Source organism: Calonectris borealis, chromosome 7, assembly GCF_964195595.1.
Source record: "Calonectris borealis chromosome 7, bCalBor7.hap1.2, whole genome shotgun sequence".
In the NCBI taxonomy this organism is placed as follows: domain Eukaryota; kingdom Metazoa; phylum Chordata; class Aves; order Procellariiformes; family Procellariidae; genus Calonectris; species Calonectris borealis.
Window position 1 is genome coordinate 37,585,177 of NC_134318.1, and position 121,896 is coordinate 37,707,072.

The 121,896-nt window shown below is 43.6% G+C and overlaps 5 protein-coding genes and 1 non-coding gene across 21 annotated transcripts; 2 read left to right on the forward strand and 4 right to left on the reverse strand.

Annotated features, from left to right (window-relative positions):
- The first annotated feature begins 40,964 nt into the window (after positions 1-40,964).
- On the forward strand, positions 40,965-42,135 carry NANOS1 (nanos C2HC-type zinc finger 1). The gene has a single exon (XM_075155484.1). The coding sequence runs from the start codon at positions 41,066-41,068 to the stop codon at positions 41,852-41,854; it is 789 nt and encodes a 262-aa protein (XP_075011585.1). The 5' UTR covers positions 40,965-41,065; the 3' UTR covers positions 41,855-42,135.
- A 6,416-nt stretch (positions 42,136-48,551) lies between these two features.
- EIF3A (eukaryotic translation initiation factor 3 subunit A) lies at positions 48,552-84,140 on the reverse strand. The gene is made up of 22 exons (XM_075155159.1): positions 83,985-84,140; positions 79,932-80,122; positions 79,598-79,734; positions 76,319-76,482; positions 74,815-75,014; positions 73,571-73,779; positions 72,394-72,565; positions 71,272-71,376; positions 70,367-70,465; positions 69,540-69,656; positions 68,307-68,492; positions 65,177-65,524; positions 64,515-64,619; positions 62,607-62,720; positions 62,199-62,321; positions 61,033-61,186; positions 59,824-60,008; positions 57,956-58,044; positions 53,349-54,181; positions 51,825-51,999; positions 51,189-51,358; positions 48,552-49,837 (listed from the first exon to the last, which is right to left on the reverse strand). The coding sequence occupies exons 1-22, from the start codon at positions 84,031-84,033 to the stop codon at positions 49,596-49,598; spliced, it is 4,167 nt and encodes a 1,388-aa protein (XP_075011260.1). The 5' UTR covers positions 84,034-84,140; the 3' UTR covers positions 48,552-49,595.
- On the reverse strand, positions 69,862-69,991 carry LOC142084654 (small nucleolar RNA SNORA19). The gene has a single exon (XR_012674406.1). It is a non-coding gene; the product is annotated as a small nucleolar RNA SNORA19 (small nucleolar RNA).
- A 2,908-nt stretch (positions 84,141-87,048) lies between the features above and the next one.
- Positions 87,049-108,759, forward strand: DENND10 (DENN domain containing 10). 11 transcript variants are annotated; one of them, XR_012674366.1, is made up of 13 exons: positions 87,052-87,131; positions 87,734-87,930; positions 89,194-89,273; positions 90,828-90,976; positions 91,168-91,279; positions 91,618-91,718; positions 92,902-93,009; positions 93,571-93,665; positions 94,371-95,034; positions 97,231-97,439; positions 100,490-100,608; positions 101,886-101,964; positions 103,443-108,759. XR_012674366.1 is itself a non-coding variant. In XM_075155162.1 (9 exons), exons 4-9 carry the CDS (start codon positions 90,859-90,861, stop codon positions 94,545-94,547), a joined length of 711 nt encoding a protein of 236 aa, XP_075011263.1. In that variant the 5' UTR covers positions 87,049-87,131; positions 87,714-87,930; positions 89,194-89,273; positions 90,828-90,858; the 3' UTR covers positions 94,548-95,436. The 11 variants fall into 11 exon arrangements, 3 of the variants coding, with proteins under 3 accessions (XP_075011263.1, XP_075011261.1, XP_075011262.1); XR_012674367.1 differs by lacking the exon at positions 100,490-100,608 and having other exon boundaries at positions 103,443-103,517; positions 105,194-108,759; XR_012674365.1 differs by lacking the exon at positions 100,490-100,608.
- Positions 101,640-114,555, reverse strand: SFXN4 (sideroflexin 4). 6 transcript variants are annotated; one of them, XM_075155163.1, is made up of 14 exons: positions 114,474-114,555; positions 114,293-114,358; positions 112,246-112,320; positions 111,280-111,306; positions 111,123-111,177; positions 110,304-110,329; positions 108,842-108,892; positions 108,691-108,756; positions 108,507-108,575; positions 107,190-107,280; positions 105,398-105,513; positions 104,337-104,422; positions 103,110-103,224; positions 101,640-101,922 (listed from the first exon to the last, which is right to left on the reverse strand). In XM_075155163.1, exons 1-14 carry the CDS (start codon positions 114,510-114,512, stop codon positions 101,845-101,847), a joined length of 960 nt encoding a protein of 319 aa, XP_075011264.1. In that variant the 5' UTR covers positions 114,513-114,555; the 3' UTR covers positions 101,640-101,844. The 6 variants fall into 6 exon arrangements, with proteins under 6 accessions (XP_075011264.1, XP_075011265.1, XP_075011268.1 ...); XM_075155165.1 differs by lacking the exon at positions 101,640-101,922 and adding an exon at positions 102,732-102,877; XM_075155164.1 differs by lacking the exon at positions 111,280-111,306.
- A 1,665-nt stretch (positions 114,556-116,220) lies between these two features.
- PRDX3 (peroxiredoxin 3) lies at positions 116,221-121,624 on the reverse strand. The gene is made up of 7 exons (XM_075155170.1): positions 121,548-121,624; positions 121,394-121,472; positions 121,014-121,155; positions 120,097-120,232; positions 118,207-118,310; positions 116,926-117,091; positions 116,221-116,426 (listed from the first exon to the last, which is right to left on the reverse strand). The coding sequence occupies exons 1-7, from the start codon at positions 121,581-121,583 to the stop codon at positions 116,373-116,375; spliced, it is 717 nt and encodes a 238-aa protein (XP_075011271.1). The 5' UTR covers positions 121,584-121,624; the 3' UTR covers positions 116,221-116,372.
- Between the last annotated feature and the right edge of the window lie 272 nt (positions 121,625-121,896).

The window sequence follows — 121,896 nt, forward strand, 5'->3', positions numbered from 1 at the left end:
TGGTTTTTTTATTAGAATAATTAGGAGGGAAAAAAGCAGAATGTGTATATTCTCCATATTTACCTCGGTTTCCTAAAGAAATAAGAAATAATAAGGCTTTATATGCATCCTTTTTCACTTTTGAAGTCACTAGCCTATTTCAACCACATTTGGGAGAGAAAGCAATGGCAAAGGGATTTCTACACTTCTCATGAACATGAATTAGGCAGCTAGAAAAGAGGCAAGAAATTATTGCTGCCTCTAGGAAAACAATACAACCTGAGCTCAGTCATGAATGGACACTGGAGAGCTCTGTTAGGAAGGCTGCAAAACCAGGAAAAAAATCCATCTGCACCTTTTTAAGCCTTGAATAACCCCCACAAGAGATACAGACCTGCAGGAAATTCAGCTGCAGTCCTGATGCATGCAAACAACAACTTCTAATCTGATGCCTCTACCTGGAGATGCTCCGTCAGCTGAAGCAGCCAACTTCCAGCAAGCATTTTGCTTTCCAAAACAAATGTGCCAGCCAAAATGGACTGAGGCACAGAGGAAATTAAGACGTTTGTGTTCGTTTGTTTCCGTGCAAGCCAGCAATCAAGAAAAAGCCACTAGTCAAGGTTTTCCTGCCTCATCTTTCCTGCTTCAGCCCCAAAGCTTTGCTGCTGCTTGGTGGGAGCAGGCAAGCTGCATCCTCACCAAGGGCACTGCTGCGTCCTGGCAGCCCTGAGCACTGATCACCGGCACAACAGGAGCTCCTGCACCCCAAAAAACTGTCAAAGGCAAACGGGTGATAAGAATCTCACCAAAAAAAGAGGTATTTTCTGGTGTTCAGTAATGAAGCTGGCAAGAAAACATTTCGAACATGCAAACACACAACTCCCACTGTAGCCAGGCAAAAGTAAGACACCCAGCACCTTGCCAGATGCTACTCTCCCTGCATGACTGAACTGTGTCAAGTTCCTCTTATTTTTTCCCCTCAAAAAACCAGCACCCTCCCTACCCTACAAGCAATTGTCACGATGCACATTGGGAAGAAAGTATTGAATGAATGTGAATGGTTTCTAAGCACCCTGCTCCATGCAGGATTAACCTGTACAAGAGACATTTTGGAAAATGGTCCTTTATGTTTATCCACGTCCAATCTAAATTGCAGTGGGGAAAAGTATCCTGACCACGAAAGAGCTAGACAGTTTTACAGCTAGGACACATAACACAATAACCATTTAGGCAGATTAAAGCATACTGAGAGCTGCATCAAATATTGTTTAGAGCACATAAAAACTGCTTTAATATTTAAATGTATCCCATGGCTGGGCTCTTTAGATTTGCTAGATTCACCGGGGCTGCACAGCTATTAGCTTCTACATTTCATCTTCAATTCCTCTTCACAGTAGGAGAAACATAAAAATGAGGGTCACTGCTTGGTCATTTCATTACCCCTGGCAGAGAAATGTGCTTTGCACAAATGAGGAAATATTTTAGATGTAGATTGTTGTAATGTTGGTGTGACAAAATAAAACCAAAGTTAAAAAATAATAACGATATTATAATGGTTATTTTGTAGAATAACATTAAAATAATATGCAATGTGGCAACAGTCCCCTTATCAAAGGGCCTGGTGTATTTCATTGTCATCATTTAAAAGGTCCATTAGCAAGAGCCCTGGAAATGTATGGCTCAAGGTCACAACCAAACTAAATGAGACTGAGCAGTAACTCAAAAACATTAAACTGTTTATGGTTAGAAGTCCAATAAATAAATCCTCAATGCACACACACACACAAATCTTAGCGGCACACTCCTCTACGAGTCTCCTTTTATTTCTCCAAAAACAGAAACTCAGTGAAAGAAACTGATAATCTGCTTAAAGCCAGAAATGGATTAGATGAAACGTCACTTTGGGAGATGTGAGACTTCCTGCCACAAACATGGATTAGGCTGCACAAACTGTTTAGCAATGGGTGCCCTTGCGAGCCAAACACAAACAGTGCGCTCGCCCAAGTCCAGCGGCCCCGGCAGACGAAGAGATGGGCAAGACCTGGGCAGGAGCGCAGGCTGACGCAGGCATGGAGCCCTCCACTGCCACATTGCCTGGGGACAGCTCATGTGGGGCAGGGGGAGACGATCACTACTAGTCTCAAGGAGGAGATTAAGTGCAGAAGAAACAGGAACAGAAGGCTATTTATTAATCATGACCTCTGAGGAGAAAACCAATCATCTTACTAACACTTAGCTCTATGTGCACTATCTAGAGCATTTAACCCATATTCTAAGTATCTGAATAAAAGGGACTTGATTTTCAGTCGTTCTCTTCTCCTCCCCCAAAAAAGTCAGTGGGAGGTATGTGCCTCTGCTTTACCAACTTCAAATGAAGATGAGAATATGTTATTACTTTGCAATGACAACATCCAACAGAATCACTTCTGGCACTGAATGAGAAATTTTGTTGAAATGAGAAACCTAGCATTACTTGCTGCAAGGCTATTCCTCCGCAGCTCTCTGCTCTGGCCCCGAGCTCTTCCTTAGATCCTCACACTGTTCATTTCACCAATCTTGGAGGATCAGGACATATGTCTTACGATGACCATACCAGGAATTTCTGTGTATAAGAATCACTGAAGTTGGGCATATTCAGCGCAATCAAAGTCACAAAAGTGTGGGAAAAGTCATTTAGGTGGTTTTGGTGAGAAATATTTTGGTATATTTAGACACATATACCAAAAGACTTTCCTATGAGCAACAAACTCCAGAGTAGCCTCCAATGCAAAGTATTAGGACCTAAAGACCCAAGCCCAGCTAAATATTAACAAACACAGGAAATCTTTTCCAGTCTTATTGTTTCTGCCTGAAAACCATTTTCCTTAAACCTCCCAGTTTAATATCTCTCACTTTCATAAGCCTTATAAAAATGCCAGAAATGGAAACGAGATTCACGTAACACAAATGCAATCAATCACAGAAAGGGATTCCTGGGGAAAAAAATGCATAAAGTATACTCCGCTGCCACCTGTAAATGGAATTCAGCTTCCAGGTAGCTTACACGTCTTGCTGACAGCATGTTTTATTGATGTCACAGTGATCTTGTATTTCATTTCCTAGCTGAGTGTGGATGCAAGAGAAAAGGCCTTTGCAAGCAATTGTGCTAACGCTTTGCATCTGGCTGTGCTCAACAGCCATTTGAAGGCTGTAAGTGCCTGGAGAGCAGCGGCACACCTCTCTGGAAGTTTAATCCATGACAGGAGCTGAATGCACATCCAACAAATTATAAGTTACATATGAGGAAAAATATTATTCTGTTAGCAGTTAAGCCACAGCCCTGCAATAAATAAATTTCAAAGCGATACAGCTTTGTCTAATGACTATCAGTTGGCCAAAAAGAGCTCAGGGGTATGTAACACAGGCAGAAATAAACCCCCATACATCTTGATTTAGATACGTTGAAAGCATTTCCTCTAATATGGCTTTGTAGTTTCCCACTAAAATCTTTCATCACAGCAGCCCTCAGCTCCCATGCATGCAGTAGTACAGCTACTACAAACAAACCCCCTCTGCCTGGTGGGTCACTTTAATCGGGGCTTACATCTTCCCGCGTACAGGATATGATTCAAAAGTGACATAATGCACATTCATCCCAATTTCCCAATAATCCCCTTTCACCACTTGTGGAAATGCTTGGTCAATAAAATGTAATGACATTATTGCAGTAAAGTCATTTTCAAGTTAAGTGCCTGGCTCTCTGTCTCCGGGACCCCACCAACAATTAGGCTCCATTGCGGCAAATAAACAAAGGCTTCAGTTTTGCCTCATGTTTGAGGCAAATGATCTCATTTACTAAGGGCCAATCCAGATTCCATTTAAATCAATGTGAGCCTGTTGCCTTTAAAGGCAGTTGGACCGGACTCCACAAATGTAGGTTCTCTCCTTTCACAAAAACTTAAACCCTTCTTTCCAGGATTTGTCAAGTCCCTCCTGGTGGCAATTCCTCCTTGTGTCACAGGCTCACCAGGCACTCAGGGTGCGCTCTGGCAGCCTGCGAGGTTGGTCTCTAAGCACACTGAGCCCTCGGGAAGCGGGCTGTCCACCAGCTGGCTGTGTTCATGGTGCCCAGTTATTCCAGCCCCAAACTGCAGACACCACGGAGACTCAACCTGACACCTAAATGCACAAACCATACCTGCAAGGCTGGAGGTCGTGTTGTCCAGATAGCTTCAGCTCCCTGACCTGTCCAATTTCACTCACGTCTAACCTCCTCCTTCTCCCCCACGCAACGAGGCAGAGCTCCACGTCATGGGGCAGGGAAGGGACACATGACAGACCCCAGCCCTGGCTGAGCGAGGGGCTGCAAGGCAGCCCAGCCCATCACCCCAACACCAGCCACCTCTGACACAGAGCAGTCGGACCCAGGAGCTGCAGCCAGCACGACACTGTGTACACATAAGCCTGGGAGCAAGCTCAAGGCCAAAGCAATGTGAGTACATCTCATGGGGGATGCGCACATCTCAGCAGGGCAAGTTCGCCATGGCTGCCACCATCTTTTTTTGAAGTCCGTTGCATCATCAGTGAGGAAAAGTAAGCTAGCAACTAAATAACAAGCTTTTAAAGGAAAAGATTTCGAGGCTGGGATCTGGCAGGGCTTCCTGGAGTAGCAGGGGGAAGCGCTACTATTTATAAGATAGTCATCAATGTTACAGTCAAAAGCGCCAAACACATTTTCATTCCTTACAAAACCTCTGTCACTCAGGACTGGAAGTCATCCCTGTTGAATTCCCTCCTCTGTAAAGAAAGAAATAATACTGAAAATGAATAACCAACAGCAGAGCTGGGGAGGGGAAGAAGGACTTCTCCAAGAAGGGAGGAGAGCAGCAGAAGGTGGTTGCAGGGGAATGAAGTCTAGTTGTTGCAAGGCAGGTTGCACTGGGAAAGAAGCCACAGAGCCACCAAAACCTCTTACAAGTAACCTCTCAGAAACTCTAACTAACCCTGCACACAGCACCAGCCCTGAGAAGGCCCCAGCTTTTATACATCATCCACTCAAATCCACAACCCTTTCAGCAGCCCGAGCAAGCCAGGGACACCTGAAAGGAAAAAAAGGTAACTGGAGACTCCCACCAACGCTCTGTGTGCATCTGCAGGTTCCAGCTAAGAAGTTTAGCAGATGCCAACATTCACTGTGCCACCACAGGTTGCTCGTGGTGTAAAAAGACATAGCACAAATCTCATAGTACCTAGAGAACAAGCCATGAACCAGGGTCCCACTTTGCCAAGCACACAAATTTCATGGGTATTTCAGGTATTTCTAATATCTCCTGTTCCATAGGACCGGGTCTCCAAGTTCTTGAAGGATCATTTCTCTCAACACATACACTCCCTTCCAGGCAGGAAAAAAAAAAAAATCATTCTTCATTTATTCTTCTCTCCTCTCTTCAATGCTGACTGCAATAGCGTCGCTCAGATTTGGAAACTTGAGGGGCCCCCATGGAGACAAGACAGTCATTTTTCCATTACAGTGGTGCCAAGCAGCCGTCCCGCACAGCAAGCCGTCCCCTCGCACACCCTGCCCCGCGACCCACCCAGAGACAGGGAACACCACTGAACTTTCCGCTTAACTTTCTGCAATTTATGAAGAGTTCCCAAAGGAGCTCCCAGAGCAGAGCCTCAGGCTGGAACAGAGACACGTCCTAAAACCCCAGAGCAGGGATGCAGTGACTTAATGACAGTTCAGCCCGTGAATCTAGAATAGCAACTCATTTATTGTCTGAAGCTGGAATCCACTTTTTGTGATGACAGATAGTTTAGGAGAAGCAGACCTTGCCTGCCAAGTGAACTTCAAAAAGGACAGAGGGAAAGCAAAAATATGGCTAGAAACCAAATGCTTTGCTAAACCTAGATAACACACTGTTTACCAACAGCAAACTAGATTAGGAAAAAAGAAAAAGGGATTTATGCAAATGTTCTTAATTTAATAACTGTGATCAGATATGGCTTTGTTTCTTCCATGTAATTTGTGTAATACAAATAAAGTACAAGGGTTCTTTTCCACTATAGGAAATGAGAATTATTAAACATTGCACTGAAAAGCAAAAGAATGTGTTTATTGACATGAAAAATGATCCTGCGGATACAAAAGTTTTGTATGTTAATTGCTAAATGTCAATGCAATTTAGAAAGCGGTTGCAGAAGGAAAGAATTCCTTTCCAAAACAGAAGTGGCTTTTCCTCATCTACCAGCCTGATTCAAGACTGCATCTTGAAAGTATTTATGGCTGTGTTTTGATCGGTGACACTGGGTCAGTACCCAAAAACATCCTCACTTCATATTGATGTGGTTACTTGCTAGGAGGCATAAAGGAAGTGAAGGATTTCCTCCCAGTTTTATTACTGAATGCTCAAAATGTTTCCTGGGGTAAACAACACTAAAGCCATCTGTTTTTTTCTTTTTTTTTTCTTTTTGGAAACAAAAGGAGAACAACAGTAGCAAATAGTGAATGGAAAAACACAGGTCTAGAGCTATGTAGTGAAAAAGACCTTCCTCTGAAAGAGGCAGGGGGAACAACCACACATGTCTTTGGCTGATATATAAATTCAGCAGCGTTGGAAGTCTTTGAACATGGTGCCTCTGGTCTTCTGTCCCACTCCGTAAAGGAGAAGAGAAAGACAAAATGTGTGATTCAGCTGCCAGCTAGTTAGAGATGCTTCAGTAAATTAAATTTTGGACTGGCAAATGAAGGAGCTTCTTAAATTCTTTAATCACAGCCTGTTGATTTACTGCTCCAGGGAAAAAAGAAAAAAAAACAAACCCTTGCAGCCCTGATGGAAAAAGTCAATTGAAGAAAACTTATCATGCAAACATGAGCATATTTGCAGAAGGAAGTGAATACATTTTATCCAAAACATCTCTGTGAGGCATGCAAACCCTGCTAGGTACAGAGCAGCGACCAGCAGAGCTAGTTGCACTAAATCAAAAAAGAGGACGTGTTTCACCAGGACGAAACAGCAGAACTTGCAGAGCACACTGTGGGGTCCTTCCTCATTGAGCACCACCTGGAGAACCTCTGGCTGTAAAACCTCAAGACATAATACAGAGGAAAGGTTGATGTGTCATAGGATGACTGCCAAGCTCCCCCTTCCATGTCCAACACCTTTCTCTGCTAAACCATATCCAGCCATGCTCATGGAGATCTCTCCCTTCCTAAAGTCTCTCCTTAAAAGACGCTATTTCCACAGCTCTGCAAAAGTGGTCCTTCTAGCTATGGACAACCCACGGCTTTCCCAGGGGTATGGTCAGAAGCAGCTCATCTTCACCAGCCCTTATCCAGAAAATCTAAGCACAGAATTGGCACTGGGGGAGACAAATATAAGGAAACCCAGCAGGAAAAGGAATCCAAAAAGCAGAAATGAAACCTGAAGTCTGAGCAGAACGGTTTGCTGCCCTACTCCTGCCTGGAGAAACACAGGAAATCATACAGTTAAATGACTCATCTGGTAAGCTGGGCTCATTAACAAAAAATGCTTTTATTACAGTTATACAGCGAGGGACAAGGAATGCAGGCGATGCCTACAGCCTTGCAAATCTACATGGGAACAAAGTGCCTCTCCTAGCACCTCTGCAGTTGTAGTCACACAGCTCAGCATATGTGTTCCCCTGGCACTGCTGTGGGGCTGCAGCTGTGTTCCTCCGTAAACCATGGTGGGATTAATGCAGAAAGACCATGCACAACTCTGGGATCTGTATTATCCCAGAAGAAATCGAAAAATTTGAGAGTATGAAGAAAACTGCCACCAAAATGATTTAAAGGCTGGGGAGGAGGAACTGCTTCCAGTGAGAAATTTGTCGGGCAGGATTTGTTTAGCTTATCAAAGAGAAGACCAAGGGTGACTTGATTACAGGGTATTAAGCACCTCCATGGAGAGAAAATACCAGTCGTAAAGGGCTCTTTAATCTAGCAGAGAAAGGCTTAACAAGAACCCATGCTGGAAGCTAAAGCCAGACAACTTCAAATAGAAAATACAGTTCAGATTTTAAACAGTAAGAGCAAACTGGCAAAGGATGCAGTGGATTTCTCAGTTCATCTTGAAAAATGCTGCACAGCTGTCTCCATTCATAGCAAGGGCCAGCCCTGCAAGGAGCACCCTTCCCCTCCACACACAGCAGAGCTCGAGCGGCAGGAGATGCTGTTAAAGAGGGAGAGGGACTTGACCTCCCACACCCGCCTTGCGAAAGAGCCCCTGGCTGTAGCTGTGCTCCCTTCAGCGCAGGGTATCTAGATGAGATATATGGAGCGCAGAATAGTTCCTTCTACAGAAGGGGAAAAAATTGATTGCAACTATTTAGTAAATAAATTTGAAGCATTCATTAAAGAGAATACAAATTTACTGCAACTGATTTTGACTTTCCACCTGCAGAGCAAGATTCAAAGAATATTCAAAGAAGATTTAAAGACAGGTTTTTGGCTACTGTTTTGTAAAGCATTTGGTATCCTAGCAATGTTTGGGATTCTTCCTCCTGTCTGACTAATTACTTCTATTTCCTGTTTTCTTTGGAATTGCTACTATGTTCTGCATGGCTGGAATCTGAAATATTGTTTCATGGAACGTTATTGTATTTATGCATACCACAAACTCCAGAGATGCTGAATTCCTGTTTATTCTACTGCTCCAGCTTTTGAAAAAAATCTTTCCCAGCTCCAACAAATATTAACACGCCTCCTACAAAAAAGTGTGAAAGCTTCAAACCTGTTGTTTAACCACTAAAACACTAACTGTTTTCGTTTAAAGCTAAATGAAAAACAAAACAAAAAAAAGAGTGGCTTCAGTTTTCAAATACAAAATAACATGTTGTTAACAGTATTGAAAAGACCCATTTTGTCACAAAGCCAGTTTCTGTTCCATAAACAGTGATGAAAAATTATATTTCTCTACTCGCCCTAGCTTCCTGCCTAATTTTGTGCTCCAGCAATTTGGTGAAAAAAATCTTTGATGGCCAGTTCATGTGTTCATTTCCTTCAGCTGAAAGAAAAGTCTTGGTATTAAAGCAAAGAACTGGGAAATTGCAGGTTTTTCCTAACTCTGCCACAAATCAAGTAACGGGTCCATGATCACACAGGCAATTTCTCTTTTACTGAAAAAAAAGGAGATATAATATTCCGTTTCAGGAAATACTGCTTTTTGGTTTAGTGCTTTCGCATCTGTAAAGGGATGCAGGGTCAGCTGATGGGAAGCCAAATGTATTTCAGCTCTTCATTATGTTCTCTCATACAGTAGCTTGAAGACGCTGAATCTGGGATTCTGCAAGTAAACTCCCATGGAAATTCCACTTTTTAGGTACCTCCCTCTCCCCAGCCAGTGTCACGCTGTAACCTGTGCACATGTGTTTCATAGTCTTTGTCTCCTCCTCATATTCAGGAAGGTTCTCTGCTGTCTTGCTTTTGTGTCCTTTTCCCCACACACAACTCCTATTCTCATCGTTAATGGTTGATAAATAGCTAATGAGTGGATTGGACATTAGGACCTCCCTTTCCATCTGGGCTGCACGCTATTTTACAGGCCTTGCTAGATCTTTATTAGATTTGGGTGCAGATTATTGATTTAGGTAGATGAGGTCGTTGTAACCTCATCTCAAAGAGAAAGGAAGCAGGAGAAGCCAAATGTAATTCAGCTGTTATTTTCTGTAGCAGGGCAAGTCAATGGGAGAGAAAAAGTCAAAACAAAACCAAAAAGTGTCCATTAAAAAAAGTCATAACTGGACCTTATACCAAATGCAATGCTCTTACAGGCACTTGAAAGCAAAACCCCTGAGATAGGGTATAAAAGTTAAGAGCTTTTCCCAATTTAGCACTACAGAATAGGTGGTAGGTGCTAGTAAAGAGACAATGTTAATAAAATGCCGGGCTGTTCCTAGGGCAAAGTGACATCTATTTATAGAATAAGAACACTTTACCTAAGATATAGTGATGGCTTAATAAAAGGACATCTTTTGCTTAAGTTATTTTTACTCCCGTTAAATGGCCATATCAGCACCTGCAGATCTAATAAAAGCAGAGCTCCGACTTTGTACTAAGCACTTTTGAGCATCCTGTCAGAGGTGACTTAAGCACAGAAATCTCTCATAAAGTCTGGCGTTCCAGGCTCGTCCCTCTGAAAGACTTCAGCACGCTGTCACCACTTATAATCCCATGGATGTGAACACTAAGAGTGTATATGGGACAGTGGGATTGAGTGCACCCTCAGCAAGTTTGCCACCGACACCAAGCTGTGCGGTGCAGTCGACACGCTGGAGGGAAGGGATGCCATCCAGAGGGACCTTGACAGGCTTGAGAGGTGGGCCTGTGCGAACCTCATGAAGTTCAACAAGGCCAAGTGCAAGGTCCTGCACATGGGTCGGGGCAATCGCAAGGACAAACACAAACTGGACAAAGAATGGATTGAGAGCAGCCCTGAGGAGAAGGACTTGGGGTGTTGGCTGATGGGAAGCTCAACATGACCTGGCAATGTGTGCTCACAGCCCAGAGAGTCAACTGTATCCTGGGCTGCATCAAAAGAAGCGTGGCCAGCAGGTCGAGGGAGATGATTCTCCCCCTCTACTCCGCTCTCGTGAGACCCCACCTGGAGTACTGTGTTCAGCTCTGGGGCCCCCAACATAAGAAGGACATGGACCTGTTGGAGCGAGTCCGGAGGAGGGCCACAAAGATGATGAGAGGGCTGGAGCGCCTCTCCTACGAAGACAGGCTGAGAGAGTTGGGGTTGTTCAGCCTGGAGAAGAGAAGGCTCCAGGGAGACCTTATTGCAGCCTTCCAGTAGCTGAAGGGGCCATACAAGAAAGCTGGAGAGGGACTTTTGACAAGGGCATGTAGTGATAGGATGAGGGATAATGGCTTTAAACTGAAAGAGGGTAGATTTAGATTAGATATAAGGAAGAAAGTCTTCACTATGAGAGTGGTGAGGCACTGGAACAGGTTGCCCAGAAAAGTTGTGGATGCTCCATCCCTGGAAGTGTTCAAGGCCAGGTTGGATGGGGCTTTGAGCAACCAGGTATAGTGGAAGGTGTCCCTGCCCATGGCAGGGGGGGTAGAACTAGATGATCTTTAAGGTCCCTTCCAACCCAAACCATTCTATAATTCTATGATTCTATGACATGGGTTCAAAAAGAGACTGCATAAACACATGGAAAAGAAACCTGGAGAGACTTTAGGAAAGAAATCCATGCATAGATGGGTACAACAGTTGCATATTCATCTTTACCTGAAGCCCAGTCCACCTGCAGGGAAGCATGAGCCTAGGTGGAGGATAGCACTAACACGGCTGCTGTGTTCCTGGAGACTCAATAGCAGCTATGTGCCTTTTCCTCCTTCTCTTCTCATTAATGGTCTCAGGCCAGTCCTGCCTTTCCCAGCTCCACCAGACAGCTCACAGCTGTAAGCTCAAAACAGATGTGATTCCAAACTGAGCACCTGCCTCTGGGGTAGAGGTGCCAACTGCAACTCAGCACCCCCTTGGCCATTCCCACCTGTCCCCATCTGAGCCCCACGAGTGCCTCTCTCGCCATTCTCTGTTTTGGGGAATGTAACCCACAGTGGCAAATTCCACCAGCCTGCAGAGCGCTTGTATATTGTGTGCCTAATCCTTGGGCATTTGGGGATTCCCATCCTAAAACCACATACCAAATCACACAAAAGCCGTTTTCACCTGGACACAGGGTTCTTGTTCACGCCTAATGCACCATGACAAGCTGCTGGCTGTTTCCAAATCACAGCTCTTTGATCTCCTCATTCTAAAGGAATATGAAATTCAAGATTGCCGGTTATATCCGGGGCTGTCAAGTTGCTCCAAGCTCCCTCCCTTTCACATGACACCCAGCTGGTGTTTAACTCTGTAGCCACGTTCTGGTGTGGAATTCCAAAATCACCGAGCGTGAGAGCTGCGGGGAGGAGGCTTGGGAGGCTCACGCACGCTAAACTCCAGTAAGACTTTGTCCAGCTTATAACTGAGTCTGCGCAAGCCACTCTGTCCTATTTAGCAGATGAATTTGGTTACCTGGACGAATGCCAGGCTGGCAGCACAGCCCTCTCCCTGCAGCGCCACAGGAATGGCCAGCGAGGGGACTTGGCAACTCAGCAGTGCCAGATCCAAACTATGTATTCCTGTGTTTTACCTGATATGGCCAATGGTGATATGAGTGCTTGTTTACCTCTCGTCCACAAATGACCAGCATTAAATGCTCAGCCCATCAGTATGTGATAATAGTCCTGTGTGTGTCTGTCTCTCTGTTTTCGGTAAGAAAAACCACCAGAGAGAGCAACATATTCTCTTTTACTGCACCTGCAACCAGCTCCTGACCAGGCGCTGCAACCTCACAGCCCACCAAGCATAGGTGCATCTCTGACCCATCTTGTTTTAAACCAGCCAGAGAGTCAACACCCTGGGGACTGATGTGATTTCTGAGACACTGGAGAAGAACTGGCACAGTTTTCAAATTGAACACATCTCCAGGCACTTCTGCAGCCTGTGCTGAGTGCACCCAGACTGGGCTGGTTTGAAGCTCACACCATAAGATCCAAGCTATGCTGCAGCATGCAGCAGAGCAGTAGATGTAATCCTCGCTCCCTGAGGCTGTGGGCCCAAAACTTGAGTATGCTACGGTGCATGTCCTGCCCCAGGGAATCATTCTCCAACAGTGATTTCTGGGACACTCAAAAGAAAATTTGACCATATCTGTCCAAAATGCAATTAAGAAACTACTGCCACAGGGGCAGAGCGTCTTAGCCTTCATCTACCATTTTGTGATTTCACAATTACACTAAAAAGGTCAAGACATCTCTTCACAAAACTGCTTTGAGTGAAAAATTATGTATTTCTATCTGGTGTGTGGGATGACTAGCCTGTCTCCAGCTCTTACCAGGTGTGCAATAAGAGGTTGATTTCTAGTCTTCCTCATCTTCCAAAGACTAGAAAGATCCTTGGATCAAAACCATGACAAATTATAGCAGTCACCTTCACCATAGCCGAATGTGCATGCCATCCATGCGGTGGGTGGGTGTGAGTCGTACGCCCACGTGAATGTTCATTTTCTAGATAAGAAGACGGGGAGAAGCTGTAAAGTGAAAGGTTTTATATGTTTGACCCAGTAAGGGTCTTTCTGCAAGCTCCACTCCCTCACTCCAACTTAAGCCCAATTCTCTCTCGTTGGACTTCACTGCCACTACAGCCAGAATTTCCTTTTTGCCTCATTAGCCAGAGCAGTAGCTTGTTGTTTTCAGGCTTTGCTAACATTTCCTTCCTTCTCCCCATCCATAATGCTCCATCAGACATCATCACGCTTCAGTGAGAAAATAATGAAGAAAAATGTACATTCAGCAGAGTTTGCTGAGACCGCTTGCTTTGCTAGTCTCCATTTTGCTTTTTGTTAATTCCTGAACTTTTCTGCCAGGCAATACCTGATCTGCAGCATGAAGTAACAATATCAATATACACCAGTCCCCTCCTCACCTTGGGATGACAAATATCCTTCCCCCAACTGATTAGAGGTTACCCATCTTTTCCTCGGCCAAACACTGAGATTTTCCTCACTTCTTTTGTATTTTGCAAATTCTTTGAGAAAGAAATCCTTGCTGGAGATGTCTGCAGAGAAGTTAAGGACCCATGAGAAGTAGCGCAGTGAGTAGGATACTGTAAGGGCCATGAGAGCATCATCCCCTCTCCTGGAGGTTTGGCTGCTGGAGCTTAGGGTCTGATCCTGATCCTGACCCACAGGCTGACATCCCGGCCTGGCCTCGGCCCATCCCTGTCCCCGCAGAGGTGCCTGGTGCTCTGGGTTGGGGGCTGTCCCTGGCTGCCCTGCTCCCCCAGCCTGCCCTGCTCCCTGGCCGGGGACGCTGGGACGGATCCTGCCCTGCCAGCCTGAGGAATCCCCGCAGCTCCTGGCCCCCAGATAGCTACCAGCCCGCACACTTGCCTACAACTCCTGAGCTCCCACCTCTTCCTTCCTGCAGGAGAGACCTTTGGGGATCTCAGCACCTCAACCCCACCCACTTAAATCTGCTTTTACTTCTGGGTCTGAGTCCTGTTCCCCAACTCTTCCCCAAGAGAACAGCAGCACTTTCCTGTCTCACAGCACTGAGAGGTTCAACACCGAAGTGCCAAGGCAACACTAAGAGCGGGCCCTGCCTCAGACTGTAGTCCTGGTCATGACTCCAGGACACTTGCACAGCGTGAATGCTCTCATTTCCTGCACATATCGTGGTTTCCATGAGTGGTCTCTGTACGGCTGATCCCATGCTGGTAGCACAGCAAATGCACACCAGAACCGCACTACTAATAACAACCTCCCGTGGAAGCTACAAAGCAGGGCTGCGAACAGCGATTTCATTAGCCACTAAAGCAGCAACTAAGAATGCAAAGCATGGACACCACCAAATACCAAGTGACACAGATCTGAAAAACCAGTCAGCCTACAAGTCAGCCAAAGCTTGAGTCAGGAGCACGTCGCGGTGAGACCAGGCTCCCACAAACATGACCTGTGGGAATACCCTGCAGAGACCTCTCTGGAGCCAACCAGTGCCCCTCAGCAGGCTCATGCAAAGGTAACGCTCCTCTACATAACTGTGCTGATGAATGGTTGTGATGGCTCCTCATGTCACCTTGAGAAATCCTTCAGGAAGCCTGGCCTTTCTGTAGGCTTGTGTGCATACTTAGCATTACAACTTTACTTATTTCTCAGAGAGTCACTAAAAACAGCTTTAGCTTCAGTAAATGCCTTCCCCTAGATAGCACAAATAAATCACTTTTAGAAACCACAAGAAACAGTCATTGCTAATCACACGAATAGTTCAATAATTCTAAGGATTAGGACAAACCTTCAGTACCATAGTCACAAAAAAGAGACCAGCCTCTCATTTTCCATCTTTTTTTCTCTTCATTTCACCAAGATTTCTCTGTTCCTGGATGGGCAAACTACAGCGTTCTTTGCAAGTCCTGTCCAGCACAAACATACTACAGGATAAAAAAACCTATTTCTAAGAAAAGAAGAAAATCCAATGTCTGTGTCTGCACAGCAGCAAAGGGAGATGCTATAGTGGACCTGGCAGTTCTGGTCCTTGGTGTTCACGTTGGCCACGTCCCTGCTTCATATGGATACACCTGAACATGTGCATGAACATGGAGCTGAGGGCTCCTCAGGCACTTACCAGCATCTGTGGCAGGGAGCAGCAAGCTATGAAAAGAGACAGAAATTGGTACATCCTACGTGCTTGGGAAGAGATACACCATGCAGTTAACCATCCATGTACACAGTTTATTCCCTCCCCACCACCATTCATCCAGAGAAATCTTTGAGTCACCGCTGCCAAGAAAGCAGTGACATTTCAAAGTAGCCACACGCAGATTAACCAGCATTTATGCTGGCTCCAAAAGAGTCAACACAAGCTGATCTTACAGCCTCAGACACACCAGGCCTCCTGCTGCCATTTATTTGGCAACAAACAGAGATCAGAGTCTCACGTTCTCATTCCTCACCATTAGGTACCTCAGGTTGGCTCACTGCTTGGCCCAGGCTCAAAACCAATGTCATCTGCAGCAAACACAGAGCTAAATAGTACTTGTGGCCACCTGGTCTGGGGATGGATTATTGGCTCTCACTCAGAACACAGTGTTTCCTGAAGAGTTACAAGCTGGGGTAAATGAGAGAGATTACCACATAACAAACACCAGTAGGTCCTCCTTAATTCAGAAGCTGTGCTCTATATTCCTAACCACCATCATCAGACACCTTACCCTTCAACGTATAGATAGTTTTCAACCTGTGGCCCAAGGACACCTGGGAATCCTAGGATGATTCTGCAAAGGGTAATTAAGAAAAGCGATTCCATTGTTAATGGGCTTAAATTAGCTCTATGGGGATCCACATGCTCACAGAAAAGTTTTTTTAATAAGAAAAAGAAAGTCTTGTACAGATATTCACTGCACAAAAGAGTTCATTTTCCAAGATGGACAGAAGTCATCTAGAGACACCTTCTTGGCCCTAAGCTCCTCTCCCGCAAACAGCACACCCTCCATGTACTGCATCTGTACCCATGCACCCTGACCAGCTTAGTATCTGATGACCTCCCGCTATGCTTACCTACCAGATTTTCAGTCTGTTACTGCTGGATCCTTGACCTTTGCCAAAAAACAGAGTGCTGAGTTTTGAGTCTGACTCTTAGCGCCCGTAGCTACACAGAGAGCATGCCAACAGAGATGGAAAAGACCATCACAGCTGCAGAAATTCCTTTTATGGACCAAGCAGTTGAGCTCTGATGCAACTAGACTGACATGATGCAGAGGGGAGGTCTCCAGGTGGTGTCATCCCGGAGGCTGCAGAAGGCTAGCACAATGCTCCTTCAGGTCCTCAACTCTGTACTCTTTTCTTCCTTTACCACACTCAGCTTCATATAGATATATATATATATGTGTGTGTTTGTGTGTATTATACACACAATCCCACCTCACCGCTCCACTTCCCAAGGGGTATCAGGCAGCAAAAGCTTGTGTTTAACATTTTAGAAGCCCCAAATCCCAACCACAAACTCCTGGAACAAGCGGAGGGACATACTTCCCTGCTCGCTTGTACCCAAACACCTACACAGTCACCTAGTTTACTCCTGCAGCAATCCCGCTGTGTCTATTACTATAAGGTGCAATTCTCTTGCACTTTTGACAGTACTGGATGTAAGCAGTTATAAAGAAGATGTTGGATCCACAGCTGTTATAAAGAAGATGTTGATGACAAGCCTACAGCTCAAATTTGCTACTGTATTTTTCTAAACTGCAGGGCCCTGGGAGCCCACTTCTCTGCAATCTGAATTCCCAACTGAGCCAGGACCTGACCCTGACAGGTGCCCTTTTCCTCCCTGAGCTCCTGGAGTAACTCAATTTCCACTGCTTCCTTTGTGTTTCTCTCCCTGCTGGATCCTGGAGCACACTCTATCTCCTGATTTACATGAAGAATCCCTGGATTAGAGCTGCTTTGGGATTCAAGCTACTTTTGTTTAAGAGCAGCAAGCATAATATTGTACAAAGATGAACAGTTTTTAATCTGCAACACCAATACCTAAAACCATCAAAAGTCTTCCTGTATAAATTCAACCCAAAAGAACCAAAATCAAACAGCAAAAAGTCACTGAACTGAGAAGTAAACAAGAGAAAACTTCTTTCCTAAAAACAATGTTCACAAAATTGAAAACAAACTAACGTGGAGGCAGCTCCTGTAATACAGTATCACTAATCAAACACTACAACACGTTCACTCTGAAGAGAAGATGCACATCTTGCCACGTGCATCCAGTCCCTTCTAAACTTCATTAAAGTCTAGTAAAAAATAAATAAGATAAATATCATTTGCATTTATTATACGAATTAGAAGAGCTTGCCAGATGGGGAGCTCTCCTCCAGCAGGGCTGTTGTTTTCAAAGAGAGAAGAGCACTAGCACTACCCAGCTGTTTGGGGCCTGTGATGTTCCCACTCTTAGAAAACCATCGCCCCTGGCTTCTCCCTGTAATTAGTTAGTGCTAATACCCTTGGTTAGTCTGTGGAAAAGTCACATTCTGAAAGATCACCCTTGCGAACAGCTGTACTCATGAGACAAAACGTCACCACTCCAAGCTGTCAGCCAATTCATCTCCAGCGAAAGTCAACCGGGCCATAAATTGGGAGTTCTTTATCTCAGGACAGCAGACCGAGCCGGGTTTAATTGCTGAGCTATGCTAATGAGCCTTGTTTGTGACACAAGGTGCTTCATGGTGGCTCTGTTTGAAAACATGGTATTGTAACCCCCCTGAGGGCACATACAATCAGCTTAAAAACACGGCCGTCTGGATACAGAAAAGAAATCATGTAACGGTCCCTTCAGCATGGCACATTATCAAAGGCATCATTAACAGCTGCTTCATGGAGTGGCAGGAGGCTCTCCCGGGTCAGCTTAGTTCAGTTCGCTCCTATTCTTCCCTCCCTCCTCGTTTTTTCTAAATCATGAGTTCTGTAAACATCACTGTCAAATCATCTGCAGGGGAACAAAAAGATACCAAGAATTAAGTCTTTCCTAGCAGATAAGGGCTGTGTCTGTTTTTAAAAGGAATTTTAAAAAAAGCAAAACAAAACAAAACATACCCAGGGAAAAGCAAACAGACAAAAGAATAGTGGCAAAAGTCTTTCTTGCTGACTTGTTGAGACAAAACCTACTGCAGCCTGGATTTCACTTTGTTCCTTTTGGATTAGGGGCTGCAGTAGTGAAGACAGTATTTCAACATTCACATTTAGGAAAAGAATAGCCCGGGAGGACACGAGGCTACAGGTTTCCTTGTCCGGATATCATATGCTGTTTCTTTTGCACCATTAACGATGAGGCTTGCTTGACACAGAAAGCCCAAGCCACATTTCTGTGGGGAAGGCCAGTGCTCAGCATCTTTAAAAATCAGTAGTATTTAAATATGGTATTATTATTCTTACCGTACCACCCAGGGACGCTTGACAGGCATCACAGACCCCATGTGCTAGACACTCTACAAATATCTATTTCCCCAGCCTCCGCGATCTTTTAACCTGGGGGCCCGACCTTGCATATGCTTACACACTCGAGTAACTACCAGCATCGCATGGCCCTACTGAAATCAACAAAACTGATGAATGGAATGAAATCAGTAATTACCCATGTGCTTAATTATTTGCAGAACTGGGGGCTGAGTGCTTCATTTTTAGCTTTTTGCTTGAAAATATTAGTTCTAATCTAGTGTGCCTCACTTTGCGCTCAATCCCACAAGGAAGAGCGCGGTCTGGCCTAATTAAGCAAAAGCACTTAACGAAGTGTTTAACTTTAAGCACGTGAACAAACCCATTGACTAAACGCTGCGTTGCTTGGGTTAGCATGCTCAGCCCCTTGCAGGATGGGACCCTTCCACCCAGGTATTAGGGGTAACATAACTGCAGGTGGGGACCAGGACTTGAATCCCAGACCTGCCCGAGGCTGTGTGCGCAGGGTGCTGAGCACCCCGGGGCTTCCCTGGTTGTCGCCCAGCAGCACAGTGGGTGAGCCAGGAGTCCTGGCAGAGCTGGGGATCCACCAATGAGTCTCCCGTTACCCTCCTGGATGGCATCTGAGTTTGCCTGTGGAAGAGGGTGCGGAGAGGCAGCACTGGGATTTAAAGAGAAGCTGCAAATGTTCTCTGTAATTAACTGACTGAAAGTCTTCACGCTCAAAAGCACATCCCTCATTTAACATTGGCCACAACTCCCACTCTGCAGCCGCAGCCGGGTTCAGGGAAAGCGAAGAAACAGCCGAGCCCTGCTGCAGCGTGGATGTCCCTGGGGACCAGAGGGGACTGGACCTCCCTCGCTGCCAGACTGGGAGAAGCACGGGACAGGGATGGGAGCTGCAGACAGGGACTTGCAGCCAGCACCTCTGTTTCTGTCTCCTTTTTTGCCAGGCCAAGGAGTTCCTGGGACAGGGCATGTGCATGAGACCCAGCCCTCCCCAGCCTGGGTTGCCTGAGATGAAACCTCCAATAGTGGCTTGCTTCCGACAAGCACTAATTTTAGGCCCTTTAGGACACAAAATAATGATAGGACCCTCCCTGGAAAAAAAAATCCCCCTGGGCCTGTTTAAAATTAGCAGTGTGCTGACTGTCCCACTTTCTCTCCTGCTATGTGGGGCAGCCTGGCTTATTAATACACTGGACTCATTTCAAGATCCTTTGCTTTCCCCCTTGCAAGGGGAGCCCGGGGGCAGCCAGCCTGCTTCTCCCGGTGGTGCTGAGGATGCCCCTGCTCACCCTGATGGCCAAAGCCTCCTGCATGCCACCCTGGGAAGGTAGTGGGAGAGGACAGGGCAAGCCAGGCAGAGGTGGAGAAGCTGCAGGCTGCCCTGGCTGCTGCAGGGTAGGAAGAGGAGGGACGTGCCCTTTGTTGGCACAAGAGACCCCCCCGGCAATGAGGGCTGCGGGGCGGAGGACAGCTTGGATTCTTCAAGGGGAAGAATCCACCCTTCAGAGCCCGCAGGAGCAGCCTGGCAAGGCAGCAGGGAATTCAGTGCCACTCCCTGCTCAGGAAGGGGCTGTCCCTCTGTCCTACACACGCAGACACACACACACACACACACACACGCCTGGAAACAAAGCACAGCTTAACAGGAAAACCCCTCGAAAGTGGCATCATTACCATAATCCAATATTAGTATAAAATACGACCTCTACCCAGGAGCTCAGGGGAGATCGGGCCCTTGAGACTTGTTATCTGCCCAGGTGAAAACCTCCTGTAATGACTCCCCAAGGTGAGTGTATGTCAGAGCTGCTGTGAGATTTCTTCCAGTGTGGAAGAAAAATCCTGGCAAACCTGCAATGTCCAAAGAGTGACAGGGGGAGAAAGGAAAAGGAGAGGTGACCCCCAAACACATCTACAAGTGATATGACAGCACGCATTACAGAGCTGTTCAAGGAGAGGAAACCTCGCCTAAAAGAACAAAGACCTCAGAAATAAGCTTTTTCATAATGTCACATACCCTGTTCTTTCACTCCAAACTACAATCTGCTCCAACAGTATTTTATCTCCCACTGTTCACGATGAGTGTTGTGAGACTCTGATCCTGACCCAGCTTCCCTATTAAATACTGATTTAACTTCAACTCAAACAAAACCTCAGAAAATTAGTACTAGATTTGACTCAGATATGAAACATAACAATGTATGAAGGGAGAGAGAAAAGGAAAGATCTGGGGAAAAAAGATGTCATGTACCTTGAACAAGAGGAGCAGTTAAACTGCCCTTGCCCCACACAGCAAAGCCCCAAGAGGTAAGCCTAAGCAACAAATTTATTTCAGTAAACAAAAATCTACTGGAATGGAACTGGTTTTCTCTCTGCAGTTTTTTTCCCCCCATAGGGACACCAAGTTGTGTTGCTTTTTTTTTTTTTTTACGAGGCACATTATTCCATTTAAGTGCTTGTGCATGTTTATTAATAGAGCAAAAATGAGTGAACAATGAGCTACTCCGGGGAGGCTGAAAGCCTGCATTGGAGCAATGAATCAGAGGAGCAAATCCATTTAGCAAAATGTTCATTTTAAGACATGTTCCTTTCACACTTCAGTTATTTTCCTGTACACCCCAAATGTAATTAGACTCCTAGTGACATGCCGGTCCTGCACCTACAGCACCGTGTACATTTGAGCTACCCCAGCCTGCCCACCGTCATGTACCCTGTAACCACAGGCGAGCCCAAGGGCTGCAAAGACCTCCCGGGCTGATGGGAGACACTTTATACCTCCTTGCAGCTACTCTACAGAGGCATAGGTTGCTATCACCAGTTATCACGCCGCTCTGGAGCAGGGAGGAGGCCCCACTGTGCTCAGTGCTGCTGATAAACCCAGCGGAAAGACGGTTGCTGGCATAAAGAAATACACACATAAATATAGACACAAATCTGGGCACAATTTTCATAGCAGTGGAAAACCAGGTCCCCACAGCTGGCCTTGAAAAGGGAGTCAGAAGAAAGCAAGGCACACCATGAAGATGTGCTCGCTCAGGGCACCAGTGAGGGAAAACACACGTTGTTTGCTTGCTATTGAAAGGAATTTAGTAACGTAGAAGAAATATTTCAAGTCCAGCTCATCACCTATCATAACCTGCCCTGCTTTGGCAGTGACACCTGATCTGCTACCTGGGGACCACAAAGCTCCCTGAAGATACCAAAGGTCAAATGTATTTTATTCATTTACTGTTTCCAAACAGGATTGTTATTTACCAGCTGTCAGTAGCTGTGCGCTCGGCAGTTTCAGCTCTCTCTTGGCTTTGCTTAAATAGTTTCCCAGCCAGCGGGAGGCTGCTGCTGGCTTCAGCAGAGCCAGGACGATCTCTGATGTGGCTGTATCCCCCGGCATACCCCAAGCACCAAACCCCTCTGTTTACGGTATCGCAGTTTCTATGTTCACTCAAACGAGATTAGCTGATTTCAGACAGTGCCTAATGAAAGCTGAGTTTTTCCGTGCCAGCATTTGCCTTTCCAGCCTGCAAACACAAGGCTGGAAGATCAGCCTGGCATTCAGTCTGCAGCATGTGACCATTTAATGAGGGAGGTCTATGAACTGCAGGACTAATGCACATATAGGCACAAAAGCAGCTACCCAACGTGACTTGCTTCACTAGAGTGGAAGGATTTTTTTCGTGATTAAGGCCCGCGATGGGGAAACAAATCTATTCCTGGCTCTTTCACGGCCCTAGTAGGTGACTATGGGCAAATTCTATAACCATGTTCTACCTTAGGAGTCCCCCACTATAAAAAGGAGATAAAAATGCCCTTTCTCACAGGAGGATGCAGCGGGTTCAGGTATTGGTGGGATGAATGTCACAGTAACGCTTGCAAAATGTAAAGACTAAAATGGAGAAAGCCCTGCTGTGCTAGCTTTAAAAACCTGCGTGGAATCACTGGATCACAGTGGTCTTTTGGGTCTCTCAGCAGCACCTGCAGCAAATGCAGTTTCATTGCTTCCCTCCGCCCTGCCATCCTACCCATCAGCAGTCTGCCTGGAAAACATCAGGAAGGAGAAGCCAGCAAGAACAGCAGTGTTATAGGCACAGCATGGCTGGACTGCAATAAGCATTTCGTGCCCACGCAGGGTGCCAAGGGACAGGCGTTCCTTCACTCCCACTTTCAATTACCGCACTGCCTACTGGACTATGGCTTCTTGTGCAGAAGAGCAAAGGGCACCTCGCTCCTGAGCAGCCTGCTCCAGCTGCCCTGCTCGGGGCAGGGCTGGGCGGTCTCCAGAAGTCCCTTCCAAGTGCCTGGTGGCTCACGTTTGCTCATGAATCTCGTTAAGTCACAGCTTACTCCATCAGCCTCCAGCAATGTAGTTCTCTTGAATGACCATGATGAGAATGAAATTACAGCCTCGGAAGAAGGCAGGATGTCCCAGTGCTCCACGACTCACCCCAGGCCGAGAGATCAGACCTGGGTTTAATTCTTCCCTCTGGCAGGCCTCCGGTTGGACCTCTTGCAAGGTCCATCTTTGACCTCTTTCCCCATAGAAATATATTGAAGAGAATGAGATGCTCAGGCACTGACGTGACAGGAAAAGCGTCTTTTTCCCATTTTTCTTCAGTGTTTGCACACTTATGCCAACAGACGTTGCAGCTACATCTAAAGATGCTGCATTGCCCCAAGACTGAAGGTAGCCCCCGCGGCAACAGGGATTTCCTCGGACTCTGGCAGCACGCAGGCAGCTGCCGAACCCTTTCAGTCCCAGCGGATGAGCAGTGCCAGGCACCACTCAATCCGCCGGATGCTCCTGACAGTTCGTGTTACCTTTATCTAATTTGCCTCTGAAAGAAACAGCGAAATAACATTTTCTCTCTGCTGTTGCCAGGAGAAAGTCACAAGTAAACAAGAAGAGAAAGCGAGTAACTAACTAGAAATCAGTAGAACCAAGACAGCAATCAGGCTGAGGAGATGGCAGCTGGAGCTTGATTTTTCTCCTCTCTTCCCCTCCCGGTGGTCAGGGGGCTCACCTCCAACAGCAGTAGCCAAAACACTGCTAGGTGCCTTTTTTTCCCCTCTAAATAATTTGTCAGCCTCGGTTCCTGCCTTTAGCTGATGGATGTTAAAAAAAACACATTTTGGTAATGTCAATATAAAATAAAACGGTGCAGGCCAGGGCTGCCAGGCCTCACCTGGCCCCCGCGCTGCCTCACGTTGCCGGGGAAATGGCGAGTGTGGCCTGTGCCGGCCTCGGCCCCGGCGGCCTCCGGCCCCGCCGCCAGACACCCCCCACCGCCTCACAGACACCCTCGGCCGCCCCACAGACACCTTTGGCCACCCCACAGACACCCCTGGCCACCACAGCACTGCCAGGAGCCTCCCCGCACCGTCCCTCAAGGCTGCAGGCCATGGCCACCCTGAGGGCCTGAGGGGACTGGGAGGGGATGCCCTGCTGCGGCGGCCCGGCCTGGCCCCGGCCCATGGGTGGACTGCACTGAAATCAAGATAAAATCAAGATAAAATCAAGTTGGTCCAGTCCACACGGTTCCACAATTAATGGCGCAGCATACCAAGTGTATCCTTTAAGTACCTTTTGTGCAAAAGTTTCTTGCTGTCCTCCCATCATCCTGATTCAGAAAGATTATCCTAACTGCTTTGAATTGCTTCAAACTGTTGGTTTTTTTTCTGGCTTCCTGTCACATCTCTCTCTCCTCCCTTTTTACGCGTTATCCCCTGGTTTTCCACCGAACAAGTAAAAGCCAACACAGATTTTGATATTTCACACACCTTTTTTTTTTTTTTTATAAACCACTTCAGGAGTCCCACTGTCTGGGATTAGCCCTGCTAGATAACTTGTGCTTTTTTTGCAGCCGCAGAACAAAAATATTATGGTTACCTACAAAAACAGGGCTTTCCGTCGTCTAAGAGCCACGGCAAGGGAGGAGGGCAGAGTCCGGCCACAGTCGCAGCCAGCGCCGCTGACGTGCTTCAAACCACGCTCAACCTGCTGCCAACGTGGGCAGCCTCTGCATTCGCTGTCTATAGCTACAGTAGCTTAACGATGAAGCTATGGTTGTAGAAAAATTGCTTAAATAATGACAGGTTGTTACGGGATGGCCGTCACCCAGAAAGAGCAGAGGGGCACCTGCCCCGGACCGACACGGGCGGCGTGGCTGGACGGGCAGCCAGACCTCCCGACTCGGCTCCCAGGCTCGCCTGCAAGGCTCGCCGTTCCTCGTTCCTAAATGCAGGTTGATTTCTGACCTTAAACAACTTGATGGGCTTCCCTGGAGTATCCACCATGGTTTCCATGGAAGTCTCTTCTTTACAATGAGATAAGAATGTGTCTGATCTCTTTCTAACATGTTAGCAAACAGTGAAGGATAAGAAAACATGAGAAAATATTTTAGCTGTTTTGCAAAGACATAAAAACCAGTGATACAAAAAAATCCATATTAAACATCTTAAAGATCCAACCCATGATCTCTCTTATCATTATGAAGAATATTTTACAAAGCAAACAACCTCCTTAAGTAGATGCAGCTATCTGTAGCTAGCCAGCAAGGGGTAGAAATCCTGCCCTCAGCGAGCATTTCGGGCAACATTTAATAAAATTCCAAAGATTTGGGTGAAATTTGCCACACCATATAGTGTTCACAGGAGCAGATGTCTCGAAATAGCAGATTTAAGATGGGCTGGATTTTTTAAACATCTCTGTCCCATCTAAAAAGCTTGAAATGCTGAAACCGTGGTTACATTTTATCTGATGTGAGTCCGAGAGGAAATGGGAAGAGGGGCAGGGGTGGAGTGAGCCAGTAACACAGAGAAAACCAATCACCACCACCTGTACAGTCCAGCACAGATTATACAGTTCAATTCTGGATGTATACAGATCCTGTATACATTAAAATATTAGCATGGTGTCACTGGCAAAGTTGGTTCAAGGTAAGTCAAAGACGCCATAACCGCACTGACAGGAGTCCCAGAATTTAAGAACAATTAATTCAATTTCTATTTGTTTCATTTCATAGTAACTTTGACCCTCATATATTATTATATTTCAAAGCACGTTGAACATGTTTGAATTCCAGTGTTGTGATGTTTTGTGACATTGCTGAACAACAATACAGCAGCTCTGTCTGCTGTCTTAACCGGGAATGGTAAAAAAGAAGGACTCCTGACACTTGTTAAAACTCCATTAATAAGAAGCAACCCTGTTCTAGGAAGGATTTCACCTCTCTCTTCATTTGCAGATGAATGAAAACCTCTCTCACGCCTGCTCCCTCTTTTCCAGGCGCTGTCATTTCACTAGCATTCCTCCACACCACAGCGACGGCCATGATCGAAATAACTAAATGAAACCGTCTGGATTCTGCGCGGGTGAATTTATGTTGTGAGGTTTTCATGAGTGACAGCACAACGTACTAGAGTTGGGTGAAACTTGGCATGTGTCAGAATGAAATAGTGAAATTTTTAAGATTTCTCACAATTTCTGGGAAAAAATCAGAAATGTTAAAATAAGTGTTTTTAAATGTTTTATTTTAACAAGGCCAAGACACTCCAGCATTATAGTTCTGACAGCTACAGTTGCTGAAACAACACTAAGAAGCATTTTGAACTAACCATAAGGTTTTCAAACTGTTCTTCAGATACTGATGAATTCCACATGTGTGAAACACTTCCATTTCAGTAAAAGCTTACAAGCACGCTGTTTTCAAGGGATACACTTTGGTTCCAATACACATGTAATGCATATCTAGGATCTCAGGAGCATCATAAATTTAAAGAAAAATCCAACCAAATCTCAGCACTGTTCATTTTTTATTATCATTGCATAAAATCAGTTCAATAATATTGGTTTCAGTAGCATGCACTTTCAATTTTTATAACATTTGGGTGTTAAACTTAGAGGAAAGTTGTTTATTAAGTTTATTAAACAATGGTGTTTATTCCCTTTTTTTCAAATGGGAAGAGCATTCATATTCATTTGGAAAGCTATAATAATTTGGTACCAGGACAAAGCTGCTGAGAAAATCAAGATGATCCCTCCAGGAATTTGAATGGTAGAGAAATCTTCTTACAACTAAACATACTTATGAACAAATATTTTTGCTTTCCTCAGCTGCTCGAACAAAAATCCAAGGGCCCAGAACTGGCAAATTACCAGAAAAATGGTAACAAATGGATAACATATTTATACAAAATATAAAAATAAAAAAATACCCAAAAGTAATAAAATCCCAGGAGAGGTCCCCCACCCTGGGGGTCCCCATCCCCCTTTCTTCCACCGGGGGAAACAACGCACAACTAGACTGCGTGGCCCTCACCCTTCCCCAGCAGTGGGAAGTTATGACTGTGATTTTTGCTCGTTTTGCCTGAGTAATGAGACAAAAAAGTGGAGTGTGTTGTCACTACGGCTCTTCGTGTCTCAATTATCTCACTAATATGATTACAATAAATGAATAAATAAGGATAAAGTTATCAGGAGTCTTCCCATTAATTTCAGTGGGACCAGAATGCCATGAGCTTGTCTTTTTAAGGGATCAGGATCCAGGGACATACTGGAAATCTGCATTTACACTCATACATGTACGTTCACATCTTCTCAATGGCCTATAACATCAATTGTTCTGCCTATTCAGAAAATGGGATTTAAACATTTTTAAATCGTTTTTTTTTCTCTGTGTCTCCTATCTACATTCTTGCTGGCCTCACCTGGCTCTGCTCTTACTTTCAGGTCCTTAAAGCAACAGCTTTTCCTGATCTCCTTCCCCAGCAGTAAAACACATTTCCTCATTGGTCTTGCCCACCACTAGCAAGTGTGTCTTTGGCTATCTGCATGCCAGCATCGGCTTGAAATGCAAACATATCCATTTCTCCCTCTAGCACTGACTCTATCTTTGGAAAGCTTGCTTTTGCCATGGAAGTTTCATAAACAAAATTCCGTGACACTGGATTATACCTTATTTTAGTTCATCTGCTACTGGAATGGTCCAAAATACCCACCTTTCATCCTCCCAGCAGCCCAAGGGCTGTGGTAAGACAACAGTGCCTAAACACAGGGCACATGTTTACAGAAAGTACACCCGAGGGTACTGAGGGAGCTGGCAGGAGTGCTCACCGAGCCACTTCCCATCATTTATCAGCAGTCCTGGCTAACCAGGCAGGTCCCAGTTGACTGGAGTTTAGCAAATGTGACGCTCATCTACAAGAAGGAGGATCTGGAGAACTACAGGCCTGTCAGTCTGACCTCGGTGCCGGGGAAGGTTATGGAGCAGCTCATCTTGAGTGCCATCATGCGGCATGCACAGGACAACCAGGTGATCAGGCCCAGTCAGCATGGGTTTATGAAAGGCGGGTCCTGCTTGACTAACCTGATCTCCTTATACGACAAGGTGACCTGCTTAGTGGATGAGGGAAAGGCTGTGGGTGTTGTCTGCCTAGACTTCAGTAAAGCCTTTGACACTGTTTCCCATAGCATTCTCCTGGAGAAACTGGCTGCTCATGGCTTGGATGGGCGCACTCTTCGCTGGGTAAAAAACTGGCTGGACGGCCGGGCCCAAAGAGTTGTGGTGAATGGAGTTCAATCCAGCTGCTGGCCAGTCAGAAGTGGTGTTCCCCAGGGCTCAGTACTGGGGCCAGTTCTGTTCAATATCTTTATCAATGATCTGGACGAGGGGATCGAGTGCTCCCTCCGTAAGTTTGCAGATGACACCAAGTTGGGCGGGAGTGTTGATCTGCTGGAGGGTAGGAAGGCTCTGCAGAGGGACCTGGACAGGCTGGATCGATGGGCCGAGGCCAATGTATGAGGTTCAACAAGGCCAAGTGCCGGGTCCTGCACTTGGGTCACAACAACCCCATGCACCGCTACAGGCTTGGGGAGGAGTGGCTGGAAAGTGCCCAGGGGAAAAGGACCTGGGGGTGCTGGTCGACAGCCGGCTGAACATGAGCCGGCAGTGTGCCCAGGTGGCCAAGAAGGCCAACGGCATCCTGGCCTGTATCAGAACTAGTGTGGCCAGCAGGAGTAGGGAGGTGATCGTGCCCCTGTACTGGGCACTGGTGAGGCCGCACCTCGAATCCTGTGTTCAGTTCTGGGCCCCTCACTACAAGAAGGACATGGAGGTGCTGGAGCGTGTCCAGAGGAGGGCAACGAAGCTGGTGAAGGGCCTGGAGCACAAGTCTTATGAGGAGCAGCTGAGGGAACTGGGACTGTTTAGCCTGGAGAAAAGGAGGCTGAGGGGAGACCTCATCGCGCTCTACAACTACCTGAAAGGAGGTTGTAGCGAGGTGGGTGTTGGTCTCTTCTCCCAAGTAACAAGCGATAGGACAAGAGGAAATGGCCTCAAGTTGCGCCAAGGGAGGTTTAGATTGGATATTGGGAAAAATTTCTTCACCTAAAGTGTTGTCAAACCTTGGAACAGACTGCCCAGGCAAGTGGTGGAGTCACTGTCCCTGGAGGTATTTAAAAGACGTGTAGATGTGGTGCTTAGGGACATGGTCTAGTGGTGGGCTTGGCAGTGCTAGGTTAACGGTTAGACTGATCTTAAAGGTCTTTTCCAACCTAAACGATTCTATCGTTCTATGATTTCATGATCCTACTGAACTAGCTTGGTGACTTTTAACTGTAAGATGGTGAAGTGTGTTGACATACATACCAACGTTGATGCCACAAAATGCTGCATGACACCCAACCTAATACACTTCACTGATTGAGAAACTAGAACAGCACAGAACTAACCTGGTGCACAGCATGTAACCTGAAAACCGGCTGACAAATCTCCAAGTGTAACTGTAAACAAGGAATCATCACCCGCTAGTTTCCAAGAAGATCCACGGTGATCTATTTTCAGCTATGTAACATCTTTACTGGAAGAAAACATGAAATCATGCTCTAATAAAGTTGCAGATGACACAACGTGGTGGAGTGATAACTGAGGGAGAGGATTTGTCGCTGCCAGGGAGCTGGCCGGGTCACGTGGCGGAGGGGAGGTGAGGAAGCCCCGGGTGCTTTGGTGGGGCCCAGCCGAGTCCCGCAGCTCCACGTGCACAAGAGGCAGGGCTTCATCTTGGGAGTCAGAGACGCTACAACAGATTTGGGGATCACAGTGGTTCATCAGCTAAGCACACGCACAGATGGGGAGACATTTAGAACGTTGTATTAACTCCTTGCTTGGCACTCAGGCCAGAGCTCCAGCAAGCCTGGCAGGGCCCCGCGTTTGCTCCCGCTGCCTTTTCGGGGTGTCAGCCCCTGGCACTGCAGCACGGCCGTCAGGCGCGAGGGCTGCGGGGCAGCCTCCGGCGAGCCGGCCTGCGGACGAGCGCTGTCCCCGGGGAGTGGGGACGCGCTGTCCCTCCGTCTGGACCGTGGCTCTCGCCCTGCCTTCTCAGGGCCCTGCTGTGATTTAAAAATATCCTTTCCCAGACTCTTAGCAAAGACACAAATCTTCTGGTTTACAGTTTAACTCCTTGGGCAGCACATGATACCAATGCTGAAAACCGACAGGCGCAAGAGACCGTTTAGACACTAAAACATATAAATACCAAGGGCTTTGCATGGAATTTCAGGCTGTGTCTTTATTTTAAAAAGATAAGGGGAGGGCTACGCAGGGAAATATCACCCTTCAGTATCCACCCACTACAAGCTACTGTCAGAAACAAAATACTGAGCTAGATGAACCTTTGGTCTGAACCTATTTTTATGTTCCTACTCAGTCGTACACAATATTTGAGTACAGTACTGTAGCACAGAATGCAAATCTTCCTGTGCTCCTGGCATTACTGGTGTAATTCCCGCTGGAGGGCCATGTTAAATTTAGAGCCCACAATTCATAAAGGATGTTGACAAGTTGCAGAGAGTTTAGAGAGGAATATGAAGGATAGAAAAACAGCCTTTAGAGTTACAGATCCAGGAGCTCAATCTATTTATCTTATGAAGAGAGGAGGTGAAGGGATGACTCGGTTAAATGTTTACAGGGAGAATGAAATTTTGAGATCAGGGTCCTCAATTAGCATAGGAAAACCTTGACACTGAAAACAGACAAGTTGTGTCTTGAAAGATGGGGCACATGTTTAACAGTGCAAATAATTAATTTCTTGCCGAAGCCAGAGCTGGAGCAGACAGGATGATTCTTCATTACAGTTTTTTTTTAATAACACTCAGATGTTTTTTTCCTAAAAAGACATGCTGAAATTCAAACAAGCACAAACAGAAGCTGCCTTGTGACCTGTATCATCCAAGGAAACAAACAGTAATGCTCCCTTTTGCTTTTATAACATTGATCGTCTTCTCTCCCCTCTATCAGCAGTCCTGACAGTAATTCCAAGCGTGTAATGGGTGTGCGTATAATCCCGATCACAGATCCTCCTGGCAGATCAGGTCTGTGTCTGTGCAAGCACCAAGTAGCTCTCTGGTCTCTCTGCTAATAGTCTCTCACCTGCATGCGCCTTGAACCGTAAAATAACATCGTAGTGGTGGCACCGGTGCCCCGCTGGAGCAACCTGAAACCAGGAGCAATCGCGCCCATGCCACCCCCGCCAATGCCTCCCTCACCTCTTCCTGGTGCCTGCCAGCCGTGGAGAATCCTTTGACGCACCCTGGTCCAAGCAATTTCAATCAGTCCTTAATTATCCATTCTGTGTTTCCCTAATAACCGATGTCAACCGCCCTCACTGTGCTTTAAGCCCATTCCTCTGTGTCCTATCCAACGGGATCATGGAGAACAGATTATTCCCTTCTTTGAAGGCGTTTAAGACCATTTTCATGCCTCACTGCAGTCTCCTCCTGACTCGACAGCACCAACTCTTTCTACCTTTCCTGAGAGGTCACAGGTCTCATTAATTTTGCCGCTGGACTCACTCCAACTGCACCTCCTCTTGCTTGAAATGTGACCCCCCAAAGTCGACACGGGGCTGCAGGCGTTCCACAAACACACGCCAAAATCCCAAGATCTGTCACGTGTGTCTGAGAGCAGAACTTCACCCTCTTTTAATCCCATCTCGTTTATCAGCAATATAACATTTTGCACATTATCACCCCAATTATAAAGGCTTGTAGGTGATAATGAGATTCCACTGGATATATTCCAGCAAAGCACATTCTAGGTTTTACTAACTTCATTAACCAAGAAAAGCTGGTTAATGGCTGAAAAGTGCAATGATGCACATAATCATACCAGTTGCTTTGCTACTACAATTATATTATTAAGATGGATCTTTGAGGTACAATTTCCATGTATAATTAGTGGTTTATCCCTTCAGGAAAAAAAAAAATCAAAAGCACCCAAAGGTTTGAACAAAATAGTTCTTCTTGAAAACACAAATGAAGTCATGCTCTCAGGGTGAGACTCAGAACGGGATCTGTGAGAAAACAGGAGCACAAGAATTTGGAAACTTAGCACAGGCTCCCAGGGGACGTGAAGTGCCGAAGTGCAAATCGCAACCCGCTCGCACTGCTGCGCACAGAGATGGGCACACGGGAGCACCCCATCTCACATGTCATCCGTGGGCATCCCTGCCCAGGGCTCCCAGCAGTGAGGAGCACGGACGGGCAGGAGCCAGCTACGCCCCAACCTCTGCGCAGCAGGGTGCAGGAGGGACCCCATAGTCCAGGGAGTGAGGGAGAGCCTTGGGGGCAGATGGGATTTGCGTCCCAGCCTAAGCTGTGGGCACGGGCATGAGATGAGCTGGCAGAAGGGTGCAGCCGAGGAACAAGCCCTTTGGAGGCACACACCATGGGGGAGAGCAGTGAGAGGTGGACGATACCTTCCGTGCTTATGGCCCTGGCTAGGCACTGGGGTGGCTGCCGGTTGGATGGGCACCATTGTACATCAAGGGAAGCACCAGCCCTTCCACCACACCGGGGCCTCCCCAGGGAGAGGGCTCGGCCGTGGGACCCCCCTTCTCACCCAACACAAGCACCAAGCCTCAGAGCAGCAGGACCCAAGAGGCGCACAGCACTGCAGCCCAAGTCCTGACCCTCAGAGATCTCCAGGAACCCTCCCCAAACCAAGATGCGTTTGACCCAAGATGTTTACATTAAGAGTCTGAGGGGCATTCGCCTTCTTGCGCAGCACAAACTGCTCTGAGAAACAACTCGCTGAGATTGTGTCTCTTTCCCCATAAGATCAGAGGAGACTCCAAACCTCAATCTCCTCTGTTCACCTGGAGGATATAGCCAATGTCCCCAACCATGTTTGCTGGAAATCTCAGGGTGGAGGTGTTGAATCTTTAATGAAGGCCTCCTTTCCCCAAAATCTTAAGTCTTGAAGTTAACTATGACTTCTGAGAAGACAAAAGGTCCCAGAATATATCAGAAACCTAAAACATTTAGACTGATTAAAAATTCTTTCCTGTTGTTTTCTTGACGTCAGTATTCTTCAATTGTTTCACTGTTTTCTTGGTCATCACTGTTCTTCCCAATAGAGACAACTTCAATTTCAGATTAAGAAGACCAACACCACCAGGCAAGCAGAACAATGAAGAATCCTCTGGTTACTCCTTTTACCAAATAACAAAACAGAAACCAAGAGGGCTAGTTTTCAAGTGCAAGCCTGATTTTTTTGGTTGCTTTCCTCTTACAGTTAAATCATACTTATCAGCTTGACAAAAAATGAAATGACTGTTTTTCACTAGGAATTTTTTACAAATTTAATCAAGTTGTCAGAAGAAATACTATTATCCTCACCATGTGAAATTAATATATCAGGAACTTATCTGCAGTCTTGCATGTGTGTATGACATTTATATGGATCAACTAATATATATGTCTTCTGGTTGGTAAAATTTCACACAATAAAAAAATCTTCAGAACTGAATTTGCGGTCCTCTTGAAGTCCTTGACTGGCTCTGCCTAGGAGCTTATCAGGAGCCTTTGCTGGATTTAATCAGCCAGGCAGACCTCAGAAATTCTGCTGGAATTCTTGTCGCTATTAGAAATATGCACTAGCATTTCCTAATTCAGGTTCAGAACCAATTCAGAAACTAAAAGCAATAAATCCTCACGCAAGTATCAAGCTCTCTGAAGTATATCCTGGAGCAGTAATTTTTGGAGAGGAGGAATACATACAGGAATGTAGAGTGTCTAGCCAAAATTTTATTTGAAATACTCTTTTCAATGAATCCAAAGACTTGTCCAAAACAGAAAGCCTCTGCTTTTTCCCAAACGCACGGGCTTGGGCTTCCACTTCCATGACCTTGCACGGGAGAGAAAAAAGCCTGGGCAGCATGCGATGTCAGTACGTAAACTTTTGGCCACCCCCTTTAAGTAAGCAGGAGTTTTCATCACTGATATCAGCTGAACAGGATTTTACCCTGCATTGCAAGTCACCGTAACATCTCTTTGTGCTTTAAAAACTCTGTGGTCTCCTGAAATCTAACAGAAACTGCCAACTTTGAGAAAAACCGCAAGTACTGTAGCAAGGCCTGTAATAGTAAGCATGTACTTAAGTGTTTGCTGAGCTGGGTTTTCATTTATTATTACCCTGGAGTTAAAAGAAAGCGTGAAACAGAATTACACACAGGCGAAGCCGACCGACACTTCAAATTTAGATGTGTGAAACCTCTGAAATACCAGACCCTCCAAGAGGCACTGACAGCACGAGCCTCTGACACGCAGTGGCTGGGGCAGACTCCGGCAGAGGTGCGCAGTAATAACCTGCCAGCCACGATAAGCTCCGAAGATGAAACCCTGGCTGCAGCGGGGACCGGCGAATGAGGATTTCAACGCCGGCATTTCAGAACGCACAGGCCAGGTCGCAGGCTGGTGTCAGTGGGCGCAGTCGCATCGGCTGTGGTCGAGCAGCGCAGCAGCGATCTGAGAGCTGTCAGTCCCCAATCCTGCCTTGGTCGCTTCAACCTGAGTTTGAGATATCCGGTAATAATAAAATCCAATAGTATAGAGTTTGATTTCATTCATTATAAAACTGTAAAATGAACACGTTTTCTGTGCTATTTCAGGTTCACAGGATCTTTACAGAAGAACGTGGTTTTCAGTGTCAACGTGAGTCTGATTTGCTGTAAGGGGAAAACCTCATTCGACATTTAGAAACTGAAATGCTTATAGCATTTATTACGCTTCCGTGATGTATTTATAAAATGCATAAACACAAATTGTTCTTAAACAAAAAACCCTTTCAGCTTTCATAAAAACTGTTTGACTTTCTCATAAACAGTATATATGAATTTCTATGCTACTTTGACGTTCTTCTCCATGAGATATTAATATGAGTTACTATATCCTCAGGAAAAATATGCTTCTGCTGATAAACATTTGATTCTTGGCCTGTATTTATGTTCTGCAATAGTTTGGATGGGCAAGTCAAAACCCTAGCTGGTCGTCTACGACCTTTACATTCTCCTTTAAATTCCACGCATTTGCAACAGATGATGGAAGAGCTGATAGTGTCTACTGTTTATCAGTCACGGTAATTAGAGTGGATACATTTTTGGTTGTAGAAATAGCCTTGTAATGGATTTTTTTTTCTGAACAGTTACTATTTCCAACACTTTCAGCAGTGCTCTGAATTTGGAGATTTAAAAAGGTCTGTGTCCAGAAAACACTTTGCCTCCTGAAGACTAGCTCAGCTTCAGCTGACAAATTTTCTGTGGAAGAGGAAAAGCAGTTTCTCTCCTCTCTGCGCTGTCAGCCCCCAAAACATGAAGTCTGTTATCCTCCTGTTTGTCAGTCCTGGAGAGGGCTCGGCTGGCAGCTCAGCAGCCCCCATGCATGCCCCGGGCACACCTACCGCTACGGCCACAGCCAGACTGACGCCGCCAGACTGCAGTTCGGGCTCTGCTGAGGGCTCAGCTTCAAACCATACGCGATGCAGAAGATGCCATTCCTAGAGATAAAACGCAATAGGGAAAAGTATGTCATTTTGCTGGAAAATCGAGCACTCAACAGTCAAGCAGAGCTGTATTTAGGTTGCCTGTATAACTTGCTGCTATGATGTGCACATTACTTATATGATCACTACTTGGATTCTCCATGCCATCCAGAGCCCAGCTTGTACAGTGCCCAGGTTATGAGCTAGCTCGTCAATATTTTACTCCAGGTCTTTCAACTGGTGGCATTTGTCAAAGTCTGTAGTTAAATGGGATTATTCATTTCTGCGTGGTTCTCTAGGAGCTGGTCTGGGATCACAGCGCCGGTTCTTGCAGCCCAGTTCCTCACTTGAACCTTGAACAGATACCACCGCAGTCACGGAGAACTGGGAGGTTTTGCTAGGTGCTGAGACCTGGGAGCCACCCATCTAGTTCTGCTTCACAGTGGACCTACAACACCTCTGGTTTTACACCCATGAAATGGAGACCAACATCGTGCTGTCTCTTCACCAGGCAATGATGTACTCTTGGAAGCACCTTTTTTTTTCCCCTCAGCTCTTTCCAGCTGTCTGCATGCAAAGAGGTGGAGCAGCAGTTCTTAGAAAGCTGGCTACCGCTGTGGGCTGCTCTGCATTTTCAATGGCTGAATCAAATTAAAAGACAGCTAAAAATACATGACATTCCCCACCAGCTCTGTTTGCCCATGTAAACATTTGCTGCAGTTGCTTGAGGACTGTCATGTAACTCCAAAACAGCTAAAGACGACGGATCCGGACAGTCACTCCTGCCTCCAGCGCAGTGCCTGAAAGTTGAGGTCTACACCATGGAGAAGTTTGACACCATGGTACAGAAACACCTAACATATTTTGATATACAGAAATAGCCTGCTGGGCTTAGCATGGATCAGGGGACGGCAAGACCGCCACTGCCTCCTTTGCGGTAAAACGGATTTCCACCTCCTTGAAGGATCAGCTGCTTCCACACAACAAAAACAAAAGCGTATCTTCAAAGAAAGATTCCCCAAACCGAAGCCGTGTTTCACAGCTGGCTTCTACTTCACTAATCCTCCATCCTGGCGTATTTTTGCCAGTAAAAAGGGCTAGAGTCACTTCATTACATTTCTTACCGACACTCTCGTGCCAGCTCAAGCCCTCCTCTCCCCAAAGCCCGGGAGCCATCATGGCCGGGGCCCCCCACCTTCCCCGTGCCAGTGGCACAGAGCAGGGGCTTCCTCCCCAGAGCCCCCCACCAGCCACCCCACGTGCACTTACAGGCAGCCCTTGTGCACCTCTCCCTTTCTAACAGGGAAACACTGGGGAAAGCGGTTACCCACGGGCGCATCGAACATCGGCGCTGGAGCCTCCGAGCAGACTCCAAGCTGAAGCTCTGCTTTCATGACCTGTGTTTGCATCCTCTGCTGAAACCTAACTCGCCCATGTTAGTCCCACCAGCTGCTTCCAATCTTCTAAACAGAAGGATCGCTCTGTGCTATAAACTTCAGCTTTCCAAACACAAGCATCATCTGTTAAGCCAAAAGCCTTAGATAGGATCCCCGAACACCAGGCTGGGAGTCCAACCGGCACAGGGCATATCTTTCCTGCGTCAGCAGACACCTAATGTATTTTTAGTGCTGTCAGAAACAAACCACTCGTTGATACTCCAGAGGGAAAAAAAAAATCATCTAAAAGTGGTAGTGAAGCTAATATTTTAAAAGACCCTTTCGAGAACTCACCAGCCTCCTGGGGGAGCTTGTCAACATCTCCCACGTTAAATAAAAGTCACTTTAACATCCACAGGGGTTTTAAAGAAAAGCTGGAGCATATCAAAGCTGCTGGGATGGCAAGCTTCATAATGTGCACAATACATCAACACTTACAGACACTAAATCCTCCCCAGCCTCAAGGGAGCTAACAGCCCCCCAGAGTAAGCTCTTTTTCCTAATGTATCTCTCAAATGAACCACTAATCTCTTCTCTAAACCTGACAGCTGTCCTGCATGCACTCAAAACCCCCTGCGCTTAAATCCTTCTATCGTTCTTGTTATATGACTTGTTAGATCATTTTTCCTTTAATACGAAGAAAGAAATCTTTCCTCCGACCCTATACAAAGACCTCACTGAACCTGCTGTTGACGTGCACGGGAGCAGCACCACGTCGCTTTGGCCCCGCGGGTTTCGGAGGCTTCCTGGGGAGGCAGCGATGTCCAGGGACACCGCAGCCGTGGCACGCGGGGCAGCACTGCCCAGACGGGCTCACCCCGTGGCGTGGTTTGGCGATCCAGAGCACCACGGCTCCGGCCCTCGGGAGCAGGGTGGCATGTACGCTGGTGTCCACTACCGCAGCTCCACAGCTCCGTATTTATATATATATATATTGCCAGGAGCAATCTCGGGCTCAGCAAACTCCTGTGGCCAGCGGGCGCTCCCATACTGGTCCCCCCGAGCAGATTACTGACTCCCAGCAGATCTGATGGCGTCCTGCGCTCAGAGCAGCTTAAATCTGTGACATGGCTTCTCGCTGCTCTGAGGGACTGCAGGAAACTTTCCCCTTCGCTGGGCAGAGTTTGGCCTGTGGTGTTGAATTCACGGTGCCAAGAGCTATTTGTCACTTCTGCTCCAGCCGATAGTTCTCCAGGGTTGCTGTGCAGCCTTGCCACGAAAGCTCACACCACCAAGACGGCTGTGGTCTTACACTGTCCAAGTCCTCACAAAGGTTGCCAAAAGGGTAGGTTGGGATAGAGTCAGAAATAGTCCCGACCTCCAGTTAAGGACAAAGCAATAGTTTTCCTTGCAGTTCTCAACGTTTCAAATGAAAAACATTTTCAAAGAACACTGAACTGCCAATGCTGCATCCTTCCTAGAAGCAGCCACTCGTCCACATTTTTTGTTTACTCTTGGGAACGGTCTGACGAAAGAGTTTCGCTGAGACATTGATTTGTTCCAATGTCAACAGCGGCATTCCCTACTCTTGCACCAGCACTGTGATGTGCCACCCAACGAGCCGGTGCGAGGTCGGTTGAAATCTGATGACGCCTGACAGCTCTGCAGAGACCTAACGCCCGAGCCGAGCTGTTGAGTCTTTGCTCAACACCTGGAACGTGAGGAGCCATTTGCAAAAGTCTGGAGAGAGAAAGCAGGGAGATAACTTTTGCGACGTACCTTCTACACGCGGATTGCCGATGGACGTGAGCTCTGCCAGAGCTGTCAGTCAGATAGAGGGTGTTGTTACTGCAGCGCTGGTGACGGGTATCTATCCTTCACAGTATTTTTCTAGTGCGAGTATTTTTTATGCTGCTCCGTGTTTTTCATCATTCCCTGGGGGGAACAGCACCATTTTCCACTGCTACAGCATGAAGTGATTTGAAATGATTCACTCTCCAAGGTTTCCTTTTAAAATGTCTAGAGAAGAAGATGAGCGACAACAATTGCCCCGGGATGTGATGCTCGACCACTCTGACTGATCGCCCCGCGCCGTTTCACCCATCCGTTACCTCTGCCATTCCCCGCTGGCTCCAGTGCAACCTGCAAGCGCTCACCCCTCGTGAAAATCGGGCCATCCGTTTGTATTCAGAGAGGCAACGTCCCTGTGCCTCACTGGACAGGTCCCAAAACGCTCCACTGAAGAGAGAAAAGGCCTGTCACGTAACTGCGTCTCGGAGAAGGGCTCTAGGCTGAGCCTGACGCCGCACCATTGTGAAATGTCCCTGTGGTCACCTGGTGTAGAACCGCGTCCCACCATGATCGTGGCTCCAGAACAGGACTTCTTTTGCAAATGTTTTCAGTACAGAAAGGAGCCCCATCTTCCAACCAGAGCATTCATGCTCTGAAATGCTGCTTCCAGCCAGCTCCGCTCCCTGCAGCCGTCCGCACTCTTCCTTGGTCCTTGGTCCACCCGCTTCCCAGCCACTTCACGCGGCTGGAGAAGCGTATCAAGGCCTGGCGGTGCGGGGAGCCGGCCCCTCGGGAGGTATTTCTGATATCTGAGCTTATGAAACCTGCCGATTCCAGCTGCAAACAAACCACATCGTAACCCCGCTTTACCTGCCGGGGGAGCGCCTGTCAGACCTACAAATCAGAGGAGACAGATTTACTACTGACAAAACTCCACCCACCGTGCTCAGCCCAGCAGCTCTTACCAGGGGCTGGAAATTAATAGGATTTTTAATTGCGGCTGCATTTTTAACTCCTCTTGCCCAAACGGAAAAGTACGCACGTGATGCTTCCCAGAGGAGGATCTGGTTTCTGGGGGGCCAGACCAGAAATGAATCGTCGGGGGCAGGAAAGGGGACTTGCGTCCCTCGTCCAGCAGCACGGCGGCTGCTCTGCAAGCACCGGTCAGCGGGGCGAGAGCTGGGCCACCCACACCTGGACTCGTCAGACCCGCTGGGTGGGTGCTGCGGGACCAAGAGGCTGAAGGGACTGGAGCATCCTTCCTATAGAATCATAGAATCATTAAGTTTGGAAAAGACCTCTAAGATCATTGAGTCCAACCGTCAACCCAACACCACCATGCCCACTACACCATCTCCCTATGAGGAGAAGCTGAGAGAGCTGGGAGGTTTTTCAGCCAGGAGGCAAGGCCGTGCAGGGGAGATGTCATCAATGTGTGTAAATCCCAGATGGGAGGGAACGAGGACAGGGTGAGTGAGACTTTTCTCATGGATGCCCATGGCCAGGGCAAGGGCGAAAGCTGAGAAGGCGTGCCATTTCCTTGGAAGAGAAGACAACCCTTTTTCAGCGTGAGGGTGGTCAAGCAGTGGAACTGTTTGCGCAGAGAGGTGTTGAGTCTCCACCCTTGGAGATACTGAAAACCTGACTGGACATGGTGCTGGACAGCCTGCTGCAGCTCACCCTGCTTGAGCAGGCTGGGTTGAACTAGATGATCTCCAGAGGTTCCTTGCGCACTCAATGATCCTGTTTGCTGTGGTTCTGCTTGCTGTGATGGCTAGAGAGTCATGCTGAGGAAGAAATTTGGTCAACAGGGAGCAGAATGAAGCCCTCGGGGCTCTGAGCGACCTGATCTAGTTGAAGATGTCCCTGCCCACGGCAGGGGGTTGGACTAGATGACCTTTAAAGGTCCCTTCCAACCCAACCCATTCTATGAGTCTATGAAATCAGCTCTGCCCCATGCAACTCACTAGCACCTATGGGACAGCACCTGTTGCCCTCATTAAGCTTACCAGGTACTAATTGCTTTCCATTTTGGGTTGCCGATTACCAAACTTGTTTTACCCTTGCACCGCTCCGCTGAAGATGGAGAAAATGACCCGTCCCCGCCAGTGCAGGCGCTTTGCCCGCTCTGAGCGGCACCGCTCCTCCCCGGCGGGCCCGGGCTGTGCCGGATCCGGCCCCCACGGACCAGCTCCGTGCTCCGCCCCCCCCGCGCTGCTCCCGCTCCCCAGCCGGGCCCCGGCGGTTCGGGGGCTCCGCGGGGGCTCCGCGGGCACCGCCCGCCCCCGCCGCCACACCTGCGCCGCCAGCGGGCGCCCCCCCCGCGCCGCCGCGCCCCGCCCCTCCCCACCGCCCGCCCGCCAGCCAATGACCGTGAGGGGGCTCTGGCCGACGGCCAATGGGAGCGCGGCGGCCGCCCCCCTCCCTCCCGCCCCCCGCCCCCTATTTGAGGCGCGTCTCGCGGCCGCGCGCTCGCAGAGGCGGCGGCGGGAGCGGGGGCGGGCGGTGCTGAGGCGCGGCCCGGGGCGCGGACGGGCGCCCAGCGCAGCCCCGCACCGCACCGCGCTCGGGGGGGAGCGGGCGCTCCCGGGCGGCTGCACCCCCATGGAGGCTTTCCCCGGCGGCAAGCTGGAGCAGCACCGACACCTCCCGCCCGTGGAGTGCCTGCCGGGCGCCCGCTACGGCGGCCGGAGTCACAGCGCCTGCGGGAACGTCTTCAACTCCTGGAACGACTACCTGGGGCTGGCCACGCTCATCACCAAGGCCGTGCGCCCCGGCAAGGGCTTCGGCGCCGAGCCCCCCTCGGTGGTGGTGGCGGCGGCCGTGCCGCCGGCCGAGGAGGAGGAGGAGGAAGAGGAGGAGGAGGAAGAGGCGGCGGGGCCGTACTTCGAGGGCGCGCTGGACTTGCACGACCTGGACCTGTGCGGGCATCACCACCACCATCACCACCACCACCACCACGGCGAGGGCCTGCTGGAGGAGCGCTTCGCCGACTTCAGCCCCTTCCCCGGGCGCGGCGGCCCGGCCGCCGTGGTCTTCGATTGCTCGGGGGAGCACCCGGGCCGGGAGGGTTCGCCCCACGCCTGGGGCGGTTTGGTGGTGGCGGGGCGGCTGCCGACCCACCCGCGGGCCGCCTCCCGCCTGCTCAAACCCGAGCTGCAGGTCTGCGTCTTCTGCCGGAACAACAAGGAGGCCGTGGCCCTCTACACCACCCACATCCTCAAGGGACCCGACGGCCGCGTCCTCTGCCCGGTGCTGCGGCGGTACACCTGCCCCCTCTGCGGCGCCAGCGGCGACAATGCCCACACCATCAAGTACTGCCCGCTCTCCAAAATGCAGGCGGCCAAACAGCTCAAACACGCCCGGACCGCCCTGGGGAAGAAGGGCCGTTAGGCGCCGGGGACCCCGGGGGCGGCCCTGGTCCCCTCCCGTCTCTTTCCTGTGGGTTCGTGTCTTTCCAGCCGATGGCGGTTTTGTTCTTTTCACACGTTAATATATTAAAGGCGGAGACTGGCCAGCGGGAGCGCCGGGCCGGTGCCGGGCCGCCGATGGCGTCTGGTGCGCGCTGGCCCGCGCGGAGCCCGGCGCCGGGCCGCGGGAATTGCGCAGCTTAGATGCACTGTATTTGTTTATTGTAAGAAAAAAAAAATATATATATGTGATTTTTACGGAAACGCATTTACGGCGAGATCTAACTGGGAGAGGACGGGTTAAAGCCGGGGCTGGGGGAGGGGGGGGGGGGGTTGGCGGGGGTCCCCGCCGCTCCCGGCCGGGCCCGGCCCTGCCTCGCCCCCCCGAGGGCAGGGGGGCGAAAGCGGCGGCAGCCGCGTCCCGAGCGCTCCGCGCCGTCGGGGGGGGTCCGGCTGGGTTGTTCAGCCCGGTGCTGCACCGTGGGGGCCGGGTGGGAGAGCTGCCGTCTTGCCTGTTAATAGCAGGGTGTTTAATTAGGGTGCGACACTCCGCGTTTCAGATCTTAAAGTAAACATCCCAGCAATTTCCTTTGCCGAGCCTAAAACCGGGAAGCAAATCGTGATGCAACCTGCACTCGCTTACTCGCTCGGTAATTAACACCGCCTCCCCGAAATCGCAGCATCCTGCCTGGCACGATGGGAGAGCAGTGCCGTGCCCCACGGTCACCCTTGAAGCGTTCCACTAGTGAGCGTGGGCGGCGCTGGTCTCGCAGGTCCCCGTGCCTGATACGCGGCTTTAGGGAAGGTCTGAGAGGAGAAAGCATCGAAGTGCTTGTTTGAGAACGTAATGGCTCTGGGCCGAGGTGCAAACTGAGCCCTTCGGGCTGAAGGAAAGGCAGAGAATAAGCTTTGATGCCGCTTGTGTTTGTGGTGGAGAACGGGGGGGGTGATGGGAAGCCTTTGGAGAGAGGAGACCTGGACAAAGCAGAAAGCAGTAAGTGTAGCAGAACGGTGGAAGGGGAGGTGACATATTTTCAAGAGTTGAGAGAATGTGGCTTTAACTCACTGCAAGCTGGGAGGGGTCTGCCCATGTGGTTAACAAATATCCTTTACACTACAGAGACTATACAAAATGTAAGGCTGATGCTGAAGACCTGGACCCTAGGTGATGGCAGTTCCTTGGTACTGAGTATCAGACAGGGCTACGTTGCTTCTAATCCTCAAGGGATCAGAAATGGCTTTTATTGTGGCTCAGAGGCAGGACAAGGAGCAGCAGCAGGTTTGTAGTTTGCTTAGGAGTCCTCCGGAGCCCGAGTTCTCAGTGCAGAGAGGGTTATGCTGTAGATGGCTTTACCGACACCTGGGACACGGAGGGGTGCTCAGTCCGCGAGGGTGGCCCTGCCAAAAGCAGGAGGTGAAGGAAGCCTCGTGCGGGGAACTGCTGGGGCATCACCAGGAGGATGAGAAAGGAGATGGGTCCTGACAGAAAAAGGAGCTAGGAAAGTGAGGGGGTGACGCAGGTTTGTGTGGATTCCAATGTGGGAGATGGGGACAGGAGAGGGGGGGAGCAGGACAGCTGAGAACGGAGCCAAAACCCATGCAGGGTGGGCTGGGAAGGAGGGCCTGGGGTTCATTCTTCATCACTGCTGTTGACTCACAGCTGCAGCAATTAGGAGGGAGAAACTGATTTTGTGTGGAAGCGTTCTCTTAAATCTTCATCAAATGGCTCCAAAGAGGGTGTCAGGTCTAATTACCAAATGCAAAGGGGCTTGCGTTAAATAACACTTCATAGTGGCTGCAGCTAACCTTGTGGCAGCGATGTTCTCCTCGTGCTAAATATCAGTTGCGTATTGTCTCGCATTCTGTGGGGCTTGCACCACGGGCTCTTCTAAGCTGTTAGAAGTTAGATGTGTTTGGTTTTGGGATGCCTGGTCCACATAGGTTGAATCTGTATCCACCACACATTAGAATCAAGCTCAGATGTGATGCTATGGGAAGAATTTTCTTCTGTACTTTTGTTACCTCCTTGTGGGAAGTTTGAAGATCAGTACGTACATTCTAATGCAGTTGACTGTTACTGGACACAAAAGCAAGAAAGATCTAAGAAAAGCTTTCTCAGGTGTTTCCTGAGGGCTAATTCTGGCAGGGCTGGATCCGAGGTGCTCCTCGCAGTATTTACGATGTACCCACCCCTCCTCTCTGGTCTGTACATTAAGCTACTGTGTAGCAACAGCCCTATTGAACGCCTGGAAATTCCTCAAGACAGCAGAAGATCCCGCTGGCCCTCTGCAGTGCTTGTTTCTTCCCTCTGCCCCTGTAAGAGGAAAACTGTTTTTTTTATCAACGGCCTCCGCTGCTGCCTGTCGCTCCCGGTTCCTCTCTCGTCCTACAGGCGTACTTGCAGCCGTGCTGTGGAGAGGCCAAGAGCTGCCTGTCGTAGCCACTACATCTGGTCAAAGTCTTAACAGGTAAGGCAGTGGAGTAACAGCTTCAAAAGACCAGCTAGGGGGAAAAAAAAACCACCGAACTATTCCTGAGAGGAGATGACAAGATTCAGAATCAGCAAAAGGCAGCCTGAGAGTAAGGCTCTGCAGTTACTTTACATGATCATTCAACAGGACAACTTGCCCTTTAAAATTTTGCAAGTCAGTGTCTTACAAAGACTGAAACTTTAAGGACATTTTGGGTTTTTTTTAAGTAAGCTGCTGTGATTTCCTGTGCACCAGCACACTCCTTGTGGCACTGAGTAAGCAGAAACATGCTTGTTCTTGGTCACTCTGAAAAGCTTATTACAATAGATAGTGCTTATAGTGTTACTTTGATTCCTTAAATTACTGGAAGCGATTTACATTAGTAACTTAAATCCTAGGAAGAGCAAATACCTTAATCTGAAAGCAGTCCAGGTTGGAAGCTGTTATATGCTCCTCAGAAGAGGTCTAAGAAAGCAAGCCTGGTATTATTTTCATTTATTCTACAGGCATCTGCAAATCAGAAGATTACTCATTTAAACCACATATTTTATCTTCAGAGAATCACTTTATTACAGGGAAATATTCCCAAGTATGTAAGTGATGGAATCTTTTCCATAGTGGTATTTTGGAATGAACACAGAGTATTGGAAAGCCTGTGATCATCCTCAGTTGATACTAGTCTTGGCAAAAAGCAAGCTACTTGTAATTAATAACTACTTTCAGATGCACAGATAACTTGATCCAGCTGAAGTCAGGGAAGCCTGTACCCATCTTTAGTGAAAGTCCTGTCTGGACAGAGTTTGTCTTGCTGCTGACCAGAGCGCCTCGGGTAGCTGCCATGATGGCTATAAAATGTCTTTACTTCCTATAGATGTGCCAGTTTGACCCACCAAATGTATAGGTTAATATATACTGGGGATAGTCTGCTAACAGTCACATGGGGAAGAAGATAATTACTTCTAATATGCCTGCAGTCTGGGCAAGGCAGAAGAGTGATGTGCTAAGCCTTCAAATGTGGGAAGAGAGGTAGCAAAGCCAGCAAATTGTCCTCCTGCCCAAGCGGGAAAGGGCTAACAAAGCTTGAATTGGAGCAAGGGAGATTTTGATTAGCAAAAAGCAGCGGAATAGCTTGTAGAATCTCCCATCCTACCACAATTAAATGCATTAATAATTCTTTTTAAGAGCAGGACCAGACAAAGTGGGAGCATTTCCGTTCAAGCTGGTCCTGCCATGGCAAAGTAGGAAGAATTGGGTGTTCTTGTCACGCCACTCGCGTGCCTACTTCCTGCAATTCTGCAGTAAACCATGCAGGATGGGTACTAGTACCTGAATAACAGGTACATTTTGAATCTTGCGTTTTGCTGACCTAACACCTTTACTTTGCAGGCTTGCACAATTTAACAGTACCTTTCAGTTACAGAAGGAAAACTTGCTTAAATGTAGCCGTTCCCGTCAATGATTGCAGCCCAGGGATATTAAAGCAACAAAGATAGATACATTTCATTTACAGCGAGACAAGACCTCTAGTACTCTTCCTGTCTGAGGTTGCCTCCTGGCTGTCCCCCACCCGCCTGCGCCGGAGCTCCTGATCCTGCCGGTGGCTGCGCCGAGGCCGGAGTAACCCAGGCTGTGACTGTCCCGAGATGCAGCTGTGCACCGCTTCCTTCATTGCCCCTGCCAATTCTCATAAAATACCGATTTGATTTTATTTTTTAGAACAAAGGCACTTTAAATATAATTAAAATGACTACGCCCTACTCCTGCTGAGCACTGTGATGCTCCTCAGCCCTGCCCACCAGCTGGGGCTCGGTCTCTGGGCTGCGCCCGGAGCGGGAAACGGAACGGCTCGTACCTGATCACCCGCCCTGCTCTGCTCTGGGGATTTGTTTTAACCGAGCAGCGTCTGCATCCATTCAACCAGCAGCAGCCTTAAGTCCTGCCTTCCAAATAGAGCACGTGACAGTTCGTATTTTCTAAGGTTCACTGAAAATTTTAGATGTTTAACTGAACGTGAATCAATCGCACAGCAACGCTCGACAGAGAATTTGTTTGACTTCATCAACGTTTTCAGGTAACCAAACTTTGTGTTCATGTATAATTACGGCAGTCGATGGAGGTTTTTAGCTGTTGGATTTGGTCAGTAGTGGTTTTTGATCACTGTGGTTAGTATTCTGTCTAAAATGATCAAGCAGTAAAATAAACACACTGGCATGTCTGTAAAGCTCACATCTTGCAGGTCTTTTCTCAAGCTGCCCAGTCCTGAGAAGTTTAAATGTGTTGGCAACATTATCACAATCTCAAATAACGGAAGTTAAGAACACAGATTTGGGAACTTTAGCTGGTGCAATGATCACTAACATTTATCCCCATGTAAAAATGGCTTTGTTTGGGTAAAATTAAAAATAGGTAACTGGATAAAATTAAAAATAATCACTCTTTACATCTCACTGATGACTGGAGAAAGGCAAATCTTGCACCCATCTTCCAAAAAGGCCAAAAGGACCATCTGAGAAACAACAGGCCAGGTGATGTCACTTCAGTCCCTGGGAAAACCATGGAGAAGTCTTCTTGGAGCATGTTTTTAGGCACATGCAGGAGAAGGTGATTGGGAACAGTCAGCATGGATTTACTGAGGGTAAATCATGCTGACTCACCTGCCTTCTACAACAAAATAACTTTGTGGACAAGGGAAGGAGCAGTGGAAGTTCTTCATCTCGACTTTAGCAAGGCTTTCTACACTGTCCCACAATATTCTTGTGCCCAAGTTAGGATGTTACAGCCTAGGTAGTAGTTGGACAACCAGGTGGGCAGAAAAAGTGGTTGGATGTTCAGGCTCAGCGTTGTGGTCAACGGCCTGGACTGCACTGGGGTGGGGTATCAGAGGGGTGTGTCCTGGGACCTGGCCTGGCATCTTCCTCAAGGACCTGGAGGCAGCAGCAGGGTGCCCTGTCCGCGGGTTTGCGGGTGACCCCAAACTGGGAGGACCAGTCGATGCACTTGGGGCAGGGCTGCCATCCAGAGGGACCGAGGCAGGCTGGGCAGGAGCCTGATGAAACTCAACACGGAGAAGGGCAGAGTCCTGTGCTGCCAAGGAAGAAGCCCTTGGAACGACAGATGGGGGGCGGCTGGGGGGCGGCTCAAATGCCCTGGCAGGCACGAAGCTGAGCATGAACCAGCAGATCTGGGGCTGTTTGAACAGGACCATAGCCTGTAGGCGAGGGAAGAGCGCATCCCCCTCTACTCCGCACTCGTAGACCTCATCCTGACTACTGCACGCAGTTTCGGTCCCGTATCCCCCCTACACAAGGAGGACATGGCCGAACTGGAGCAAGTTCAGCAGAGGCTGGAGCAGCTGCCTGGGAGGAAAGGCTGAGGGAACAGGGCTTGTTCAGCCTGGAGAAGGGAAGGCTTTGGGGAGACCGACAGCAGCCACCCAGTACCTACCAGGAAAATGAAGTCAGGCTTTTCAGAGTAGTGCATTGGCAGGAGGATGAGAGACAACAGGCAGAAGCCAAAAAGAGAGAGGGTTATGCTTTTTCACTGTGGGAGCAGTCAAGCAGTGGAAGAGGTTGCCCAGAAAGGTTGTGCAGGCTCCATCCTTGGAGGTTTACAAGACCACACCGGAGAAACATGGTTCTGAGTAACACAGTCTGACTTCACAGCAGGGACTTGGACTGGCGAGCTCCAGGGGTCTCTTCTAACAGGAATGATGCTGTAAGCCTATGACAGAATGTAAGGACAGCAACAGGTAGCTGAACAGCAGCAGCACCCGCTACTCCAAATCCAGAAAGCGCTCTCTGTTACTGGATAGCTGCTGTGCTCCAGTTCCATCCTTTATAGGACTGGTTGAGGCACAAAGAAAGAATTTGGTTTGTTTAGAAAACACTGCTGTTCTGAAGGAATTCTGTGACTCAACAGGCAATGAAGTGACAGGCTGCAAAGGCACAAAGGTCTGGCCCTCAGCAGATGACCCTGAGAAGCGAATAGGACCTGGAAAGCTCAGAAGAGGACAGGAAAAGGCCAAGAGGAGTATTACAACTTTTGTTCACACACATTAAAATTAAAGCAGGTTTCTCAGGAAGAAACGATGCCAGGTGTTCTCACATTCCCCTTCAGCTGGTACAGAATACAGAAAAGAGTCCTTCAACAGCTGTTCTGCATTAACGTACACTGCAGGAAGTTACTGAAAAGTCAAGACTCTGTAGCAGCTAATTCCTTAAGTTGTTTATTTATCATTGAAGAAACACACAGCAGCAAGTTCTGTGTTGGCTTCAGTATGACCAGATAGTTAATCGTTGTTACCGCACCCCAAAATTGAAGTCAACACAGCCATTACTACAAATCACTCTTTTGGAAAGGGAAAGAATTGACCCTGAAGACAAAGAATTGGGGGAAAATTCAACAATTTCTCCAAAACCACACATTTTAAATATGACAATATTTATAAATCCTTGAAAGGCATGAATTATCCAGTAATGGAAAAAGCAGTTGTGCTATTGGCAACAGAAATACATAGCCATATGCTTACCAAAACACTTAAATTGTAAAAGCTTGAAGTTTTGTGGTTGTACACTGCAGCAGTATACATTACTGGAACAATGACTGCAAAATGGCCTCATAGGCATTATGTATTCAAGTAAATCTACAGAAAATATCCCAGTGTAGCTAATGCTCATAATGTTCATTGTATTTAATTCAAATTTAAACAACTTACTGAATTTAGACAGTGATAAAGTATGTCTCTCAGAAACCGCCTGCCCTCAAAGATACCTATGTAAAAGAGGGCTTTTATATTTTGTCTAATTTTTTGGCTATTTGTGGAAATTGATTTAGTTCTGCTTTTTCAATAATTCCACTGTGTGAACAGAGATGTTTTCAAATGCATGTTCTGTGATGATACTACCCCATTCCAAGTTAAGAAAGACTAAAAATAAAAAGGTCAGCCTGTTCTGGTGCGAGAGAGAAGCATTACTCAAGACAGCTGTTGGGCTTGCTTCTTTTTATTTTAGCAACAAATGACCCATGAAATAAGCATCATTTGAAATTTCAAAAACTGGCATTCAATTTCCAACCTTCTGCTGTGAGTTTTGTGCATGATCAATCTATATGAGTAAGTAATTCAAGCTCATGCTTTCATGTTACCTCAAAACATTTGTTAAAGAATTCCAATTCAGAATGTTTATAAGCACAAGTATAATCCGTGGATTTGATCAAATCAAAGCTAAAACATTGGTTAAACTCTGTGATTTTCACTTAACGTCGTACAGTGGTCCACCCTTCTTCATCTGTCTCATTTTTAGTACGGCGAAGGGGCTCACGCTCCTTTTCTGTTTTCCAGGAACCTTTCTCCTTCTCCCCATCTCTTTCTCGATCTTTTGATGCTGGTGGGGGAGCAGAAGCTGGAGGAGCAGCAGGAGCAGGAGCTGATCGCCGAACTGTTTCACGTTCTTCTCCACGTTCTTCTCTCCTATCGTCAGCACGCCGCCATGAGCTTGCTACAAATACAGACAGACAATAAAACAACCTTTGTCATGCTCCACCAGCAGCCTGCAAGAGTTTAAACAAATATGCCTGGCACCGACAGTCTGATTTACTGATTCTCAATCTTGCCAAGAGGTAATACAATGATGACAGCCAAATGCATAGTTTAATTTCATAGTGAAGTAATGGACAGGAACTACGCAAGCCTCTTTTCAGATTCAGGATTGTTGTGGGCAACCCAAGTGTCATCTTTAAAACACAGTAACTGCAATAAGAATGTTCTATTGATGTACATGGTTTTCTGATGTAAAAATATATTCTTATATTATTATCAGTATTAAAAGCACAAAAGCGTCTCCTTAGAAATGACCGAACCCTGAACAGAGAAACATCCTAACTTAAAAACACTCGTGGAAAATGTTTAGGTGTTCATTGTCTCAAAAGACAGCAAATTACTCTTCAGCCTACTGAAATCAGAGCTATAAACGGCGGTGGATTACACAACTCCACTGGTAACAGCATTCACCATCCTTTACTATATGAAAAATTGTTCATTTCCACCAAAAGGGTGTTAAGGATTCTACCCCAGCTATGTGTGAACAAAGCTGTGTCAAATACCAAACCAGACAGCCAAATACCAAAACTTCTTGATATATTAAAACCAATAAATCTCCACATTGAGAACCCTCAGCCTTTCTGCCAACTGAAGTCCCGGATGACGTGTTCTGTTCCAGTCCGCCCCCCGAGCCCACCTGCCCGACCACCCTCCCACGTTCAGGGAGCACCCACACTCAGGGCAGAGACCACGCGAGATTCTGAACGTGAGAACGCCAGAACTGGGAGATGTGGTATCTCAGGCTAAATGTATGTGCTGTTACCGTATTTGTAGAACACAGCGAAGGATTAATAAATGTACGTAATTAAAACAGGTTAATGTATGTAATTAACATAGGTTATTCATCAAAATCAGTACCATTAATAGTGTGAAACCCACAAGGCCTTGTTTGGAAATATTTCCCTCACATTTTAATTGTTTTAAGAAATGAGCCAGAAATTACTTTCTGGGACGTCTATCTTGATAATTTAAGTACAAGAATTCATTCACCCTGAACATAACCCTACTATGAAACCTGCATACATAAAATGTTATCCTTCTACTGCACATGTGAAATGCTACTCTGATAGAAAAGAGTACAACTAAAAAAAATTCTCAATTACATTAAAGCTTCTTTCTATTGCTTTGCTTATGCAAAGGGAGTTTAAGTGGCTGAAAATATAACTTATTCCCATTTTACCACATCCTAGCACTGTCAGAGTAACATGAAGGCCCTCTAATGAATGTAAGGAACTCTAAAATAAACATACGTTCTTCGCGGTCAGATCTGAGTGGTGGTCCTCTTCTGACGGGTGCATCTCTGTCATCAGCACGTCGATCTCTCATGTCACGACCACCTCTGTCCCATTCTTCACGACGACTTGAATCTCTCCAGCTAGAATTTTCCTCAGCTGGCCCTCTTCTCCAACCAGCGTCATCCCTTTTGCCATTCAAAACATAAAGTAAGACTAAATGCTAAGATTTTACCTTTGCTATGGAAAGAAGCAATAATAAATCACAACACAGATATTTTCAGGCCCAGTGGATCTCTATCTAACATACTGACATACTTCCAAAACCTTTTTCTGTTCTTCTGGAGCCTGACATGAAATTCTCTCGGTAACAGGTTAAAAAAAAATAATTCAAAAGCAGTAATGCATTTTGGGATTCCTTCTGTAAACAGTTAATGTCGTCTTAAAAATAACAAACCAAAAAGTCCCCAAAATGTCACTATCCATTTACTGCCTTAAAGTGCCTAATTTCACACAAACCAACCACTGCTCCTTTCACTCGACGATTTCACATTATTGCTTTATCAGCAGGGCACCTTTTTTTTTTCCCTCTTTCTTTCTTTTTTTTTTTTTTAATAGAAACATGCTAGAAGTATTTAAACAGAGAAGTCAAACCTGGGACGCCTGAAACGATCGTCTCGATCAAAATCTCTCTCTCTGTCAAATTCACGGTCTTTCTCATTTTCATCACGATCTTTGTCTCTATCCCATTCACGGTCTCCTGGAGGTCTGGAGTCTCGTGGAGGCCCCCAGCTGTCCTCACGAGCCTTTTCTCGTTCTCTCCATCCCCCTATAAGTAAGAAACACAGTCAAAGGAATTTGTGACTGACCTCTGATCTCTCTGCAGACAAAGAATCCTTTACTTCCCTCACAGAAACTGGTTCTTCAAGTTTTGATCCCTGAGGATCCAACTCAAGATGCCTGTAAAAAGCGTGCATGTTGAGTGGGAGTCATAGACAAAACACTGCAGAAACTGCGTAATATAAAGACAGTAATAAATGCCTCATCTACCAGGACTGCCTGTAACAGTTTAGCAGAGCTGATTACACCCTGCAGTCTTCAGTCAGAAACCACAAACTCCTCAAGGCTCTTGTGCAAAACAAGTGCAGGAAGAAGTAAAGGGGGTAGTTTAGACAGCAGATTCCTTTGTGAAAATCTACAAGTGAGAAGATTTCAGGCAAGCAAATTTTTAAGAACTTACTGCTTTTTAAAGCACTACTTTAAAATATGACTATTGTTTACCATTTACTTACACAGTGCATCCTGCAATATCGTTCAGTTATTTATGAATGGGAGTTCTTTACCATGCAGCCTATTTTTTCGTTAAACAGGAAAAAGGAGAAAGCTATTGGAGTGCGAGCATCCAGATTTATGATAACTTTTCTACAGGTTTGGATTACAGAATTAGCATCTATAAAAGTTGATGTGGCGCCTGTGAATATATAAATCTGAATAAAAAGAACCAGGAAATCAAAATCATATCTAACATTTAAATGCCATCAACAGTTCGGAAAAGAATCAGAAACAGTTGTAGCAGTCACCATCAACAAGACTTAAGACTAGAAATAAACTACACAAGAATGGGACAATTCAGATTGTAAGGGACCTCAGAAGGTCACCTAGTCCAACCTACTGCTCAAAGCAGGATTTTCAAGAAAGGTAAACACAAAAGCAAAAAGGGAATGGTAAAAACAGGAATATCTCTGTACACAAAAAAAGCTTATCAAAACCAGACCCACTTGAATGATGCACCAAAATCCTCCTTAGACAGAGGTTAATTTCAGACATACAGAGGGGGCAGGGTAAGAGACGAAGGTGTCTTAATCTAGTGAGAATGTTTCTCTCCCATCAGAGCACTCAACTTGTATGTTTGGGTTTTGCACATAGGTAAATTACCAGCATTACTATGTGACCTTTCGCTATCTTCCAGGCAAGCAATAAACACGGCTGCATTTTTTTTTAATTCAACCAAATGAAAAGGTTTAATTATACTAAATAAAGGAGTGTCCACATTAACCAAATTAATCCAGACGTTTTCAGAGTTGATTCTCCCATTTCTGGCACCAAGTACATTACATCCATTATCTACTAGGTTAACACACCCTTTGCAGGGAAGATTATTATATTATTATACTTTACCTGGTTTACCAAATGGTCTCCAAGGACCTGGCCTTGAATCATCGCCGCTACGCCACGGACCCCTGTCATCATCTCGTCTGGAGAGCCTGTCATCATCTGCACTACGCCATGGTCCCCTGTCATCATCACGCCTTGACATCCTATCGTCATCCATCCCACGCCTGGGACCTCTGTCATCATCCATTCCCCGCCTGGGACCTCTGTCGTCATCCATCCCCCGCCTGGGACCCCTGTCGTCATCTGCGGCACGCCAGCTGCCCCGGTCATCATCCAGCCCACGCCTGGGTGGCCTGTCATCATCCAAAGCCCGTCTGGGTGGCCTGTCGTCGTCCAGCCCACGCCTGGGTCCTCTGTCGTCATCTGCTGCACGCCAACTGCCTCTGTCATCGTCCAAGCCGCGCCTGGGTGGCCTGTCGTCATCCAAAGCACGTCTGGGTGGCCTGTCGTCATCCAAAGCACGTCTGGGTGGCCTGTCGTCATCCATTCCACGCCTGGGACCCCTGTCGTCATCTGCAGCCCGCCAGCTCCCTCTATCATCATCCAAACCACGCCTGGGCGGCCTGTCCTCATCCAATCCACGTCTGGGCGGCCTGTCCTCATCCCCTTCACGCCTAGGTGGCCTGTCCTCATCCCCTTCACGCCTAGGTGGCCTGTCCTCCGTTGATTCCATAGAAGGACGTTCCTTTTCTTCTGCAGCACCACGTCGGGGCAGATCATCCCCTCGTCGCGGCAGATCATCTCCTCGTCGCGGCAGATCATCCCCTCGTCGCGGCAGATCATCCCCTCGTCGGAAAGGTCTTTCATCATCTCTTGCTTCTCCTCGACGCCAATCTCTAGAAAACCATAGGGAATGAGCAAAAAGTAGAAGCTGACATCCAGGAAAGCTTTACACATTAGATCAACAGTATTAAACCCCTCAAGGCCATTTCTGAATGTATCCACTCGATGTGTGGTTGCAAACACATTCACAGAGCTTGCAGTTTTCAAATGCACATGTTCTAATTGCTTTCATTGCTATGGGAAGGCGGTAGGTCACCATCCCCACAGCTTCAGTAAAGACTGAAGAGTTTATCATCTCCTTCAAAACTACAGTTTGAAGGGGATAACTACAGTCCTCTGTTGGTTATCTGCTGCAACACAACAGAGAAGAGGTTTGGCTTCTACACCAAGCCTAATTTGACAAACTCGAGCTAAGTCTCAAAGAATCAGTATTAAAAAAAAAACTACAACCATCAAGTAGGTATCCCTCTTCTTCATGCACATGCCAACCCTACAGTACAATTCCTGTTTTCATATGCTTTGGCACAGTTCCAACTCAACAGATTGGCAATACTTTCACTGACTCTCGTGGATTTAAAAAAATAAAAATCAAAACCAGAAAAACCCCACAGGTTTAGAAATCCGCTATGCTATTAAAATGTAAACAAAAGAACAGCAATGACTTGCTACAAAACAACAGATGTAGGACTCCGAGAGGTGAGAACAAAGAGGCAACAGTTTGTGACAACTCTGCATCTCAAGTTTTTTGAGGAACTGTGAGCAGCTTATTTCCTAGTTTTGGAAGACTAAGAGTCTCACAGACTGTTAAGCTGTGAGATAAAAACAAGACATGGAGATTGTTAACGTCCATTTAGACTCAAATTGGATAATCTTCTCCTTTCAAAAAATCTGATTATTTTGATGAAAAGAATATGTAGATAAATGGTTATAAAGTTCATCAAATGAACAAGTATTTAATTCATTCACACTTAGGTACTGTTTCAGGGTTTTGAGATTTTTAAATCTATTTTTTTAACTATTACTTTTAAACTATTACTACTCTAATTTTTAAACTATTACTTGCAGATGGAATTATTCATCTGTTGTTTATACATTTTTTCCCCGTTTGACAACTTTAGTGTTCATATTTCAGCTTTTGTCCTTCTCTCCCTCTTAGAAATCCTAACTCCCACTTTAGAGTTTACTGAAATTAAGAGTCAAATAGCAACTGATAAATTAATAAGAACAGAGGGATGCATGAATATTAAGAATATTATTGAATGGCAGTCACTGGAGTAATGCAATCCAGTTTCTATTATATAACCCATTTTTCAATAACCTCTAAAAACCCGACTCACAGATCTACAAGAGCTGAAAGCATGCAGACAGCTTTCCCAAATAAAGCAGAAATTTGCTGGCAAAGTTCACACTCTAGTGTCTACCACTGTTAAAAGTTTATGACTTGAACAAGAGGTACCACCATAAAACGACTTTTTCTACTAAACCAATTGGCTTTTAGTTTAACTCCTACATAGCACTTTTATGTTAACCTCTTTTTCCTGCAATCGCAATATTTGTGATTTTTTTTTATATCAGGATTGACTTTCTTCTCTTCCTTATAAAATTTTATTACATCTACCACAGAAAGATCATTAGTTTTATTTTCCTCTTTTGTTTCTTACGATAATTACCTTTCTTGCACAGTGAAGGAACAAAGGCAATACTCGCAGCCTAGTTATAACTATTATCAAGCCACTAGCTGTCCAGAAGACAGACAGACCTTGCTGGACTCTTCTGCCTTTCTATAATCGGTTTTTTCTTGTAACTGAAACCACGGTATGGAAAAGACTGATAACACTGGAACATGCTGATCACCTGGAATCCAGTACTCTGGGGATTGCTGCGTAGTACAATCGGTTGCTTTGTGACTGTAAGGACCTGTGTACCAATACGGCATGTACGTCAGGACTGTGCCATTTCCATGAGAAATTAATGTCTGCGGGACATCTTTTATGGCTTCTCCTTGTACTAGCACTCATAAGGACATTTTAATGTATATATCCAATAGCTGTATTTAGAACTAGATACATGCTGCAAATTAAATCTGATGCTCTGTCCTTCATGTTACTGCCTTTACCACTTGATTCAGAAACACATTTTGGAATTATTTTACTCAGTTATAGTTAGGTTTGCACCGCTGTGTTTGTATCCAACACATTTTTGCTTTAGGGTTAACCTCCAACTGAAGTTAGACCAGAGTTTTCTAAAGAATGCAGAATTACACCTTTCTTCTGTAATTATGTTTGCGCATAATCACTTTTATTACTTTGCTATTTTCCAAGTTTGGCAAAAAAGGAAAAAAGAAAAAAAAAAAGAGAAACATTCAGTTTTACTTAAAATTCCATAGAGAGATTAATTTTGATTGTTCTCAGTATTTCCTTTCAGTATTTCTCAGCATATTCCTCTTAGTAAAAGAGAGAAGGAAAGTTTTACCGAACATGCTACATAATAATCCAAAGTATGCCTAATTTTAACTCCTCAGCAGTCACTTGTCTCAATTTCTACAGAAGTTGAATGAAAAATGACTAAGACAGCAGTTAACTCTATGCTATAATGATTCAAAAATTAATATGGGTCACCTGTATCATTCTGTTGGGGGGGGGGAATCACATTGAAGCATATAAATAGATGTATTAAACACTTCTGCAATCTGTTAATAATGAAAGGCTTCACCCAAGAGTTTTATCCCATTTTTGGTTTTGCAATTCACGAGAAAGTGGATCACTACCAACAATGGCAACACAGCTTTTAAGGAAAGACTGAAAGACTATTTTGTTTATCAAAAGATCATACTCCTCAAATATGTTAGAAGAAATTACTAGAGAGAGAAAGAGTAAAATAATTTGCTTACACACTGGAGTCAGAGTAAGCTGTAATGGCTTTAAATTGGTGCACTGGAAATTGAGGTTAGACGTTTATAAAAATCTATCTACCTGGAAGGCTAATTTAGCAATAAAATATACTGCCAATTGGAACAAGCAGTGGTATCTCCATCAGCACAGGCTTTTAAGAACAACTAGACGTGCGTCATCAGAAATATTTTAGGCACAGTTCATCCTGACGTGGAGTAGAGGGATGGACAAATATTAAAGATCTTATTTTCTACAACTGTATAAACAGTCTTCACTATTAGTGAACATATCCAAAACCCCTAAAATATATATATGTGAACAAGCGTGGTGTTTTTTTTTCCCAGAAGTGCAAAGTATCTTCAGAACATTCTTCTTTCAGAAATCCTTCCTCCTCTGTTCAATACAGTTTTTCAGAATTTTGTTGTAGTCTATGGCACATATTTTCTGTTCTGTGACTCGCTCTGGGAGTTAAGTAGTTTAAGACTCTGAATTTTGACTTTACTATTCTTATATATTACTGTCAGTTTTCTAAACGGAAAATCTCAAACAGTTTGATCATCCAGGAACCCTGCATTTGTTTGTCATCCTTCCCCATTCTGTACTTATACAACTGACACCAATGTTGGAGTGGGACAGAGATTTTTAATTTAAAAAAGAAACCAAGCAAGCAAGTTGTTTATCAGATACAAGAGGTATCTGCTAGCCTCCACATATCTAAGCTAAATAAAACAAGAACGTTATCTGAATGCAGTTCCAAGATAAAATCTCTCTCTCATTTTGAGATCCTTACAAAGCAATTTTTTAATAGAAGGTAACTTTCAGAGATGTAAAGGCATGAGATATTATTCAGTTAGTGCAGCTTTAGCAGTAACAATAAAAAGGGAGCCTATACATTTTGAGCCCAATACAACTGGTGCTTAGTAACCCAGTGATTACCTTTCCACTGGTGCTCGTCGCCATTCAGATTCTGTCTCACCACCTCTTCTCCAAGAGCTTTCAGACTCCCTATCACCCCACCGAGATTCCTGTATATCAAAAGAAATCAGGAACATTCTCTCTGAATACTTTAAAGTGAAGATTTTCAAGATACAATTTACTCCTTTCAGAGCATACTATGTCATCAAAAACTCACTTGTTATACTGTAGAGAATACTGAACTATCAGGAGTTTGAATAACTTAAGTATGGCCTTCACTGACTAACTTCATTGTTTCTGGCAGACTTTAAAACCAGTATGGTTCCCTTTATGCCACTTTTACTAACAGGGTAGGATATATGCAAATACACTAAAAAGTTTATGACCGAATGTATGAACAATAGCTACAGTGAGCCATAGCTACCACCTGTTAACACAAAAAGGATGTTCTAACAGTTTCACTTTCCTGCTGCTTAATGACAGTAGGAATGAATTCAAAAAATTATTTGGTTTTGTGCCTTCCAATCAGATCAGAAAATGTAACTGAATAAACTGAAAGCTCTCTACAGCAGAGACCATTTTGTTCTGGGTTTATACAACACTTTAACATGGTACCTCAATGCACAGGACAGGCGAGGTATTTGCGATTCACACAGGTTGCTTAGATGCAGGGCAGAGCAATAATCAATATTTTTTTTAAATAAAGGTAAAATGTCTCTCCCCATCACTGGACAAAGACAAACGATTTAAACTATTTCTAACAAAGTTGTTTATTCCTCAATTCCATCACAAGAAGAAAATTAGGTAAACCATATAAAATACCTGATTTCACATAATCACACCACCTCTTTATAAAAGGGTATTCCGGTTTTAAACTGCTCTTTGAAAAGTGTTTTTTTTTGTCAAAATCTACGCTTCAATATGGGGAAATACACAGGCTGCGCAAGATCTTGCATATCCACTACTCCATGAGTGCCTCCTTAAATGCTTATGAAATGACCCCAACAAACAACGATGCGCAAACAAAGAATCCCAAAACTGCAAATGACATTTTTCAAGTGGTACAGATATCTTTCTCAGAACCTGAGTCAGCTTTTCTGTATAATCAAGCACCCATGGCTAGGAGTACCTCCTATGTGAAAAATACCAGTGATAATAGTCTATCAGGTAAATAATCAAAACAATTTATACAAGCTCTGATCACTTATCTTCACAGTGCTACTCAACGAAGTATGCATTAAACAAAGACAATGGCTATGGTGGATGAAATTTAAAACTAGTTCTCTTACTGATAAGCTCTGAAAAAGTGGGAGCGTAGGTTTGTGGTACTCATTTACATTTTTTGAAATCATTGAACATTTATTTGCAAATAACTTTCACTTTGTTTCCTGTCGGATTGGGATAATGATTTTCCCCAATACTTATATTTGTAAATGGAAAGTTGCACACACTTCTTGTTTTTATGTTTTATGTTACGGCATATTTCTTATAAAACTATGCTTTTATGTTTAGTCTGGGATTTTCCTTCAGTATCTACTCTAATTCCTGACTTTAGCATGAGTGACTGTACTTATTCCAATATAGCTTTTCTCTTTTACATTAAAGAAAATTTATTCAATATTTATTTTTGTCTTTATTTGTTTAGTTTTTGAACAGCTTGCAGATCTTAGTAGTTTCTCTGTTTTACTTTATTACTAAACTACAGATTCCAGAGCCTGATAGTGAGCTGAAACTAAGTGACAATCACTTAACTATTAAATTAGCCACTTATGCTACAACTTAGAAAAAAAATTTTAGCCTATGATTTTACAATGCTACCATCTTCTTCCAAATAATCTACAGAAGAAGGAGCAGTCAAAAAGAAAACAAACCTGCAAGTATTTACCTACCTTTCTTGAAAATGGGTCATCTAGACCTCTCCTTTCTTCTTCTCGACGACGCTCTCTTTCTTCTATCTCCATTTCTCTTTGACGTTTTTTCTTCTCCAGTTCTTCTAGTTTTTTGACACGTTCCTGGTATTCACGCTGTTCCTGCTCACGTTTCTCACGCTCAATGCGTTCCTTTTCCTCACGCTCTGCAGTTAGAAAAATAAATAGGAAGTATTACCAAAATAAATTCCGTTACTTTGCTGTATCCACACAAGGTTTACAAAAGACAATCTCCCCCCTTTGACTCCTTAACAAAAAGTAAGCATTTCACAGAATACGTTTAACCACAGAATCTGTTTTCTGGAAGTATCCTAACTCCAAAGGAATAGGAAAAGAAACCTTGATATATCCATTAACCTGACATCCTGAAAAACAGTTGCTAGCAAGGAAGGAAAGAAAATGTTCCAATATCCATATGTTTATTCAATGTACAGATGCAAATGTGCCAGCTAAAATATCGGTAACTACAAGTATGATGAGGATCTTTTCCCTAGAAAAGGTCAAACAAAAAAAATCAGCTAGTAGTGTCACAAATTTGATATTCAGGACTGCTTGGGTTTTGTTGGTTTGTTTTTTTAATGTTGCACGACTATGAACTCCGATACATAAAATCTTCATCCGCCAAGTGACAAATAGGAAAGAAATTTACCTTACAGGATGCCTATCACCTCTTCTCTTCTAAAGCCTTGAAACAGGCTACCAGACAAAGGAATTCACAAAGAAAGGTGTGTGAGTCACTTACAGTTCTTGAGTTCTTGATCTGACACCGATGTTCCCTGCCTATTCTCTTTAAGATTTGCACAAACAAGTGGCCAGAACTCAAACTAAACGACTAAAATCAAAGACTCAATTTTTCATTAGCCTCCCTTACTTCATCTCCTCCTCTATTCACGTCTGGGAGAAGAGGAGGGCAGGAAGCACTCATTTGCTTTCATTTTCCTTTCCTCCTATAAAGCTTTACCTTCATCACTATGCTGCACGCGTAAGCAGTGCATTATGTAAAATATAAAGGTACAGTATCTAACAGCAATGAACACAGTGTTCACCGCTGACTGAAAATGAAGACTCTCTCTCCAATATAGTGGAACAGGGAAACCAGAAGTTAGCTGCATACACATCTGCAATGGGTCAAGGATGCAAAAGATAAAATAATCACATTCTCAATTATACCTTTAAGCAGCTGTTCTTCTCGTAGTCTTTGCTCTTCTTCCTCCTTCTCTCTGTAATAAGTAATGCGCCTCTCTTCTTTGCGTTGTTTCTTGCGCTCCTCCAAACGATTACGCCTCTCTTCTGCTAACCGTTCCTGGAACTGCTTGAGTTTATCCTGAAATACAAAGAATACACATGAAACCACCAGAACTGTAATGTTTAAGAGCTAGACAGTTACACAAATTGCTAATTAAAGCTGCACAGAAACACAAACCAACTGCAACATATTTACTTTGCTCCACTGAAAAACAACTATCTGTTTGCCATTTTAAACTTTTTCTGCAATAAATTTCGTATAAGGGAATATACTCCTACTCCTAGAAGACAGACAATCAGTATGCACAAATTTAGTTCTTCATCTGCTTTTTCAGGAAAGGAATTACCTGAATAATAATTTACCTGTACCTAAAATACATTACCTAAAATTACCTATATTATTGCAAAGAATCATATACAGTTACTTAACTTATTGTAACATAATACCTCTTTTGCTTTTTTTATTAAACCAGTTCTTACTGCAACACAGCCAAATAATCAAAGCTATAAGCAGCCTCAGCAAATGTAGGATTTTTAAAACGTAGAGCAAGGAACAAAGGCACAGTTCTTTCCCTGCCCTCATGGTCTAATTTGTTATTAAATTTTGCAAACATAAAACATAACTTGAAGTTCCAAATACTTGGACTATCAGAATAATTTCCAGATTCAACAAAAAGATTAAAAAACCCAACAGACAAGTATTTGTTTCTATTTCTCAGCTTCAATATTATCGTCGGTATTATTTCATCACCACAGTAAGTCCAAATACTTGTACAGACACAGCTGGCTGCTCACATGCTACCCTATGATCTCTCCCTAATAGCTGCACTGAAATAAATAATTTACCTATCTTTTATTTTCCACATAAGCTATTCCAGAAGTTGTCAAAAATTGTAAATGATAATATCTAGGAATAGGTGCAAGAATTTTTTTTTTTTTTTTTTTTAGTCAAAGCAAAAAATAAACAATTCCATAATTTTGAGCCATTCTAGATACTAATTTGTTTCTAGTTTTCATGAAGAATCACTGGGTCACAAGTTTAGTTCCTCACTTTAGGGGAATATTTTATTACAATACCATATCTCATGTACCTCATAAACTGTTCGTCGTGATGCTTTGAGCCTGGCTTCAAATAAATCTCTATCCTCCAACATCCTTGAGAGTCTGTTCTTATGCTCAAGGGCTTTCTCCCGCTCCAACTGCAAAGTGGTGATCTAAAAATAGATAATATAAAAAGTATTACAAAGTAAAATCTTATTATATATTTGCATTACATCTGCCTCAGCCACTAGGAAGAGAAATTATCTTTTCCTCTTTCAGATCCTAGACAGAAGATACTGCTGTCCCCTAGCACAATGAAATTGCGAAGCTAACGCTTCATTCTTCATATCAACTTTTTCTCTTCTTCCCTTGGATCGAGCTGGGGAAAAAAGAGTGCAAAACCCACTATTTTTCATTCATCGCCAATAGATTTTATCCTCTGAACAAAAAATTCTTACCCTTTCTTCTTCCTGTTGTTCCCACAGCTCCATATCATGCACTCTTTGCTCCTCATATGCAGTCTTTATTAAAGGAATTTCTTCTAAGCGCTTCGCTCTTTCAAAATAGTCAATCTAAATAAAGATCACATATCTTTAGCATGTCATAATGCAAAGACCAAATCTGGAATCTTCAGCATCCTCCAAAGAAAACCCCAACATCTGGAGACTTCTCCAATATATCTGATATATTATTGTTACATAAGAACAACCACGTTGGACCACATCAAAGGTCCACTAACCAAGAACCTGCCTCTACCACTGGCAACTAAGTGCACTCCTAGGCAAGGATGCAAGAATAGAGGCAGGCATATATACAATACTCTCTCAGCATCATCAATTTTCAGCTCCTGGCATTTCCTGTGTTGGAAGTTTTTTTGTATTTAGTAGGCATTGGTGGATTTCTCCTCGTGTCCTTTTGAACTCAAAGAAGCTTTTCATATACAACAACATACTTTGGAAAGAACTCCTGTGCGTCTATGGCTCACAGTATGAAGACCTACCTTCTACCTACAAATAGTTCTGAATACGGCTCCTACTAGCTTCATTTGATGCTTCCTAGTTCACTAACCCTTGCAGTCAGCGCAAGAACAACTGCTCCCCATTGTCAGCTGTTACAACAGGTACACTCTTATGGACTGCTACCGCATCCTCTCTCCAGAAGTCTTTCAGACATGGAGGTACCAGTTTACATAGACATTTCTTACAGAGAAGTCAATCCACATCATTGATAATTCTTGTTGGCCCCCTCTCAAACTTCCAGTTCAACCTTGTCCTTTTTGAGATAAAGAGACTAGAACTGCACACAGTGCTCGAGACGCAGACCCACCAAGTTCTCATTGCTGACTGAGAATGTTAATTTTGGAGGCCATCATTTAATATGTAAAGCTAAAGATTGAGGGATTTTTTTTTCTGCTTTCCCTACACAAAGTATTTTATATCTATGTAAACTGAACTTCCTTCGAAGACTCTTCCTTTTACCCCACAGCTGCTAAGTTTTCTTTGGTGAAGAACTTTGTAAAAAGCTTTTTGGAAAATCCAACTTAGTTACACCAACCAGACCACCCTTACACATATGTTTGTTTTGACAGCTTCAGAGAACTCCAAGAGGAAGCCCTGGCTTTTATAGAAGCTGTGCTGACCTTCCCAGGTAGATCATGTTTACCCAGGTGACCACTAATTCTACTGTTTAATTTTCTGCTACTTTGCCCAGTATGAGTGTCAGGCTTACAAGCCTGCAGCATAAACGATCCTCATTGGAACCTTTTTAAGTAACTTGCCACTTTCTAGTATCAAGCCAGTTTTAAGTGAACTCTATTACCAACTGTATTATATAACCTCTGTTTCATTCTTGAATACTGTCGGAAGTCCTGGGTGAGTTTCACCTTGCCCAGGTTATATATTTCTATTTACTATGACAACATGTTCCTCACACATTTATAGTCACCCAAGTTTCAGGCAGATCCTATTCTGCCATCTACAAGGGCTCTAGTAGTGGAATTTCCTCTGTTTCACTAAGGACTAATACAACTAATTAAATTTAGCTTCTCTGTAATGGCCTTACCTTCTGTGAACATTTAATCTTCTCTGAACATTTTCTAATTACAAGTCTTCCCAACTAAGTCTCAGTTCACATACAGCTTAAGGGTCCATTTTCAATCAACTCCATTAATTAGAACAGATTTGTGCACTGATACTAGAAACTCAGTTGGTTTTTAACCCATTTACCTTTTTTTAGTTTCATACAATAACATTTTCAACACCAATATTATGTATGTGTGTATATATCTTTATGTATCAATACAGGAGTTCACAATCACTAACTAAAGCATTGTATAGACATGGTTTTGTACCCTTCCTACTTTGTACCTTTTTCTCCTGATTCTTCAGACGTTCCTGAAGTTCTTTCTTTTCTTTTTCAAGCTGTTCAACTTGTTTAGCCATAATGAAGTCAGGATCCAATTCTTCAAGATCCTACAACCAAGTAAAGTTATCAATACAAAATAAAGCAAACGTTTTTTCTGTTACACATGTGGTTTGTTTATTTATTTATTTAAGCTTCTCTGCAGTCTTCCTCTTAACTTTTAAACTAATTTGCTTCAGAAACATTCTCAGGTTTTTTTCCTCTCTTCTGGGTAACTCATATTTTATTTTAAAAAAATTCTCTAAAGCATTTGTATATTGATTTTCAATTGAGACACATTCCAGGTACTACAAAATTGGATCTGCATGTCTATTTTGTATTTTGCACTCTGTTCAAGCAACAAGGGGAGGGGGAGGAACCAAACAGCTGGACTTAATTCCTCCAAGTAAAAAAGGTCTATCCAACCTCAGAATTAAGGTTTACTTATGCTGTTGAGCAAATTAAATATTTAAGTGTCAAACTGTCTCATTTTTAATAGAGACAGCTGTTTATAAGACCAGTTACAGTATAAAACTAGTAAAGAACATGAAATTCAGGCAGCCTAGCAATGTAACACCAAAAGCATAAAAAAAACCCAAACTCAAAACTTCAATAATAAGTTGTCTACCTCAATATCAATATCTTTAAATGCTTTGGCTCCCAGTTCAGTCTTCTTGATCTGCTCCAAGCGCTCACGAACAGTCTTCTTTTTGATTTGTTCATGCTCTTGCAGGATACGCTCCTTCTCCCTTTCCTTTGCCTCCTGGCGCAGTCTCTCTTCTTCAGCTTTCCGGACTTTTTGTAATTCTGCTTCACGTTGTTCCAGTTCTTCTTTTTCACGCTGAATGTTTAAACTTTCAAGGCGCTCTTTTCTTTCTTCTATAGTTTGACGACGTGCAAGAATACGCTGATGCTCCTTCCTTGAATTTTTTAGGAAGGCAGTGACTGCCAGCTGATGTTGTTCTTCCTTCTCTTGCTGAATTTAAATTAAGGATAAGACAATGATGTAAATAGCATCTCTTTAAAAAGGCAGAAAGCACAGCAAATGCTTCTCAAAGAAAATTCAAGGTTAGTTTTAATTTCCAAACTTGCCAACTGCATGGAGATGAAATTTGTAACAGCAAATCTAATTACACATCTGAGTGGCATACAAGGTAGTATCAACTGAGTAGAACCACCTGCAAATGGAGAAAATTGTCTGTAAAAGACAATATTCTGCAACACATCTTAAGTATGATAGTTTCACGCTTTTCTCGGTCCAAAAATATTGCACACCCAAAGGTTAGTGATATTCAAGATTCTAACTGAAAGAGGGGTTAGGGGGGGTCAATCTTGTTTGTCTCTGCATGCTATACTTGTGTTAGCAAGTATAGCACCACATGTACTGTATTTCACCACAGCTCCCTTGTTTTTGAAGTTTTGGTTTTTTCCAAACACGCTAGCGTAAGAGAAAAATACCCTAACTGACACAAAGCACTATCTGTGAGATGATAAAAACCTGATGATTGTCTCTCAATAATTTAGGTATAAAACTACTTTAATTAAATAATAAAAAGCACTATACTTCTAGACATGAGCATATAGACTATTCTCTAACATTCTTTAAGCATCCTTCTAACCACCCCGCCATTCTCCTCCAGAGTACCTACACAGTTCTTTGTAGAGATTCATGCTGTACACATGAAGAGGTATAATTGTGCCAGCTCAGGGAGCTGCCCAATTTAATCAGTCCAGCAAGCAGCAAAACACTGCAGCCCAATCAGCTCATTACTCCCTCAGTCACGCTGCTCTTGAAATGTGAGCTAGTTCAGAGGTATTTTTAGTAATCTGTCACTTCTAGGGCATTCAACAAAAACACTGAAACATCCATACTTTGTTGCAGATCTGCAACAGATCCTCTTAAACAGAGGTGCCAGAAACATAAAAATGAAAAGCTTTAGATGAATTTAATGATTTTGTGAATTATAACAAATTTGACAGAAATTAAAAGGTTTTAAGCAGCTGAAAAAAGTGCAAAGTTTCGATCTGAATAGCGGAGGAAAAAAGGCTATCAACTTGTTCTGTAGCTTCTCTAACCACATAGATCGACATTAACCTTGATACTGTACTCCAATTTTACAAGTGTAATTACTAGCATGTATGTCTTATTCAGCTAATTGTACTAACATGTCAAGTATAAGACTATTTGTCATTTCTATCTATGAATGTACAAACAAAGCATATTTTTTCTTTCAAAGCAACAATCCATCTGTCTAATATCAATTGCTAATAAAATCTTTTTAGGGGAAAACCTACATGGAAATATTCTTATCTTAAACACTATAAAACAGCTAATATATGTTCAAGCTAACACAAGTAAGCTAGCATTAGGTGTCAATGTCACAGTCCTACTTTGTGTGTTTATATTTTAAGAATATTACTTATTATTTCAACCCGGATAAAGAATCTAACATGGACATCTTGCTATCAGTCTTTTTTCTATATGGAAAAATTATTTTATATGTTTGCTATGAATACTTTCATAAACATAAAGCAAAAGAAAAAATTACCACTGCTCTTTTAAGAGAAGTGAAGGTTTAGCTTGTCACAACCAAAGCATGCTGGAAATCCGAGAGTGATTTACACCTTGCTCCAAAGGGCTCTGGAGAACCTGAAATGTGAGCTCATCGGAGTCCAACCTTGAAGCCAACAGCCCCAGTGAGGAGGACAGAGAGTGACAAGGACAGGTCAGTTCTTCAGTTGTGAGATCTTTTGTTCATGTTTTTAGATTCCACTATGAAGTTACATTCCAGGTTCTTCACAACAGCAGTTTCTCCAGGAAGAATAAAGAAAGCAGGCTCTTGGATTTTCAAAAATGCATGCAATATTTTAAACAAATCCTACCTCTGTAGGCCCATCTATGGGTAAGTCATTATTTGGTGTATTCTAGACCTGATATATGCAAGACCGGCAATTTAAACTTGGGCTTCTTGGGTACATTTTGACATGATTTTAGTTATGACCAAACACTAACTAGTTGAGTGCATTTAAGAATGACTTATTCTTCTTCACAAGCACAAATAGCTGACTACCACCAGGCTGAAAAAAAATGAAATTAAAAGGTACATCTAATCTGAGAAAACGCATTCATTAAGATATAAGCTTTGGTATAAAGTGTTGAGTTATTAGCTTACATTTCTACTTAATCCATAAGTATATAAATGCAGCCATCATTACTGTCAAATTAGATCAGAGATCATTACCACAATGCTCTGAAAAACAGAGCAACACACTTCTGAAAAGAAATGTAAAAAAGCACCAATCACTACCTAATCAAATCCTTGCAATGTCATGTTAAATAGCTCAGTGCCTTTCCTATGTCAAGGAAAGGTAAACCAAGTAACTCCTTGGTGTAATATTCAAGTATGACCTCACAACTTCACAACAAGCTTGCCTTGCTAAACCAGAAAATTTAGATCTATTAGAACACTCTACTAGGTGAGTATGTAACAGATGCAGAAGGATACTTTGTCATTAATAAATACATTAATGCTACACTACATTTGTATATATTAACACCTCAAGGATCAATCATTTGTTTTGAAGGGAGGGCACAGCAGTAACAATATTGATTACCACTACACTGAAAATAGATTACTGAACAAGCAGTTGATCAGACAAGTAAAAAAATAACAAAAGGCTGCATAAGGACAACAGATAAACATCACAGAACGTTTTGTGTGTTTGTCAACATTTTCAGAAGACTTAAAATGACTTACCAGTAAGTGAGGAGGCTTAATGACTGCAAGAGCCTTAGCCAGAGCTGAGGACATAGCAGTCAATTGATTTCTAATTTGCTCAGAAGGCATACTTTGCAGTTGAGGGCCTAGTGGAGCATCTTCTCTAGTACTGTAATTCAAATCTGAGCCAAAACTCAGCGTCCGGGTAGTATGATCAAGGCGAACCTTTGCAAAAATGAAGAAGAAGAAGAAGAAGGCGGCGGCTTGTATTATTTATTACTTTTAAATAATTTCTCTGTTGCTCTGCCTATGACCAACATGAGTCAACAAAAGCTCTAAGCAGAAAATACTTTAAAAAAAAAAAAAGCTTTAGCTATACCAGACTAAGAAAAATGCCCAATTAGTAGAAGAAAAATAGCACTATGAATAAAATTTTGTTTAATTTCCATGCTTTATTAAAAAAAAAAAAAAAATCACTGGAAGAGGCTGAACTTCCAATGATTCTATGAAATGAGCACTGGAAGACAAATCATTCTTGCCTCTTCCTCCACATTAGCAAACAAGAATCCTGATCTTAAGGCACGCAATTTCAACACATCTAAAATACAAGCTGAAGTTGTGTGTTAACCTAAACAAATTAACTCAGCTTTATCTAAAAACCTAAATGGAATTACTAAGCAATCTCAACTAAAAAGCTAAATGAATAATTACTAAGCGATCTCAACTGAAAACTACTACTGTTTCATCACCAGCTTAAACATTTCATCACAGGCTGTCGTTCATTCAATACAGACAACTTTACCAACAATGCAGCTGAAACATCTCAGACATCGGTGCACATTTCAAACACTGGTGTTTTACTTCAGTCACTTGGTTAGACAAAAACCAACATCAGCAACTGCTAGCTCTTCAGTCTTGCACAACTAATTCAGCATAGTCAGAAATTCGCATCCCTGTTCGTTAAACTTGCTTCAGGATATTCTGGACTAAATCACTGCAGCTCACAGGGCAAGTTTCACCAAATTTAATTTCAACTTTTACTTCTACTGGACTTACGTTAATGGTTGTTGACATAAATCAAAAATACACACCAGAATGCAAATAATCATCAGTTCTTAATATACATGTCACATGCATCATTTACTCTAGTTTATCTCCATCTATCAGAATCCATTGTCTTCCTTGGGTTCAATGTCATCCAGTTAGTTTTCATCCAGTGTAATACACATGAATCCATACATCATTTCACAGAAGTCTTTTTACAGCACTTACTTGTAGGTCACAATGTCTGGCTGCATCAACGATACTACGTTCTAGCTGGAAAGCATCAACAAAAGGAACCAGGGTAGCCAGACGAGAAAATTCAATGCTTTGATAAATCTGGGCCACCTGTATGTGAACAGAAACATGAAGTATTTTTCCTCACTGAAAAGAGATCTGAAATAAGTTGTTGTACAGGCTCTAAAGCAAACTTACTAAATCATCAATAAATGAATGTATACATATTAATATAATTACAAATACTCTTTCAGAATTTTATTTCTGTACTGTATTCAAACTTAACCTAAGATTAAATGCCATTCCTGAATGGCTTCTTTGTATGAAGGAGACTGGCAGCAGTAACTACATACAGCTATGCTGCTAATTAGCCTTCAACTATTTTAGCACATCAGAAATAACACTGCTCGTCACTTGTAACGAAAGCAGGTCAATGAAATGTGCATTTTATAAAACACCTAGACACAAAAAAAACCAAAACCAAAATATCCCACCCAGCCCTTACTGAAAAAAAAAAAAAGTTTTAAGAAATGATGAATTACCTTAAATAAGACATCATAGATCAGTAATGAAGAAATTCTACGCAAGAGATTATGCCACTGTCTGCAACCACTATTAAGTATAGCTACTACGGCTGTACCTAAATGATGTACAAACCTGAAGATACAGGTTATATACTGGAAAAAAGTATTTCAAAATCGTAATGGTCTTCTATTTGATGGAAAAAATTTACTTCAGCATTGAAGTTTCCAACTTAATGTTCTTCCAAGGTATTTTCTAACTTATATATACTTATGAACATATATTTTCTTTATTCATACCTGCTGCAGAAGGCGAAGAATGGTATTGTTTTGCAGATGAGGAACATACAGCTGCAGTTCAGGTTCCTTTTCAGCCTGGTCTTTCACCCAGTTCAGAACCTATCAAAATTCTGAAAAGTTACTCTATCTGCATCAACCCTTAAAAACTTCAACATTAAAGTACAAAGCATGGTTCTTAAATACTTCTGGTTTACAGCTCATGAAACAACAGCACTTCTGTACAGATACTACACTCTTCTACTGAAGTGTATCTTTTGATCAGAACACTTTTATTTATAATGAATAGCTAACATTTTTTGTATGAAGGCGACTGACAGTACTGGCAACATTTACCACACTGCTAATTTACCTTCAAGTTCTTTTAGCACCTCAAATATCTTTGTTCCCACTATCAAAGAAAAAGAACATGATGTGCTTCATCAGTTGCAGAATTTACATTTACCTAGTCAACAGCTCTCACATTATTTTACCTCCCAATACTCTACATTTTAATAGTAAAAACAGTCATCGGTATATTTTTCCACTTCCCACACAACCCACTTGCATGCATATGCACGTGTGCACACACAGTTTTCTCATTTCTGCATCTTTAAACAAAATTTGACTCAGTATCATCTCCACCAACAAGACCTTCTGATATGTTCCCAAAACTCTGCACCTTTATAGGGGCCCTCTGAATAGCACCCTAGAGACCTGAAGGAATTTTCATTCTGTTTAATAATCTGGTGTACTACGTATATCAGATGTTACGTACATGTTACTGTAATGGAATTTGATCAAATAAAGCCTACCATTGAAATTTCTGGCAATAGAAAAAGCTAGCTGGTATTTACCACAAATCAATATTCAAATAACAGACCATCAGTCAAGGCCAATTACTATACACACAGAGCTACAAAACTTACCTTGCTGACACGGCTACATAACTTGAGCGGGTGAAAGTCTACTTCAAGCCAATTGTAAAGTTCTTTCACTTCTGGAACAACATATTGCACTACGTTGAACCTTACCTACAGTCAACAAAAAAATCCAAAGATCTCAAAATAAATACAATATTAACAAATAGTTATGCTTTAAGAATTTTATATTCAAGAATTTAAATAGGCACCACACGTACCTTTTAATGTAGGAGACTACTTATTTTTTAATACAGCATTCTTAATTGCAGTGACAATAACTCTACGCTACATCATTTAACTATTTAAAAATAGAAAAGTAGACAAAAAACATATAAATATTTAGACTAGAGTAACACCCTCAACTTAGCCATTTCTAAGATACAAGTCCTACTACACAGATGTAGGCCCATATCCAAACTAAAACCACATATCTCAGTTCGTAAGTAAACTTCTGAAGTGTGGCTTTAAGGCAAACTGGAGATGTACCGGAAGAAGAATTAACGCAAACTGTAAAATGAACCTTGAATGTAAGTTTTAGGCATGCATGCAAACGACTGCAAGAAATTCAAACATCCTCTGAAAATACCTCACTATGATTGAATGCCTAATTTGTTTATGAATATCTGAGGAGGTCTGAAGATAGATAAATCTAGCCTCCCTTCAAATTAAGCACAAGGAAGTTTTCATAATCACTTAGATCCTTACGGTCTGCTATTTGATATCTGACCTGTGCTTATCCAAAATACATTTAAAACAACAAAATAAACACTTGGTTCAGTTAATTACACACCTTAGAGTAGGGGGAAAAAAACCAAAGTTCTAGCTCACAACCCTTTTCAGACCCCTCAGAGTTTCAAAATGACATTTGTTGCTTGGGTGACATAAAGGACAATATTGAATCTGATTCGTTAGGGCACACAAGCATTCAGGCCTCCCATTATTGCTGACATTTCCGAACAGTCCTCCTTGTGACTCTGAAATTTTAACACTATACCGTAAGTCATACAATTAACCATATAGCTGTTTTAAACTGCTGTCCCATAACTAAGCACAGTGCTCTAGAAGGAGAACAGTCCAAAAAAGAGGACTCAATGTTTAAAAGCTGCTCATCTGAACACCACTACCTACCATATCATTAATGAGACTGCCACGTGTAGGTGGGGCCTGAAGACCCAACAAGGTTGCCAGACGTCGTTGTTTCTCAACAATGATGCCATCCATATCCAGAAGGCGAGCAATATCAGTTCTCTCAGGAGTTATAGGAATTGACAGAGTGGCCAAAAGGACTCGAGTAGACATCCTGTTGACAAAGTATAACCACAAAAGATGAACTGCAAGAGAACACTAATTAATTCCTTTTCATACATGTGCCAATTCAAGAGTAGGAATGAGTAGCATTCATGATGCAAAACTGTGTAAAAATACCAGCAATAACAGAAAAGATGCCAACTGCGCAATAAGAGTACCGAACGCAGTTCTTCAGTAACCAAGGGAAAGATTTTGATAAAATCTTTTCATTGCTTACATATGTGTGTATATACATATGTATATATTCACAGAAATGATGACGAAATGTAAGCTGCCTCTGTAAATATCAAAATACTATAAAATAATGAAAACAGCAGAAAGCAGCACCTTTAAAAACTTATTTTAGCTGCAAATCCATACCAGTCATTTTGATTGCATTGATTTTTGAAATTTACTGTGGAAGCCAGATATACCTTTTGATGTAACGATACAAATGACATTAAATATTTAAATTCTGACCTTAGTACCCAGATGAAAAGGAATTTCCATAGAGTATTTATTCCCACCAGATTCTGATTCTATAAAGGCCTGTACATGAACTTCAGAGGTTAATGCAGTTAATGATTCTGCATGCCTCAAAAGTCTTGCCAGTATCATACTTGTTACCAAAAAATTACAGGCCATTTGGCTATACAGACTTTTATATATTAAGGAAAAGTTTATACTAGTTGTAATGAAATCTTGTGAAGTAAATACCAGCACTCAGAAGAGGAAAAGGAAGGAAAACACAGATACTTATTAACTTGCTTAGCTTCCCAGTCAGTAACAGAGAAGGAAGCGTAACTAAGGTGATCCTGATGTTTGCGTTATTTACACTGTACTGTTGTATATCCTTCTTGCTCTAGGTTTCTTTTGAGGCAATTAGTACTTGCCACTTTAAGCACAGGTGCTCGTAGCCATATATGTCATCTGCTTCTTTTGGGGTACAATTTAATTTATTTTTGAATCTATGAGGTTAAAAATAGAATCTAAGATCACATTAAATATCTTTCCCCACCTCTGCATCTCCTCTTGCGTGAGATTCTTTCGCATTTCTCTTGATAAATGATAAAGGCGGTGAAGTGTGGATGCGTGAAAAAGAGCATTTCCTGATTTCCAGAAGACAGTTGAAACTTTGTGATAGTAATTTGCCATCAGTTGTGGTTTGGGTGGTTTCTTAGACAGTGCAAATAGCCCATGAATATCCTCCACTGCTTTGAAAGCTTCCTAAAAAAAAAAAAAAAAAGAAATGCACTACTTTTAGGAAGTTTTTTGCAACACCCAAAAAAGGGAAAAACATACATTCACTAAAGGTTATAAGATAATATATTTAATACCACTGAAAGCTGTGATTTTCAGTTTTGCCAGTTACATGACATTAAATACTTCTTTCCTAATAAAGAAATTATTTAGACATACTGCAAATCCATTAACTATCTGCTTAGAATTTGGTAGTTAACGATTAGTTCACATAATTTTTTGAAAATTGGTTTCTTTCAGATTTTCAAGCTACAAACCAAGGGGGGGGGGAAACACCAACAGAGTAACAAAAATACTACTGTTTTAGTATTATACCAGTTCCACTATTTACTGGTTTTACCATTTTTCATAAAAATAATTTTTGTGATCAAAAATGGGTATAGTTTCCCTAAAAATACATATAATCTTGGAAATGCCTTACATGTAATTACTTACATACCTAAAAAGGAAACAACACAAGAGAAAACATTCTCCAAATTCACAAAAGCAAAAAATGACAACCTTGGCTTTTTACAGAATTTAACATTAGAGAGGTGGAAAAGCAAAGCATCTCCTTGAAAAATTTGCCTTGACAGTGCCCTCACTGGCTAGACACTAACATAATTCAACCAGCGATGCTGGTGCCCCAGCCTAATAGCAGGCTTTAACACTTACCAACCACTTCCCAGTGACCTAATTCATGAGAACGCAAGATGGCAGAGGTGAAGGTGCCATCACCAACTTCTCATTTTCACAACTCAAAAAGACTTCAGCCACTTTACCATTAACTACTACCAGCAGAAGCTTGGTTTGAAATGCTATGCGAAAACAGCAATCCCAGGAATATCAGACTAAGTATTCAATATGCATGTAGAACCACATTCTAGATATTAAAACTTTATTCTTCAGCTATTATCCTGTCTTTACCTTGGAGTATATACCATGAAACATGACCTGCGCGGAACAGATTCTGGAAAGGCTGTAGTGTGATTACAGTGTGATTACAGGAGCCCTGCTGCATACCTGCCACAGCTCCATGCTAATAGCACTGTCAAGCTGCACAAGCCTGGTCTCCAAGTGCATTGACTGACTGTCAGGATTGTTGAGGTTGATTGCTGTGCTTTGGTTATGATGACGCTGGATCTGCCCCAAATGCATTCGCAGGTTGTCACAGAGTTTACGGAACTCAGCTTTACGCGTGTACTGCAGGCAGAACTTAAAAGCTGCAAAAATGAACAATGTAAATTAAGAACGCTCACTAACGGTAACTTCATGGTAGTTCTAAATGGGATTCAAATATGTAAATCAGTACATTTAAAGAATCTTCATTTACAGTCCAAAGACATATCAAACAAGATGCAATCTAACTGTCACACATAATGAATAAGTGAGAATGCAGAGGACTTCCATCTCGATCTCAAAAAAAAGAAAATGCTTCTGCATAACTAAGCTTAAGTAGCAAAGGGAATCCTTTGACTCTCTTTAAAAATGTTCTAGTTTAAGCAGTGGTTCTAGCTTTTATTTTGAACTCAGTGCAAATAAAATTCTGTGAATGGCATGAATTCAGATTTTGGCTTTGTAAAATGTGGGAAAAAATTCTCAAGTCATCTAAATATGGTAAAGTTAAACAAAGCTTTCAAATTACTGGAAATAACACAGAAAAAAATTGTCTTTGATCCCGTAGTTCCCCTCAAAAATCTGTTTTTGCTTTGCCCACTGTCACTCTGAAAATTCTAAAATATCTCTACCAGAAACAGGCAAAAAAGTCTCAAGACTGTAGCACAAAGACTTAAATACACTAAAGCACCTAGAACTCACCTGACGGTCATCTTGCCTAATGTACTTGCACAATTTGGATCCAGAGTTAAAAATCTAACAGACTCTTCTTTTCAAAAATACAGAGCCCTGAGTTATACATACAAAGGAAAACATTTTTCCACTCATCTCTCACCCTTAAGAAAAGATTAACATGTAAGTATTCATTCTTACAAATTCAGTTTTTGCAGAATAATGCCAGCAAGAATCAGACTAGACTACTTCCTGTTACCTTCTGCATAATATTTTGCTAAGTTACGTCAGTGTCAAAATTGATAGTGCATCATAATTTTACAGTACCCTTTTTGTACACTAGTTTTTGAAGTTAGCTGACATAGAATACATTAATGGAAGACACATTTGCCATTCCGGGTAATAAAATGAAAACACAACTAATTTAGATCAGTAAGTTGGAAAAAATAAAGACACAGAACCAGTAATTCTCATATTCTCAGTATGTCCAGGAAAAAATAACTTTTTTCTTGCAGGTTCTGTTACAGGAAAAGATGAGTGTCCAGAAATCTCAGTAATTTTAAGAAACCTCTGTAATTTTAAGAATAGTATGTGTGTACATACATATGCTCAAGAGATTAACACATTTCCAACTCTGAAGCAATATCCAGATAGAAACAACCTTTCATTTTCTAGTTTTACATGTAATATAGAAGTCCTAGATCTCATCATACTTTAAGTTTCCATCTTTTTGACTTACCTTGCTGTGCAATATCATGGTACAGGCGTTCCACTCGAGAATTATTTCGGAGAAGATCCAAACATTGTCTATACGATTCCCATAGAAATTTAACCCAGGGTGTCAAAAGCAGTCGATCAGTACGATCCTGAGTGTCCTCTCCACTTACAGCACTCAAAAGAACACTATGGTCGGGGCAGGGAGGAGTAAGGAAAAAAAAAGTGTTTTATTCCCCACAATTCTCATCAAGAGAATTTCTTATCAAGATCTAAGATGAGACTGGATGAATCTGAACAGCTAACTGCTGTTGAACAGTCTATTGCTTATTTTCAGATTGGTCCCTCAGACTTCTCCCTTTTCCTTTAAAGGCTGTAGATAACTTTTCTTGCTTCAAACTTTGGCCCCTGCATATACGACTGACATGTACAAGCTCCGGAGGTAAGAGACATCAGGACCTTTTGTATCCTTCATATGAGTACGCCAAAGGATACTAATTCCAAGATTTTCACCTTCCCCCTTCTACCAGGGAGCTGCGCTCTGTACCTCTATTAGATCCAAGTATCACTGTCTACTCAGATACTTTCCTACTTGCTGCCAGAGAGCTCACTTCTTGTTGACATATGACACAGAAGCAAGGTGTGCCTTACAATCTGCAGACATCAAAAACTAGAATATTTACATTAAAGTACCAAATCCTTTCAAAATTCTGACACGAAAAAGATGCTTAAAGATGTCAGAAGTAAGATATGATAATCTTGCATTTCGGGGCATTCCCTCATTCACAGAAATACAAGATTGGAAAGAATTCCCAAGACACTGAGACAAATTCAGTGCTATGGCCCACATGATCCCTTTCTGCTAAACAGTCCTCCCAGCATGACAAACTTACAAAGAATCATCTTCCCTAAGCCTTCATTTTTAAAATCCTTTTTGGACTATACTTCTAATATAAACTCCCAACTCTTGTAATTCTCTTCTACTACACTGCTTCCAGTTCTAATTTACTTCCTTGAGCACTAGTACCACATACAATATTAAAGATGACATTTCACCACCAGTGCCTTCTCCAATAGATCAAGCACTGAATTCAGCAAAAAAATATGAGAAGTCTAGAAAACAGGCCCTAAAAACACTAAAGAAACTGTGGTTGTTCAGATAAAGAAGTGTGACTGAAAAGATACATTTTCTAGTCCTCAGTTATATAAAAGAGAACAAGGAAAAGAGAGGGCAGTCAATCTTCAATGTCTATTAGTGGGATTCCTCTGTAACAAAGACTATTTCAGGCACTGGAAGTAACATGAATGACACTGCCATCCTGGAACAACTACTGAAGACAGGTCAGTAACCTTTTCATTTTTTGCAAAGAATGAGTTCTCAACTTCTACCAGAGAGCTTTGCCTAAATCCAGAGCCTTCTACTCCATGTCCGTGTGTTTTATTTGACTACTATAACTCTATTCCTCACAGTCGCCTACACAAGACAAAATGTCCTCTACTTTGATAATTTCTTCCAATTTTCTATCATCAGTAAATAAGACTTTGACTTTTTTAGTTTCTATGCCAAGATTTTAATTGAAAGAATTCCCACTGACTTCACTCTTGCTTTGTATCTCCTTTCGTCATTACATGTCATCAGTTTCTCACTAGGCAATGTCTTAGTCCCCTTCCAATTCAACAGCCCTTCTGATATGGTATCAACATTTTTATTTTTCCCCAGGTTAGATCTCTGGCATTTCTTGAACGTAAAAAATTAAGTTACCAAATAAAATTCTAATGTAATCAGATGTCATCTACCCTTTGGCAAGCCTGTGCTGAATTTTATCTTATTTTTAACTCCATCTACTACTTCCTTCCTTCAAAACTCATACTAAAGACCCGAATGTTATTATGATCAAGATAACACATGGGCAGCTCTTCAGACCACTACTCAGTCCTACATACGGATGACAAGAAAACACACTGTCTGCTCAGATGTATATGCAGAGCTTTGGTACCCAAAATATCTCCTGACATTTTTAAAACTCTAGGAGAGAAACTATGCTGTCACCCAACATGAAGAGAAAGCTGACTTTTCCATTCTCCTCGGAAAGGGTATTTCCATGCTCTAAAAACCTCTCTCTTTCTTTTATTCCAGAATCAATATTCTTACAGAAATCAGTAGCAAAGTATTGCTTTAATCTTCAGACCGCACCTAGGATGGCTAATCTCAATCCACCTCCTCAGAATTTTAACCACCATTTTTCCTAGAATTCTCCACTTATGGCTGAAGATCCTTTTGTTATTTCTCTTAATATCTTCTGCATTTTTTAATATCTTAATTTGGTTTGACTTACAGAAATTTTAATTTATTCCCTACACTTTTGGGTTTTTTAAAGGATATGGACATATGGCTTCTTCGAAACTCAGCTGAAATGGTTTAAAACATTTCTTCACCCCCACCTTGTCACCCCTCTTCCACCGATGTCACCACATACATAGCTGTACTATCAGAGTTAATGTGAGCATTGCCTAAATCAAGAGATTCATTTGAAGAACATAAATATGCAATCAGAGCTAACCTCACTTTGCCTGAAGCAGATTGGGATGTTCTCCCACAAACCATTCTGACAACAGAATAGTGACTTCTTGCAGAGCTGGAGAGTGGTTTCATCTTAACCTGGCACTACTCGCTTAAGCAAGGTCTAAGTGAAGATCTATACACAACCTAAAACAGATATATTTACTGAATCTTTTTTCCATTCCTTCTACATTCTCATTATCCATCCAATTAATTGTAACACTCTGAATTTACTTTTTATACCCTTTCTTCTATTATCTCATCAGTTACCCAAGCAATTATAAAGTAACATTACCTTTTGTTTGTACATGCACAATGTGGTCAGAAAGACTGGAGGTTATCACATACAGGAATTAAATTAGCCTAATGTAATTAATAGCATTTGTACATCAACTGATAATGAGCAGCTTTCAATAATAAACTCTCCAGTACCTTTACAGATGCAGACCTGAGTAGACCCTAGAAAGCGGTGACCCAACTCCCAGAACCGCCCCTATCGTAGCTACGTTTTCTATTCTTTACTACTTACTTTCTTTACTTTTCTTTACTCGGACTTAGGATTTTGTTCAATGCAAAATACTACTCCTGGTTTTTTTTCCCTACTTTTAGAATCTCTAGACCACCACTAGTATTCCATTTCAAATCCACCATCTTTATATCTCAGTTCTCTGAATTGCCAATATCCTTCATGAAAATAAGGATACTTTGCTGTGAAGTGCTACATTTTAAAGAAAGGCTGCCTACCTTTCTGGAGTTTGAATGTTATCTAAGTCTTCTATGTCCAGTACCATCTGCTGGGATTCTTCCTTTGCTGCTTCTGTTTTTTCTTCAGCTAATTTTAAATAGGCTCGAACAACATCTTCCAAAGATTTGATGTTTACCTACATCAAAGGCAGAAAATGGGAAGATGTTTCCACCCACAATAGGCAGCAAATATTTAAAACGTAAATGCTACAAAACTAGGAACAACTAAAAGGCAGATTAAATCTAACTCAAGACAATCAGTTACTGTTAGATCACATCAGCTGACATATACCGTGCTTGCTACAAATAAAAAAAAAATATTCAAAAGCCATACCTGCTGGCAAATATTCTTGTACTGGTACAGTCCTTCTTTTGCCAGGTGACTCTTGCGGAGATCCACACAGAGTTCCAGGTACTTCAACATAATTGGCTCGTGGATTTTCTGCCATGTTCGGTGTTTTTTACTTTTCATAACATCATAGAGAACATCAAGGGCAGGCTGCTTTTTGCCGACCTCAAGGAATTCTGAAAGTAAAATCCAATTAGCAAAAGACTTGGAAACCAGAAGATGCATGGTTTTATGCTTAACATTGTAAACTTTTAGAATTTAATCAACTCTAACCAACGTTCATTGATCGTTTGATTTAGCTGGCCATATCAAAAATGTTGGCAGATGCAACTGCAGTGGCAGCCTTTCAATGACATAACTGGCAAACGAACACAGACTTCTCCATTAACATGAAAATTTCAGGATGGCAGAGATGTCTCTCCATCCATCAAGGCATGACCAGGCGCTTCATACATATTAATAAAATATACACATCCAGTTTTAAAGCTAGTTTCATCAAGAAGGACAATGAATACAAACCACAAGGCTTGTAGTACAGCACCTACCAACATCATTCACCAAGATGCAAACCATCCAGTGAATTTGACTTAAAAAAGTGTCCTGCTCTCAAGCCAAGAAAGAAAGAAAGAAAGAAAGAGAGAAAGAAACTTCACTCAGAAAAGCTGTTTGGATTTTTTTTTTTTTAACTCAAGTGTGTCTAGAGGTTCAGTTTATAGAACAGTTACACTAAAAGCTGCTACCATCCAATTGAAGGGTCAGGCATTTTTTAAACCAGCCTTGCTGCTGAAACCAGTGTCCCATTTATTCATTCCCTAAGCAGCTGCTGTTACTAATGGGATCTCTCATAGATAGGAGTTGCTGTGATGCTGATATACCACACATTCTCCTCAGTACAAAATACAGCAAACCATCCACAGGCAAATACCGAAGCAGCACTGCCAGCAACCAGCATACACACAGGCTCTACACTAAAGGCACTCTTAACTGCAGAAAAGCAAGACAAAAGAACATGGAGAATGGAAGGCAAACAGGTTTAAAAGATAAGGAGTACAGCTAAAAGGAAATGTGTGTGTTCTTAACCGATGAGGGGCGGAGTCAGTACTTTCCATGAAGTACTTTGGAAATCCCTACATTCCAAAAGCAGAAACAGCAGAAGGGATTGAAGCAGGAGGCTGCCTCAAGATGCTCAGACATCACACAGAGCTTCTAAGTTTTAGAATCTTAGAATCGAAGTTAAACATGGCTAAAAGATCTATTTTGAAAGCAGCAGGGTTCTTTTAATTTAAGGACCCCAATAGCACATATTCGGGGCTTGTGTAAGATGAGCAAGTTACTTTATAGAATGTAACATTTAAAGATAATAAAAGCTACAATGTGACAGTATTCAGCAGTATTTTTTTTACTCACACAGGGAATTTTAATAAAGCTATCCTCCATCCCATAATTTACAGTTATTCTACTTCAGTGCTGCTTTTGAGGCAATTACTGCTTGGCTTTACAATTTTTTATTTATGAAAATAAACTTGAAAGGCAAGTTTAATCTTGCAACAATGCCAGGCCATTCCAACCACAACTCTCAGGGGTCGATAACCAACTGGACAAAGCACAAAATTAATTCATATTGTTTTGAAACTTTTAATTAACTCTGGTTAAGCAAGTTCTTACCAGCAAGTCAAATAATTAAGGCTAATTTAACAGACACTATAGTAAAAGCACACACAAAGTGAACCTGAAGAGTCAAATACAGCACACATCACCATGCCTTGCAGTAGAAACTGTAAGTTATGGGAACCAAGATTTGTAACAGACAAAATGTGAAGCCTTAGCCCCTGAATAGCTGTCAGAATTGCATTTTTTCTATTTTTTTTTTTTTTTTTAATACCACTTAAAATGCTAAAAGGTATCCAAAACAACTGAAGTTCTGGAACTAACTAATACATATTGACAACTCATCTACTGCTAACTCAAAATCCCAAATTAAGCTAAGTTTTCGATCTGAGAAAATGTATGTCATTACAGCAGGTGACAAAGATGTCACGGGTTATCCAATATCTCTAATAGAGAGCAAACCCAATATCTGCAACAATAAAACACTCCCAAAAGTTGCATTACAACCTTGACTACAAAGCAATGCCAGATATTAACAATAGCTAAGGGTTGGCTTTGACCTACATTTATCTGACCTGATCTGTAGGTCATTTATCTGACCTACATTTTGTTAGGAAAAACAGCCTTTCTTACATATCTGTACACATTTACAATCATTCAAGCTCTTACTTCCGAACATCTTCTATGTATGTTGAGGTCACTGAGAATCTGAAGCATAAAGAGCTCCTAAATGCTCACTTAAGCCTTATGTATAAAATGCAAACACTGAAACTCTGGAAACTGCACTGAATGTTCCAATTTGAAACATCAGTTTAACATTAAACCGCTTCCTGTGACATACAACCTGCCTTAGGTACAACTTCTCACCCTTTATTGTACTTGGACATGGTGAGATGGAGCCCCTGCAGTCTGCAAGGCTTGACATCGCTTGTCACGTTTTCCATTCAGCCTACGAGACTCAGGATTGCTAGCGTTTGTCTAGAGAACACTCCCTTCAGCTCCAACCCCTCAGTTCAAATCTACTCCTCCAGTTTGTTAGAATTTAGTAGACTTGCAGCAGTGCAAGAGATGTGAATTTAAAACGGCTCTTCAATACCAGGAAAGCAACAATAAAATGTCAGATTTAAACAGTTTAAGGTCAATATTCCAGCAATGTGACTTGCTCACCAAGTAAGTACAACTTACTGTACGCAAGAATTCTGAAGTTTAATTACGGTTTATATACTACAGTATGTGCATCGTTTCCAGTAAAAGGACTGCTAAAATACAACTTCATCTTTGGAAGTTGATTGAAGCTGGTTTTATCTTCCATCTTGTTATCTCTGTCTTTTATCTTTGTGGGAATGATTTTTACAATTAATTTTAGATTAGAAATCTTGAGAACGTGCAGTACTTTATTTAACAGTTTCTCGTTAAAATACCAAGTACTTGAATTTTGTATAGTCCCCAGACTATACAGCCTCTTTAGCTGTCATTTCAAGACCCACACATCATCTGTAATTTTTGGATAGCTTTAAGTGTCATCCGGCAATCAGCCCTGTGACAATGAAGGGTCTAAATGGTCTTGCAAGGTGCTTAAAATAGAACACCATAAAAAAAGAAGCATCAAAGCCATATATTTAGCCCGAAAGGAGACAGCTGATAAATATAACCAGGCCGGTTTTATATGTGGCAGTCAGTGAGACAGCTACAGCGCAGCCCTCCTTCCTTTCTATTCCAGGGGTAAACTTATGCATCAGCCTGTGCAACATTTAAGAAGTTTAATCACTTGCATTCTCACCAGAGTCACGTGAAGGACGGGACTACTAAATACGAAGCCCACAGGAAAAACAGGGCCCGGGATCAGACCGGTTTTGAAAGCACCCCGAAGCGGGTGCGAGATCCGGGCTGGACACCTCACGCCAAGCCCCCGGCCAGCGGAGAGCCCCTTCCCGTCCGCGGGCACGGCGGTGGCTTTGCGGCGGCTCCCGCGGGCGCAGGGCCGCAAGCTGAGGCGCCGCGGGGCCCGGCCGAGCTGCCCTCGGCAGCACAGGCCCCCGCCGCCGCGACCCCCGCTTCGCCCAGGGCCCGCTCACCGCTTCCGCCCGCGGGCGGCCGGGGGCCCCGCCGGGGAGAGGGAGGCGGAGCCGGGTCGGGCCCGCTCCCCGCGGCCGCCCGGGCCTCGCCTCCGCCATGCGGCGCGGCCGGCGCCGGCAGGCCTCGGCCATTTCCTCGCAGCAAGGCGGCGCCGCGCCGCTCCTGGGCAGCCTCTCCTCAGCGCCAGGGAGGCGCCGGCCGAGGCCCCACGCCGCGCCGCACCGAGGGGCCGGCAGAGGGGCTCTAGGGCCGGGCAAGGCCCGGCGCGGCCAGGGGAGGGGAGCGGCACACGCTGCCCGCCACGGCGGGCAGAGCGGGAGGCGAACCGGCGGTGGGGGGACGGCCCGCACTGACCGTTCGCCCGCTTCAGGGCATTCTCGGGCCGCTGGAAGTACACCGGCATGATGGCGGCGGCCTCTCCTCACAGGGCGGCGGCGGCGGCTCGCTCCGTGCTCCAGCCAGGCAGCCTGCGAGGCCGGAAAGGGAGGGCGGCCCGTCACCCGCGCGCGCTGACGTCGGCGGAAGCGGAAACCCCTCCTGGCGTGCGGGCGGGGCGGCGGGCGGCGGCAGGGCCGTAAGGCGACCGTGAGGCGACGCCGGGGAGCGCGGCCCTGCCGGGCCCGGGTCCGGGCCTCGGCCTGCCCGCGCACCGTCGCTGGGAGGTCCCGGCGGGGAACGTCCGCCCCCGGTGGCTTAGCCCGGAGCCCGTCGGAGCGGGAGCCCCGATGGCTGACTGGCCCAAGCACCGGGGCGCTCGGTGAGCCCGCCGCCGAGAGCCGTGCTTCAGGCGTGGCTGGTTTCCGCTGTTAGTTCCCAGGTGGCATCCCGTGCTGTGCCGCGGAGGCTCGGGGGCGGAGGGGCTGCAGTGCAGGAGCCCGGTTAGGTTTGCCACACAGGCAGGGGCCGGTCACAGCCGGTTGTGCGGGGGTGGGTGCAGACCCTGCAGTTCGGGGCAGACCGTGGCTTGATCAGACCCTCGGTGGCGGCAGCCCTCCCAGCCGAGGAGCCGGCTTGTGGAGCTCCACGAAGCCATTCGGCTAACTTAGCCCTAAGCTTTTGGATTAACTAAATTTAATGCAGAAGAACATCTTGGCAAAGAATTCATCATGTGTGCTGAGCCTTTGCTCTTCATGCGTTCAGCCGGTTCAGAAATGGTACTTCGGGGCAGTGAAGAACTTGCAGAAAGGCCCTGCTTCTGTGTGCACGTAGTCATCACCAGCTGCAGATTTTATTCTTAATCTTAAAAATTTGGGAAACTATTTCAGAGGAACTCAGCCATTCCTTTTAAGAGCAGTAGTAATAGCAATATTCCTATGAGTGTACATGTGATAACTACTAGTGCCAGCGTGTATTTTTCAAAACTGATGTGAAAATTTCTGTTGGGATATGTAGACGCAATGGAAGCTGTATAAAGGTCTGTGAATTTATACACAAAAGTCCTATAACAGCAGCAAGTGAATGTGTGACTAATGGGATATTTTGGATGAGTAAACAGCAGAACAGCGTGTCTCCACGTAAGGCATTGAACACAGTGTGCTCTTCGGTCTTTCAGCAGAGATGCGCACCTCTGCAGGTAGATCATTGATGACATCATGACTGGAGCCGTGACCGTCTGCAGACCCAGCTGTCTTGCACTGGTTTCTTAAGTAATCTAAGTATGGTTTTTCCAAAAATATGTAGGTAGATGGAGAGGTCGTCTGTTTATGATGACTAAAGACACCCTGTTCTTGTCTTTAGAATTTCTGTTTTGGTACGTTTCTTTCTGTATACTTGTTGTTTGGTTTCTTTTTGCATACTGTTCACACTAACCATCTTGCATGGCCACCAGTAAGTTTCATAACTATTATACAACACGTTTAAAAATTTACTTTTAGGGTTGGTATGTAATCACAGTTTATTGCTAAACAGAAAAATAATTAAAACTAAGATCCAAAAACACACGGTCACTGTATGGAAGCTTTAGCATCGCCAGTGTCTCCATGTAACACCGATCCTTTTCACTCTATTGCATGAGCCTCCATTCTAGGATAAAAAAAAAAGCTTTTTCAGGCTCTCTGCACTTGGGAGATTCTTTACGTCCTTGTGTCCTTGGTCTTTGACATCTGGTGACCGGTGTTGTACACAGTGTTCTCCATCAGGCCACACTATTGATTTATACAACGGTATTTTAATACGGCCTGCATTGTGAACTGTCTCTGGCAGCCTAGTTGTTTCTGTTTCAAACCACAGTTATACATTCAGTAGAGTCTTCATTAAGCTATTTATAGTGCTGAACAAGTCCTTTTCTTGTCTTCATAAAACTAATTTAAAAGTCTGTCAGACGCCTACCAGAGACACCGCCCCGGTCTGGATGGCAGCCTCCCAGCATCCGCAGGCCGCCTGTGCCGAGTTGCCGGAGCCAGTGCCTATCCTAGGGCCTTGCAGCCTTCTTTGGGGGGGCATCTGCGCCCTGGCAGGGGACCACGGGTGTGCGGATGTATTTATTGATGGTTTCTAGCAGCATTTGCTGTTCAGGAGCCCACTCCACTTCTCTGAAACTCTCTGAAGTTCCTGAAAGCCCTCCAAGCTTGAATCGGATGATTCTGTGTCAGGAGCAGTTTTTATGAGAAAAGACCTCATGTCTCTTTCTACAGTAGCTAAATATATTAAATGTGTGTGCTTTAACTTTATGCCTTTAAGAAAACCATATGATAGGATACGCTTTAGTGTTCCCTAGCCAGGCGTGATCCTTGACGGGCCTGGCCTCTCTCCCAGGACTGCACAGTTTCTTCAGCAGCTTCTGATGCTCCTGTAGTTATCCCAGGTATTTTGGAAGTTTCTTCTTCCTAATCTGCTTCTTCCTAATCTACTTCCTTCTTCCAGTATCTGCTCTGTGCCATTAGTGGAGTTTGCGCATTGTGGCTTCCGTGTGTGGTATCCAGTACCATTGTTCATCCAAACTTAAAAATGAGGTCTCTTAATTCTCAAATAAACACGTCGATGCATGGAGTTGCTCAGGAATAGCTGTTATGCTTTATGAATATTCCTCACCTTACTTGGGCCTCCTTTCAGGCACAAACCGCCCTTTCCGCACGCTCTGTAGAAGCACGGGGGAGGCCTGTGTTTTGGGCTTTGTTCGGGGGTACAGCTTCTGGCCGTGACTTGGCAGGCAGTTGCCCGCAGGGCCACCTCCTTTTGCGTAACATCACATGTGCCCTCTGACTTACAAAGCGAAATAATAAAGGCAATGAAAAAAACCTGTATTCTTTTCAAGTGTCTTTTTTTCCCCGGTTACTGCCGGAAAACAGGCCGGCAGGTACCAGAGAGGGTGTGAGGAGGCAGCCGCCGGCTGCCCTCAGCGGGGTGGGAGCGGGAGTAAATGGCGGCCGGCGGGTGAGGGGGGACAGCGCGGTGGGCGGGGCCCCGGTGGGGCGGGGCCAGCGGCGGGCGGAAGGCGGCGGGGCTGGGGTCGGAAGATGGCAGAGCCGGAGCCGCAGCTGTTGCTGGCCGTGGGGCTGATCGGTAAGGGCCCTCCCGGCCCCGGGGAAGGGCTGGGGCGCGGGGGGCTGCTGGGAGGGCCGGGCCGGGGCTCGGGGCCGGCGGGGGGTGCCGGTTGGCAGTGCCCCGCCGAGCTGCGGCCGCAGGGCCTGGCCCGGCCGGGCGCTCGGCAGCCCGCGGTTGTGCCAGGGGGTGCCTGCTCCCTGAGGTCTCGGTCCGCCTGTTAGAGAGCTCAGCCGAGCACAGCTCGGCCCGAGTGTCTTAAATTCACGGCTTCTGAGGTTTCTGTTATGAAAGCAGAAATAGGAAAAGCAGGGAAAATGGTAAATAAGCTGGTCCGGGTGCTTGTTGTCAATATCTGGCTCATACGAATGTGTAGTCAAACTCCTGGTGCTTTATTGACTTCGTGAAGGAGGTCAAGAGCGGATATTTATTAACATTTAAAAAATAAAAACCCGTAGCACAAGTGCTGCCCTACGGCTTAAACCGTAGTGGCAGAACTGGATGTCTAGGGTCAGGGTAAGGTGGAATTTTAATCTGATTCCAGGAAACAAACCTGATTAACCCATCGATTTACTTCCTTGCTGCTGTTTGGCATTCTCACAGTGAACATCTTTCCACCATAGAAAAAGACACCAACGGAGATGCTTTGTGGGTTTGGTGTTATCCGTCCGTAACAGCTGAACTGAGGAGTCTATTGCTGCGAAAGTGCTGCCTTACAGATGAAAATAAATTGCTTCATACATTTGTATTTGGTCAGTATAAAAGGTCGTGGTTCTACATCACAACTGTGGAAGTTCAAGATTCTCCAGCCTTGAAAAAGGTAGGATACGTGGCCAGCTTTCTACTTCCAGTAGAGTGCAGGGAACGCTTCTGCGGAGCTTCCTCTGGCAGTTTAAGCAGTGTTTTCCCATTGTATGCTGTGAGGAAGGGAAGGGATTCGAGGTTTTGTGTGCTCACAGGTGCAGCACTTGCCCAGCTGTCTAACCAGTCCACATGTTTTGTTTTTCACCAAGACATATATTGGATGAAATTGCAGAGGGATTGAGATACTCATTACCCAATTTAGAGTCTTTGTATTAAAATGGAAATGCTATTTCATGCCATTATTTCTAGTTACTTTGCTTTTCAAGTTCAGCATTTTTTTTTCTCTCTTTTTGTTTTTTTTTTTTTGGTCAAAAAAGCTCTACAAAGGGTCTTTCATAGTGTCCAACATCATCTTCATATAGAACTTGATGCTTTTTTTTTTTTTCCAAAGGGTTGAGTTATATGGGTACTTTCCTTTCCGCTGCATTTTTTTGATAACTGGAAGACTGCAAATATGCTTCTATCTTCTATACTTTCCCTGTTGTTGCCTGTTAAGTTTATTCAGTTTTCACATTTCATGCTATATCGTTAAGCAGAAAGATAATGTGGTAACTTTGCATGCCTACAGCAGAATGTTGCTTGTGCTTCCTCACTCCAAGCTTATGTCTCTTATGAACCTTAAAGGTGTAAAAAAAAAAAAAAAAAAAAAAGTGTCCTAGTGCTGTCTCTGATAGTGTTGGTGGGAGATGCTACTTAAGAAGGACATGTGAGCCTGGTCATTGTCTGCAGACTTTCAGCCTGATACTGTCCCAGCCCACAATCATTCGATTAAGGAAGTTAAAGAGTATTTCTGTCTGTGGGCCTGCTATCTGTGAATTTTTTTCCGGTCTTTTTCTAAATATGTTAATGCTGCCTGCCTCCGCAGCCTCCTGTGGCAACAAATTCTGGAAGTTTCCTACCTGCTGTGGGGAAGAAAAATGCCTTTCTCTCTTTTGAAATAATTTCATGAGATTAAAGGAGAGCAACTCTTACAGAGTAGATGAAGCAAAAGATAGTATGTACTAGAGCTGACTCAGTGGAAATGAGTCACGTCAGAAATCTGTTAACCAGGCCTTTTCTGCAGTTAGTAACTTGGATCTGCTGCTACCGCTTGCTTTTTTTTTTTTTTAATTGAAACACCTTGTCAGAGTACTGCAGTAAGTTCAGTAATGTGAAAAAGACTGTTCATGCAGGGTCATTAAATAAGCTGTGTATTTTTCTGTGCGTGTGTCTTACCCAGGTGACCCACTTCTCCATTGTTCTGACGGCCAAAGACTTCAACCCAGAGAAATACGCAGCCTTCACTAGGATACTGTGTAGGTCTGTATAAAAGCTGTTTTGAGGTACTGCTGTGTGCATGTTTAGATCTTGCCAAGGCAAAAGATTAAATTTCATTGTGTTGTATTTGCATTTGGTCTAACAATCTGCTGGAAACTCAGTCCTACAAAATCAGATAATATAAATCCTTGATTTGAGCTTATCTTGAGTTCATGCAATAAGTGTTGGGTGAATATCAATGCCCAGTAGGTTTTAACGTGTCTTCTCCGGACACACACCACCACCACCCACCCACCCACTCATTTTCTCTGAGAATGTATTTTTAAAAAGTATAAATATTTGGGAAGAGATCAGTGCTGTGTAGTCAAAGGTCACCATGTGTATGGTGGACAACTTGCATCCCTCCACAACATCTCTACTACAGATGCTTCTTGCAGCTCCTCTGAATTAAGCACAGCGCCCAGGGACGTTTTTGCTTTTCCTCTAGGAAGATGAGAGCCCTCTGCCTCTCGAGGTCTGTGGCTCTGTCTTCTCCCTTCTTCCAACCAGACTGCCATCTTCTCCTTCCTTTGTCCCGTTTACTCACTTTTCTCCACGTGCCCATTCTCATGATCTCTCTTTGCATCTTTCTTTGCTTTTCCTTTGGTTCCCAGATTAGTTGGGTCCCAGTTCTTGATACCAAGAGCATTCCCTGAGATTTTGCAGCTAACTGGATGCAATGGTGAGGTTATTGTATCACAGACTTGGGAATGCTGTCAGGCTTACCAGCTCTGCAGGGTATTGAAAAACTGAGATTGTTCTTTTTCACTGATATTTGAAATATTTAGATACACTGTGGATCACATTAATGCTGATTTATCAGCTAATACTTCTTTTCAAATCCAGGATGGATTCCTCTAAACATGATAATTGAGTTTCAAATGTGACATAGCTTTGTACTATAGCTAATATGGAAAACAGATAGTTGAGAGCTTCAGTGGTATTCCCGAAGTACCCTAACCTATAAAATAGGTTATGGTGTCTCTCTGCTCTCTGGAAGACAGCTAAAAGTGCATGTGTTTTGTTGGTGTGTGGTTGTTTTGTATTTGTTTTTGTTTTTGTTTTTTTTAATGAGTATCAAGGACATGTTTAATTTTTCTTTTATCATTTAGCAAAGAGTACAGAAGAATGTCTAATGATACTTGGATAAAAAATGAAAAACTAACTAGTCACATGGTCTGCATGTAATAACAGGAGTTACTGTAGTAGTTGCTTTTTCATAAAGCAGGTACCTTCCAAGTCTGCAAAGAATCCTTAGTCTGGACACCTGCTTACACCTTTGTGCTATGTTTCTATGTTGGTAAATGTTGGTTCTTTCATAAAATAGGAAACTCAAAAATACAAGGTAGTTTTTTATTCTAAAAGACATGTGTTTGTGTGCATGTTGAAAGACTTCTGGTTTAGTATTTAACACCTCAACCAGGTGTCCAAAATAAGAATTCTTGCCAATAATATTGCTATTTGTAATACTGTGATTTTTTTTTTTCTTTTTTTTTTCTCATATGTCTGCTGGTACTGATTGCAGTCAAAATACCAGACTCTTTTCTTTTCACACAGAATCTACTTGAAGCATGGAAGTCCAGTTAAAATGATGGAGAGTTACATTGCAGTCCTTACAAAAGGGATCTGCCAAAGCGAAGAAAATGGATCTTTCCTCAGCAAGGATTTTGATGCTCGGAAGGCTTATCTTGCTGGTTCTATCAAAGGTTAATTAATACCAGAAGTCTCTATTCTGATTTCTTTTGTACAATATAAAATACAATCCAGTTTTCATGCGTACTTCAAATAAATCGTGTTAACAGCATTATCTGTGCTGTTATTATTCAGCTTCTTTGAAAAACAAATTATAATATCAGCATGTATATCTTCTACAAAATAATTTTCCCCTCTTTTCTAGATATAGTATCTCAGTTTGGAATGGAAACAGTTATCTTATATACGGCACTGATGTTAAAGAAGAGAATTGTAGTATACCATCCTAGAATAGAAGCTGTCCAGGAGTTTACCAGGTACTTTGTCAATCCCTACCTGTCCACCCACCCCCAAAAGTCCAACCAATTTTGAACCTTCATTGAGAGAAATGTCCGTGTTTTAGAGGAAAAAAAAAATCTTTCTTAAACCTGTTTATTGAAATCCTGCTAAATCCCTCTTAAGGCTTTAGCCATATGTTCGCCAACTCAGAGAAATTTAACTCGACTTGCACTGATAGTAGAAATCTCTGTAGTTCATGTATATGCATGCCAAACGAGATCTAGTTCTTTCTTACGACAAGCATTTCATACTGTGAAACTTTAACTAGTATAAGTAAAAATCTACTGTGTGTCAAGCACCAATCTAATTTCCCTAGGACTTTGCCTGCTTTAGTGTGGCATCGACAAGACTGGTCAATTCTTCATTCATATGTACATCTAAATGAGGAGGAAGTGGAAGCCTTAAAAGCCTGCACAGGTAGTGATAATTTATTAATCAAAAATATAAAGAAAATTTAATTTCAGTTTCTATTGCTACAAGATCTTGCACCAGTGCTGTTTGGGGGGGAAAAAAATGGTTACTTTGCTATTAATGCTATTGTTCAAAGTTAAATAACATCATTTTCTTTAGAACAGGCAAATCAACTAAACAAGTATGTTAGAAGATAACTAGTTAATCTGGTGTTTCTGGGTGGATCTGCATCAGTCTACCCCTAATCACAGATGCAAAGCAGCTTTGAGACTTTTTTGATGTTGTGATCAGAGGGATTGAAAGTCTTACATTGTACAGAAGCAGCTCACTTTAGATAAGCTACTTTTTTTTCCAGCTTCTACATATAGCTAGTAACTGAATTTTTAGGATTTTTTTTTTTTTTTCCTATTCCTAACTGAAGTTCCAGATTTTTATTCTGCCGGTGAAGTCTCTGGCTCCAAATCACAGGTAGACTTTACCTGTGAGCTATGAAGGAGTTTGATCTGTGTGACACATTGCTGTGTATGCGTAGTACTTAACGCATAATCCAGGAGGAGGCCCTTGGTTTATGCGAAGGTTAGCATGACGCATAATGTGGCAATTAAGAGGCTTCTCTATACAGAATAACGAGCAAGAAGACTACTCATCTTCAATATTTCTACTGCATTACCAACAGTGCTTGTTTCAGCTCACTAAACGTCTTCCACAGAGAAAAGCTGCTCTAAGTTTGCTCACCTGGCATGCTATAAATAAGAAAATCTGCTGGTTTTATTCCCTGTTCCAATCTAATACTGATTTAGACAGTGACAAGGGGCTCCTGTGTGGAGATTCTTTTAAAGAGAAAGTTCAGTGGTTTTTCATTTGCAAATGAATAATTTTAGTAACAAGGTAGAAAGAGAGTTTAAAATTTCAAATTGATAACCCTTTTGTATTGCATGTTGTGTTAGGGGCTCATCCATGATCAAGGAAATTTTAGAAGCTGATTTTTAAGCTCTTTAGAAGTGAAGCATTCTGCTGGACACACTCATCAAATGACTGATAATGTCAAGAGGGCAGCCTCTTGGATCCAATGAGTATTGGGTCAAATACTCTTAGAACAGGCTTTAGGACTGTGATTTTCCACAGTATCTTAGTTTAGTTTTGGTATTCTTTATGAAGATCTCAATCTTGCCAAAATTCTGCTCTCCAGGTTACATTGCTGGATTTACAGATTCTGAAGTGAACAGTAGACCAGACCTCTACGATGTGTATGTGAATTTGGCAGATAGCGAGATCACTATTTCCCCTACAGTAAAAGGTTGGTTGCTTTTTATATTTTGGATCTAGGGACTGTTTATTCCAGACTTTGCTAGTAACTGCTGAACCTCGCTGTAGGTCAAACAATCTTGATCCTTCTTCCATCCTGGTTCTGAAAAGCCAATATGTAAGCTTCCATATTTTGGTTTTATTTCACCTGAAAGACTGGTGAAACTTGGAATTTGGAAAGACGTGCTTCGTCTTCCAACAAACGTACAATTGAGAAATAAACATCTATGTTAGACAATTACGTGGAAGAGACATTCAGCTTTAGAAAAACACTGCACTGAATACTTAGAGATTGGGAACTATCTGAAAGGAGAGCTTGTATGTTGCTTGTCATCTTGCTGTTCCTTGTCATCTGCTCAGGGCTGCTTTAGAGGTAGACAGTTGGCCTGTGCTGGCACGGCTGTTGGTACGTCAGGTTACTGCCTTTACCGATAGATTTCAAATGGCAGTCATGAAGCGGACTCCTTGTTTTGGCTTGTTATTCATATGCATTTCTAGATATCACAGAAACAGTCATTTTACATGAATGCATGCTTTTTTTTTTCTTACTCAGAGGCAATGACAATGGGAAAACTTCACAAAGAAATTGGACAACTAATTGTTCAATCTGCAGAAGATCCAGATAAATCAGACAGCCAAGTCATTAAGGTTAATATTTTATTTTTATTTTTAAATCTAGTTAAATTACTTCTATCACTAGATCTTGGCGGAAGGAGGGGAGTAGGAGGAAGATTGTCACTGGGAATAAGTTGATCTCTTGTACCCTCTGCCTTTTTACAAATGAACGTTTTTATTCTTCATACAGGTTTTTAAGGATGACATACTTGGTTTATATTATTTCTTGGGTAACAACATTGCTGAAGAAACTTCAGAAATTGTATTGATTATAAGACTTCCAGTAAAATCAGTTTCCCAGTTTTATTCTACAAAGCATGTATTTTGCTCAATACCCTGTCAATAGTATTGTCAATACCTTTGAAAAAGACCTACTGAGATACGGCTTCTCAGCTATAAAGCCTGATTTTTATGATGATGCTTTTTTCACTTCCTCCCCTATGTCATAAATTATGAGACATTTCACAACTGAGCGACTTAGTCAAAAGAGCTCAGTTAGGCCAGGGAAAGGAGCCTGTGGAGTGGCCGTGCTCCCTTCATTCAACGTCGCCCAAGAGCAGACTGAAGAGCTGTTGCAAATTTGCCTTAAAATAAATGGGGTCTTTATTAGAAATGAACAGTTTATTTATTATTATTTTCTTTTTGTTCTTCATTGATTTGTTTTTTTAATAAGTGTATGTTAAAACATTATAATAGCTAATACTATATTCATGGTTGCTTGTTTTTCTGTTCTTCAAGGATATTTCTCTGAAGACAAAAGAAATCTTGGCTACTTTAGTCTCACTTACTGAAGTTTCTGATGGCAATGAAAAACCAACTCTTAACTCTGAGGCCCTGAAACAAAAGCGATTTCCACCAGCTACAGAAAACTTTCTTTTTCATTTAGCAGCTGCTGAACAAATGCTCAAAATCTGATTTTGATGCACTGCAGTGTTATGGACCAATTCAAAAATACTGTCTTTGCCATACGGATAGGAATAACTGATATTTTATATGAAAGAATTAAAGGTGTAAGAGTGAATGTCATATTTACCGTGATATAATGCAGAATATCGGAGCTTGACCTGGAGCATACGGAGGCATATTTGGGAACATTCCTGGCGTCATTATCTTCCCCGACTTTGTGTATATGGCTCCCGTATTTCATATCACAGTGTGGGTGCATATACAAGAAGCATGTGCCTGTGTGTGCAGGCTGTGCCAGTCATTATTACAGTGGCTGTTTGTCCTGCAGGTTCCAGATGTCGGACAGCTCTGTTCTTGTTCTGACTTGTCTTCCTGGGGTCTGGAACACGGGCTGCAGCACACGTGCTGTAAAACCAACGCAGTTTGGATGTGCTAGTCTCTGCACAGGGATACACTGAACACGCAGTTGGTCTGATTGCTCGTTCTGGGCTTCCAGGTATGTCAGCCTGTCAGATACTGCTCTTGCTCTGGACTGCCTGATACCTGGAAATCCCAAATAAATGGACAAGTTCTCTTCTTTCTACTTGAAAGTGTCTAGGTGTAAAAAAGGATGTCTGGGAAAATCTGACGTAGTAGCCTTACTATATAAAGGAAGAGGTATTTTAAAGCTCAAGTGGGAGTTGAGCGCCTCTTTTGGACTCTTGCCTTAGAGGTTTTCCCCCTTTCACTCCGTCCCATGCCTCTGATGGAGGGAAAAGAGGACAGAGTTACTATATTTAAAATGGGGCTTCCTAGGGGGGTCACAGACAAGTGCTGCTTTACAGCTGGAGTCATTTAAGAAGTTGTTAGGGTTCTCCACTGAGAAGATATGTGGCCATTCATTCCTGATCCATTTAACTCATCTGATTTTCTGTCAAAGCCTAATGGACTACAAATGTTCAAATGGCCAGGTACCACAGGTAGAGCACCAACCGCTTAAACTGCTTGAGCTGTAACACGGGTACTATCTGATGGTAACTCTGTGTAGACTAAATGTAGATGGAAACTTTTGAAGTAATAGTGAAAACTGGGAAATAGTTTAGAGAAAATCAAAATTTGCCTACTTTTGGTTTGGTTGCATAGCCATAACTCAAGAGGGTTTTTTGTTTTTTTTTTTTGTTTTTTTTTTTTTTCATTAAGCAGCCTGAAACTAACTGCTTTGTAATCTTCTGAGAAGAACTTAGATTCTTTGTAGGGAAATACTCTGAGCCAAACAATCTGTATTTCTTCAGAAATGTCCACAACAAATCAGTCAATTCTGCAGTAGCACTTTGTTATAAGAAAAAATAACCTTTTTCCTGGCCTTTGTACAGATAGGCTGTAGCATGTGGTTTTACATAGAGATTTTATACTTATGATTAAAACTTTAGTAATCAATATTTATATTGTTAAATAATTGGATGTTTGCTATTCTGAAACTGGTAGAGCTCATCAATAACTATGTGCAAGCAATATTGTTTGAAAAGTTTGTCCTTTTGCTGTGTATTACACGTTAAGGAAATCTGTTTTAGAATGTGATTAAGGAATGTGGCATCTATGTATAAAATGGCTAGTTATTACAGTCAGTAAATGAAAGTGCTTCAGAATAATCCCCTATTTTCAGGGGTGTAAAATTCTACTTTAAACACTTACTCTGCAGTTTAAATTCTAAGCACAGAAACGTGCTTTTTTTTTTTTTTAAACTTCTGACAAAAATACTGCAATTGCCTTCATTTACCTGTAAGTGCTTTGCAGCTTTTTCCCCCATTTGCCCATTAATGTGTTTTCTTAATGGTTCTTCAATATTGCTGCTTCTGTTTTGGGACTTTTACACCAGTCAGAATAGCAGAACTGCAAAATTATGCTGAAAATTCCATTCAGGACCTACTTTAAAGTCCACTGAAACAGAAGTCTTTCACCAAGAAAAACCTGAACGTGCTTTCAGTTGGCTGTCTTAACACCACATTTCAACTGTGAAGAGATTCACATAGTTTCTTACTAACAAAAAGCCTTAAGGTATATCATTAAGGTAGTATGGGTGTTGGAGACAACCATAAAAAGCAGAGAAGCTCTGTTACAAACTAAATATTGAATGCTTACTTTGCTTTCTGTTTTGGAAATGTTTAAGTTGGAAATCTTGGTGTTGTGTAGATCTTGTATTCTGACGTTTGTGCGAAACAAATGAAATATAATTTTGCACTTAAGGAACTGGACTCATAGCATGCTTATGTCTATTAAAATCCTGAACAGTCTACCCTTTAATTTATGTAAATGTATCCTTGAATAGTTGTGACCGCTGAGTCACAGGCCTTGGCTTTTAGTTTCGCAATATCACGCTACAGCTTGATGTTTAGGTCAGAAATGTACTACCACACATTCAAACAGTTTTGTCATCTGTGCTGATTTTCTGTCAGTGCTGAGAAAAATGTATTGGCCTCTCTCAGCTTCAGTACTTTCAAAAGGTTGTCCTAGTGTTCTTGCATTTTCTTAATGATTTTTGACACTGTTTCCTCTCAAAAAGGTTTAGAATAAAATAGAAGAATCTGGAAGGTCAGGACAGGGAAAGATTTCTGCTTATTTCTCACTTCCCTTTCCCCAGGATGCGCACAAGCAGACTGTGTGTGCAGTTGCTGGTTTTGCAAAGTCAGATGACATCCTTTCTTCTTCCTCCTAGAAGCAAAGACTGTGTAAAATGAATTTTTCATTCCTACCTTCTCATCTTACTGCCTTTCTGTTCTTGGATAAATACGAGATGATGAACGATGGTTCCTGTTGCCCTGCTAAGAGACATACCTCCAAAAGGCCTGCAGCACGTTGAGTAATTGAAAGCCTGGGATTCAGATGAAAGTTGTAGCGCTGCTCCTGCCTCAGTTGAGGCAAAAGGTACTCCCCGAGCACTCCGCCTTGCTCATTGCCCGCAGGAACCAGCTGGTGTGGTGGCTGTAGCATAACATCTGCGCTACGTTTGCAGATATTGGAAGGTAGATAGTGAACAAAGCAAAGGCTTGCAAAGGGGAGCAGGATAAACAGTTAATCCCTTCAGTTGTAGTTTTTCTGAGTCAATTGGGCTAGTACCTTAAGGCTAACTGTTGTTTTTAATGCTTTCGTCCCTGGGGTTTTAGTCCCTGGTATGAGCTGGTCTGCCTTGCCGACAAGTGTCGGGGGGGAATGTTCTGATTGAGAGCAGTACAATGCTGCATAACCTGGAAAAAATTGATGCAGGACATCTGACAGCATCCATCTTAAAACTACGGGCTGCTTCTGATTTCAACCTCCGACTGCTTCAGTTCCCCAGCTACTGAAAGGGCTAATGATAATTAATAGGGTGTTGTGCATGTCGTTTGAAGCAGCTGAACTTCTAGATTAAAAACAATCCATAGGGCTCAGTGTAGGAAGTTCGCAGCTGCCTCGTACTGCCTGGCACCCTCCCCTAGGCAGCTGTCTGGCCGGAGTCCGAGTCGGGGGGATTTTTGGTCAGGTGAGGTCATTCCTTGTAGCTGCCGAATGATGGGAGACTCGGGAGGAGACTCCAAAGTCTGGGCAGCAGCTCCTTCCCGAGCGACGCCGTGCAGCACATGGCCTGGTGTTCGCTGTGTGACAGGGACGGAGCCGCAGCGCAGGACTCCCTCCCCGCCTGCATCCTTCCTTCCTCCACCCCTATGGCCTGTGGGGGAAAACAGCGTGGCTGTGCTACGGGCTTGGGGGTGGCACAGGGACACGAGCTCCGGCTTTGATCTCAGTACTTCCTAACATGGGAGTGGCTGATTTTATTTTTTTTAAGCTACATTAAAGGGACATGGAAGCCTCATTGTGTATTCCTAAATTTCAAGATGACAAACTGAGTAGGTGGGGAACTGCTAGCATATTGCGCTGTACTGAGACTTACGTTTTCCTTGAAGCTGAAAGCTTCCATCTATTGTAGTTTACCACACCTTAAACTGGTTCCGCCACTAATGCACTGTCACTTAACACACCAGCTGGTGCTAAAGGCAGGAGACAGACCTGCCTTGGGCTGGTACGTTGTTAATCTATTCTAAGTTACAAAGGTTGTCCTGGAGGTGCTGACTCTCCTCCCAAGTCCTTCAAACTTGATGTTTTCTGCTTGTCCCAGTCTTGTTCCCCTCACTTACACCTCTGGACACCAGGTGTCTGGTCCTGGCAGTTCTAGTTCTAGTCTCATAACGACTTTATTTCAAGACCAAGGATGCCAGGGCCTTTTTAGCAATGTATTTTCCCTGTCCTGATTTGGGAAGCAGCTGGATCACCCCGGCTGACAATTTAAATGGCAGGTGCCTGCCCTCCTCTTCTGGAAAATTCTGGTTAGGGCAATAGAAACATTTCTGAGAACGGGGGAAAGGACAGAGGTATTTAATAACCCTGAGGGAGCTGTGTTTAATGTGGCAAATTTCAAGTTGAGTATTCAGTAAGAAGCTGGTAGGGTTTGATAATGGGCAGCTGTAATAACAGACACTATTACCAGACCTATTCCATAAGCCTTACTCACAGACTTGTAATGACATCAATTTGCTTAAAACATCCAAGTGTGGTGCCAGAGAATTTATAGCTTGTTTAGTTACCATGACGATTCAAAGTTCATGAATGTGTTATCTTCAATTTGTTGGCTTTGCTCTACTGCTGTTTTTTTTTTTTTCTCTTTGCTTCCACTGTGGTTCATGTAACTAGCGTTTACTTTAGCCATTTTTAAATTATGTTTAAAAAAGGAGTGGGGAGAGGTGTGGGTGTTCATTGTAGTGCCAATTAATGTTTACTGAGAGTGGAATTAGACCCCATCTGAGTTTGCCTTTAGTATGTTATTGAAATAGGATTAATAGAGAAACAGGGTTTTAGAGAATTTAACTGTAGGATGTTCGCTGTGCCACTGTTGTTAAAGATTTGGAAGGAGACAAACACTTCATTGAGAGAGGCAGGCTGAGACCCTAAGCCTGTTCCACCTGACCCTGTGGTATCTAAGGGAAAAAGAGCAGGGCAAGCCTCCTTCTCCCTAGCGTCCTCCCAGCTCAGGAGAGCTGAGGCTGATGTGATCTTTTCTTCTTGTGTCTCCTTCTGGCTGCTGCTGGAGATGGCATTTGGCTAGGCAGATCTTTGGTCTGACAGAGTACAATTGCTTTTATGTTCTTGACCCTGATGGGATTTTACTGTGTACTTAAGAACATGACCCACAAAGGCAAGGCTAAGTGATCCCTGTTGAGTTCAGTAGGTGTAAATGATCCTTTACTCCTCCAGTGGAGTAGTGCAAACTGGTCGCCACTCTTAGGTTTGGCAACTTGCAGACAGTATCCATATTGTCTTCCTGGAACAGCTTTACAGCATGCTCCCCTCAAATTACAGGTCCTTAGGATGGGCTGCTTTTGCCTGTCCTCTTTCCTTGTCTGACCCTTCCCTGCAGTAAGTTGTTAAAGGAAGGCTCAAAAAAGGCAGAACTCAAACAAGAAACTAAACTCAACCCCCTACTTCCTGCTTTTGTTCAGTTCCAAAAGCACAGCAGGAACTGTGTCCCTGCAAGAGACCAGGCCTGCTATTTTTCCTTACTTTGCTTTATGCTGCTGTCTTCCTGTAGGGATGGAGAGGATTGGGAAACCTTTGGTTCCCCCACACCGTGAAAAGAAATCTAATCCTCCAGCAATAGGAGAGCAGTCACCTGTGTATTGCGCTCTAAGGAAGTTAAAGTATGGCAGACTTTGTATTTGTAAAATTATTTCTGTGGAAGTAATTATTGCATTATTTAGTGCGTATTTATCCTTGTCACACACAGCCTTAGCAGCACCTCACATAACATCTTCAGTGATCTTACAGCCATCTCTCCTATGACCCCTGCCTATAGTTATCACAACCACAGGGTCTCCTACCACACTTGTGGAGCTTCTTTCTATCTTGTTCCCCCACCAGAAGGTCTGATCTTGATTTTGTGGCAGGTCAGCAAACTGTATGAGAGCAGCCGTACTGGGCCAGACCAAAGATCTATTCAGCCAAATGTCATATCCAATGGCCACCAAAAGCAGACACAAGAAGAGAGCGAGAGCAGGCAAACACGGTATTTACCCCTTCCACTCTCCAGTAGTATTGAGCTTATGAACTTCTTTTGCTGGCGTAGCTTCCATGAATTGGTATCCTTCAGTGGATTCCCTTGGATGGAAATACCCATTCTTCTCTTAAATTCATGTGAGCTTTTAGTATCCGTAATGCCCTTTGGTAAGAACTTCACATTTCAACTACATGTTGAGCTATCTGTCACTACCCCTAAATTCCACTCCTAGTCTTAATAGTCAGCTCACAGCCCAGACATGAGGCTGGATTATCCTCTCTGCCAAACTCGTTACTTTCCACTTACCCATTTGTTATTTCACCTGTTTTTACATCCAGTGTTGTAAGCTCCTTCTGCAACTCTTCACAGGCAGCCCTGGTCCGCTGAATAATTTCATATGATCAGCACAATTTATCACCGCACTGATTAACAGGCTAACCCTTACGCCACATCTTGAAAGACAGCTTTTTTGTTTGGATAAACACCGTCAACCTGCAAAAGCAGGGATTCCTCATTGTCCACCACAAGGTCAGAAAGCCACAGGATTTCCCAGTGGCTTCAGTGTAAAAAACAGGTTCTAAAGCTCAAGATGCATCAGGCCTCACAACTCCTTCAAGGATGTCGAGAAAGCCAGGAGTCACTTTTAGTCAAGTTTGACACCCATTTCCTGAGCGCTTCTTAAACAACTAAATTTAACCCATTTTGCCATCAGGGTTGCTTAGTCTAATATCACTGTAATGGCTACCTCACTCATGTCTCATCCTTGAAATGAGTGTTACTAAATACAATGAAACATAAAAAGTAAGTATTCTGAGAAGAACCAGCTTGACTTTACCCAAAGGGCCGCTGCTGTTAATGCCTTTACCAGCTGTGTTCCTGGAAAGCAGCATGTCAAAAGCTGCAGCAACAGAACAAACGTTTGTATTCAATAGTCTTTTAATTAAGAAACCAATCACACGAGGAAGCATACAGAACACAGTTTGTGACAAACGCTGTGTTACAGTGCTTTCTGGTACAATATCATTTACAGCATTAAGATATGTGTACGTACCTGCCTGTGGGCTGGGGCTTGCGAAATCATTTTGCAGAGTCTGCCTCTTTACAGACCACACCACTGTACACCAAATCTGGTACGTACGCCACCATAAATTCACGATTCCGTCAGTCACATGTGCCAACTGAATTTGTCGATGCATTCAGAATTCACTTCAATCAGAGCACACATTTATACATGAAAGCCAATCTCTAAATTCCCCTATTGTAGAATAATTCTGTTTCTTCTGTAGATGACACAATTTCCGGTTCAAGGTCTGCTCGCTTTATCTGCAACGTATAGAAAAAGGGACTCAACACCACCATATCCTGGTAAGTGTATGTTAAGTCTGAACTTTGCACAAATTGAAATACTGTATTCAGAAGCAAGACCGTATGGGATTTGGGGTTCTTTGTTTATTTGGGGGTTTGAGGGATTTTTTTGTTTTGTTTTGGGGCTTCTTTTTTGCTTCTCTGACATTTTCTACATGCACACATATAAGCGAAGAAATATGTTTTATTTAAAATCAAAGGTACTCCCGAGATCTAAACAGAGCATTAGTGACATTATCTCCATTCACTATAGAATCATAGAATCATTTAGGTTGGAAAATACCTTTAAGATCATCGAGTCCAACCGTAAATATATCTGGGTGACTCACCCAGGACAACTTCTGCTGTGGGCTGAGCAATTGGGAAGCTCAAAGGGAACCAACCAGCCATACTCTCAGTACATAATTTCTCACAAGTCCCCTCATTTACCCTTGTTGCCATAAGAGATTAAGAAATCTAAAAAAAGAGATTACAGTGCTAGAAAGTTCTCGCGAATAAAAGAAACCACTGAAAATTGCAAGAGCCCAGTCTGTGATTTTCTGAGCATATTCACACAGTGCTGGTAAGGGAGAGGAAATAAATGCAGAAAGGAACCCCAGGCTCCTCTCTCACTTGGCCTTCTCCAAAGCCCAAGGTTCAAGGGCTACATCCTCCATTTAAAACCTGCCAGGAAGGCGTGCTTTCCCGGGGAACAGATTACACTTCAGTAAGGCAGGGTGAGGAGATGTCCCATATGAGTTGGTTTACCTCTCTAATGAGCTCATGCTGACTTTGCATGAAGGAAAAAATTCTCATCTACATCCTTCCTTTCTCCAGCAGAACTGAAAACAGTGCTGGAAGAGCCTTGGTTTTAATCTTTAAGACAGCTCTCCTGACCGTGCTTGCTTCAGACTGTTGTGAAAATCTGATAAATCTACACTGAAAAGTGTAAATATAAATAACACACAATGCAACTTAGACCTAGCAAGTCCTGTAAGCCTCGCCTAGTACATGGGCCTTCACAAGCAGCCTCTCTGCTGCCCCATTTTAGATGCACAACCACATTATTGATTTTTCCTACGTGGCCTTAAGACTGCTGACCATAGTTGTGGAATGACTATTTAATATAACAATAATCCTAAATCAATTCCTATGAAAGGACTTACCTCCCCACACTGCGGGAACATACTCAGAGAAACTGGTAGCATCCCTGCTAGTACTGACGTAATCACGAGCATTTTCACTAAAGCCAAAGCACGTGGAGTTTTTGCAAATTTTGCTCTGTCCAAGACATTGAAAAAGTAAGTGTGTCAGTTTGGGCTCAAAAAATAATCTGACAGTGAGACAAAGAGCGTTAGCTATTATTTTAGTGGTTGAAATTGCACTGAAATTAGTAATAACCTAGGCTTATGAATCCTAAAGATGTTTCCTTACTTTATTTCCTATGTTCTTACTCCTAACTTCCTGGTTTTTTCCCTTTGTTTTGTATTTATCTGCAGCATTGTCCAAGCCCAGATTGTCAATACAAGATTAAGAAAATAAGCAGCAAGATCAAAGTGACAAAAGAAGAGAAGGTGCATTAGCGCTTTAACGTGTCTCGGTTCTTTGACTAAGATTTTTCTTGCATTACCTTCTTTCCTTTCAGATTTAGTTCCTCTTGGCAGTCCTACTTTGCCTTATGGAAAAATTTATTATTTGATGTATATTTAAAATTTTATCTTACATCTGCATTTATGTCTTCTAGTAACAGAAGTCCCTTAAGCTAAAAAAGGGGATAGGGAATTGATTTAGGCAATACCAAATTACATGACACAGATAATCCCTACCTGTATTATTTACATGACATAGATGATCCCTACCAAAAGCTCAGGGCAGGCTAAGAATTCTCTCATAAAGCATACAATGAATTCTTCTTACGATACAGGGTTTCTAAGTGTTGCAAAAGCAAGAACATGTTTTACAATATATGGAAAACTATTTGGAAGTTGGGATCCAGTTTTAGTGGCAAATTCAAGTGCCGTATTACCTCTTCAGAAATAACAAATCTAAGCTAAGTGCTGTGAACAACCTTGACACCAGACTTTGGGACTCAAATCAAGTTAGGGAACGTAGGTGCTGGGAAACAGCCTGTCAGGAGAGCGCAAACATGCTTCCTGCATGGGAGCAGAGAGGAAACCCTCACAGTTTTACACAACCTCCTGCAAACCTTCAAAGTATGGATGCGGACATAACCAGATTCACTTACTTATCTAAATGAACCACAGTAGCTGAACAGAATCTTCCCAGATAATCACTTCTACCAAGGCAAGTAATACCGCAAGCGGTAACAGCCAGACTAAAAACCAGAATACACACTGACCAGGCATCCCCAGCCCTTTTGCAGTAACTCCTACCTTTCCACAAAGTACATAAGCACATCTGGCAGGAAGAATGTTGTCCCAAACAAGGCTGCTCTGGACAATGCTGTTTCTTTAACGGCCTCCAGGGAGAGAGAAAAATAAATGTTGTTAAAGCAGTGCTCTGTGCAGCTTCAAATACTGCATGCTTCTGTGAGCACTTTTTTGTATAATACTCTGGAGTTTCAAGCAGCAGATTAATGAGGGATAAAAACATTTGTTAGAGGAATTCTTTCTGAAGTGGAAACTAAACTCCTACAAGTGGCAAATATTCCACTTGTGACTAAGAAATACCTTAAAAGGGAGGTGAAACTACTGATGCCATATCAAGTTTTCCTACCATGATAATAACTTTGCTGAGGCTTGCTTTTTTTAAGTTGTGCTTTAAGTATACCTTCTGGGCATCCTAACTATCCTGTGTCAAATATGAAGTTCTCTTTCCAGCTGTTCGCAAATCTTTATGCTCATCTGGCCGTTTCCTCCCCTCTGGACAGCAGCATAGAAAAGGAGAGTCACTGATAGCACATAAAATATGACTCCTTGCTCTAGTTCCTGGGCCAGGCTCTACAGTGGATGTTGATGAGCAAGGCAAGGAGCAAATACTGAGTCAGCAACTGGAGCCCAAGGATAAAAAGCACTAGCACACTGTAGATCAGGGCATTACCCTTTGGGAGGCACGGCCTTTAAATGATATTCCCACTATAGAAGGTGCATGTGATATGTGCAATACAGGGCTTTTCTCTGAGGTGTCCCATCAGAAGAAGGTCCAAGAGTCTCCTCCTGAGGTGACCAGGGAAAGCAGAAATGCCTGTGCTAGTGTCTCTGTGGCTCAACTCTGGCACTCTGTATATCAGGCTGGGGAGGCTGCCAACCCTTGAAGACACAAGACACAGGCCAACCAGGTTCCAGAGACCTAGTCCAAGCCTACCCAAAGATTCAGCACCTGATCTGGGATTCCTCATTTCAATATATCCAACTCTATCTACTCTCAGCATCACATTCAGCTCTTAGCAGGGAATGAAAGGCAAGTCAAGAGAGGCCTCCACCCTCTCGCCTACCTTCTCAGCAGCCTTCTGTGACAGTCCTACAACCTTGCCGTTCCTGTCCATCACTTCAATTCCATTCTCAAGTTCTGGGCTTCTCACCACCGCCACAGTAAATGCGCTCATCAAGCCTGCAGAGTTAAAAAGGATTTTGTTTTAAAAGATCCAAAAGGACTATCTTAATAGTAACATTTATAATTATGTGCATTTTACATTTCCAGTTTAACAGTTCACAGCTGAATAACCTGGCAGCTTACGAAGAGACTGCCCAATAAAAATCTACTTGGGATTTTAATACTTGTTTCAGAAGTTTGAGTGAGATTTTAAGGCCCAATCCTAAAAGGTGCTATTGATCATTATGGACTCAGGGCTTTCAATCACTGCCATCTAGCTCAAACCAACAGTTCGCTTTGTTCTTAAGAGAAAGGGGAGGGGTTTGTGTTGTGGATAGGTTTTGTACTGGTCAGCGCAAAATCCAGCACAGAAAAGACGACCCTGAAGGGAACCGACGTGAAGTAAAGGCTGCATCCCTGATTTGAAAGGGAGGGTGCCAGGGGAACACCGGCTCTAATGTGGTTCATTATGGCACTTGTCTGTCCAGCTGTGTGTCTGTCACAAGTGGCAGTGCTTCAGCTGGATCCTAGATGAGAATGTTTCGGTCTCCTCCAGACCCAGCTTTACAAGGTACCTGAAAACATCCATCCCACAGTCAGTCACCGAAAACACCAGCCTAAACCGCTGGCACTTATAAAGGCCATATCAAATGGGAGTTAGTCACCTAGCTGGTTTTCTCCTTTCTCTTTTCTAGACCAAGGTCTAGGCATAACAGGGCATAGTCCGGCAAACTGACCTTGTTTGAAATAGTAGATTTCTCTTTTTATTAGTTTTTGACAGGGCTGTTCAATAAAGACATCACTGTAACAGATGGCACTTTTCAAATGCTGGACTAATACTAATCAATTACCCTCAGGTTTCTCTCTATATTTAAGAAAAATGGAAGCACATTTTAACACCTGCTCCAAGGGAAACAAGTCAGAAAGCTCTTATGCAGATCCTTGAAAAGATTTGGGTAGCCATGTCACATAACTTGGAATAGAGGATGTGACATTTGTTTTAATTTTACCAGTTTCCCCCTAGGAAAGGCCAAAAATTTCTTTAATGGCATTAGAAAAACAGTTAATGATATCAAATAGTTAAACTTGTCCTGGTGCCACTTCACCATGTCAGTAGAGCTGTTCCAGTAATGAACTGGGTCCCACTACCTTGCAAGTTTAATAATATTCTGTTGTAAAAACTCCCACTTTCTATACTGTCAGCAGTTAGGTAGCCAGCTAGGTAGCCAGCAGCAGCCCCAATCTGAGTAAGGAACTATGCCAGTGCACTCCTAGAGCTGTGTCCACTCTGGTGTCACGTATGTGCCACACCAGGTCATGCCAGTTCGAGTGCCACTGCCCTCCTGATCCCTTCTGGAAGTCCTGATGGTTTCAGGTATAATGTCCAAGCCAAAGAAAAATGCCAACTGCATCCCTGGATATTTTTGGAGAAACAGTTGCACGTCGTGCATACAAAGGTCAGAAGAGTGCTCTGCAGTTCTAAAACTAAAAACCAGCAAGCATCAAATAGAGCTACACTGATCAGTGAGTGTTAACTCTCACACAGAAAGGACAGTACCCAGCAGGCAGTCAGAGAAGGCAGCTAGGAAACAGGCAGGCCACATCTGCGCAAGGGCAAGAAAATTCTACAGTCAGATGGGGGCAGCAAATGGCCCTCAGACCAGCTGCACGATGTACAGTTTCTTTATACTCACCAAGAAGAGGAGCAGGCAGAAGTTTTCTGACAACTAGTTGCGTTAACGAACTGTTCAACATGTATCGATTCATGAAGACAAGAGGAAGAGCCTAAGGCATTGGGAGGAAACAGGCACCTTCTATTAAAAAAAACGTGCAGTATTTCAGTATGTACAACTGCTTAGGAAAATAAATCTGTGACTTAGTACATAGTGACCACCTATATGTTCTCTAGTTACTGAAGGTATTTGTAATGACTCTTTTAGATAAGAATACAAAATATTATGATAAAAAAAGCATTAAACATTATTATGTATAGGACAATAGCAGTATGAATACAAAGACAGAAAAAGGAAGACAATTACCTCTGACTAATATTTTTGGACATCTGTCCAACTGCCTTGTGACACATACTGCTCTCTCCCCACAACAGGACACCTGGTGCACTTGTGCATTTGTTCCTGATTCTCTGCAGTTTCTATATTCCCGTAATACACTTGCAGGAAGTTTCATTTAGGAATAAATGGCCAGGACACCAGCTAGCACTCAGAGTCTCCCTTGGAGGACAAAGGAGAAGAACTCCCCCATTCACCCACAGGCATAGCTGCCTCCTCAGACCTCTGTAAAGTCCTGAGCACTGCTGGCCCAACTGTTTTGCGTAGCAGACAGAGGTGAAAGTCCACCTAACAAAAGCAGGAACGGCCATAATTTTCTGCCCAGAAGGCTTATAAAAATCTCTTTTTAGTGTGGAGAGTGAGGAAATGCATTATAGGGGCATCTACACTTGGCAATGAGCGTCATGAGGACACGGGAGCGCATTCTGATGTAGCAAACTCTGGAAACCACAAATTCCTATTCCATCACAGCACAGAGCTAGCTAGGTAGCCCTCAGCTAATTAACCTGCATTCAGTGCAGTGTTTTCATGGCTGGGCTGCTTCTGGGATCTGAGTTAACTCTATCCGGTACAGATGCCTGCAGATTTCACCACTTTTTTAGAGCGAGACAGATCTCTTCCACAGCACCACATCAAAAAATTAACTATAGCAACCCAATGAGTTATTCTGTTTGTAAACCCTGGCCATTTCCTCTCACCACCCATTTTCTAAGCTTGCAGAATAATAAGAAAAGGACAGAAGAGGAAACATCAGAGGAAGCCAAGCAAGGTATTGGCTGACAGATGATCAGGAAAATTCTTATTCTCAACAGTTTTGGAGCAAGACATCAGAGTAGAGCATTAAAGCACAATCCTAAAGGATATCTGGCAGTGTGATTATCTCAGCACCTACTCCTTCTCAGGAGAGCTTATTAGGAAAGCAGTCACTGAGCATATACATACACCAATGCATGCTGCATAGGAAATGGCTCCCAAGCCATAGAAGATCTGCTTTTGTTGAAGCGAGTACTCCTAAGAAGGACAGAAGAAACATACTCCATAAATGCATTTGTAAAACACTTGTAAATCATGTTCAAAATGGTCTTGTACAATTAAGATGATTTCAAAAATAAAAATCAACACATACTTCAGCCTTTGCGGTACCATTTCCATTTAATAGGGTGAATCCTGTGGTATATGTGTGAAACACAAACTGCAGAAAGGAGAGATTATAAGCAAAAATTAATTTGGGATTGAGACTAAAAGACTTGTAAATGTAGAAAGGAAGAGGGAATTACCTGACAAAAAAAAGTTTCCTTTGCCCGGAGCTGAAGAGATGAAGCAATAACCTAAGAGGAAAACCCCACAAGAAAATCAGGTTTGATGAGTCTAGAAGTTTTTGGTGAGCAGTGGTGGGCTAGAGCATGAAGAGAACTGCTGTGTTACTCTTTGCAGCAGGGTCAAAGGCTCCAGTCAGCACCCAAAGCCATTCGCTTTGATTCTAGGCTAACACACTTCCTTGCCACAGATGTGACATACGCACTTTTTCTATCCAATATAAAACACAGAGACACAGTGATTAAAACACTGTGTGCAAGAATATTTGGGCAAGATGCTTTCTTACCCGTAATAAAAAATGCATTTGTACCTGTGAAAAATAGATGCAAATAAAATAACTAAGATAATAAAAATGTAATTAACGTAGTGAATGAGAAAGGGTCAGATTGTTTTGGCTAGTGGGGATATAAATACTAGGTCTATCTGATCTAAGATCCTAGGATTTACTTCCCAACCCAGAGAGTGAATAAGAACTTCAGTTTTAATAAACCACAGCCTTTCTTGAGGTCTGGCCTACCAGGTGTGGAGCACTCTCAAAGTAGAGAGTCAATCAAGATAAGGCAAATATTGAATAAGAGGAGGGCATGGACCAAAGCCTCAGAGGAGGATCAGTAATTCCTTTAATATTAGTGGATCAACTACCTTTATTATTAATGCTAGCGCTGAATCTAACCACATCTATGAAAGAGCACTAAGCAGTAAATATCAAAAAGAAGTATCTCTGTTAATTCTATTACTGTTCTTAATGAATTTAATGAAAGTCTTGATGGCTGTTATACTTTCTAGTAGTGCCATGTAAGTTCATGCTGTAATCTCTATATTCAATGACATATCTCGGGATGTATACTTATATGCCAAAACCAGAGGCAAACACATCTAAATAAATAAACACACATATAATTGCAGCTACAAATTTTATGAAACAAAATGGTGCAATTTTTGAGCACTGTAACAAGAGTTTACTTTTATATCTTTTGTAATTTCTTGACAACACCATTTCTTACTTGCAAATGCACAATCTACATAAGAAAAAATTCATATTCTGGGTCTGAAACACAGAACACAAGGTCTGACTCCTTCCTACCGCAGTTCCAGTTTTTTGAGGTTAAACAGAACAAAACCAGGCCTTGCTCTCAACGTCTAGAGAATTTCACCTTGCGTCAGAAAGCTGACCTTCACGCATGAACAATCTCTTTGAATACTGCTGAAGGAAGGTAGCTAACAGGTTTGGACTTCCAATGAGATTCCCTAAGGGCTCGATTTCTAGATTACACAGCAGTTCCCATAAAATAGTTGTCTTTTAAAAAGCTTATGCTGAAAATACAAGTAAGAAGCCTAAAACCTTCTATTCCCTCCCTCCAACCCCTGGCTTTGAAAAAATGTAAACCCTGTGGTACACTAGCATCTTTCATGATTACTCACCAATGGAAGAGATATGGGCAGGAAAGCTAAAAAGAAAGAAAGCTTCATTTCAGTAAAAATAACTGCCGAGTCTAGATTTTGAGTAGAAAATTCCCCTTACTTCCCCCCTCTAGTTTCAGCTCTAAGTAAAGCACTGCCCGCAAAAAAACCCACCATCGCCATGGACTTCAATTCTAACCTTTGTCTTTCATTCCTCATTCAAGAAGCCAGAATACCTGGTGACAGCTTATAGCCAAAAGAAGCCCTTGTAAACTCCACTCAATGTGGCTACTCAGAAACTAGTTTTGAACAGAAATTGCTTCTCCTCGCTCTATTCAAAGAGAGATAGGTGGCAACAAAGGCTGTCACAGCTGTGAGTGGTTATACGAGATAATGAGTAAATAGCCTAAGTATGGTTATATCTGATTAACAACCTGTGCTGTCTTGGCTCCCTAAACATCACCCCAAGCAGACTTTATCTGCCACCACAGCGAGTAAATTCATACAGTAGCCACATTCATCAAGTGAAAACTTAGCTTATAGTAGACTGTTTTACACGTGGAGGGATTTGGGAACTCATTCTGTAGTGACAAAAAACAGAGACTGGTCAGACTATTTCCACCTAGCCGAGCAGATGAACTGTGGGAAAAATTCCTCAGGAGGACTGTAGGAATAAATAAATCTTCAACAGACGTGACAATGCAACTAACAGAAGTAAGAGTGTACTTGTTTTTCTATATGGAGAAGAGTATCACTGTAGTATCACAGTGCCTATTGACGATGAGCTATTTCCCTTCGGTGTTCAGTCACATACACAAAACTTCTCTTGAGGGAACTTACCCGGAGGTCTAAACAAAACAGGAATTATTTTGTCTGTATCAGGATGTACACTGGACTTAAAAGAAAAAAAAAAAAGAAAAAAATGCAAATTAGACCACCTTTGCCATACTTGAATAAGAAAGAAAAAAAGAGATTTCTAAATATTTTGTAAACTTACCAGGCTTAGCAGGAAGGCTTGTTTTGTCTAAACAATTTGAAAATTAGGTTAGTAATTGAGTTTCAGAAGAGACTGGATAAAATCTTATCTTTTTTTTCCAGTAACTTACTTTTATATGGAATGCCGTATATGTATACACCCCTTTAATTATTTTTTCCCTAACATTTCTCTCCATATACTCCTTGTTGAATATAACTTAACTTACTCACATCCCATGTGCTGTGTAACAGCACCAAAGTACACATTATGGCAGAACAGAAAGTTAATTTTAAAAAGTTAAGCTAGGAGGTATTTTAAAACAGAAAACAAAATTCTTAAATATGGCTAAAAGCCTGAACACGTATGTTAAGACTTCAGCTTTTCTGGAATCAGAGAAATTTTTATTTCTCGTTTCAGACTTTGACACAGAAGGTACTAAATGCCACATGGGAAGAGCCAAGCCCACAGTGAATCAAAAGAAAGACTCTCCTAACGAAGCAAGGGCTCAGCATTACTTTCCAGCAATTCCATGAGTAAGTTTTCCACCCAAGCACTCTACTGCTCATTTTATGAGGTGTGAAACCAAACCAACCTGCCCTCTATACGATGATGCAACATCAAAGATTCAAGATGAGCTCGGTAAGCATTTTACATATTTATCACCTACCTATATCATCCCAGCTGAGGATAGACAGGCTTAAAGCAATGATTCCTAGAGTGATCCGAGAGCGTCTTTTAAACTCAGCTATATGATACACAATCTAGCATTCTTCAGGATAATAATACTGCAATTTGGCACCAGTAGTCATCCAAAGAAATTCCTAATAAATTCATAGATTAGAAAAATCTCTCTAGTAATGAGTTTTTCTTGTGTTATCCCTTGTATCTGAATCTCAGTATTCTGTCTGCTACATCTTATACTAATAGCAACTATTTCAGCCATGAAAGAAGACACCTCTATTTTCTATAAACTGTGCTCCAAAATACCTGATCATTCTGTAGGGGCTCACTTAGTGTCTTTCCGCTGTTTTGCAGTAATAACCTGGTTCTTCTTATTTCATCCTGTATTTGAGAAAAAAAACAAACCAATGAGAAAAAAATAACTCAGATTTCAATATTCTACAGTGCAATGTATCAGTTATAAGACACATTAAATACAAACCTAGAACGTCAAGCTAATGCCCCTGTCTTTCACCAAAGCAGTTAAAGCAAGAACACACCTCACCACACAACTAATTCACAGTCATAAAAACTTTTAGATTATTCAGGCCCCCTCAGTCCCTTTAAGTATCAATCCTTCAACCCATGACATAAATGCACCTGAACTTTAAGCACATGAAAAACCTCACTGAAATCAAGAGCGTTGTTCTTGTATTTAAAGTTATCCATGTGTGCTGGCAAATTCAAAGATTTGCCACCAAAGCAACCATCTGATATCCCCACAGGCACCTAGATGACTATTTTAAAATGAAATTCCAAACCAGACTTTTAAAATTACCTGAAATGAGTCACAACATCACTAGATGTTCCTGCACGTTCACAAATGTGTGATCAAGTTTTGCATCTTACACTCTTCCTTTAAACTTGGCTTAAGCTTTTAATTATGGAAAACAGGTGCACTTAAACAAAGAGAATAAAACTGTAACCTCATGTAGTTATCCATAGTCTACACAAAAGCTGCCCCTCTTAGGAGAATTTATGAGATGATTTGACTTTCTTCAACAGGCACATCTCTATTTGCAACAGTGTATTTTAATTCAAGGAGGTGTGAACTAATCCCAGACCTCCAAATCCCTGAATGTACTATAAAATTTTCTTGTTGGCATTTACAGATATATAATGTACATTTACTAAATTATATTATGTGTATACATATAAATATATATAAAGCTATGTATTCATACCATACATGCACATACATAGAGATAGATTAATAGATACACACAACACACTAACTCTGCAAGTGACAAGGAAATATCTCCTGTACACACATTTTGACAGTGCTCTTTTGCTTTAATGGAGCTTTCCCTTAAAAAATAAATTAAAAAAATCAATCAACAAAAATTCTTTTAACATACTGACCAACCAGCCGACTCTTACACAATGTGCTGTGCTTTTTCCTTTGTCGCCCCTGACAAAACTATACAGAAGTAGATTGACAGAAAAGCACATCTTCCCCAGAATTTTGCTGTCGTGACAGTTCCTGAAATTTAGAAGCTACGCTTTATAACCGACAAAGTGTGTTTAGCGTCACACTTTCAATAATTAATGTTAAAATCGTGATAATCATTCTCTGGTATAAAAAAGCCCTACAAATCAGGTGTGCTCCCCCTTAGGGGAGGATTCCTTTCAGTATAGCCACTTGGAGGAGAATCAAAGAGCTTCACGACCTTCAGATTCAGCTGCTCCACACAGATGGGTATGTGGATCAGCCAGCAGAGATTTTTGGGTGCCTCTGATGCAGTTCAGCAAACCTGTCTTCCCCGAAGCTGCGACAGCTCCACATCGAGTCCAACAGCAGATTATTTAAGAACAGCCTGCCCAGCTGCTCGCTTCATCTCTCTTGTCTTTGGGGGTTTCCTGATTCTTAATTGGGCTAATTAAACTGTTGGCACAGCAGCCACGGTCTAAACAGGACTGCTGAAATGGTGGTGTGTAGAAATACCATTTTTAAAATGTAATTATATATAGAAATGCATATGCATGTATTTCTATTTCTTTTATATATATATATATTTGTATTTTATTTTTCCTCAGAAGCCTTGTAACGATGTTATTTTACACCTTGGCAAAGTCAAAGTTCCCAAGGTCGGTTGCTCATCCCCTACTAGTGCCAGCCAGGCTCCGGAGCAGGACCGAAGGAGCACCGAGCAGCTGCCGCCGCACAGCCCCGGCACCCGGGGCGACGTCCCGGCGCCAAGGCCAGAGGGACGAGTCCCCTCCTGCGGCCCGGGCCCCAGACCACCCGTCCCTCCTGTCACCGGTACCACCGGCTTTGAGCTACAAGGCGGCGAGGCCAAGCCGCGGCACTCACGGAGGACTTCAGGAGCAGCAGGGGATCCAAGACGTCCGTCCAGAGAAGAAACCTCTGGAAAAAAGACTGACGGAGACACGTTTCAGGGAGACGCGGCGTTATTTCGGAGGCAGCCCGCCCGACCCGCGCTGTCCCGCCCAGCCCGGCCGTCCCGGCCCCTCCGGCTCCCGCAGCCCCTCACCTGGCCCTCCGCCCTCCAGAACCGCAGGTTGGCGTCCATGGAACCGCGGCACCGGAAAGGCGCCGCTGGGGGACGGTCCGGCTGCTGCACGCTCCGCCCGGGCACGGTGCCGCCGCGCCGGGATCCCACCCGCCCGGCCGGGCCTGCCGCGGGGTAGGCTTGACGCCTGGGCCGCCTTCCCGCCCTGAGGCGCGGGCTGGGCCCTGAGGCGTCGCGGCCCTGCCGCGGAGGAGGGAAGGCGGCCGGCGGGAGGCAGCTGTCAGCTGGGCCCGGGGCGGGGAGGCAGCGGGGGTCCGCGGCCTTCAGCGCGGGAGCACCCTCAGGGCAGGCCCCGGGGCGGGGGGGAGCGGATCGTGGTTAGGAAAGGTCCGATCGCCTTTCCCTTCCAGCAGTTTCCCCCTGCGCGACCCGGGAAGGCAGGGCCAAGGAGCAGTACTGCAGAGACCCCCTGCGTCCTCCAGATTGACTTAAATCGGCTAAGGCAAGAGAAGGATACAGCCAGGTAGAGGATCAGTGCAGCTGCCCTGCGGCTTCTCAGGCACAAACAGCTGCCGCCGGCACCGCCAGCGCGCCGTTCTGCATCACTGAGCTGCGCAGGGTTTAGCTTCACATATTGTAGGCCCAGGAGATGACATTTATTGGAAAAATTGCACGGATTTGCACAAAACAGAACTAAAACACTGGGACTGAAGTGATTTGCGAGCACTGAAACCTGGAGCATCACCGGGCGCTGCGCAACGTCGGGCTCGTTTTTTCCTCCTTTCACCTACGTTGCAGCATCGATACCCGTTATAAAGCTAACTTGGGACACAACAGCCGCTTCGCCAAGGTGGTTCCCTCCTGCTTCTGTTTATCTTTATGCTCAAAAGGGCAGGAGATGAAAAACACCACCCCATTCAGTATTGTATCGATTCATCCAGCCCTTCAGCAGCACACCCGCTACCTACTGCCGATGGCCGACTCACCACGGTACGCACGCCGGGGCAGGGCCAGCTGTTAACTGCTTGCTGTGAACAAAGGTATAGAAAATAGTTTCTAAGGCAATGTAACTTATCCAACTTCTTCAAAATAGAGAAATGGGAATCTTTGGGGAAAAAGTGAAAGAAAAGCAAAGCAACACCACCTGCTGCTAGTCAATGTTAAGATTTATTGTTATAGCTAGAGATATGCTACATTGTTTCCAAGCAGTACAGCAGAGATTCAAGCAAATAAGCAGTGCTTTAAACGATGGAAGACTTGTCATTAAGCTCCAGTAAATACACTATTGGGGTTCAAGTTTTTACCACCCCCCAAGCAGAATGAAAGTTCTTCATGCTTGTTAATGCTCCTCTGTAGCTGCACTGCATCTTCAACTATATGCAGGATTAAAATGGCACATTTACATTCATTTCAAGTTATAGTGCATTTAAACACAAAAATGGGGATTTTTTTTGTTACATTCATCTCTTCCTTTGCAAAATTCATAAAAATAAACCATGTATCAAAATTCTATTTTCTGTATTGTCCCCATTGTTTCAACCTCTTGATACAGAATTTAATTTTTCATGTGAGAAAAGAAAACGTGGGACACATCCTGCGCCAAAACTAGTTAAGGAAAGAGGAAAAACGCAGTGGAATACAACTGTATTTTGTGGACTTCTCATATTCAGGAAGATGACTAGCGATCACAGAAATTCATGAAAGAAGTTGCAAAAAAAGGGGGGGAAGCCTTAGTTTTTATCCTTCTTTTTAAAACAAGACAAGGGAGTCAGTAAATATTTCAGCATTTAATTTTTTTTTAAACATCAGAAAATGACAACTTTGATTTTTGTTTTTTTTTGTTTTTTTTTATAATCACAGCTGTTTTCCTAATGTCTTCAGTGTATGGTACTAAGAGTTTTGTCCACATATTTTGAGTGTTTATGTATGCACTTTCTCAAAATATTCTTTAGAAGCTTCCGGGCTTGGTTTGATCTGTCAAGAAAAGAAAATTTAGTTATTATATGCTGTAATTAAGACACAAAAATTACAGATTTGACATTTTATCCAAGAAAATCCATGCATACTTTATAAAAACAATAGGTTATTTCTGCACTCGGTTAAAAGATGAAAGCCTAAATGATGTACAAGCTCCTACCTGCAAATTTTAACACATTTTTCCTGCTAAATATCAAGCAGGGCATTAAATAAGTAAAAAATCTGAAGACAACAGGTGGAGAATGCAAATCAAATTTCGAGCTTTAAATACAATTTGTGTCTTCTAAAAGAAAACCAGTGACTTTCTTCACAGAAATCACACATATTTAATATCATACAAATAGACTGAATTGGTCCAACCGATAAAAGCCTCAGATTTAGAAAACGGGCACAGATTCAGTCAAGCACCTCACGTTAAAGTGGTTCTCAGCCCTTCAGACGTGCAAAAATATGCCAGCGTCTATATTTAGAAAAGTGATATTTAGCAGATGCTTACTGTAGGGGAGTCTGGAGTCCAGTTTGCTGGGCAAACCTCTCCATGTGTTTCCACGTACTGGAATGCTTTCACCAAGCGGAGGGTCTCTTCCACGCTACGACCGACGGGGAGATCATTGATACTTAGATGCTTGATGATCCCGTTTGGATCAATGATGAAGAGTCCTCTGTAATTGAGCAAGAATTCAGGGAATGCAAATCACGTTCCAAGACCAAACACAAGAAACTGGACCAAAACCAAACACGAGCAAGGCAGTTACTCTTAGATGCACATATCAGAGTTAAGAGTAGCAATACAGCATTTGATATATTGTTTGTTAGTGCAGTGATCAAAAGCCAAGAACCAGTCAACTGCTATGGTATTGTGAAATTACCGAGTATATGCATAAAGACTATTAAATCGAGACAGATGTGTAACAAAGGTAGAACTTCTAATTCCACCTATATTCAAAGTTAATAGTTGGCATTCTTCTCATGTCTTTCTGATATGAAAATCCGAAGGTATTGAGTGAAGAGTTGCTTACACATTAAGCTAATAAATGAAATCCTGTTGCATATAAACATTTGTGAAAACCAAAGTCCCAGTCTGACCATATCAATTAACTTAATTTGTCAACAAACAAATGTCAGAAGTTCCTGATCCAAAGAGATCAGGAACCGAAGGTCTCCAGAAGACTCCTACCCAATCCGATGGATCTCAAGGACCACTATTTGCTTTTAATAAGTATTCCCATGGTAGAGAACAAAATGTCAAATTTTTTACTCTAGATAATTATAAGATTGACTGTAGTGGCCTCTAGGACTACCGCTTTAGAAACTTCTCACACAGAAGTTAAGGCAGTCTCTTCTCCCTTCAGAAGAAAGAAAACAAACAAACCAACCAACCAACCCACCCACCCCCAAAAAAACCCCACCACCACCACCAAAAAAAAAAAGGGACAGACCTAAATTGTGAAAAAATGTAAAATATTGTACAATGCTCTTCTATCCTACTCTTGTCTTCCTTAGCGACATGGTGTTCTCCCACTCACTCAGAAGAGAATAGCTGGCTTTCCCCTGCATGCATTCTCAGAGAGACCTGGAACCATTCTCAACTTAATGGCCATAATGACCATGTGCCCTTTTCCTAGGGTGGGATCCAGCAGAAATTCTGCAGAAAAAGTAACATCTTACAGTCTTCATCTGATCCTTGTGCAGTTTCTCCTGCAGGAGGAGACAGTATGGCTCACATCATTTTAGGTTGGGTTGTGTCACAACTGAGTTACTGGCAATCATGCATTACCTTAGTGCTATGCCAGGTCCTTCTAGCAGCACACCATAATCACGGGAGATTTGTTTTGTGAGGTCCGACAGAACTGGAATATTCATTTTGCCTAAACCGCCGCTCTAGAAAAAAGGGTGAGATTCCGTTTTGTTACAAAATGCTTTTTAACATTATCCTTCTTGAGTTGCTGGATTCAGTGCTCTTGAGGGTATACTAACAACAAAACACATTTGTGCCACTTGCTCCATGAAAGGAATCACAGGAGGGTAGGGGATCCTTGTTTGCTTGCTTTTGGTTGGCTTGTTTTGTTTGTGTTTTTAAAGCAGTCAGGAACATTTCGTTTCTTTGCAACATGAAAACTTCTTTTGTACTGAGCATGTTAGAATTGCTTATTTTGGTGGTAAAAGGCTACCTCTGACAACAGTCATAAATTTGCAGAAATATTTCCCTTGTACCCTATTCGGGAGCTTTGAATACAAAAATTTCTACTGCATATTTAAGTGTTCAAAATTAAACAAGATGAACATGGTGGCGAGGGAAAGGAAAACAAACCTGCATACTATGAACAGACAAAACTCAAGGCTTCTAACAGCCACCCTAAGTATGTCAGAGTTCTGCTGCTCGCTCTATTTAGTGCGCCTTTTTTTTTCCCCCTCTCCCCCAAATCAATTTAAATACTATTTGGAGAGTCAACCAAGATTTCTTTCAGTTTTGCAACATACTGGAACGGCAAGAGAGATAAGCTCTCTATCCTTGAAACGAGCCCGGAGTTTGTTAGCTTTTCTATTCCTGGCATTATCAGTGAATCATTGTGTAATCTCAGTCACTCAGACCCTGCAGCAGAGTTCTCATATGCAGAGCTCTGAACGCAGATGTCGGAGAAACCAAGGCCTTAGCTTCTCCGGGTGTCAGTTTCCCGTCTGCGCCACCACGGAATTCTTTCCACCCTTTGCAGGGCGTTTTGCTCCACGTGCACCGAGCCGTGCCTGACTGGCATACGCTGAACAGCTTTCGCATAAAGCGATGAAGTCAGTCCACAATCACATTTTAGAGCTTTGAACAAAGCATACAGAAAATTAAATACTCTCAGTAGGTTCAGCCAAGCCGTATTAAATCTAGCAAACTCTCCTCCCGCCCTGTACGTTACAACGGCAAAGCTAGGCACCGGGAGGCAGCCCAGTCTGCCAGCACTACTGCAGACTGCTGTCCGCACAACCACATGGGTAACGACTGATGGCACAGCAGCTTCTGCGCCTTCCTGCGACACGTCTCGTTCTCTACAACTAACCAAACCAGTGAGGTGCTTTATGTGATCAAAAGCGGGCATTTTTATATGTATCTGAAAAAGGCTCCTCTCCAGTAAAAGGCCGTCTTTAGCACTTTCTTTCCCTGAAGAAAGCTGAAAACCTCTGTTTGCGTTGCAGAAGTGGAACTATTTAAGCAAGTGAGAGTTAATAATACAAGTGCTCCAATAAACTTGTCATTCTTCTGCTTCCATTCTGAAGCCACCACTGTTAGGTATTGGTTAACAGTAATGGCTAAACAGCTGCTGTTCATTTTCTGTGAGGGTGCACACAAACCATCAGCTGTAACAAGCAGCTTAGGACAGTGATGTGTATAACGAGCATTTGTCTTTCAGATAAACATATAAGGATATCATGTAACCTACAAGACTATTAAGAGAGCAAAACAAAGATAAAAAAATGATTAAGGAAAAGAGCCAGAAAACAAAGATTGAGGTCAGAATTATGTCATCAAATGTAGACGTTAATCACCTCACATATCACTTTAGGCAGTCTATTGAAATCTATGTTTGCACAATTGTTTATTCAACTCTTCTTCTCAGGAGCTCTTGTGAAAAGAAAACAAACCAACAGAGAAAGTCCCAAACAGCTGCTCAATTCATACCTTTCGTGGCGTATTTATCCAGGCCAGATGACAAAAATGAGAATCCACAGAAACTGCCACCACGTCACAGTTCACATCATGAAATTCATTTGCTTTGTTGCTGAAAGCCACAATTTCTGTGGGGCAGACAAAGGTGCTGGGTGGGAAGAGAGAACAGGCTGTAATGATTCTGCAATCTTTTTAGAGAGTTTTTTAGAAAAGACTCATGTCTGTTTCTAGGCACTAATGCAGCCACGTGTTTTCTTTAGCCTGATAATTTTGACCATGTTTCCTCCTTAAGATTAGGTTCAGTCAGCCTCAAAGCAACAGCCATAGCCACCTAGCTGGCACACCAGTTCTCAACTCTCAGTTCTAGACAGATTTTTTGCAGATGGAAAAACTGTCTCTGCTAGACACTCTCTAGACAGAGAGTTTTTGGAAACTATAGCAGAAAGGACTGCAGATTAAATCCTCCCCCATGTGCCCCAACTACACCAGGATGCTCTTGGTGATTCAAGTCTTCTGGACAGGCTCAACCCTGTCTGTTCACCTTGTGCTCTGGAGCTGGCTAGCTGCCGTTCTGCTGGCCTTGCTGCTTAAAAGACAGAGTCTCCAACGCACCCCCAAACTGCAAAGCAATGCCCTCACCCCTGGGATCTGCTGTAAGAGGAACCACACTTGCAAGGCCACATCTACTTCCTGAAGCAGTCCCAGCAGCTAGAAGATGCTCTCCAGCCACCAGATCCATTGCTTTAGCACACAATGGCCATTTGCCCCCAAGTCTTATCGCTCACGCTCTAGAAACAGACACATCTGCCTTGCAAGACTAGCCCGGATAAGGTAAAACCAGCCGCTTTAGACAGCAATGATCTGCAGCTCTTCTGATGACCTTCGGCAAGGCAGGAGGCCCATCGGAACGGGGAGAAACGCGCACTCACAAGTCCAGGGGGTAGAAGAAGAGCACCAGGTATTTCCCCTTGAAATCATCCAGGCTCAGCTCCTTGAACTCTCCGTTAACAACAGCCGTTCCTTTAAAAAACGGGGCGTGTTGTGTAACCGCCGGAGCAAACCGCCAGGAGCCTGTGAGGGAGAAAACAGAGCTGCGGGCTGTGCCACCGCGGGCCGGGCCGCCGCCAGCCGCCCCGCCGAGCCCCGGGGCCAGGCCGGGCCGCGCCGCCGCCGCCGCCGCCTCCGCCTCCTCCTCCTCCTCCCGGGCGCAGCCGCAAGGGCGGCCGGCAGGCCGCAGGAGACGTTCCCGCCGCCTTGCCCGGGGTGGGGTGGGGGGCGTGTGTGTCCCCGCCGCGCTCCCCGCACTTACCGAGGCTGAGCTGGCGGCGGGCGCAGGGCAGGGGCCGCGCCGTCAGGCTCCTCCCGGCGGCGGCGGCAGCAGCGGGCACCTGCGGGGGGACAGGGAGGGTCAGAGCCGCCGGGGGTTGGGGCGCGGGGGCGGCCGCGGTGGGTCACTCACTCACCGCGGTCCGCAGGAGCCTTCCCAGCGCGGCGGCCATGTTGAGCGCAGCGGCGGCGGGCGGAGCCGGACCCTGCGGGCGCTTGAAGGGACGGGGCGGGGAGAGGCGGCTCCGGGCCCGCGGCACCGCCCGCCCCCGCCGGGCGCGCTGCCACCGGGCGGCCGTGCCCCCCGCCCCGGACCGCGGCTTAGTGGCTGGGAACGGGGCGATGCGGGGCGCCTTCCCTGGGCTGAACCTGTCGGCGCTGCGGTCGTGGGCCCCCGTCCTCGCAGGCCGTGCGGCGGCCGAGCTGAGGCTGGGGGGGTGTTCGCTGTGGGCTTCCCGCTGGCGGGGCTGCCTGTGGGAGCTGGTT

Coding starts and splice junctions, on each gene's coding strand:
- NANOS1 (XM_075155484.1), top strand. CDS start 41,066: ATGGAGGCTTTCCCCGGCGGCAAGCTGGAGCAGCACCGACACCTCCCG.
- EIF3A (XM_075155159.1), bottom strand. CDS start 84,033: ATGCCGGTGTACTTCCAGCGGCCCGAGAATGCCCTGAAGCGGGCGAAC. Junction 65,525..68,306: donor TTAAGCCTCCTCACTTACTG/GTAAGTCATTTT, acceptor ATTTAAATTCAG/CAAGAGAAGGAAGAACAACA. Junction 62,322..62,606: donor AACAACAGGAAGAAGAAAGG/GTAAGAATTTTT, acceptor ATCTATTTTTAG/ATCACCACTTTGCAGTTGGA.
- DENND10 (XM_075155160.1), top strand. CDS start 87,086: ATGGCAGAGCCGGAGCCGCAGCTGTTGCTGGCCGTGGGGCTGATCG. Junction 87,132..87,733: donor GCTGGCCGTGGGGCTGATCG/GTAAGGGCCCTC, acceptor TTTCCACCATAG/AAAAAGACACCAACGGAGAT. Junction 90,977..91,167: donor TCTTGCTGGTTCTATCAAAG/GTTAATTAATAC, acceptor CCTCTTTTCTAG/ATATAGTATCTCAGTTTGGA.
- SFXN4 (XM_075155163.1), bottom strand. CDS start 114,512: ATGGACGCCAACCTGCGGTTCTGGAGGGCGGAGGGCCAG. Junction 111,178..111,279: donor AAGCCTTCCTGCTAAGCCTG/GTAAGTTTACAA, acceptor TTTTCTTTTAAG/TCCAGTGTACATCCTGATAC. Junction 110,330..111,122: donor TGTTTTGTTTAGACCTCCGG/GTAAGTTCCCTC, acceptor CTTTCTTTTTAG/CTTTCCTGCCCATATCTCTT.
- PRDX3 (XM_075155170.1), bottom strand. CDS start 121,583: ATGGCCGCCGCGCTGGGAAGGCTCCTGCGGACCGCG. Junction 117,092..118,206: donor GGACCTGGCATAGCACTAAG/GTAATGCATGAT, acceptor GCTCAATTACAG/AGGACTCTTCATCATTGATC. Junction 116,427..116,925: donor GGACTCCAGACTCCCCTACA/GTAAGCATCTGC, acceptor TTTTCTTGACAG/ATCAAACCAAGCCCGGAAGC.